At 44.0% G+C, this 140,530-nt stretch overlaps 14 protein-coding genes and 1 pseudogene across 17 annotated transcripts; 5 read left to right on the top strand and 10 right to left on the bottom strand.

Moving 5' to 3' along the window:
- Positions 1–3,387: 3,387 nt before the first annotated feature.
- Positions 3,388–9,714, bottom strand: LOC120051984. Its single transcript, XM_038998861.1, has 5 exons — positions 9,614–9,714; positions 7,487–8,923; positions 7,059–7,234; positions 4,455–4,956; positions 3,388–4,093 (listed from the first exon to the last, which is right to left on the bottom strand). Exons 2-5 carry the CDS (start codon positions 8,921–8,923, stop codon positions 3,989–3,991), a joined length of 2,220 nt encoding a protein of 739 aa, XP_038854789.1. The 5' UTR covers positions 9,614–9,714; the 3' UTR covers positions 3,388–3,988.
- Positions 9,715–16,467: 6,753 nt separating this feature from the next.
- Positions 16,468–17,843, top strand: LOC120051985 (transmembrane protein 187-like). Its single transcript, XM_038998862.1, has one exon. The coding sequence runs from the start codon at positions 16,588–16,590 to the stop codon at positions 17,350–17,352; it is 765 nt and encodes a 254-aa protein (XP_038854790.1). The 5' UTR covers positions 16,468–16,587; the 3' UTR covers positions 17,353–17,843.
- Positions 17,844–20,789: 2,946 nt separating this feature from the next.
- On the top strand, positions 20,790–28,085 carry LOC120052889 (NADH dehydrogenase [ubiquinone] iron-sulfur protein 8, mitochondrial-like). 2 transcript variants are annotated; one of them, XM_039000092.1, is made up of 7 exons: positions 20,790–20,862; positions 21,756–21,800; positions 22,183–22,248; positions 22,566–22,655; positions 22,994–23,166; positions 26,533–26,661; positions 26,900–28,085. In XM_039000092.1, exons 2-7 carry the CDS (start codon positions 21,758–21,760, stop codon positions 27,029–27,031), a joined length of 633 nt encoding a protein of 210 aa, XP_038856020.1. In that variant the 5' UTR covers positions 20,790–20,862; positions 21,756–21,757; the 3' UTR covers positions 27,032–28,085. The 2 variants fall into 2 exon arrangements, with proteins under 2 accessions (XP_038856020.1, XP_038856019.1); XM_039000091.1 differs by having other exon boundaries at positions 20,798–20,858.
- Positions 28,086–30,157: 2,072 nt separating this feature from the next.
- LOC120051986 (GTP-binding nuclear protein Ran-like) lies at positions 30,158–38,538 on the top strand. Its single transcript, XM_038998864.1, has 7 exons — positions 30,158–30,371; positions 32,198–32,256; positions 34,003–34,087; positions 34,691–34,816; positions 35,023–35,210; positions 37,843–38,013; positions 38,213–38,538. The coding sequence occupies exons 2-7, from the start codon at positions 32,230–32,232 to the stop codon at positions 38,255–38,257; spliced, it is 642 nt and encodes a 213-aa protein (XP_038854792.1). The 5' UTR covers positions 30,158–30,371; positions 32,198–32,229; the 3' UTR covers positions 38,258–38,538.
- A 6,890-nt stretch (positions 38,539–45,428) lies between these two features.
- On the top strand, positions 45,429–49,195 carry LOC120052215 (syntaxin-3-like). Its single transcript, XM_038999039.1, has 10 exons — positions 45,429–45,458; positions 46,108–46,182; positions 46,280–46,379; positions 46,557–46,631; positions 46,864–46,934; positions 47,106–47,214; positions 47,722–47,795; positions 48,176–48,310; positions 48,430–48,540; positions 49,118–49,195. The coding sequence occupies exons 1-10, from the start codon at positions 45,429–45,431 to the stop codon at positions 49,193–49,195; spliced, it is 858 nt and encodes a 285-aa protein (XP_038854967.1).
- Positions 49,196–51,146: 1,951 nt separating this feature from the next.
- LOC120052890 (lysine-specific demethylase 2A-like) lies at positions 51,147–69,714 on the top strand. 2 transcript variants are annotated; one of them, XM_039000094.1, is made up of 21 exons: positions 51,147–51,270; positions 56,754–56,892; positions 57,087–57,165; positions 57,306–57,352; positions 59,858–60,036; positions 60,141–60,247; positions 60,416–60,509; positions 60,661–60,814; positions 61,048–61,163; positions 61,316–61,442; positions 61,903–62,135; positions 62,321–62,398; positions 63,788–64,039; positions 64,346–64,480; positions 64,869–64,952; positions 65,884–65,916; positions 66,054–67,222; positions 67,926–68,089; positions 68,247–68,393; positions 68,664–68,873; positions 69,103–69,714. In XM_039000094.1, exons 1-21 carry the CDS (start codon positions 51,265–51,267, stop codon positions 69,282–69,284), a joined length of 3,735 nt encoding a protein of 1,244 aa, XP_038856022.1. In that variant the 5' UTR covers positions 51,147–51,264; the 3' UTR covers positions 69,285–69,714. The 2 variants fall into 2 exon arrangements, with proteins under 2 accessions (XP_038856022.1, XP_038856021.1); XM_039000093.1 differs by lacking the exon at positions 51,147–51,270 and adding an exon at positions 51,673–52,689.
- Positions 69,715–85,191: 15,477 nt separating this feature from the next.
- Positions 85,192–93,178, bottom strand: LOC120051987 (pre-mRNA-processing factor 19-like). The gene is made up of 16 exons (XM_038998865.1): positions 92,991–93,178; positions 92,521–92,670; positions 92,228–92,304; positions 91,998–92,139; positions 91,612–91,682; positions 91,314–91,382; positions 91,071–91,112; positions 90,752–90,826; positions 90,482–90,557; positions 90,143–90,252; positions 89,816–89,971; positions 89,587–89,656; positions 88,720–88,893; positions 86,393–86,475; positions 85,927–86,032; positions 85,192–85,620 (listed from the first exon to the last, which is right to left on the bottom strand). The coding sequence occupies exons 1-16, from the start codon at positions 93,007–93,009 to the stop codon at positions 85,523–85,525; spliced, it is 1,518 nt and encodes a 505-aa protein (XP_038854793.1). The 5' UTR covers positions 93,010–93,178; the 3' UTR covers positions 85,192–85,522.
- Positions 93,179–95,500: 2,322 nt separating this feature from the next.
- Positions 95,501–95,911, bottom strand: LOC120052216 (histone H3-like). Its single transcript, XM_038999040.1, has one exon. The coding sequence runs from the start codon at positions 95,909–95,911 to the stop codon at positions 95,501–95,503; it is 411 nt and encodes a 136-aa protein (XP_038854968.1).
- A 472-nt stretch (positions 95,912–96,383) lies between these two features.
- LOC120052892 (histone H2A-like) lies at positions 96,384–96,776 on the bottom strand. The gene has a single exon (XM_039000095.1). It carries the CDS (start codon positions 96,774–96,776, stop codon positions 96,384–96,386), a length of 393 nt encoding a protein of 130 aa, XP_038856023.1.
- A 662-nt stretch (positions 96,777–97,438) lies between these two features.
- LOC120052891 lies at positions 97,439–98,028 on the bottom strand (annotated as a pseudogene).
- A 1,287-nt stretch (positions 98,029–99,315) lies between these two features.
- LOC120052894 (histone H2B-like) lies at positions 99,316–99,690 on the bottom strand. Its single transcript, XM_039000096.1, has one exon. It carries the CDS (start codon positions 99,688–99,690, stop codon positions 99,316–99,318), a length of 375 nt encoding a protein of 124 aa, XP_038856024.1.
- A 604-nt stretch (positions 99,691–100,294) lies between these two features.
- Positions 100,295–100,618, bottom strand: LOC120052895 (histone H4-like). Its single transcript, XM_039000097.1, has one exon. It carries the CDS (start codon positions 100,598–100,600, stop codon positions 100,295–100,297), a length of 306 nt encoding a protein of 101 aa, XP_038856025.1. The 5' UTR covers positions 100,601–100,618.
- A 15,770-nt stretch (positions 100,619–116,388) lies between these two features.
- tmem109 (transmembrane protein 109) lies at positions 116,389–118,595 on the bottom strand. Its single transcript, XM_038998866.1, has 3 exons — positions 118,147–118,595; positions 117,818–117,920; positions 116,389–117,047 (listed from the first exon to the last, which is right to left on the bottom strand). Exons 1-3 carry the CDS (start codon positions 118,351–118,353, stop codon positions 116,686–116,688), a joined length of 672 nt encoding a protein of 223 aa, XP_038854794.1. The 5' UTR covers positions 118,354–118,595; the 3' UTR covers positions 116,389–116,685.
- Positions 118,596–120,161: 1,566 nt separating this feature from the next.
- On the bottom strand, positions 120,162–122,523 carry si:dkey-9i23.14 (L-asparaginase). The gene is made up of 6 exons (XM_038999041.1): positions 122,389–122,523; positions 122,164–122,259; positions 121,883–122,043; positions 121,657–121,740; positions 121,310–121,472; positions 120,162–120,405 (listed from the first exon to the last, which is right to left on the bottom strand). Exons 1-6 carry the CDS (start codon positions 122,521–122,523, stop codon positions 120,253–120,255), a joined length of 792 nt encoding a protein of 263 aa, XP_038854969.1. The 3' UTR covers positions 120,162–120,252.
- Positions 122,524–124,616: 2,093 nt separating this feature from the next.
- On the bottom strand, positions 124,617–134,176 carry LOC120052898 (membrane-spanning 4-domains subfamily A member 12-like). 2 transcript variants are annotated; one of them, XM_039000106.1, is made up of 7 exons: positions 134,051–134,176; positions 133,327–133,477; positions 132,667–132,777; positions 132,388–132,444; positions 128,519–128,689; positions 125,704–125,820; positions 124,617–124,754 (listed from the first exon to the last, which is right to left on the bottom strand). In XM_039000106.1, the coding sequence occupies exons 2-7, from the start codon at positions 133,450–133,452 to the stop codon at positions 124,695–124,697; spliced, it is 642 nt and encodes a 213-aa protein (XP_038856034.1). In that variant the 5' UTR covers positions 133,453–133,477; positions 134,051–134,176; the 3' UTR covers positions 124,617–124,694. The 2 variants fall into 2 exon arrangements, with proteins under 2 accessions (XP_038856034.1, XP_038856033.1); XM_039000105.1 differs by lacking the exon at positions 134,051–134,176 and adding an exon at positions 133,654–133,788.
- Positions 134,177–140,530: the final 6,354 nt, after the last annotated feature.

Consider the following 140,530-nt stretch of genomic DNA (forward strand, 5'->3'; position numbering starts at 1 on the left):
GTAAAATACAGTTGTGGCCAAAATTTTTGAGAATGACACGAATATTAATTTTCACAAAGACTGCTGCCTCAGTTTAAATGATGTCAATTTGCATATACTCTAGAAAGTTATGAAGAGTGATCAGATGAATTGCAATTAATTGCAAAGTCCCTCTTTGCCATGCAAATGAACTGAATCTCTAAAAAATATTGCCACTGCATTTCAGCCCTGCCACAAAAGGACCAGCTGACATCATGTCAGTGATTCTCTCGTTAACACAGATGTGAGTGTTGACGAGGACAAGGCTGGAGATCACTCTGTCATGCTGATTGAGTTCGAATAACAGACTGGAACCTTCAAAAGGAGGGTGGTGCTTAGAATCATTGTTCTTCCTCTGTCAGCCATGGTTACCTGCAAGGAAACACGTGCTGTCATCATTGCTTTGCACAAAAGGGCTTCACAGGCAAGGATATTGCTGCCAGTAAGATTGCACCTAAATCAACCATTTATCGGATCATCAAGAACTTCAAGGAGAGCGGTTCAATTGTTGTGAAGAAAGCTTCAGGGTGCCCAAGAAAGTCCAGCAAGCGCCAGGGCCGTCTCCTAAAGTTGATTCAGCTGCGGGATCAGGGCACCACCAGTACAGAGCTTGCTCAGGAATTGAATCAGGCAGGTGTGAGTGCATCTGCATGCACAGTGAGGCGAAGACTTCTGGAGGATGGCCTGGTGTCAAGAAGGGCAGCAAAGAAGCCACTTCTCTCCAGGAAAAACATCAGGGACAGACTGATATTCTGCAAAAGGTACAGGGATTGGACTGCTGAGGACTGGGGTAAAGTAATTTTCTCTGATGAATCCCCTTTCCAATTGTTTGGGGCATCCGGAAAAAAGCTTGTTCTGAGAAGACAAGGTGAGCGCTACCATCAGTCCTGTGTCATGCCAACAGTAAAGTATCCTGAGACCATTCATGTGTGGGGTTGCTTCTCAGCCAAGGGAGTGGGCTCACTCACAATTTTTCCTAAGAACACAGCCATGAAAAAAGAATGGTACCAACACATCCCCCGAGAGCAATTTCTCCAAACCATCCAGGAACAGTTTGGTGACGAACAATGCCTTTTCCAGCACAATGGAGCACCTTGCCATACGGCAAAAGTGATAACTAAGTGGCTCGGGGAACAAAACATCGATATTTTGGGTCCATGGCCAGGAAACTCCCCAGACCTTAATCCCATTGAGAACTTGTGGTCAATCCTCAAGAGGCAGGTGGACAAACAAAAACCTACAAATTCTGACAAACTCCAAGCATTGATTACGCAAGAATGGGCTGCCATCAGTCAGGATGTGGCCCAGAAGTTAATTGACAGCATGCCAGGGCGGATTGCAGAGGTCTTGAAAAAGAAGGGTCAACACTGCAAATATTGACTCTTTGCATCAACTTCATATAATTGTCAATAAAAGCCTTTGACACTTATGAAATGCTTGTAATTATACTTCAGTATTCCATAGTAACATCTGAAAAAAATATCTAAAGACACTGAAGCAGTGAACTTTGTGGAAATTAATATTTGTGTCATTCTCAAAATGTTTGGCCATGACTGTACAGATACCCCAAAAAACTACTTATGTAGTACTTTAAAGTATTTTTACACCACTGGGTGCAGGTAGGCCTAGAGGTAGGGTGCAGGTAGGGGCTAGAGGTAGGGTGCAGGTAGGGCCTAGAGGTAGGGTGCAGGTAGGCCTAGAGGTAGGGTGCAGGTAGGGGCTAGAGGTAGGGTGCAGGTAGGGCCTAGAGGTAGGGTGCAGGTAGGGGATAGAGGTAGGGTGCAGGTAGGGGATAGAGGTAGGGTGCAGGTAGGGGCTAGAGGTAGTGTGCAGGTAGGGCCTAGAGGTAGGGTGCAGGTAGGGCCTATAGGTAGGGTGCAGGTAGGACCTATAGGTAGTGTGCAGGTAGGGCCTAGAGGTAGGGTGCAGGTAGGACCTATAGGTAGGGTTCAGGTAGGACCTAGAGGTAGAGTGAAGGTAGGGCCAAGAGGTAGGGTGCAGGTAGGACCTATAGGTAGGGTGCAGGTAGGACCTAGAGGTAGGGTGAAGGTAGGGCCAAGAGGTAGGATGCAGGTAGGGCCTAAAGGTAGGGTACAGGTAGGACCTAGAGGTAAGGTGCAGGTAGGGCCTAGAGGTAGGGTGCAGGTAGGACCTAGAGGTAGGGTGCAGGTAGGACCTAGAGGTAGGGTGCAGATAGGGCCTAGAGGTAGGGTGCAGGTAGGACCTATAGGTAGGGTGCAGGTAGGGCCTAGAGGTAGGGTGCAGGTAGGACCTATAGGTAGGGTGCAGGTAGGGGCTAGTAGAAGGAGCTATGGGTTACTTCCTCTTGGTTTTGTCTCTCAGGGCTGTCAAGAACTTGGACAGAGGTGGCTTGGGACTTGAATCTGGCTTTCTGCTGCTTTCAGTGGTCTGAGAGAGAGAAAAGAGAGAGAGATCCATTTTGAAATCTTTGTAGGTTTGAAGTGGTCTCTGCCAATAGCTAGGTTTCCATCCAATTGGTGACAGATTTTCATCTGTTCAAAAATTCTAAAATCTGCATAAAAACAATTTGAGCATTTTCCCACCAGAGATGTTTCCTTTAAATGGACTTGTTGTGGATAAAAAGCTGTGCGTGATGACATAGTTCACATAAAAATAACTTGTGGTTAAATTCCCATGTACCGAAAGAAAATACTAGTTAAATGGGTTTCCATCGCATTTTCAACTCTACTGACGGGTTTGTCAAAACATTTCTTGCATTAGGCTATATAACGGATGTGCCCACTCTGGTTTTGGCACGTGCTCTCTAGCCAACTGTTAGATACAGATAGTGCTGGTTTAGCATTCATTATGAGATTATTATGGACAAAAAGAACGAGATTATTTTGATTTGTCAAACCAGGATCAAGGTCATCACTGTGCACTTTCCCCACCATGTAAAGTTCCTCATCATTTATTTAATCTGTAGCCTAATAAACCACATGTTTTCCCGAGTCATAGTGGGAGGACCACACAACATATCACCTGAATCCAAGTTTACTTCGATATGATGGTTATTATATCAATATCTGCACATAAAGGTGTATTTATTGTCACATGCACAAGTACAGTGAAATGCTTACTTGCTAGCACAATGAACTACAGTTAAATGAAAGCTGTCTCAGAGGCTGGCTACTGAAAAGTGTTAAAACTCCCCAACACCTCATAGTAGTCAGATCTCTCACTTCTTATGGCCCTCTATCATTTTACCATACAACACAATATACTAATGCTTAAATTAATCAATTTATTCAGATCTTACAGAATCTCATTCAGACAACACTGATGTTGATATGATGGTTATTATGTCAATATCTGAGCATAAAGGTGTTTCCACCGCCATTTCTCGCATTATTCATTTTACAGACACAAAAACATCCCACCTTACCTAGCGTATTTTGTTTTGTCGACATGTTTTGTCGACATCAGTTTCCATCAGGCATGTCCTGACATTTTTGTACTTTACTTGCATAACAAGGTTGGATGGAAACCTGGCTAGTGATGCTAATATACATTATTTCATTCAGTAATAAGCTACAGTCTGTATGAAATTACACCCTATTCCTATAGTACAACACACTTCAGAGACACATGTTAATGTACAGTGTTTGAAAATGTTGCCAAGGGTTACGGGGTCAAATGAACTCTGACCTCAACAGAGAGGTTGTCCTGTGTCGGTGTTGTCACAGGGTCCTGTTCTTCAGCAGACGGAGGGATGTTGTAGAAAACAGAGGACGGAAAGACATAGGAGGGAGAGGAGCAGGAAGAGGAGGAAGAAGGGGGTGATGTGGGAGAGAGGGTGGGAGGAGGAGAGGGTTTGAGGAATTTGAAGGTCTCTGTTTCAGGAAAGAAAGAGAGAACAGCAGACATGTTTTATATTTCAGCGTCTCAGCTTTTGTCCGACTCCTTTCCAGCCGTCTATTTCCACTGATTCTTTCATCTCGTTTTCCAGTCATTCAATCTTACTTCTCGTCTTTAGCCCCGGAAGTCTGTGCTTTCTCTTTTTGCTCAGACGAATTTTATGTTTCTGAGCAGAACTGTCCAGAACTCCAAGGGACTGAGAAAGAGAGAGAGAGAGAGAGAGAGTGAGAGAGAGAGAGAGAGAGAGAGAGAGAGACAGTGAGAATAAGAACAAGAGAGTGAGATTTTGCAGTGAGTGTTTTTATACCGGGGCTCTCCAACCCTGTTCCTGCAGAGCTACTGTCCTGTAGGTGTTCAACCCTAATCTAGGTTTTTGATTTTAATAATTAGCTGGCTGATAAGATGAATCAGGTTAGTTACAACTGGGGTTGGAGCAAAAAACCTACAGGGGGGGTTAGCTCTCCAGGAAAAGGGTTGGAGAGCCCTGTTCTATAGACAGAGGCCTACAACAGCACTTTAAATGACTACAATGCCCACAATCCCACCGGGTGGCTCACCTTAACACAGGAGAAGTCAAGATGGTCCTTCGATTGGTTCCTTATGGGGGACTTAGAGTCATGGATGTCCTTAGATATGGGTCTGGAGTGGTCCAACTCACTCTCCTCCGCTGCATCATTGTCCAATAGTATCTTCGGTTTGATGACAGAAATGGCATCAGTTCCAGTGTCATTGTTGTTGTCTACTTCCTGTTGTCTGTTGTCCGATTGGTTGTCCACAATCTCCTTCGGACTTGTTTGGCTGAAGTGAACATCCTCATATAAAGAATGGCCTATGTCCTCGTGGTTATGTTGAACGTCGTTGGGGAGGCGCGACTCTGGTTCAGTCTTTAATTGGTCGCCTTCATCACCACCGTGTTGGCAAGCAGCCTCTGATTGGTAAACGGACGGTGAGGGGGCGGGACTGTTCTTAATGGACAGGAATGGTGACCACTCCTCTCCTGTTAGAATCTCGTCCACCAAGCTGATGGGACTGAAGTTGAACTTGAAAGAGCTGAAGGAGCTGTAAAATAGAGGCGGAAAAACATTGACTCTATTCCCAATATAGCGCATTACATTTGAACAGGGCACTGATCAAACGTAGTGCACTATACACCATATTCCCTATAAAGTGCACTACATTTGACCTATTAGTGCACTATATAGGGAATAGGGTGCCATTTGGGAAACCACATATATATTATGTCATCTGTCGTGGGTTGATGAAACCAGTGGTCACATTTCTTTAAACAAATATATATAATAACACTTTTCACAAGTATGTGGTACATTTTCACAACTCTAGTTAGTAAAATAACTCAAAATATATCATCTAAAAGGCAGTTGTTTCAAAACTTTAACATTTTCAATTGACAAAGTACAACACACAAAATGACAGTCACTTTTTCACCCCACTTAATCAGTGTTTAATCTAGAAACACACGTTTCACATTGCAAGACATGTTCGTATAAAGTAATAGCCTTTCACAATGCAGTGTTCACATTACTTTTGATATGATTCTCTTCTCATTTGTTAAAATACATTGTTCTGTTACTTAATCCAACTGCTCTCTAATTGATAATCACTTCAACATTTGGTAAACCTATATTCTAATTTTGATAACTACAGAATAAAATTGTATGTTTGTAAAGTATAAACATATAAAGTATGATATACACTGAGTGTACAAAACATTAGGAGCACCTTAATAATATTGACTTGTACCTCCTTTTGCCCTCAGAACAGCCTCAATTTGTCGGGGCGTGGACTCTACAAGGTGTCGAAAGTGTTTCACACGGATGCTGGCCCATGTTGACTCCAATGCTTCCCACAGTTGTGTCAAGTTAGCTGGATGTCCTTTGGGTGGTGGACCATTCTTGATACACACGGAAAACTGTTGAGCATGAGAAACCCAGTAGCGTTGCAGTTCTTGACACACTCAAACTGGAGCACCTGGCACCTACTACCATAACCCGTTCCAAGGCACTTAAATATTTTGTCTTGCCCATTCACCCACTGAATGGCACACACACACAATCCATGTCTCATAGAAATCCTTCTTTAACCTGCCTCCCCTTCATCTACACTGATTGAAATGGATTTAACAAGCGACATCAATAAGGGATCATAGCTTTCACCTGCTCAGTCTATGTCATGAAAAGGGATGTATACTGTAATGTACAATTATGATGATGGCTATAATGATTTTACTCTACAGTAAGTTTTTTTTAAATCTGATATTGACAAGAATAAAGATGTACTGTATGTGTCCCGACTTCCGCCGAAGTCGGTCCCTCTCCTGGTTCGGGCGGTCGACGTCACCGGCCTTCTAGCCATCGCCGATCCACCTTTCATTTTCCATTTTGTTTTGTCTTGTCTTCCCACACACCTGGTTTCAATTCCATCATTACATGTTGTGTATTTAACCCTCTGTTCCCCCAATGTCCTTGTCCGGAATTGTTTATTGTAAGTGCTTGTGCACGTTATGCCTGGTGTGCGTCGGGTTTTGTACCCATTTATTGATTGTTCTGTTTTCCGGTGGTTTTTCTTATTAAACTGCGCTGTTGGAAAGACAGTTTTTTGCTCTCCTGCGTCTGACTTCTCTGCCGCCAGTACGCACCCCTTACAGTACGCAACAAATACATCACCTACACAGTAAGAATGGATCCACACTGGTCCTACAATGCTGCACATCTCATTGAGTTCCTCCTGTCAAGGTGAATGGGTCACCTATGTCGTTGTGTGGGACAATTCATCACATACTTGTGAAAATAGCACCAAGGCGATTGGAAATCAAAACGAGATTGCAAAAATGCCACTTAACTGGACTAACAGCTCGGAGCACAGAATGTGTTTGGTGACATCAAAGCACTCAGGAAGTCATGATAGCTATGGGGAAGTAGTGTCTGAGTTACTGTAACTTCATCTACATAACACACACACAGAGACCAAGGAATGGGTGTGCTCTGCTATGGCAAGCACAGTATCTAAAGTAGAGTCAAGGATAAAGAGAGGGTGTGGTGGATGCAAAATCACCAAGACTCCCCAAGACTCACTTTCCATCACCACTGAAAACGTGTCTCTCTCTCTCTCCTCCTCTTACTCCCTCTCATTCTGTCTCTCACCTCTGAAAACGTGCACGCTGTCCCACAGGCTTCCTCTCCGTCTCAGCTTGGCTGGGCGGCTCCATCATTGGTGGAGCAGCCTCACTACTCCTCTTCTCCTCTTCGTCCTCCTCTTCCTCTATGACGGACATTTTAGTATGCAACCTGACTGAATGTCGATCTTGACGGAGGTTCACCTGTCAAAAGGAGACCACAGCAAAAAATGACACCGTGGTCACCCTAAAAAAAGAGGGCGACTTCGTTCTTAATCAATGTTAGATAGTCCGACTGGATGTCGATCTTGATTGAGGTTCACCTGTTATAACATAACACGGTAAGAGGACAATTATGCAATATTTGATTCATCATTTAATGTCAGATAGTTCATTGTAGTAAAGGAAAGAATACAAATGTAATTTTGTCGCATTAAATGAGCAAGAAAGACTTACCAATGGCATTTCGCTCTCCACCTCTTTTTCTCCGTCGTCCTCCTGAATCTCTCCATTCCCTCTCTTCTCCTCTCGACTCTGCTTCCATCTGCTAATCATCTTCTTGGCAAATTTCTTCACCTTTCCTCCCTTCATTGTCTTAATATTCGGGTGTTTCGACCCAAGCACACCCCCACCACCCCATGTTGCAGCGTCCTGAACCACAACTTCATGTGTGCCTTCTAAATTCCTCCCCCCTTCCAACAAACCTCCCTCCTCCGTGTTACACCGAAACTCGGCAGGGGTTCTGGAGCTCTCGCTCCCATCTGCGATGTGTTCGCTAGGCTCTGGTGGTTCTCTGACTCCCTCTGTCTCTGGAGGTATAGACTGGAGGTCTGGGGGGATGTCTCTCGTTTCAGACCCAGAAGAGGCACTTCCATCTGTGCTGTCCTGGGCTCTCCTCTCAGGTCCCTGGGGCAGAGATCTGTTTCTGTGTGGAGGTTGGGGTATAAGCGGCTTGGGTGCGATCGATTCCAACGGTTTGGGTACCCCCATTACCCCCATCCCCACCGGCTCAGAGGCTTTAGGGGGGCGCCCTATATCCTTCCCCCTCAGCTGGGAAGGGTCCTGTGTTGCCACGGACACAGTCGTCTCTAACTGCTGCACCCCCCCACCCCTCTGTGCTGTAGAGTCCAGAGTAGGATCCAGAAGGGGCTGTGAGAATCGGTGTTCTGACTTAAGGATGACAGCTGAGTACATAGACAGCCTATCCCCTGAGGATGACAGCATATCCTCCTCCTGGCCTCCAGGCCCTCTCCCATGCCCTGTAGGCCTCAGCTCACAGCCTGGGCCCTCGCCTACCACTCTCCCCCACACAGGGGCACTCTGGCTAGGGTCGAGGGCTGGTGGAGGGGGCGGTGGCGGTGGCCCTGTAGGGTGTAGCGGTGGTTTAGCCCTCCTCTTGGGGGGAACGGGGGGAGGCGGGGGTCTGGCATCCAGGCCAGGGGGACAGGGTAGCAACTGCCTTCTCTCCCATCTGGGAATCACAGCAGGGGATTCGCTGGTTTCCTCTTCGACCAGTTTTTTCGATCCTGCATTCAAAAACAGAATGCCGGAATTCCCCTCTTCTCTCTCATCTGAATCCCTGTCTGATGATTCCAGACCGTTGTCCCTCTCAGTCAGAACTTCCAATTGTGGATCATTATCATCATCATCATCATCATCCTCAATCCCTGAAGCAAGCTTCCCTTTGACTATGACCTCTGCATTATTGTGGTCCTGATGGGTCACATAGAATCCCCTGTCTGTTTCCACTGAGGTTCTGGGGTGTTGGGGTGTGTTACGGTACGTGTTAGTGTGTATGTTAGGAAGTTGATCCGTGTCTTCTGCAGGGCTCAGTCTGAGCAGCATGGACTGGATCAGAGATATACTTCCAGATTGACTGTCCGCCTCAGACATCTAGAGAGAGAGAAATACAGAGAGATTTTTAATATGTGTCAATGTGTCCCAAATGGCACTTTATTCCCTTTGTAGTGCACTACTATTAACTGGGGCCCATTCCATATTGCCCATAGGGCTCTGGTCAAAAGTAGTGCACTACATAAGGAATACGGTGCCATTTTGGAGGCATAGTGTTGTTTCATAACCACATCCCTACAGTAATAATACACTCAGTGTCTGTCTGTCTGTCTGTCTCTCGACCTGTCTGTCAGCCTGTGTCTGACCAGTGTGTGTCAAAGTCAGCACAGGTAATTGAAGGCATAATTTTACAGAAATATTGACTTAGTTTTATCAACTGAAGCTATTCACAGTTTGGATTCACTCACAATGTCCTATATGCCACTACAGAAGCTGTACAACAACCTGTTGATGTCACCACATCCTCTCTCTCGGTGTAATGCTCATGCACTTCAATCACTGCTTCTTCACTGTTCTTTAGAGATGTATTAGACTTAGGGTTGCAAAATGTCGGTAAATTCCCCCAAATTCCCAGGTTCATTAGAAATTCCAGTTGGAATATTCCGGGAATCAGGAGAGAATAAGCAGGGAATCCGGAGACCTCCAACCAGGATTTCTGGAAAATGCCGGAACATTGGGAAGGTTAACAGAATTTTACACCCCTAATTAGACTGAGTATATTTCTCTTACCGCTGTTCTATTCTCTTCCTCCGTGTTTTCTTCTCTTCATCCTCTCCTCCTCGAGCCCTCTTTGCATTGAAAGCTTTCCTCAGCTGCTTTCATTCAGTCCCTCTCTCTCTCTCTCTTTCCCACATGTGTTCCTAACAGACACAACCAGAACATGTCTGGCCTCTCTCTTCCCTCCTGTCTTCTCCGTCTGCGTGCTCGTGTGTGTGTGTAATAATTTCCTCATTGAAACTGCCAAAACCAGTTCTCCCCCATTCCGCGCACAGTGTCAGTGACTCAAAGTTTAACATGGCATGGTATACTATATTTAACACAGTTTCCAAACACTAGATGATGCACCTTTTCCCTTGAAAATGTTGAGATGCTTTTGGCTTTTGTGACTAAACTGTGTATGGTAGATCTGGCATCAGATGTTAGGTATTTTGATGGATGCACCATGAATACAAGTGCATATTTTTGGATAATATTGAAGAGAAAGGACAACTCTTGTTTGCAAGTGTCTTTGCTGTATACAGTACGTAAGCTATATTTGGCAGAGTACCAAGTATGAGGTTAGCTGAAAGGTATGTGTGATACTCATGCTTCAGCTTCAAACTACAGACACACAGACAGGTGCACAGGTGTGCACGCACGCACACACACACCCTGACTACTTGCCTACTCCTCTGACAGAGTAGGCCAAACAGGGCCGGCTTTAGCCTATAAATTCCTACAGCCAGAAAGTGAGCGGAGTTTGCCGTTCAATATGTGACTACAGCTGTCCTCTCCATTCAGGGGACAGGTATAAGTCCTAGGTAAACCATCTAGACATTACTCCATTTGAAAGACAAAAGCAATAAGGAATTTCTCTCATCTCAAATGCGGCCTTCCACGTTCATGCTAAACACAGCCAGCCATAGGCTGCAAGCAGTTTTATTTTATAAATAACTTTTTTATGTATTTTATTGTACCGTTATTTAACCAGGTAGGCCAGTTGAGAACAAGTTCTCATTTACAACTACGACCTGGCCAAGATAAAGCAAAGCAGTGCTACAAAAACAACAACACAGAGTTACACATAAACAAACAACCTGTCTTGCAGGAAATCACGCACAGAACGAGCAGTATGGCTGGTGGCATTGTCATGCTGGAGGGTCATGTCATGATGAGCCTGCAGGAAGGGTACCACATGAGGGAGGAGGATGTCTTCCCTGTAACGCACAGTGATTGCCTGCAATGACAACAAGCTCAGTTCAATGATGTTATGACACACCGCCCCAGACCATGACGGACCCTCAACCTCCAAATCGATCCCGCTCCAGAGTACAGGCCTCGGTGTAACGCTCATTCCTTCGACGATAGACGCGAATCCGACCATCACCCCTGGAATCCGACCATCACCCCTGAGACAAAACCGCGTCTCGTCAGCGAAGAGCACTTTTTGCCAGTCCTGTCTGGTCCAGCGATGGTGGGTTTGTGCCCATAGACGATGTTGTTGCCGGTGATGTCTGGTGAGGACCTGCCTTTACAACAGGCCTACAAGCCCTCAGTCCAGCCTCTCTCAGCCTATTGCGGACAGTCTGAGCACTGAGCGACAGTCTGAGCACTTGTTATGCCATGCGGTGTAATGGATCTTGATGAATGGATATCAAAACTGTCAGGTAAATTGTAATTTAATGATGAGATGGATACATTAGTGTAAAATTGAGTGTAAAAGGTAACTTTGTATTTAATACACCCCTTTGAAAGTAAAAATACAATTTTTACTGCGGTTTCTGATAGTTTTTCATCATTGTTGCGATCATAAAGGTTATAAAATACAAATATTTTAAAGTATTTTGGGGTAACACGGGAAGCCATGACCCAAAACGTCAATACAGGTGAATGCATTTTCACCATTGACCTATTGGGGGTGATGAAATGGACCTATATCAGGTTTTGTTCAGCGTGAAAAACTATACAAGTGTGCCAATTTCCACGCTTCTATACTAAATCGAACAATATGGTCTTTTTTGGGAGCTTATCTACTGTACTATAACCTCATTGTCCTCTCATAGAATGTTAGTTCCTTTTGCATCCCTTTGATATGTTAAGTAAGAATTGTGCACCCATATTGAATTTTTAAAACCTGTTATATTCAATGCAGTGCCCTTTAATATAGACCACATGGAGAATTCAATAAATCAGATTTCTAATATGAATAAAGACTTACTAAACTGCCAAAATTCAGAATTTTGACATGTCCCTCTTTGCACCCTCTGTGACATCCAGGAAGATTTTAACCCACTTAACCCCAAAATGTCTCCAAGTTTATCATCAATGTAAGTCCTAGTTATGCTGTTGCTTTGACAGTCATTTCTGAAGATTATTATTGATTCATTTATGTGATTAGTGATTCATTTGAAGATAAAAAAATATAATAATAAACCTGTCCCTCATTTTAAGGTCAACCCTGTTAAGTGAACTAAAATCTCGTTTGAATATAATGAAACTATTCCTTTTAAAAATAAAATAAATGTTGAAAGAAAAACATTTAACATCTAACAGTCAAATCATAGTGTAAAAACAGGTGAGCTGGTTCTACTCTTTTTTTGGTAATTCTCTGGTGTTTTATGGTGAAAAACTAAGTGGATCAAGCATAACACGTCAACCCTGTTACCCATAGACAGACAGGCTAGAAATGTTTTAACAATTGTTTATTTTTTTTGTGGAGCTTGCATTCAATTGCCCTTCCTCTTGCATACAACAATCTTCCATTCCCTCTGTTACAAGGGGATTTATGGCTGATGGAAGATTAAATCATCAACCCTGTTACTTTATTTGGAACTTACAGTCATTTTTTAAATTATCCTCTTGAGATGGGAAAACATGCTTTTTTTATTAAATTGAACATGTGCTCTTTATGACAGAATGATAAAATGAGGTGAAATGTAAAGTATTTTTTCCACCAAGTTACATATCTCAAAAAGCACCGAATTCTTGGTAAAGTTGAGCAGAGCCTTTTAGTACTTGATACAGTAGGTGCCCAGCCTGTACGAGTCGTCAAACTTCTTCAGGTCACAGGCTCTGGGCATGCCACACGCTGCATTCTCCTCCTGGAGATTCACTGGGACAGCAGCGCCACCTAGGGGACAATGATGGAATAACTACACGGTTTCACCAGGTAAATTTACTGAGAATAAAGTATATTCTATGACATTACAAAAGAAAAAAAAATGAACATTTTCACAATGACATACTAAAGAAAATCTTACCAGAGTGGACCAGGTTGCTTCTCCCTCTCATCCTTTCTTCTCCTTTTTTGTCTTTACATTTTATGTATTATAAAGTGTCATCTCACCTCCTCCCTGTGCTTCTCACCCTTACAGATACCGTAACTGTCTTACGTCTGCATTACATTTGGAACACAGTTATACACGTCAATCCAGAGCATCCCAAACATGCTCAATGGTTGACATGTCTGGTGAGTATGCAGGCAAAGGTAGAACTGGGACATTTTCAGCTACCAGGAATTGTGTACAGATCCTTGCGACAAGGGCTGTGCATTATGCGGATAATCATGAAATGCTTTGAAAGGCTGGTCATGGCTCACATCAACACCATCATCCCAGACACCCTGGACGCACTCCAATTCACATATCGCCCCAACAGATCCACAGATGATGCAATCTCTATTGCACTCCACACTGCCCTTTTCCACCTGGACCAAAGGACACCTGCTTGAGAATGGGGCCCCTCAGGGGTGCGTGCTTAGTCCCCTCCTGTACTGCTTGTTCACCCACGACTGTGGCAATGCACGACTCCAACACCATCAATAAGTTTGCCGACAAGACAACAGTGGTAGGCCTGATCACAGACGACGATGACGCAGCCTATGAGAGAGGTCAGTGACCTGGCAGTGTGGTGCCAGCAGTGGCACCACCGATTTGTTGCATGTTTTCCATGTTATTTTGGCATTAGTACATGTCACATATCAGTCTGCAAACAATGTAAAAACACATTTATTAAGTGAATAAAGCCGTATACAAACATGGTCTCTTTCTTGCTTTCTTGAGCAAGGCAGCTCCAAAATGCAGGTGTTTCAGTCTAGCTCAGTGCTTTCTTTGGTGGAAACTAGGAAGCTGAAAATATTTGGCATGGGCCCTCAGATCCTAAAAATTCTACAGCTGCACCATCTAGAGCATCTTGACTGGCTGTATCAACACTTGGTATGGCAACTGCTTGGCATCCAATGCAAGGCGCGACAGAGTGTAGTGCGTACGGCCCAGTACATCACTGGGGCCGAGCTCCCTGCTATCCAGGACCTCTATACCATGTGGTGTCTAAGAGGAAGGCTCCATCATTTACGGTGATACAGCCTCTGCAGAAGTCAGGGCATTCATACTTCTTGCGCTTCACGTTGCAGTGCAGAGTTGTTGTGAAGGAAGTGAGTTTGTGTTTATACAGGACCTCCCGCCCCCACCTACCGTCAACCAATCATGTCAATGCGGAGCTATACGGAGCCCTCCGTTACAGAATTTGGGAGCTCAATTTGGCCTCTGTGTGCCTCCGGAGGCTCCGCAAATGTGTCACACTCTCCATACGGAGTCTACGACCACATTTCCAGATCAAGCAGAAGTTGGCTCCTACACTGACATCCCAAAACACACATGCATACTGACGCCACACACACACACTTTCACACTCATCCCCTACATTGCTGCTTCTGTCTATTATATATATCCTGTTGCCTAGTCACTTATAGCTATTTCAATCAACAACAAAAGTGATACTTTAAAACTTCTCTAGGATAGGGGGCAGCATTTTCACATTTGGATGAAAAACATACCCAAATTCAACTGCCAGCTACTCATCCCCAGAAGATAAGATATGCATATTATTAGTAGATTTGGATATAAAACACTCTGAAGTTATTAAAACTGTTTGAATCATGTCTGTGAGTATAACAGAACTTATTTAGCAGGCGAAACCCCGAGGACAAACCATTCAGATTTTTTTTTTTGAGGTCACTCTCTTTTCAATGGGTTTTCATTGGGAATCCAGATTTCTAAGGTACCTTCTTGCAGTTCCTACCGCTTCCACTGGATGCCAACAGTCTTTAGAAATTGGTTGAGGTTTATCCTTTGTGTAATGAAGAAGTACGACCATCTTGAACGAGGGTCACTTGAAGTGTACTGTTAGATAGAGGCGCGTGACCAGAAAGCTAGCTACAGTTTGTTTTAATCCTGTATTGAACACAGATCATCCCGTCTTCAATTTTATCGATTATTTACGTTAAAAAATACATAAAGTTGTATTACAAAAGTAGTTTGAAATGTTTTGGCAAAGTTTACAGGTAACTTTTGAGATATTTTGTAGTCACGTTGCACAAGTTGGAACCGGTATTTTTCTGGATCAAACGCGCCAAATAAATGGACATTTTGGATATATATCGACGGAATTAATCGAACAAAAGGACCATTTGTGATGTTTATGGGACATATTGGAGTGCAAACAACAGAAGCTCGTCAAAGGTAAGGCATGAATTATATTTTTATTTCTGTGTTTTGTGTCGCGCCTGCAGGGTTGAAATATGCTTCTCTCTCTTTGTTTACTATGGTGCTATCCTCAGATAATAGCATCGTTTGCTTTCGCCGAAAAGCCTATTTGAATTCTGACATGTTTGCTGGATTCACAACAAGTGTAGCTTTAATTTGGTGTCTTTCATGTGTGATTTAATGAAAGTGTGATTTTTATAGTAATTTATTTGAATTTGGCGCTCTGCATTTTCTCTGGCTTTTGGCCAAGTGGGACAGTAGCGTCCCGCCTATCCCAGAGGTTTTAAGGACATTTTTTTTATATATTTTCCAATGTTTTACTTTTATGTTTAGATCAAAATATATACAAGTATATGTAACCGATGTGAAATGGCTAGCTAGTTAGCGGTGGTGCGCGCTAATAGCCTTTCAAACGGTGACGTCATTCGCTTTGAGATCTTGAAGTAGTGGTTCCCCTTGTGATGGGTAACGATGCTTCGTGGGTGACTGTTGTTGATGTGTGCGGAGGGTCCCTGGTTCTCGCCCGGGTCGGGGCGTGGGGACGGTTTAAAGTTAAACTGTTACATTGATGCTGTTGACCCGGATCACTGGTTGCTGCGGAAAAGGAGGAGGTTGAAAGGGGGGTGAATGTAACCGATGTGAAATGGCTAGCTAGTTAGCGGTGGTGTGCGCTAATAGCCTTTCAAACGGTGACGTCACTCGCTTTGAGACCTTGAAGTAGTGGTTCCCCTTGCTCTGCAAGGGCCGCGGCCTTTGTGGAGCGATGGGTAACAATGCTTCGTGGGTGACTGTTGTTGATGTGTGCGGAGGGTCCCTGGTTCTCGCCCGGGTCGGGGCGTGGGGACGGTTTAAAGTTAAACTGTTACATTGATGCTGTTGACCCGGATCACTGGTTGCTGCGGAAAAGGAGGAGGTTGAAAGGGGGGTGAATGTAACCGATGTGAAATGGCTAGCTAGTTAGCGGTGGTGTGCGCTAATAGCCTTTCAAACGGTGACGTCACTCGCTTTGAGACCTTGAAGTAGTGGTTCCCCTTGCTCTGCAAGGGCCGCGGCCTTTGTGGAGCGATGGGTAACGATGCTTCGTGGGTGACTGTTGTTGATGTGTGCAGAGGGTCCCTGGTTCACGCGAGGGGACGGACTAAAGTTAAACTGTTACATATACATGAAGGTGTCTGTAATATAATAAACTTGGCAAAAGCAAATGTAGACATTAATAAACGCATATCAAAACTTCCTACATATTTTTCTTAAACGGTGGGGGAGTGCCAAGATGGAGGCACGGATCTTCAAAACAGTGCCCATCAGTCATCTAGTGTATAACTCATTGCGTCATCATGTGATTCCAATCCCGGAAAAACAACAGGAAAAGTTTGTGTCGCAACTTGCTCTGTCAAAACATTTAATTTTCCATTCTTTTTAAAACAATTATTGTACGAATGCGTTGGACTATATGATATAACAATGAAGTCTGCATTGTTACACGTTTTAGTGCCCTTTTGTGTTTGTGTCGTTTTGGCGAACACTGGTCTATTCAACAGCGTTTTAGTCGACATAAGCTATGATCACTACGCCGAGAAGACAGTTGACTACCTACCCTGTTACCTGGCAATGCCATTCAACTCCTTGGTCAATTTGGGATACATTTTCATGGGCATTTACTGGCTACTTCAACGGACGAACGGTAAAAGAGACACTAGGGCAGATTACGTCAAAGACATGTTCGCACTCATGGCCATTGCCTACGCACCTGTACAGTGGGTGCGCCTCGCGACTCTCCTTCGTGCGCCCGCTGTTTTGGACCAGTGGTTCACGCTTCCCATCTTCGCGTGGGTGCTGGTGTGGTGCGATTTTATCGAGCACGGTTGGCGGCCACGGTACGCGTTAACGGTCGAGTTGTGCTCCATTCTCAGCTATGGCCTTTCGCTGGTGCACGACCAAGGGTTCGAGGTGGCCCTCGGATGTCATGTGGCCTTCGCGGTCATCAAAGGTGTAGGGGTAAACCGTAACCATGGGGACTGCCATTCCCGGAGATACCTGGGTCTTGCGGTACTGTCCTGCAGTGGTTTCGTGTTGCTGAAACTGTTGGATCACACCCTGGCCCGATACCGACCGTTCCAACATCTCACTGGACACTTCTGGTCCAAAGTGTGTGACGTTCTGCAGTTCCACTACAGTTTCTGCTTTCTCACGCGCTTCACAAGCATAGCACCAAAACGGACTGAATAGGTCTGTCCATGGATGATCAATGGCAATAGGTCTGAGTCTGTCTGCAATTAATGTGTGTTAAGTCATTCAATTGTCTTCGTGGACTTAAGGGAGCAGAAATTGTGTAGAAGAAACGTAACCCACTTCAGGGACAAAATGACAAAACTGTGTCGGTCATTCACTGAAGTTATATTCTAGATAGTAGGCCAATCACACCTAATTCAGATTTGTAAAAAAGATGTAGGTACAGGTAGGCTGGTTTGATAAAATGCAGAGGGGAAAATGCAGCAAGAACTGAGTCAGCCAATGATTTAAGACTGATGAAGATATATTTGTTTTTTCTTTTTCTTTGTACATCTCGTTTGTTAACATCTAATCTCATAAGAAATCAACATCAGTGCAACATATATTTCCAACAAATGTGTAAATGTGTCAAAACAATCATTGTCATAATATCACAAATTGGAGGAATTAAAACTGTTTTATGAGAAATCTTTTAGCCACCAACTTTACATAATTTATTTTGTGGTCAATCTTTACAATTCCAACTTTGTCATGCTTGTCAGCACAGGCTCAGAGAATAATAACTTCCTACTGGTCCAGAACAGAGCAAGTCCCGCCTCCCGGAAGTCCTGGTTGGCACAGTAGATGATGGGGTTCAACCCACAGTCTAGGTAGGACATCACTGATGACAGAGTTCTCAGCCAATCAGGTGCAGGGGATAGGTCCAGTTTTCCAAGAAGAATCAGCTGTGGGGAAGTGAGGAGTAAAAAATAACCATTGGCTTCAGGGAGGAGAATGGCAAAATGAATCTGAAGAGAGTGTGTGTGTGTGTGTGTGTGTGTGTGTGTGTGTGTGTGTGTGTGTGTGTGTGTGTGTGTGTGTGTCACCTCAGACACAGCGAAGGGAGTGTAGCAGAACAGGTAGAAGGCCACAATCAGAGGAGTGACAGAGGAGAGGTCATCTGGGTCACTATGAAGGAGAGAGAGAAAGAGCCGTTACTAAGGAAGGTACTAATCTGGTTGCCTTCTTCATCTCCTTTCTATCATCTGCACTGATCTATAATTTTCGAGTATATGTGAATGGAACCTCCATTTCTAGCTTGAAAAGGATGCTTTGGTAAAGCAAGAATGGTATGCATCAGGAAATTGATGTGCAGTTATTTCACATCAATGCAGATGATGTAAACGAGACGAGGGGGAGGTGACCATTTCAGACTATTACGATGCACCCAAATGCTCACAAATCACAACACATACCTGTCGCAGTTCCTCCCGCAGCAAGCAGCGGTGAAGAGAGAGCAGAAGAGGATGAGGAGGAAGGGGAGGAATATGCAGATGGAGAAAGCACAGAGGATATAGACCAGCATGTCAGAGTAACTGCTCTCCCAGAACACTGCACACAGCATCTCTGCAGGGTCGTACCTGAGAGTTGGAGAGAGACAGAGAGTTCAGAGGCAGGGACGGACCGGACCAAATTCGGCTCGGACATTTCTAACAGACCTGCCTATTTTTTTCCTTGAGGGCCTGACACCAGTCCATTTTTTTCCTTGGGCCCCCATTATTGGCCAAATAATTATAATTCTGTGCAAAACCCCTATTTTAGATTGGCTAACTGGGCTAAAGATAGACCAGGGTACATTGATGGAAGAGAAGATAAATTAACAATGACCTAGTCTGCCTCACTGTATGTCTAGTATGACCCAAATAACTACAAGACCCTCACCACAACCTTCCCTCACCTGATCCAGTTGTAGACCACAGGGATGCTCCCAAACACCACCCCTGTCAACCAGGAAGCCAGGCAAGCCAGAGCCACAACGACAGAGGCGCCTCTTCCTGTGGAGGCCACGCCCTTGGCTCGCTGTACGCAGAGAATCGCTGTGGAGAGGGGAGGAATTCGTTTTTTTTTAAAGTAGTGCACTACATAGGCAATAGAGTGCCATTTGGGACACACAATAGATGTAAGTGGATTGAGGATTGTTGAATTGGATGTAAAATATGCATGTGTGAGGAGTGGGTGTTTAGAAGTGAATAATGAGAATGAAAAGTGTGTGTGTAGAGAAGTTGGTTAGCGCATTAAGTGGTCATCAAAGTCAGTCCCGTAACACTGTTGTTTCTCCAAGTGAAATGCGGATTCAAAACGCCTACAACCTAGGCCCAGGAGATTCTCACCTATGCTTCCAATAGAGGAAGTGATGAAGGCGAATTTGAGCAAGCTGACGACCTCGCACCATGGTGACCTCTGACCCTTAGTCAACATAGCCAATAGGGAGCCAGAGATGATGAGCAGGGAGGAGCCAAGGTCGGAGAGGGTCAGACTGACGAAGGGGACCCAGTATCTACAGGGAAACTGATCCCTACACTGAGAAAGAGACGGAGAGAGAGATTATTCTATTTCAAGCTTTTTTATATATATATATGGGCTCTGCTCATTGGCATTGCTCGGTGCCTCTTCATCAGCAGATAGAGCTTGTTTGTACTGTGACATTTTGTAAAAAAGTGGCACCATCAGGCAGGCATATGTAAACTATAACGCACTCACAGAAGTAAGCTACAGTCAGAACACTGGGTTACAAAGAGGATATACGAGTCCTTGGTTAGATCTCCTAACAGTAGGTCAGGGAGAGAAGTGTGTGACACTCAGAGTTAATAACAGTTACCTACCATGATTTTTACCAGTAGTACCAGACAGTTCCCAATGACCCCCAGCACCATCTCCACGCTCAGAACTGCCACCAGCACTGACCTCTCAACCCTTGTCCAGGACTGCTCCAACACTACCGATGTGCTGCTGTTGGCCCAATCGTTCACTGAGCGATGGAGAAGAGAAAGAACAGTGATTATAAGTTATAAAGATATAAATGAATGCAGTCAATTACTGTTGGTTAGTCAAATTATACAATCTTGAAAGCCTCACAATGTGTAGAAAATCATTGCTATTATAGAATAATTCATGTAATTGTAATACAGTACCGTACTTACTTTTAAGACGGCTGGTTAGAGTCCACAACCATGAGGAGATAGAGGGAATTATGGATGGGAGAGTGATGATTACACAAAGTGAGACCGTCATCAAAAACAATCTCCAATTAAAACTATCCTGCTTCATTAGCCACTGGCAAATCCCTTATCAAGCATTGTGTGTGTGTGTGTGTGTGTGTGTGTGTGTGTGTGTGTGTGTGTGTGTGTGTGTGTGTGTGTGTGTGTGTGTGTGTGTGTGTGTGTGTGTGTGTGTGTGTGTGTGTGTGTGTGTGTGTGTGTAAAATATCACTACTAAATACTGAATGAAGCACAATCAATTCAAAACAACAACAGTACATTTAAGAATTTCACGTAGCACTGTATTTTAGGATAGAAAATCATATTTTCAAACTTTTGACCTTACCACCTGCGCCACATCAAACATGGCAACTTTTTGACGTCCAACGCGAGATCTCTGTCATAACGTTCTTTGACTTCCTGCCCACGCAAATTGCACTTCTCAAATCGTCCGCTGTTCTGGTTTAGAAGGCCAAATAGCGACAGGTCGGTGAGTTTTAAGTTATTTTATCAACTACATACTTATTTGAATTGGTTTTAAAGATTTTTTACAACACATAATATCTTTGTTTAAATTTCTACTGCCTTTTGGTACTTGTATGACCGCTGCTTTTACAGCTAAAGCTACATAACGTCAGTCATTGGAAAAGTCCTTGAGGATTTTATGGCTAACCGGTTGTTGCTAGCCGGCTCGCTAATGCTTGTTAGTACCTATCTAACAACATGCATTTGTCATAGCGTAAAGCGTTTTGGTAGTATTACATTTTGCTACAATATATCATGTCACGCAGTAAAAAATAGCGTTGAACGGGGCCTGTGTCATCTGGGTAACGTTAGACGGTTGGCTTTTGTTTTCTGGGAAAACAGTTGTCTTGCTGGAACACTCATGTCCTCAACTAGCAAGCTAACGTACTAACTAACCTATGCTGTTAACAGATATTCATTTTAGTGTAGTAGCTTCTTCTCTCTTGTATCGCATGCTGTCGTCACAAGGACCAGCAGAGCTCTGACATAAGGGTCATAATGATCATCACACATGAACGATTTTAGTAACAAGCACACATACTAACCTCTTAGCTATGGAACTTAGTTAGCTATCTACCTATGGTTTGTTTGTTGACAAACAGACAAGTTATTGGATGATAACACAAGGCACATCTTTACATTATGTCATGACAAACAAAGTAAGACCGATACAGGTTTTCTGAATGAGTGCAATGTGTTATCTGGCAACAGATTTCAATAGGTCAGTGACCTTTAAAAAAAAACATTGGCCAATTTATTTGCACATACCCTGTATTGCACTTGAGTGTCACATGATTAATAATTACATGTCTCTGTTTTTCTTTCCCTACCTCTTCCTGTGTTGTTGGCGTGTTCCAGACATGTCTGCGGCGTTGCGTGTACTATATTCCGTGTCCCGGCCAGGTAAGACCTCACCTGAGGGAGGGAGGGATGGATGGATATTGATGGTGTGGTGCACTGCTTTAGTGATAGAGAAGTCACTCTGGTCATCAACAGTTCAAGAGGAAATTTAGGCTATACTCAGTTATTTGGGGTAAACAGTGAATACAGATACCCAAAACACATCTCAACTATCTATGAAGATACTGATTGTAGGTCGCTCTGGATAAGAGTGTCTGCTAAATGCTCTCAATGTAATAATTTAAGACGAGTCAATGCTGTTAGCTGTCAGTGAAGTCTACTTGCTAATTGTTGACCTCTTGTGGTGAAAACACTTCCCTTGTAGCTCCATTTCATCCTCTGCCTTTTAGGTCATAATTTGACTCCTTTCCCCTCCGCCCCACAGGCGCCTTTGCGGCTGGACACAATCTGGTGCGTCTAATCAGTCTGTCGGCCCAGAGAGAGGGATTCAGTAAGTACTGTATCTTACCCCGGCTCTCAAGGTGCGTTCGTTTTGCATCATCGGGTGCACCGGGTGTGCGGCATTTGCGCATTCCATTCGTTCTAAAGGGAAATCCCCACCCATCCGGGGCACCTGGGAATTCAAAACGAGCACACCCAGTGCCTCTCATATACACCTGACCACTGTGATCCCCACACAGCTGCCCTTTGTTTTCCTTTGATTAGTATGAATGTTCAGACACGCACTCAACATTCATCTCACTGTCTTTCTCTCTACCTCCCTCTCTTTCTCCCTCCCTCTTGCCTTCTCTCTTCCTCTCTCTGTAGAGTATGTGAATGCTCAGGATCTGCCCACAGACATGAAGTCCATAACAGACCGAGCCGCTCAGACTCTGCTGTGGACGGAGCTCTTCAGAGGTCAGTTTCACTCCTGACTCTTTGTGACACCAACCCCCATGTCTGAAACGGTGCTGTATTCCCTATATAGTCCACTACTTTTGACCAGGGCCCGTAGGGTGTCATTTCAGACACAGCCACTGAATAACCTGGTCCCAGGTTTTTTTGTTGCTATTTTGCAAACTCCTATGACAAATTTCATAGGAGTTGACAAGAGGGCACCAAAAGATCAGGGACCAGCCTTGCAATGACTGTGATAAAGGCTACATACTGACAAATTAGTCTGAAATCTGTATGGTGCCATTTTGGATGCAGCCAGTGCAGTGTATAACATCACTTCCTGCTTCTTGCTCCCCCAGGATTGGGCATGACCATGAGCTACCTGTTCAGAGAGCCGGCCACCATAAACTACCCTTTTGAGAAGGGGCCCCTGTCGCCCCGTTTCCGCGGTGAGCACGCCCTGCGCAGGTACCCCTCTGGAGAGGAGCGCTGCATCGCCTGCAAGCTGTGTGAAGCCATCTGCCCTGCCCAGGTACATAGAAACACACCTGTGGCCTGTTGCAACGGTTGGGCGTAAAAACGTGGTCTTAAATGCTAGGTCAGGCGTAGCTACGTCAGACTTTGTGATCAGAATTCACACATGTTTGCACCAATTCAAAATAAGACTTGTCGTAGCTTAGTCCAGTGTAAGCAATGTGCGTTCATGAGATTTAATGCTTCATAATGATGGCTGCTAGGCTGTGCCCGTTACTAGGCTGTTGCCATCGTGGCAGTTCTAAAATTTGCAAGGCATGTCACTTCCACAGAGAGAACAGTCCATCCCTTTGCATAGCCCACCACTATGCATGAACCTTTTCTTAACCACAACTAGATGGACCCATAAAGAGTTACTGTGGGAATTAATTGTCTTTTTTTACTTTTATTTAAATCGGGAGCCCATTGAGACAAGGGTCTCATTTTCAATAGTGCCCTGAGGACAACAAATTCAACACAAACATTCGCCCCAAAAGTGTGTGTATATACACACCTATGCATTCAAGGGTTTTTCTTTATTTGTGCTATTTTCTACATTGTAGAGTAATAGTGAAGACATCAAAACTATGAAATAACATGGATTATTTTATTTTTTACATTTAACCTTTATTTAATAGGCAAGTCAGTTAAGAACAAATTCTTATTTCAAATGCAGAACAACAGGTTTTTACCTTGTCAGCTCGGGGATTCGATCCAACAACCTTTCGGTTACTGGCCCAATGCTCCAACCACTAGGCTACCTGCCAGAGTCATGTAGTAACCAAAAAATGATGACTAAAAAATCTAAATATATTTTAGGTTCTTCAAAGTATCCTTGATGACAGCTTTGCACACTCTTGGCATTCTCTCAACCAGCTTCACCTGGAATGCTTTTCCAACAGTCTGGAAGGAGTTTCCACATATACTGAGTACTTGTTGGCTGCTTTTCCTTCACTCTATGGTCCAACTCTTCCCAAACCATTTTAATTGGGTTGAGGTTGGGTGATTGTGGAGGCCAGGTAATCTGATGGAGCACTATCACTCTCCTTCTTGGTCAAATAGACCTTACACACCCTGGAAGGGTTGGGTCATTCTCCTGTTGGAAAAACAAATGATAGTCCCACTAAACGCAAACCAGACGGGATGGCGTATCGCTGCAGAATGCTGTGGTAGCCATGCTGGTTAAGTGTGCATTGAATTCTAAATAAATTCCAGACAGTATCACCAGCAAAGCACCATCACACCACCTCCTTCATGCTTCACAGTGGGTACCACTTATGTGGTCATCATCCGTTCACCTATTCTGCATCTCACAAAGACATGGCGGTTGGAACCAAAAATCTCAAATTTGTATTCAGACCAAAGGACAGATTTCCACCAATCTAATGTCCATTGCTCTTGTTTCTTGGTCCAAGCAAGTCTCTTCTTATTATTGGTGTCCTTTAGTAGTGGTTTCTTTGCAGAAATTCGGCTATGAAGGCACGATTCATCCAGTCTCCTCTGAACAGTTGATGTTGATGTGTCTGTTACTTGAACTCTGTGAAGCATTTTATTTGGGCTGGTAACTCTAATGAACTTATCCTCTGCAGCAGAGATAACTGGGTCCTCATGAGAGCCAGTTTCATCATAGCGCTTGATGGTTTTTGTGATTGCACTTGAAGGAACTTTCAAAGTTATTCAACTTTTCTGTATTGACTGACTTTCAGGTCTTAAATGAATGATGGACTGTCATTTCTCTTTACTTAAGCTGTTCTTGCCATAATATGGACTTAGCCCTATTTGGTAAAAGACCATCTTCTCTATACCACTTCTATCTTATCACAACACAAGTGATTGGCTCAAACGCATTAAGAAGGAAATAAATTCCACTAATTAACTTTTAACAAGGCACACCTGTTAATTGAAATGCATTCCAGGTGACTACCTCGTGAAGCTGGTTGAGAGAATGCCAAGAGTGTGCAAAGGTTGGCTATTTTGGTTATTACATGAATTCATATGTGTTATTTCATAGTTTTGATGTCTTCACTATTGTACAATGTAGAAAATAGTAAAAATACAGAAACCCTTGAATGAGTAGGTGTGTCTAAGCTTTTGACTGGTAGCGTGTGTGTGGTTACAATAAAAATTCAACACCACCATTTTTTATTTTTTATTTCTATCCAAACAAATGCAATTCTCATTTAACAAATTCAACATTAGACTCCTAAACTGCCCTAGCGACACCAGGGAATCAAGATGCAGGGAGTTGTGCAGGTTATTCCAAAAAGTTGGGGGCATTATAACTGAAAGCAGATTTACCTATTTCGGTGGAGAGACCCGAGGAACCTCGAGTGAGCGGGTTTGGTATCTCATGTTTTGATACTTCAACAACAGAGTTAGGTAAGTCAGATGCTTGTGTAGTAGAACTTTGTAAAAAAAAAAAACGGAATCGTGAAGTGATCTACGGTACTTGAATGAGGACCAGCCAACCTTTTTGATACAGGGTGCATGCGTATTAAATCCAAATGCGCATATATTTATAGGTGGGAAACCTATCTTTAGTCCAGATGACTCGCCTGTTTTTTTTTTTTTACCACTGATCAGACCATTTTGATAGCATGTTTTGTAGCCTATAACAAGTTGATGATTTTTCTGTTTACTCACCTAGTAGCTTACTCCAGACCAAAAGCCTGTGACTTGTCCGATGTGATTTGGTTTCACCGAATCTCCTTCTGTATATTTGGTTAATTGGTCTCTGGCTGGGAAAATAAGTGGAGGTGCCAGCTCATTTATTCGTTTGCTCATCTATTGCTGATCAGAAACATTTTAGCATGCTATAATGTTGCCCAAATCTACAATATTATTTTGCTAATGACTCGTGCGTAGGCAACTCCAACAGTCAGTGGAGGCTGTGAAATACAAACGCGAGATTCACCTGATTTTAAAATGGATGACTGTTCTTTCTATCGGTATCAAGAAGACAGTCTGAATTGAACACCCTACGCCGCCTGCTCCCTGCTAGACCGCTCATAGAAGGCTTGCTCCCAGGTGGTGCAGCGGGTATCATTTTTTTTGGTCCGGCGTTGAGCGCATTTTACGTCGGACGTAGAGTTACGGCCCAACTGGTGCAACCGGCCCCTGTAGTGTTAACACTCCTGAACTATTCGCATCTGCATATCCCTAACCCTCCCAGGGTATCAAAACACCTGCCCTTTGCAACGGAAATACCTCCATGGCTGCGTCCAAAATTGGTACACGTACATAGACCCCTGCATAGTGCACCCTATAGGCCCTGGTCAAAAGAAGTGCACCGTTTACCGTTTCCTATGTCTGCTATACCACAACACCTTCAGGCTCACTGCCCTAAACATGATTTACCCCCCCCCCCCCCCCCCCATTTACATAGGCCATCACCATCGAGGCAGAGCCCCGATCGGACGGCAGCAGGAGGACGACGCGCTACGACATCGACATGACTAAGTGTATTTACTGTGGCTTCTGCCAGGAGGCCTGTCCTGTTGACGCTATCGTGGAGGTGAGCTGGACCTTCTACCTCTCTACTGTGGTCGGTGTCCCAAATGGCACCCTATTCCCTACTTAGTGCGTTACATTTGACCAAAAGGAAATTGCCATTTGGCACAAAACCCCTCTACTATAGCTTCCTCTGTAGATGTCTGGCCGTTATGATCCCTGTGACTGAGGTTGGCGTAAAGGGCCTGTAAAACTATTTGGTTTGGTGTCTCCCCTCTCTCTTTCACCTCTCTCTCCCTCAGGGCCCCAACTTTGAGTTTTCCACAGAGACTCATGAGGAGCTGCTCTACAACAAAGAGAAACTGCTCAACAACGGAGACAAGTGGGAGGCTGAGATCGCTGCCAACATACAAGCTGATTACCTCTATCGATAGACTGGCTGGTGCGCAAATACACACACACCCACACACCGACTGACTGACCGACCGTACTCTGTTGATAACCATGAAACGCACACAGGTGCGGTATGACAGACTGACACACACATTGTATAGATATCCGTCAGCCTCTTTGACACAGACACACGTCCATCCATACTGTACAGTTGATCCAGATCAATGGTTCACACCCAGATATGTTTCCAGAGATCCAGGCAGCACCGTTTATCTATATTGCATATCTATACTGCATAAATATTGAATGTGACTTGGATGAATGGGACAAATAAACAGCAGGAACACACAGCTCTCCAGAACGAGGTCTCTGTGGATCACTGTATTAATAAGCTCAGTTCACCCACAGAGAGAAGCACCCTCAGTCTCCTGTACCGGCAGCCCGCCCACAGATGCCTATCCTGGGGCACATTCAATAGGGATACGTTGTGGAAATTTGCAGAAAGAAATGACATGAATAGAGTTGACATGATTCTTTATTCTACTTGTCAGAGAGGCATGTTTGTTATATGTACCATATTTCTATCTGAATGTTGCACAATGCTGTGCCCTACTGAACGCACCCCTGATGTCTTTCCTCAACAGTACTGTTTATCTGATTCGAGGTAAGATATTGCCCCTACCCTAACCTGAACCATTAGGGGGAAGGAGAACAATCTCATCGTGTGCTAGTGGTTAGGGACAACTACCTACTTTGTGTTCCAAATGGCATCTTATCTCCTATATAGTGCACTACTTTTGACCAGGGCCCATAAGATTCTGGTCAAAAGTAATGCACTATTTAAGGAAGAGTGTGCCATTTGGGACGCATTCCTACTCTGTTTTAAGGGCAGAGTGTTATCATTTTGTCAAAGCGTTACACAACCAGTTTGTACATGATAGACTCAGGCTCGATTATAATATCCTCAAACTAGTAGATATATTAGCCTGCTGCCAACACAAAGTTAAATGGGGGTTTGTTGTCATGAGAATTGTACAAAGGTTAAATACTTGTGGACGTCAAATTATGTAAAATAAAATAAAAAATTCAAATGGCCTGCGGTGTCTTCTTTTAAAGGCCCAGTGCAGTAAAACAATTTATTATCCTGTATTTTATATATTTCCACACTATGAGGTTGGAATAGTAATGTGAAATTGTGGCTAATTCCCTTTAAGTATAAGAGCTGTTAGAAAAGACTGCCTGAAATTTCAGCCTGTTTTGGTGAGATGGAGTTTTGGCCTGCCAGGTAACATCACCAGGTGTTAAATTAGATATATATATAATATGCCAGTTAGCAGATGTTTTCATCCAAAGCAACTTACAGGCATGCATGCATACATTTTATGTATGAGAGACTCCAGAAATCGAACCCACTACCCTGATGGTGCAAGCACCAGGCTCTAACCACTGAGCCATACAGGACCAGTTACTGTAAGCTTCTTACATTACCACAAAAATACTTTTAAAGAGCTGAAGCAAGCCCCACAACTTCACTTGTCAAGTTACCATCTTGTTTTGTCTCGTTCTTGATACTGTTTTTTTGACTGATTTCATGTCAATGTTAATATGGCTAACATTAGCTAGCAGGCTAACCTCCAAACGAGCTTCAATGCCATACAACACTCCTTCCGTGGCCTCCAACTGCTCTTAAATGCTAGTAAAACTAAATGCATGCTCTTCAACCGATTGCTGCCAGCCCGCCTAGCATCACTACTCTGGATGGTTCTGACTTAGAATATGTGGACAACTACAAATACCTAGGTGTCTGGTTAGACTGTAAACTCTCCTTCCAGACTCACATTAAGCATCTCCAATCCAAAATTAAATCTAGAACTGGCTTCCTATTTCGATGTCATTTACAAAATAGCCTCCAACACTCTCCTCAGCAAATTGGATGTAGTCTATCACAGTGCCATCCGTTTTGTCACCAAAGCCTCATATACCACCCACCACTGCGACCTGTATGCTCTCGTTGGCTGGCCCTCACTACATATTCGTCGCCAAACCCACTGGTTCCAGGTCATCTATAAGTATTTTCTAGGTAAAGCCCCACCTTATCTCAGCTCACTGGTCACCATAGCAACACCCACCCGAAGCACGCACTCCAGCAGGTATATCTCACTGGTCATCCCCAAAGCCAACACCTCCTTTGGCCACCTTTTCTTCCAGTTCTCTGCTGCCAATGACTGGAATGAATTGTAAAGCTAGAGACATATCTCCCTCACTAACTTTAAGCATCAGCTGTCAGAGCAGCTTACCGATCCCTGTATCTGTAAATAGCACACCCAACTACCTCATCCCCATACTGTTATTTATTTTTTTGCGCTTTTTCACCCCAGTATCTCTACTTGACTGTACCTTTGTTTATCCCATGTGTAATGCTCTGTTGTTTTTGTCGCACGGCTTTGCTTTATCTTGGCCAGGTCGCAGTTGTAAATGAGAGCTTGTTCTCAACTGGCCTACCTGGTTAAATAAAGGTTAAATAAAAAATGTTTTCTTTATTTAAATAATTATATATTTGAGAGACAAGTGCTCATTGAATACAGTGTACAAAACATTAGGAACACCTTCCTTATGAGTTTGACCCCCCTTTGCCCTCAGAACAGCCTCAATTCATTGGGCATGGACTCTACAAGGTGTCAAAAGCTTTCCACAGAGATGTTGGCTGATGTTGACTCCAATAATTACCAAAATTGTGTCAAATTGGCTGGATGTCCTTCGGGTCGTGGACCATTCTACATACACACAGGAAACTGAGTGTGAAAACCCAGCAGCGTCGCAGTTCTTGATGCACTTAAACCAGTGTACCTGGCACCTACTACCATACCCTGTTCAAAGACACTTAAATATTTTCTATTGCACATTCACACTCTGAATAGCACACATACACAATCCATGTTACAAGGCTTAAAAAATCCTTCTTTAACCTGCCTCCTTCCTTTCATCTACACTGATTGAAGTGGATTTAATAAGGGATCATAGCTTTCACCTGGGTAGTCTGTAATCGGAAGAGGTGTTCCGGATGTTTTGTTTTGTACACTCGGTCTAGTTTACATGTTGTCATCAATCTAAGCCAACCCCGTCTTGTTTGCCCCATAGTTGTGCACCTGTCACTTTTGTTGCTAAACAACCAACCCGTCTATTGGAGAAGCAGTTCCTATATTCATATTGTACTGTCTTTGATTTTTAAAAACTCAACAACCTTCTCTCGCAACCATGTCAGAGACCACGTGTTACAGGCAACAAAAAAACGTCACATACATTAGCCAAATTCATCGAAGGTGCTTGAAGGCCCATAGCACCTTTAGCGCCTAGCTAGCTATTCCATCCGACACCGTGGGGGTAAGTGTGGACGTAAGAGTTTAGAAAATATGACCCATTTACTCTGCCATGTCAAAATACAGACATCAATTAAAATATCTGAATACAGGATTAGAGTTATTGTATTGTGTTGACACTCATGCCTCGTCCTAAACAAAGTTTAGCTGTCTAATGTTAGCTAGCTAACGTTTGATAGTTTGTTAGTATAGTCAGAAGACATTGGTTCCCAGTGGCGCGAGCTAGAGATAGCTAGCATATCAACTTGTTACTCTCGAGCTGCAATTTCAGTGTGTCATGCAGAGTTGTAAATGCAACGCTTTTGTTTTGGTACATTTTCGTAAAAATAAATGATTAGGTACTGGACCATGTGTAACGCGAAGCCTCATGAAAAAGTGCTGTAGCTCGCTAAATATGGGGGTTGACTGGACTTCCAATTGCATTACACATGTGCTGAAACTATAGCACGTTATAACTGCAGCAATACGGTGTGTACAGTTGGACCACTTCCATTAGGCAGATTTCCATTGGCCCAGGTTTATTCGACAAACGCAATGTTGCAAATAAAGTAATTGCAACATGTAATGAAAACGGTAGATATAATGGATATTTTCTAAATATCGACAACATTTGTATTCGTATAACGTGTGTATTTTTCTTTAATCTAAATTTCTGTATTGGGGGGGTCAAGGTGTTATAAACATTGACTGATTTACTTATGAACTGTAACTCAGTAAAATCGTTGACATTTTTGCATGTTGCGTTTATATTTTTGTAAAGTATATTTTCTATGCAAACTATAATTGTTGACAAAAAGACACGATGACGTCTTTCTGCACGTGAGTTTGGCTAGCCAACGTCGCCATGACATCGCCTAAAAGCGTCATCTGGGATTTCTATTGGAAAAGCAGTTTCTGACTGTCTTGGATACTAGGCTTCGTCATTGTTTTTCAACCTGGACTCTGGTGTAGACGTAACATAGTAAATGTACATTTGTCTCCTTCCCTTTGGTAGGATATGTTACATTTCGTAAGGGAAGGAAATTAATTTGTGGATGTCCGTCATCCATTTCGCATTATATGTTACGCATTACAACTCGTATTTGTAATTTGCAATACGTATATGTTACGAATTACAATGTATTGTGGCTAACTTTATCTAGGTGGCTAATGTTAGTTAGATGGCTAACATTAGTTAGGGGTTTATGGTTAGGGTTGAGTTAGGTTTAGGGGAAGGTTTATAGCTAACAGCCTAAGTAGTTGCAAAGTGTTTCCTAAAATGCTAAATTTGTCCGCGATGAGATTTGAACGCTCAACTTTTGGGTTGCTAGACGTTTGCGTTATGCACCTACCCATCCACACCGACCAACCAACCTCCTTTCGTGTTTGCCTCAAGTAACTTTGTCTTATTAACCATGCCAAACGTAACATATCACACTGATTTGACTGTCCAGGATTTATTTTTACTGTGTTACGCCTAGTCTGAGACCAGGCTGGTTTTTCAGCGTCTCTCCACCATGTCCAAAACAAAACGCATTCATATTGCTTTCCTAGTGCGAAGACAGTCATGTCAACCAAGCATCAATAACTGAATAATATGGGATTTACTCAAGTAGTTAACACTAATAGGACATGGTGTCTGTAGTCACTTTTGGCAGGTATTGTTGTGAAGCCACATCACACCAGCAGCACCCCTTGTGGCTTCTTCTATTGATGATTGATACTGTATTTTTGAGCAGAGCCCTATGGTCTCTAGTCAAAAGTAGTGCACTATAAAGTGAAACGGGTGCCATTTGGGACACAAACACTGCCCATTATTAACCCGTTCTTCTTCTCATCTTGTTATTTCAGCATATAATCACCAACACAGAGAACATACTGCTATGGCAGAACCAGATGTACAATTTAAGGTGAGTCTTTGACTGTGTCTAATGGCACCCTACTCCCTATATAGTGCACAACTTTTGACCATGGCCCATAGGGCTCTGGTCAAAGTAGTGTACTAGACCTACAGTTGCAAGAAAAAGTATGTGAACCCTTTGGAATTACCTGGATTTCTACATAAATTGGTAAACATTTTTATCTAATATTCCTCTGTCACAACAATAGACAAACACAGTGTGCTTAAACTAATAACACACAAGTTATTGTATTTTTCTTGTCTATATTGAATACATAATTTAAACATTCACAGTGTAGGTTGGGAAAAGTATGTGAACCCCTAGGTTAATGACTTCTCCAAAAGATAATTGGAGTCAGCTTAACTGGAGTCCAATCAATGAGACATTGCCTGATGTGAACTAGGCCTCGAACAAAAGAGATCTCAGAAGACCTAAGATTAAGAATTGATGACTTGGATAAAACTGGAAAGGGTTACAAAAGTATCTAAAAGCCTTGATGTTCATCAGTTCACGGTAGGACAAATTGTCTATAAATGGAGAAAGTTCAGCACTGTTGCTACTCTCCCTAGGAGTGGCCATCCTGCAAAGATGACTGCAAGAGAACAGCGCAGAATGCTCAATGAGGTTAAGAAGAATCCTAGAGTGTCAGCTAAAGACTTACAGAAATCTCTGGAACATGCTAACATCTGTGTTGATGAGTCTACGATACTTAAAACACTAAACAAGAATGGTTTTCATGGGAGGACACCACGGAAGAAGCCACTGCTGTCCAAAAAAAACATTGCTGCAAGTCTGAAGTTTGCGAAAGAGCACCTGGATGTTCGACAGCGCTACTGGCAAAATATTCTGTGGACAGATGAAACTAAAGTTGAGTTGTTTGGAAGGAAGGAGCACACAACACTATGTCTGGAGAAAAAAAGGCACTGCACACCAACATCAAAACCTCATCCCAACTGTAAAATATGGTGGAGGGAGCATCATGGTTTGGGGCTGCTTTGCTGCCTCAGGGCCTGGACAGCTTGCTATCATCGACGGAAAAAGGAATTCCCATGTTTATCAAGACATTTTGTAGGAGAATGTAAGGCTCTGTCTGCCAATTGAAGCGCAATAGAAATTGGGTGATGCAACAGGACAACGACCCAAAACACAGAAATAAATCAACAGAAGAAAATACGCCTTCTGGAGTGGCCCAGTCATAGTCCTGACCTCAACCCGATTGAGATGCTGTGGCATGACCTCGAGTGGTTCACACCAGACATCCCAAGAATATTGCTGTACTGAAAAAGTTTTGTAAAGAGGAATGGTCCAAAATTCCTCCTGACCTTTGTGCAGGTCTGATACGCAACTACAGAAAACGTTTGGTTGAGGTTATTGCTGCCAAAGGATGGTCAACCAGTTATTAAATCCAAGGGTTCACATACTTTTCCCACCCTGCACGATGAATGTTTACACGGTGTGTTCAATAAAGACATGAAAACGTATAATTGTTTGTGTTATTAGTTAAGCAGAAATGTGTTTGTCTATTCTTGTGACTTAGATGAAGATCAGATCAAATTGTATGACCAATTTATTCAGAAATCCAGGTAATTCCAAAGGGTTCACATACTTTTTCTTGCCACTGTATATAGGTGTCATTTGGGATACACATTTTGGGTTGGAATTGTTCCTTCGTCTAGCACTAACCAGTACTACATTGGTGTTTAGTTGCTATTCCTTTTTACCAATGTGTTCTTTTAATTACTGTCCGTGTTTCAGCTAGTGTTGTGCGGAGATGGAGGCACAGGAAAAACCACCTTCGTGAAGAGGCATTTAACGGGAGAGTTTGAAAAGAAATATGTTGGTGAGTTTCTTAGTCCAGACAGTCCTCTGTCCCCCTTCTCTCTCTCAGCTTTACATACCTCTTTTTTTTCATCTTCGTCTTCTGCTCCTTCTGCTTCCACCATACCTGCAATCAATAATCAGACTTAATTCTCTCCTGAGGGAAATTTAGTTAGCAGGCGAACTTTATAATTGTAGACAAAAAAAGACACAATGACTTGTTTCTGCGCATGAGTTTAGCTAGCCAACGTGGAAAAGCAGTTTTTGATTGTCTTGGATACGATTCTTCATCATTGTTTTTCTAACCTGGACTCTGGTGTAGACGTAACATAGTAAATGCACATTTGTCTCCTTCCCTTTGGTAGGCTATGTTACGTTTCATAAGGGAAGGAAATTTATTTGTGGATGTCCGTCATCCATTTCGTATGATATGTTACGAATTAAATTCGTATATGTAATTTGCAATACGTATATGTTACGAGTTACAATTTATTGTGGCTAACTTTAGCTAGGTGGGTAGCGTGATAAAAAAAAAAAAATGCAATCCATACAAGAGTTTAAACTGTTCTAGATCCCTGAACCATGGCTGACCTGCCCTTCGCTCCCCCTCCTCTTCCCCCTGTAGCGACTCTGGGAGTAGAGGTGCATCCCTTGGTCTTCCACACCACTCGAGGGACCATCAAGTACAACGTCTGGGACACAGCCGGACAGGAGAAGTTTGGGGGGCTCAGAGATGGCTACTACATACAGGGTACGTAACATTTGTGTGGGTCACATGTCTGTGTATTGTATTGTAGTACATACAGAGTAGGTCACATCCTGTCCTCAGATCTCTACACAATCTTACCCTCTAGTGCAAAATGACTCAGGTGGGTACGGGCACCAAACACTTAACAATTATCTGATACACTCGATCACTCTCCCCCTTCCACTCTTCTCTCCCCTATCTCTCTCCAGCCCAGTGTGCGATCATCATGTTCGACGTCACATCTCGCGTCACCTACAAGAACGTGCCCAACTGGCACCGCGACCTGGTGCGCGTCTGCGAGAACATACCCATAGTCCTGTGCGGAAACAAGGTGGACATCAAGGACAGGAAGGTCAAAGCCAAGAGCATCGTGTTCCACCGCAAGAAGAACCTTCAGGTAACTGCGGCAACGCCAGCCCGACGCACATGTTAAGATAGTGTTTTTTTTACCTGTCAACTAACACACCTGTCTCTACAAGTATATACAGTTGAAGTCGGAAGTTTACATACGCTTAGGTTGGAGTCATTAAAACTCGTTTTTCAACCACAAATTTCTTGTTCACAAACTATAGTTTTGGCAAGTCGGTTAGGACATCTACTTTGTGCATGACACAAGTAATTTTTTCCAACAATTGTTTACAGACAGATTATTTCACTGTATCAGAATTCCAGTGCATCAGAAGTTTACATACACTAAGTTGACTGTGCCTTTAAACAGTGTGGAAAATTCCAGAAAATGATGTCATGGCTTTAGAAGCTTCTGATAGGCTAATTGACATAATTTGAGTCAATTGGAGGTTTACCTGTGGATGTATTTCAAGGCCTACCTTCAAACTCAGTGCCTCTTTGCATGACGTCATGGGAAAATCTAAATAAATCAGCCAAGACCTCAGGAAAAAAATTGTAGACCTCCACAAATCTGGTTCATCCTTGGGAGCAATTTCCAAACGCCTGAAGGTAGCACGTTCATCTGTACAAACAATTGTACGCAAGTATAAACACCACGCAGCCATCATACTGCTCAGGAAGGAGACGCGTTCTGTCTCCTAGAGATTAACGTACTTTGGTACGAAAAGTGCAAATGAATCCCAAAACAACAGCAAAGGACCTTGTGAAGATGCTGGAGGAAACAGGTACAAAAGTATCTATATCCACAGTAAAAACGAGTCCTATATCGACATAACCTGAAAGGCTGCTCAGCAAGGAAGAAGCCACTGCTCCAAAACCGCCATTAAAAAAGCCAGACTACAGTTTGCAACTGCACATGGGAACAAAGACCGTACTTTTTGGAGAAATGTCCTCGGGTCTGATGAAACAAAAGCAGAACTGTTTGGCCATAATGACCATCGTTATGTTTGGAGGAAAAAGGGGGAGGTTTGCAAGCCGACGAACACCATCCCAACCGTGAAGCACAGGGGTGGCAGCATCATGTTGTGGGTGTGCTTTGCTGCAGAAGGGAGTGGTGCACTTAACAAAATAGATGGGATCATGAGGCAGGAAAATTGTGGATATATTAAAGCAACATCTCAAGACATCAGTCAGGAAGTTAAAGCTTGGTTGCAAATGGGTCTTCCAAATGGACAATGACCCCAAGCATACTTCCAAAGTTGTGGCAAAATGGCTTAAGGACAAAAGTCAAAGTATTGGAGTGGCCATCACAAAGCCCTGACGTCAATCCCATAGAAAATGTGTGGACAGAACTGAAGAAAAAAAAACGTGTGCAAGCAAGGAGGCCTACAAACCTGACTCAGTTACACCAGCTCTGTCAGGAGGAATGGGTCAGAATTCACCCAACTTATTGTGGAAGGCTACCCAAAATGTTTGACCCAAGTTAAACAATTTTAAAGACAATGCTACCAAATACTAATTGAGTGTATGTAAACTTCTGACCCACTGGGAATGTGATGTAAGAAATAAAAGCTGAAATATCATTCTCTATCCTATTATTCTGACATTTCACATTCTTAAAATAAAGTGGTAATCCTAACTGACCTAAGACAGGGCATTTTTACTAGGATTAAATGTCAGGAATTGTGAAACTGAGTTTAAATGTATTTGGCTAAGATGTATGTAAACTTCCGACTTCAACTGTATGCCTCAGCTGGAGTGCTGTGTCTGCAGTGTTTCTCCCTTCCTTGGTTCCTTTTTTTAGGTGGGAGAGCTAAAATAGATTTGATTAGATAGTTTGGACACCATCTCATTCAAGGGTTTTTCTTTATTTTTACTAGGATCTACATTGTAGAATAATAGGTCAGACATCACAACTATGAAATAACACATGGAATCATGTAGTAACCAAAAAAAATATTTTATTTGAGATTCTTCAAAATAGCCACTCTTTGTCTTGATGACAACTTTGCACACTCTTGGCATTCTCTCAACCAGCTTCATGAGGTAGCCACCTGGAATGCATTTCAATTAACAGGTGTGCCTTGTTAATTTGTGGAATTATTTTTCCTTAATGCGTTTGAGCCAATCACTTGTTGTGACAAGCTAGGTGTGGTATGTGGAAGATAGCCCTATTTGGTAAAATACCAATTCCATATTATGGAAAGAACAGCTCAAATAAGCAAAGCGAATCACAATCACCCGACCTCAACCCAATTGAGATGGTTTGGTATGAGTTGGACTGCAGAGTGAAGGAAAAGCAGCCCACAAGTACTCAGCATATGTGGGAACTCCTTCAAGACTGTTGGAAAAGCCTTCCAGGTGACTACCTCATGAAGCTGGTTGAGAGAATGCCAAGTGTGTGCAAAGCTGTCATCAAGGAAAAGGGTGGCTATGTTGAAGAACCTCAAATATTTTGGGGGGGTTACTACATGATTCCATATGTGTTATTTCATAGTTTTGATGTCTTCACTACTCTAAATTGTAGAACAATTAAATAAAAACCCATGAATGAGTAGGTGTTTATAAACCTTTGACTGGTTGGGTGTGTGTGTGTGTGTGTGTGTGTGTGAATGAGAGAGCGAGAGAGAGCCTGGATAGAGAAGACCATACCTAATTGACTGACTCCACCTCCCCATCAGTACTACGACATCTCAGCCAAGAGTAACTACAACTTTGAGAAGCCCTTCCTGTGGCTGGCCAGGAAGCTGGTAGGAGACCCCAACCTAGAGTTTGTGGAGATGCCAGCCCTCGCCCCCCCGGAGGTTGTCATGGACGCCTCCCTGGCCGCACAGTACGAGAACGACCTTAAAGTGCGTACACGCATGCAGAACACATGCAGAAGTCGCACACGCAATATACCGTACACACACACAGGCTTCAGTGTTTGAAGTGTTATTTATTTTAATAGTTTTTATTTACATCAGGAACTTGCATACAAGTATTTAGTTTTACAGGTGATTTACAGGTGATTTAAAATAATGAATACACAATTTTTCCTTACGCCTCCAGGTTGCTGCAGAAACTGGGCTTCCAGATGAAGACGACGACCTTTAACCTGGGACCTCGCTGGCCTCCAGTGTTCTGGGAGCGTGCCCTATTGCTGACCTTAACCCTTGACCTTTAATTGTAAAAGCCTTCCCCAATGTTTTGTTTTTGTGTTTCAAACTGAAAATGTATGTCTGGTAGCGTGAAGATTTCAGTAGAAGTTTAGACTGCTCAAAGTAGGCATTACTCACACACGCATACAAATGAAAGACTTTGTATGCTCGCTGTACTATACTGACTAAGGGTGATATGAAATCACACTAAATTAAAAAAAAATATTTAAATACAAACTAGCTGCTGTGTCAATTCATGTGAACAAAATCGGTGTGTGTCTGGATTTTAGCAAGAATCACATTTCACTTGCTTCTGGGTCTACCTGGTTGATGTTTGACAGCATTTTATTCTACGGATGTGGCTGTGGTGTGGTTGATGGGGATTGATAATGTACAAGTTCCACAACATAAAGTTGTATAGTTAATACATGTGTACAATAATCCATTTGTACAGTGCCTTCAGAAGGTTTTCGTACACTTTGACTAAGTCCACATGTGTTGCAGCCTGAATTGAAAATGGATTAAATTGACAACAAAAAATTGTCACCCATCTACACGCATCCCTGTATCACAACCGGCAATGTTTGGGAGTCCCATAGGGCGGCGCACAATTGGCCCAGCGTCAAGGGTTTGGCCGGTGTAGGCCGTCATTGTAAATAAGACTTGCCTAGTTAAATAAAGGTTCAATTAAAAAAAAAAAAAAAAAAAACGTAATAACAAAGTTTATTTAAAAAATATATATATATAAAAAATGTAACATTAGTATTCACACCCCTGAGTCAATACATGTTAGAATCACCTTTGGCAGTGATTACAGCTGTGAGTCTTTCTGGGTAAGTCTCTAAGAGCTTTGCACACCTGGATTATACAATATTTGCACATTTATTATTTAAATTCTTCAATCTCTGTCAAGTTGGTTGATCATTCCTAGACAGCCATTTTTAGGTCTTGAAATAGATTTAAGTCAACTGTAACTAGGCCGCTCAAGAACATTCAATGTCGTCTTGGTAAGCAACCAGTGTATATTTGGCCTTGTTTTTTAGGTTATTGCCCTGCTGAAAGGTGAATTTGTCTGTCGGAAAGCAGACAACCAGGGTTTCCTCTAGGATTTTGCCTGTGCTTAGGTCTATTCCATTTAGTTTTATCCTTAAAAACAACTTTAGTCCTTGCCGATGACAATGCTTGAAAATATGAAGTGGTACTAAGTGATGTTGTGTTGGATTTGCCTCAAACATAACGCTTTATTTAGGAAATAAAGTTAATTTCTTTACCACATTTTTCAATTTTAATTTAGTGCATTGCAAAAGGATGCATGTTTTGGAATATTTTTATTCTGTGCATTCTTCCTTTTCACTCTGTCATTTAGGTTAGTATTGTGGAGATCAACATTGTAGTTACTATCACAGACATTCAACTCTAACTGTTTTAAAAAGTCACCATCGGCCTCATGGTGAAATCCCTGAGTGGTTTCCTTCCTCTCCGGGAACTGTTAGGAAGGATACCTGTATCTTTGTAGTGACTGAGTGTATTGATACACCATCCAAAGTGGGGAGGACGGGCTTGTGATAATGGTTGGAGCGGAATCTGTGGAATGGTATCAAATGCATCAGGCACATGGTTTCCATGTGTTTGATGCCATTCCATTTGGCTCCATTCTAGACATTATGAGCCTTCCCTCGGCAGCCTCCAGTGAACTTCCCCATGCTCAAAGGGATATATTCAATGTCTGCTTTTTTTTTTTTTACCGATCTACCAAAAGGTGCCCTTTATGAGGCATTGGAAAACCTCAATGGTCTTTTCGGGTTGAATCTGTGTTTGAAATTCGTTGCTCTACTGAGGGACCTTACAGATAATTGTATGTGTGGGGTACAGAGATGAGGTAGTCATTCAAAAATCATGTTAAACACTATTATTGCACACAGAGTGAGTCCATGTAATGTAATATGTTAAGCACATTTTTACTCAACTTATTTAGGCTTGTCATAACAATGGCGTTGAAAACTTACGGACTCGAGACATTTCAGCTTTTCTTTTTTTAATTAATTTGTAAACATTTCTAAAATATAATTCCGAGTTGACATTATCGGGTGTTGTGTGTAGGCCAGTGACACAATCTAAATGTAATCCATTTTAAATTCAGGCTGTAACACAAAATGTGGAAAAAGTCTAGGGATGTGAATACTTTCTGAAGGCACTGTAGGTATTTTTCTCCACATGTTGTGTTCTATCATGAAAAGTTGTCTTGACAAGTTGTTCTCTTGAGAAACAACCAGCAGACAGGATGTACATTGAGTGGCCTAATATATTGGTACCCTTGCACTTTTCTTAAATAATTCATAATTGTCTAAAATAAATTTAAATTTAAAATAACTCCACACCTGGTTATTTGAATTTCCACATTGCAGAACCAAATACAATTTCAGAAAATATAATATTAGCACCCAGCACTAGTACTTGGTTGCACAGCATTTGGTCAGCATAACTGCCGCTTATTGCAGCCCTCAATGAGCTTGCTGTACCTTTCTACTGGCAACTTTGCCCACTCTTCAGCTGTAAATTGCTCCCAATTCTTCAATGTTTGATGGTCGCCTTTGACCAACTGCTGTTTTCAGATCTCGCCTTAGGTTTTCGACGGGACTCAGATCTGGACTCATTGCCAGTGTTTCTTCTTGAACCATTCCTGGGGCTTCTTTATGTGTTCTTGGGGTTGTTGTCCTGCTGGATACCCACGACCTTTGACAGAGACCTCGTTTTTGGAATCCGGGTTGAACACTGCACTCCAAAACTCCTTGATAATCTGCTGATTTCATGATGCCTTGCACATGTTCAAGGCCCCCAGTACCAGAGGCAGCAAAGCAGCCTCACAGTATTATCAAAAACACTCTCCCATGTTTGGTTGTAGGGAGGGTGTTATTTTCTTTGAATGCTTCATTTGGTCATACATTACTGTATATATTGTTTTTCAACTGTAGAAGTAAAAAAAAATAATACTGGAGTGAAGGGTGACAATATATTAGGCTGCAACTGTACCCAGGGGTTGCGCATACTGTCAAGACAAACCCGGAGGGTTTGCAACCTTTTATGTGTAAGAGGTTGAGACATCAGATAAGAGGAAATACATGGGAGATTAGGATGGAGGTATGGAATAGGTATATAAGGAGGCAGAGCGGAGTGAAAGAGAGCATCTGAGGCAAGTAGAGGAAAAAGGCGGTGACATTTACACACACCAGGGTAAAACCCAAATGTTTGATTCTGTAATGAGAAAATGCACCTCTTTTTCCAATGTTTTTCCACCTCTTTCTGTTTGCTTTCTCGTTTGCCTCCGTGTTCTATGTATTTCTCATTGTGTGCCGGTCGCGTGCCCCCACAGATCGTAACTCCCGGTCTCCTTTAAAAATATATATATATATAATAACTTTGCTCTTTTCCCAACAGCTGAAGAGAAGTGAAGATCCCATGATGCTACTCGGGCCATCTGCCATGGTGCTCAATGGCCTAAACTCTACAGGTACAGTAGCCTGCCCTCATCATTTTAACACCACAGTGACTGATGTAGATTCTCTCAACAGAATATATATTTTGAGGGCCAGATACTCTGACCCAGATTAAGCCTAGTCCTGGACTGAAAAGCATGCTCAAATGAGAATCTCCATGGGAAGTTCTGTCTGCCCCATCAAAAAATATATAGTATAGTATACATGTAAATACTATAGTATTGACTGTATCGTTTTTGCTGACTTTACTGTAGTATTTACTGTAGTAATGTATACTGTTTTATTTACTGTAGTATTTACAGTTAATTATAGTATAAATACTGTCGTAAAATATAACTGTAGTCAAATCTGTCAATGTGCCCTTGAGCAAGGCACTTAACCCAAGATGCTCCTGTAAGTCGTTTTGGATAAGAGCGTCTGCTAAATTACTAAAATGTAAATGTATATACTATAGCATTTAATGTAGTGTTTTTGCGGATTGTAGTATACTGTAGTATTTACTGTAGTGTTTTTGTGGATATTACTGTACTATTTGTTTTATTATCTTTTATATAGAATTCGAGGCTTTCTCCTTCAGGAAACCTACTGGAGAAATACTAAGATCTAATTTTCCATAACCTGTAGGTAGGACTGGGGTCTGAACAGACCCCGGCTCTTCTGGTCTTTTCTATAACCTGTAAGGAACTCAGTATATGGCCTATACTTTGCATGTAGGTTTCTCACTTATGGGTGGAACAGATTGCGATATGGGGAATGGGCAGGGTATATGCAAATAAGATACTGTAGTATTTACTATAGTTTTTTTTTTTATTGAGTTTTTTTCCAGACTGTAGCGTTTGTGGATAATACTGTAGTATTTACTATAGTATTCTACAGTTTACTACAACATTCTATAGTAAGTACTACATATGGTCGAGGGATACTACAGTGTGTAGTGTAGTATTTTTTCATGTTGGTGGGAAACCAGCCCTGAGAGTATATGGACGGAGCCTCTCTCTCATATGCCTCCTTCTAATCTCTCCCTTGTTCTCCCCTTGTTCTTTTAGAACCTAAGCGGGTCTCTGGGAAGGTCAAGGTCTTTCTCTCATGTTCTGGCCATTCTACCTGGTATAAACTTCTTCGAGGAAGAATTGGACTTTACATCTGCTGAGGTAAATTCAGACTTCTCTAAGGTTTTAGCCTACAGACCCATGTTCTCTCAGTTATTTAGGCAAGAGAGTCCCATTGAGACCAAGGTCTCTTTTCGTTAAAGGTAGACATACTGTAGTGTACCTCTGTATCTCTGCATGATATGCAGAATTACCCAAATTTCCAGTATAACCAACTCTCAAAGCAGCAGGCTGTACTCTAGTTCAGGATATCTACACTATTGTCTTAATTTAAGTTTTCAGTGTTGTGCATTAGTCTAACCCTAATTTTAAATCTATTATATTATTTAAATCTATTAAATCTATTATGATGACAACTCTCTCTCTTTCGCTTTCTCATGCATTCATTAATTCATTTATTTTCTCTCACACACACAGACATTCTGCCGTTCTCAAAAGGACACATCTCATTTGATATCAATCCACTCCAGCCTGGAGAATGAGGACGTGGATGGTTTTGCTCGGACGTTCAGCAGAAATTCCACCTCGCATCTGGCTCGGCGGTTTTGCAGTATCTGGCCCCATTCAGGTGACAATTTTAGATTGAATAGGGGCAGGTTCCCGTACACAGATTGAGTCTAGACCTGGACTAAAAATAATTATTGATGGAGATTCTATATTGAGTCTGCTTTTTAATCCAGGATTAGGCTTAATCTGTATCCAGGAAACTGTCCCATTATTTATTTTTTGAAGTATTATTATTTTAAACCTTCATTTAACTAGGCATGTCAGTTAAGAACAAATTCTTATTTTACAATGACGGCCTACCCCGACCAAACCCTCCCTTAACCTGGACGATGCTGGGACAATTGTGTGCCGCCCTATGGGACTCCCGATCACGGCCTGTTGTGATACAGCCCGGGATAAAACCAGGGTCTGTAGTGACGCCTCTAGCACTGAGATGCAGTGCATTAGACCGCTGTGCCACTCGGGAGCAACTGTTCACCATTCAGAACCAGGTGGACAACAGTGTTCATGCCCCCCAACTCCTTCTGCTCACACACACACACACACACACACACACACACACACACACACACACACACACACACACACACACACACACACACACACACACACACACACACACACACTTTTGATTTGATTAGAAGTATGACTGATCTCACAAGTTTTGTATTGTATAGCTCAGTGGCCATGTGGTTAGAGTGACTGTCCTGAGCTTGGAAGGTTGGGGGTTTGATCCCAGGTCGAGTCATACCAAAAGGGGCCAGATTCCTCTCTGCTTGTCACTTAGCATTAAAGAAAAGGATTGGGGGTAAGGTCCTGCGATAGACTAGTGTCCAGTGGGTGTACTTGTGTTGAACGCTTCATCAAAAGCCTCACACTACAGTAGATAGGCTCATGCCGTTCTGGCTTGGACAAGGCTACGTAGCTACTTATATAGCTCAATACTCTCTAAAAGGCATTAATAATGGATAAAAACTAACTTTTTTCATTTTATCTCTCCATCTCAGAGAAAGGGGAATGGAATGATAAGCAGTGCAACCAAACCAATGACTTTCTGTGTGCCTTCAAACCTGATGAAAGAGAGGAAATGAATGAAGGAGAAGAAGAAGAGGGGATGGTGGAAAAGGGGAGTGAGAGGTTTATCATTTAGAGTAGATGACAGATGAGCAATCAAGTGAGCCCAAAGTAAGATTTAACGAAACAACTGGTAGTGTTAGAAACTTCAAGACACATTGCATTTGAGGATCCTTTCTAGACCTATTGTCAGAAAACAGTGTGACCTAATGTATTTTCAGGAAGAATGGCGTCGATAAAAATGCTGCGTCACGTGTTTGTACTATGAAACATTATGCGTTTTTTGATTAGCAAATAAAAAAAGGAATACAAAAAATATTTTAATGAATCAATAATCATTGCATTACTTTATTTTGTTGACCTGGCCTTATTTAGCTATGTTTAGAGAGCAGATGGGGACAAAGGGGTCAAGAAATAAAAGCACAATTAAAGCCTCTTCTTATTTATAGATGGACAACCCACTGGGTTGACTTTACAGATTTAGAATTTAACCTATTACCTTTCCATTCGGTGCCCTGTTTGAGTAGTGTGCCCAAAACAGAGATCATGCGTGATATTGACTTTGCATGCGTTTTTACGCATGCTATTGATCAGAGAGAGAGAGAGAGGGATTAATCGCCCTCTGCACAACTGTTGCTCTAATCCTCCTTGAGAGGATAGGCTTAGTAAAACTACAGGTTGGAGACGCTGCTACAGCCATATTGAACAGACATTTTGTAAAAAAAAAGATTGTTCTTTTTTTATTTGATGACCATATTCTAATGGCCTACTAAATCTTTTTACAACTAACTTTGACATTTATTTTCGGCCAAGTCACTGGATGAATCAGTAGGCTATTAAATTGTAATGGTCTAATTTGGTAACCTTTTAATTACTGGTTGTAGATTGGAATATCGCTTTTTGATAGTTTAGAGATTGTGACAGTGACAACACAGTTTTGAAGATGAAGGACCGATTGGAACAGTTGAAGGCGGTAAGCTACGTCTTTTTATACACTTGTTCATGTTTTCATAGCCTTGCTTGCTATTAGCTTAACATATAACCGTTGCTAATCATATATAATTATATAATAGGGATGGGGGACGTATCAGATTTACTCGTTTGTTTTTGCGCACTAGATGCGGTTGGTCCGGATGAGCGGTTTGGCCATAACGTTAAAACAACTGTTTGATCCCATTTCCAGGCCTAGAAAAGCGGAAATAGCCTAGTTGAACATTGGGCTAATAAACATTAGAGCATTAATTTATTCTAGGAAGTAGGTAGGCCTAAATGGGGTGTGATGATATTCAGGCTGTACACTTGTTAATTGGTGGTGCGTTACAAATGGAGGGGGGTGGGTACAGAGAGGCGAACAGAAGGGTTGATTAAGGAAAGATGAAAGGATTGTTTTCTCCTAATTTCCTGCACCTCTTCCAAGGTCTCAATGTCATCGATGTAGGCTATTCATTGTAGCTCGTGTGCGCTGCAATCCTTATTGTGTCTGGTTAAAAAAAAGTAACTTTATAGTGGCTTCAAAACACGTTGTTTCACTGATGTAGGAACCGCTAAAAAGCCTGTGAGTAATTATGTCGCCACAAACACACCACCACAACAACTCTGTCTGTCTGTGTGTGTGTCAACAGAAAAGTGATGTGGCTGGGGACGATGTGGAGATTCCAGTGGAGAACCAAGCCTTTATGGATGACTTCTTCGCCCAGGTATTTCTGACCGTACTCCTGATGTTTGTGTTTGTGTGTGTGTATTTGTGTGCGTGTGTGTTCACCAGTGTGTCATCATTGCCTGTCTCGGTCTCAGATTGAGGAGATTCGCAGCAGCATCGATAAGATAGATGAGAGTGTGGCGCAAGCAAAGAAGCTGTACTCTACCATCCTCTCCGCCCCTACATCAGAGCAGAGTAAACATCATCATTCAATCCCACTCTCTCTCTGCCCCCTCTCTCTCTCCTTCACCCTCTCTCTCTCTCTTTGTTGTCTCACCCACTTTATTTCCATTCCATATTGTTCATCTTTGTGGCTTGTTGATACTTCTATGTTACACCCGCTCTTTTTTCCTCTTTCTCTGTGCTCACCAGAGACGCAAGATGATTTGGAGGCAGTCACCAACGACATCAAGAAAGCAGCCGGCACTGCTCGCAACAAACTAAAGAGTCAGTAATTCTTGACTCTTTAAATAGTCGACGCACCATATCTTACCCACAGTCTTTCTGACGACCAACCGTTTTCTGACGACCAGCACAACAGTCATCAAATTGTATAAATATAGTTTTCCTGTCAAGATAAATGGTTTTTGAATGCCATGGACTCCAATGCCATAGTCATTTTTTGCTGTTGTCGTTGGCCGTAGTCACGGTAACGGTTACATGATCCCATCCCTGGCAGGTATCGAGAAGCAACTTGAGACAAACACAGAGGAACGGTCGTCAGCAGACACGAGGATTCGGAAGTCCCAGGTAACCCTTAAAAAACTAACTAACTAACCTCAACCATACCCTTAACTCTATCGGTTTGCATGTCAATCATGTCCCTGTCATTTTTCCTGTTGGAGACCGGGGTTGGAGACTCGGGTTCCATCCCCACTGGTTACCATAACAACCTCTGTACCCACCTCCACCTTTTCCCAGCATGCCATCCTGGCCAAGAAGTTTGTGGAGGTGATGACCAAGTACAACGAGGCTCAGACGGATTTTAGAGACAAGAGCAAAGGCCGCATCGCCCGGCAGCTGGAGATCAGTGAGTCTGACGTCTATGAACCTTCATAACCATGTGATAACTATGTCATAACCAGTAGTAGAGACAAGATACCTGGTGTAACTAGGGCCAGGGTTTTTTGTTCCTGGACAAGTCAATTGTCAGGAAAAAAATCAAGGCCCAAGTTACATTAAGTCGTAGATGGGAGTGCATGTTTTAACCTACCACAGACGGATTCAAACCAATACAATGCTCTTTACCAGTTCAAATACTTGGAAAATCTCCTAGTGTGGATGTTTGCTTGAATCTGCCTGGACTTAGGCAGGGTTGTCACTTTTTTTTTCTGGTTTATTAAGCCAGGCAAGCTCAAACAGACACAGATAAAGTATTTGAAACCCAGATCTGCTGTTGATGGCGTGTATTAGTATAGTCTATGCCAGCATTAAGGGCCTGTTATATGTTATTAACTTGTTATTAAGCCTTTCAAACATGTTATTAACCCTTTCATACATGTTATTAACCCCTTTCTGTGAACTCTCCACTCCACAGCGGGAAAAACAACGACCGATGAGGAGCTGGAGGAGATGTTGGAAGGAGGGAACGCAGCCGTCTTCACCGCAGGGGTAATTCTGTGTGTGTTCGTGCGTATGTGTGCATGTGTACAAGCGAGAATGTTTGTGTGTGGTGTGTGTGTGTGTGTGTGTGTGTGTGTGTGTGTGTGTGTGTGTGTGTGTGTGTGTGTGTGTGTGTGTGTGTGTGTGTGTGTGTGTGTGTGTGTGTGTGTGTGTGTGTGTGTACAAGCGAGAATGTTTGTGAGTGAGTCTGTACAAGCAAGAATGCGTGTGAGTGTGTGTGTTAGACCGTTGTGTATATCCTCTCCTAGTGTGGATGTTAAACCATTGTGTGTATCCTCTCCTATGTGTGGGTGTTAAACCGTTGTGTATATCCTCTCCTAGTGTGGGTGTTAAACAGTTGTGTATATCCTCTCGTATGTGTTTTGTAGATCATGGAGTCGGGTATATCGAAGCAGGCGTTGAATGAGATCGAGGCGCGGCATAAAGATATTGTGAGGCTGGAGAGCAGCATCAAAGAGCTTCATGACATGTTCGTGGACATTGCTATGCTGGTGGAGAACCAGGTAACCCTTCACACCTTTTAGGGTGCATCCCAAATGGCACCCTATTCCCTACGTAGTGCACTGCTTTTGAACGCTGTTTGTGTGTGCCTCTCCCAACACTCCGCCCACTCCCTTCACAGGGCGGTATGATTGACAAGATTGAGAGCAACATGGACCAATCGGTGGGCTTCGTAGAGCGGGCTGTTGCCGACACCAAGAAAGCAGCCAAATTTCAGCAGGAGGCCCGTAGGGTGAGTGGGGCTGAAACCATAGAATTAGAATGAGTAGAATGGCCGTCCCCATTCAGGTCAATGATGCCATAATAGGTCATTCTATTTATACGGCTGCAACGTCCTGTTTATAGGTCCACTTCAGTTCGGTCCCTAGACCTATTATCTATCACCTTGGTCCATACAGGAGAAGGGATACATTGGCTTCGTCCAAAATGGCACCCTGTTACCTTCATAGTGCATTGCTCTTGAAAGTACTGCACTATACAGAGAAAAGGGTGCCATTTGGGACATACACTAAATCTACTGTCTTGTACAGGGGGTTCAGCATTCTCACTGATGCAAAGAATCTCTTAAAAACTTCAGAACTTGCAATGGCACATTGAGTCTCTAAATATTTATCGTGGGTTATGATTTCTCTCTGTGGTCAGGTCAATCTTCCCTTTTGTTTTTCTGAGTTTTTGTTTGTTCTCTTTCTTCTCTCCCTTCCCTTCATTGTTTCTTTATATTTATTCCTCCTTTTCCTCCTCTGTGTCCTCTTACTCTCTCGCATCCTCTGTCTTTCTTTGCCTCTTTCTTTCCATCTTCCGCCCTTTAGAAGCAGATGATGATCATGTGCTGCTGTGTCATTCTCTGTGTCATCGGAGGGTCCTTCCTCTACAGCTTTATCAAATAGGAAATACCGTCCGGGGAAAACTTGTTGTGAAACTGAGAGGTGTTCAAAACTCCAAACTTAAACTTTTAAATCATGTATTGATCCAGAAGGATGTTACCCTGGTCACAGATCTCTTTGTACTCTTGCAAACGCCATTCCTGTCCCTGTCAAGCCAAACGTGTGGATTTCCAAGTTTGATCAGGGCCTGGATTTATAAAGCCTTTCAGAGTATGAGTGCAGATCTGGGATCAGTTGAACCTTTTAGATCACAATGAATAAGATTAGATCAGCACTCCTACTCTGAGATGCTTTATCAATACGGGACCAGATTAGATAACGTTAGATCCAGGTTATTCTTAGTCTGTGTTCCACATGGCACCCTATTCCCCTTGTAGTGTATAGGAAATAGGGTGCCATTTTGGATGTAGACTTAGGCTGTATTATTGGGCTCTTAACGTGATAATCACTTATGACTGGCCTCAGGGGAAGTTGAAGAGGAGTGTCCCAGATTACCCCCAGTCTAACCTGGGTGGATGGATCAACAGTGGTCACTCTGTCTGTCAAGAGATGCATACAGCGCTACTCAGAGGAGATACACTTCAGTCCGGCTTAAGGCCTTCCACCCTTTCGTCTTCTCTCTCCCTCTTGTCTTTTTCGCTGTCTTTCTCTCTCTCACACACACACACTCTCTCTCTCCCTCTTTTCCCCTCTCTCTCTCGTTCCTCTTTTCAGGCATGCTTCTCCCCACAGCTCCTTTTCCCACTTCAAGGATTTGTGTCAATTAGCTTTGGTAGTGTGGCTCCTTAATAATCTAAGCCAAGACAGGTCAATGATAACACTGTGTAATCATGTCAAGTAACCTAAAGATATTGGTAAACAAATTAATATGATAAAACAAAGATTCACTGCCCTATTGTCAGCTAGTAATCATAATGATCCCAAAATGGCACGTTTTTATGTTAATATTGTATTATTGTGTGTTGAAGTTATTGCTTAATATTGTACTCATGTCATTTTTATCCTACATGTGTGTCGATGCATGTACCACCAGGGAGCATGCCTGTGTCATAAAACTGTTACATGCGCTCTCTCTACAAATGATGTGTATAAACCCTGGATGACTGTATGTGTATAACCCCTGTATTGAAGCCACCGTGCAGCCATCTTGGTAATCCTCCTCAATGGTTAAAAGATTTTGGAAGCTATAGAAATGCATTTGTTAATGTCTACATTCGTTTTGACACGTTTATTCTATTACATACGCTTTAATGCATACTTTTAAATTATATTATGTGGCCTAAACATTTTTTTTTAAATGGGGAGAGTACTAACGTTACTGTCCCCACTACAAAAAAAATACTTAAATACATGTAATTTTGTCTTTGAAATACTATGGAGGACTACTCCTTTTAGGGAGTGCCAATATGGCCGACCGGTGGCTTCAAAGCATCTCAATGGCCAATACATAGCATCAGCAGTCCAGGGTTTATTTATATAAGCCATTGCTCTCTACCCCCTCTAATAATAGATAGGATAGTATGTTTGTTGTGATGCAAGCAAGCAGCATCAAGTGAATAGCCAATATGTCTGTGTGTGTTTGTGTCTTCAGTCACATACATTTGTAGTGATTTTGTAGACATTTATATGGAAAATGTTATCTGAACAAAATGTAAGGTCAGATTTCAGTTTTTTGTAGCATTTCCCCTCTGTTGACAAATAATAAAAATTTAAAAAATCGCCATTTGCCAAGTGTTTTTATTTGTAAGTTTTCATTATTCAACTACTTTAAACTGCTTTGAAAAAATAGGAATAAAACAAAACGAATTGCCTTTGACATCTCTCGCCGTCTGTATATTGTTTAATTGGCAGGCCAAATCCTCCAATTGTTGCCATCCACCCAACTGTGGGACCAATAGACAGCAGCTTCCGGACAACTGCCATGAATGGGCGGCTTTGCTGTAGCAATCCATGACCAAAGTAGCTACCCAGAAAACGTGTCTCAGCAATGCAAACCTCCGGGAGTCAAGACACAGCAGAAGCCAGGCGGCAGACTGGCCCCGTCGACCGTCCTTGAACAGGTCTACTCAATCATGGTGGTGTGTAACGGAAATACATTTTAATTTTATGGGTTCATAAGTTATATGGCAGGTCTGGCAATTTTTGTAAGGAGGTTGAGTTGGGTAACACGATGTATGAATTGCGTGGTAGTTCATTGGCTGCTTTATTGGCCCTTTTTGTATGTTGACCAATTATTATTCTCCTTTTGACGATAGTAGCAAAATGGTTGCCAATTGGAGTTCGATTCATCAAATAACTCGCAATTTAATTGGTCATTCATGTGTCGGTATTACTTTGTTTTACGTGTGTTCAAGCCTCATCGACAAAATGTATTTCTGAGTGACATAATTACCGACCATTTAGCGTCTCGCCGGCTTTGCGGTCGTTGGACGATTTTATTGTTGTAGGCGGGTCTTGAGAAACTAGTGTTTTGTGAGGAGATGAAAATGGCGGCGGATGGCTGACCGCCGTCTTTATCGGATATTATACATAAAACTGCGATTTAAACCAGCGTTCTCTGTCGATTTTAACAGAACGTCATGTCATTTAATATGACCAGGTTTTAAGGATTTTCTAAACTCTTTGGTTGATTGAAGTTTTCCAAAAGACAAAGCGGAAAGTTCCTTTGGAAATAGATTGCTCGCTGTCTGCTGTTGCATTTTAAACTTAGACGTTCGTTTTAGTTTAGCGAACAGTTTGTTCAGCATAATAAGAGAATGTGTTTTAACTACATGCCGCAAATAACCCAGGACTGGTAACCCCCACCCCCTAAAACTAGCCAGACAAGTGTCTAAATTGTATGTATTGTATCATTAGTAAGCTACACTCTATAGCTAACGTTAGCTATAACACGCGAACCCTTACATAATGAACCACACTACAATCCCAAATGCAATATTGGCGCTATCAACAAACGAAAGCTTGCTAGCTAATCCCATTCTCGGTATTTTTTATATATATATATATATATTTTTTTTTTTTGGTGATCGACAACAATGCTTCCTTTTGGTGGGGGATAGCTAGCCAAATATGCTAGCCTCTTTACTTTAGTATTTCACTAGCTATGTCCTAGTGGTAATTATCTACCTTTAGCTGTAAATAACATAACGTTGCAATGTGTAAACGCTCGTGCTTTATTTATACGGTGGTTTTAATCAAATCAAAATGTATTAACATGGCTACGTTGCTGACTGTATTTTAGATTTAGTTTGTCAGATTTGAAAGGCTTTTTTTTACCCGCAAGTGACAGTGGACATAAATATTACACTACTATAAATAAATAGATAAGTTAAGCTACATTTCCAATCACGAGCTAGTTGTAGTGTTCAGCAGCTTGACAGCGCAGTCAGGTACCCACGTGTATCGGCGAACCGCCTACCAAATAAGCAGTCCACTGTCTCAAGTGACAGTCATAAAACATGGAAGATAAGCGTCGACCAAGATTCAGCAAGCGGCTGGTAAGTAACTAGTTGGCCCAGCGTTATTTCAACGTCTCCCTGTTTTGTCTGTATTTAAAATCCATAGCTAACGGTAATTTAAACGTTGATGGTGATTAACTATTTGAAATGGCATGGACTACCGCTAGTTACTAACTATATTGAAAGGTGCGTAGTATGTGCATTTAATATTTTAGTGTGTTCAACTGTCCATATGGATTGAGATGTTGGAATTATAAAGACAGAGGAAGTGAGTTATAATGTTTCTAGTCTGCGGTTCAATTCCATGAATTGCACCAAGACTTGTACCCCATAGTTTAGGTTATGGGAATAACTCGTGTTTTTTTCCCCTACGTAACAATTTATTTCCAATACCAAATAGCTGAGAAGCTTTATCTTGCTTGATGGCGTCATGTAGTCCAGATTGGCACTGTTGACTGTAACTTGAGAAAGTACGATAAGCAGGCTCTTTGGTCAAAAGTAGTGCCTTATAAAGGGAATATGGTGCATTTTTAAGACGAGCCAGGTTCATGTGTTCATCGCTTGGGGGTTAAACAATGCCAGGAGTGTGCATCATGTCAGTCGCTCCAAAACATTGTAAAAGCAAACAGAGCGGAAGACATTTGGTTAAAGAGGACCGGATCAACCATGTCTGGAGGAGTGAACACAGGGTTAGGTTGGGCTATGGCAGGGATTAGTGAGAGCTAGCTAAATCCTTGGAAAGGAATATTGTACATTTTTGTTACATGGTACCCCCCCCCCACCCAATTTCATGGTGTCCAATTGGTAGTAGTTACAGTCTTGTCTCATCGCTGCAACTCCCGTACGGACTCGTGAGAGCCGAAGGTCCTCAAACACAACCTAGCCGCACTGCTTCTTGACACAATGCCCATCCAACTCGGAAGCCAGCCGGACCAATGTGTCAGAGGAAAAACCGTACACCTAGCGACCTGGTCACCGTGCACTGCGCCCGGCCCGCCACAGGAGTCACTAGTGCACAATGGGACTAACCCGGACGATGCTGGACCTCCCAGTCGCGGCCGAACCCGGACTCAAACCCAGAATCTCTGGTGGCACAGCTAGCACTGCGATGCAGCGCCTTAGACCACTGCACCACCCTGGAGGCTACATGGTACATTTTTGATTGAGGGTCCAATATGTCAGATAAGATTATTGATTGATGTGTTTAAGGTGAGTTCTTTTTTTTCTGCATGTTGAGAGAATTTGAACCTGTATTGCAGGTAGGGTGACTAGGGTCTGCAGCCTACCTGACTGTAGAATCTGGATAGTTACAGGTGAGGTGAAACAAAAGGCTGTTACTAGGCAATGGACCATAGACCTGATGTTTATACTATACAATGGAAGTATGTGTGTGTGCACGAACAAGTGTGTGTGTTTGTTAAAGTTGAGTTTTAAATGATAGTCACGTTTGTAGGAGCAGAACATGTGTCTCTCAGAGCAGTAGCCATGCAGCATCATGCAGAGAATACGTCTTATCAATTATGAATAGGCTGAGATGTAGTGGTCAGGTCTAGATCTCTTAGTCTCTGGTCTGTGAGGGAGTTATTTTTCTTTGCCTGTACTTTGAGCCATGCATCTCCAGAAGGCATATTGCCTGCAATACAACAGTGCCAGTGATGAAACGAGAGAAGGGGGGATGGAGGGGGGATGTGTGTGAGTGGAGAGGACACTGTCTGCTCTGTGAAGCAAGAGGAGAAGTTACTGTAGAGGCTGGCTGTCTGACTGGCCATGTGAGCAGAAATGCGGAAAACACGGATGGAGATAGATGGAGGGGGGGACACTGCAGAGGCGGAAGAATGACAGAGCTCGATAGACTGCAGGCCTCTTATTCTCTGAAAAGCAAGGAGAGGGGGAGCGGAGGATGGCGAACGAAGGAGAGATGCTGCTGCACTACGCCAGAGATGAAGGGATGTGGGAAGAAAAGAGGAAGAAGAAAGATAAAGAGAGGAGGAGGGATGGAATGGTGACACTGAAGGTGCGAGGTGTGTAGAGTCTCCATCCCACAGGATTCCCCAAGGTGCACTGCAGGAGAGGGAAAGGGCAAGATAAATATGATGGAGAGGATACTGGATTGCTACAGTGAGGGAGGGAGAGAACATCTGTAACCCTGCTGGTACTGGCTCCGAGACCCACCGTCTCTTGGCGACGATCTTTGATAATAAACATGGACAATGCGGTTAGATACTGCATCTGCCGTGTGCCCTTACCCACTCTGGTTGCTCAGGCGTCGTGGCGCGATTGTGTAGCTCAGGGTCGTCTATTGTTTCTTGAGTAGTTGAGTGAGTGGGCGGCCGGGAGACCCAGGAGGTGATCTAGACCGAAGGCGCTGGCTGTCCGTTGTTCCACAGCCAAGGCGTCTCCCAGACGGATCCACTCCCTCCCGCTCCCGTGTCCCTGGCATGGTGCTCCAATCCAGACTGTTTCTCTCTAGAGTCTGTTGTCACACAAGCAGAATTCCCGCCTTGGGAATACTAGGTGGAGCTGGACACTGCAGTATGTGTGACCAGCAGCTGGTCTGTGTGATGTCTCAGTTAAAGGTCGTTGGTTCCGCCGGGTGCTGTAGCAACGTAGTGCGTCACTGAGAGACGGTATGCTGTGTCTCAAATGGCACCCTATTCCCTACAGTGCACGATCTAGGGAGCCATTTGGTACGCGCAGCCACTGTCCACTGTACTGGGCAGCGGCCCAGGGGAGCACAGACCGACTGGCGCACTGCGTTACACCACTCACTGCAATGCCGTTGTGTCCGTCTCCTATACCAAACCACCTGAATGGAACAAAGATCTCCCGTCAACCCTGGCTTACAGATGGATAATGGATTTTGGATTTACTGGGACAGGGTCGTCTTCTTGAAGGGCTGGGCCGCCCGGAGCCAAGGAGGATTGCAGTGGCTAGCTGGCGGATGAGCAGTGAGATGGAGGTAGGGCTGGTACTGGTGCCTCATTCTGCATCTCATGGCACTGATTTGGCTGCTACAGCGGTGGATACTAGTGCTGTTTAATGTCTCGCTGTAGAGTGGCATTGGCTTGTGGCTGACAGTACAGTGCGGTCGTTTCACATTGTGTGGTGTTTGCAAGGAGGCGTGTGTTTGTGTGTTCAGGGCCGGCTGAGGATGTTTTAGAGGTGTGTGAGACGGGCGGAGAGATTGCATTCTCAGACACCTCTTATTGTTGTCCCTGAGCTCTGGGCTGCTGGACCCCCACCCCCTCCCTGGGTCAGCTGGTGCATTGCTATGGCAACCCTGGTCCACTCCCTGGTCCACTTTGTGTAGCTGTTAGCGATAGTGCTAATGATAACCGTCAGCTGGTAGACGGAAAGGCTTTCCCAAAAAACCTTCAGTTAAATGTTGACTAAAAAGTAGCCTCTGCCTTTCTGGCAGAATGATATCATGATTTTTTGCATCAATCCAATGGCCACTTGTTTTGCAAACTCTGAAATCACATGAGCGCTACACCACCATCAATGAAGCATCAAGCCTCCAGTTGACAGATAGAGCTGGTGAATAAGTAGTGGGGATGGGGGACAATATTGAGCGGATGAGCAGGGGGAATGGAAGCACTGGGTAAAAAAAAAAAGGCTCCAGGTAAACCCCCCCCCCCCCCCTTTTCTTCCTCTTTATTTATCCCCCCCATCCCTGAGAGAAGGGAGAGTCAGTGTGAGGGGAATTTAATGATAGGTTACATTATAGAGAATATGGGTTTGTGTGGGTATGTTCTTTCCTCCTTGCCCCAGTGTGTGTTGTAATACAGATACTTTTTGTAGGAGGGAGGAGCAGGTCATGTACTGTGTGTGGGAGTGTTGTTTACACAGCGGTCTTTAAGTAGCATTACATGTTACAGAAATACCTTAAAGAACCTGGGAGAAGTATTAAGCCTAACTATTACAGAAATACCGTAAATACCCTAAAATAGTGCGATGGGATTTAAAGGGTATACAGCTGCTGAACACATTGAGGTAAATCTGTTCTTTATTCCTTTTCCCTCTTCCTCACATTCCTCTTCCCTATTCCCTTTTGCTCTCCACCTCTCCTTTCCCCTCTTCCTCTTCTTTCTTCCTCTCTCCAGCGGTCGGGCACGCGGCGGCGCTACCATGACGATGGTATCTCGGACGACGAGATCGAGGGGAAGAGGACCTTTGACCTGGAGGAGAAGCTGACGAGCGAGAGGTTCACCTCAGACAGGGTCAAACGCATGGAGGGGAAAGGTCAGTGTTGGTTGTCATCACCGTAGAATGACAGAGGGTTTGAGACATTGGCTGCGTCTGAAATTGCACCCTATTCCCTATATGAAATGCACTGTAGGGAAGGGAATATGGTCTCGTTTGCACGTCGCTTACAAACTTGAGTAGCTTTGAGGATTCCCGTTTAGTTTATGGCTTATTGTGGTTTGTTTTTCCAGACCTCACCTTTGAGTACATCCAAAGAGGTGGGTTGAGGGACCCGATCATCTTTGAGAAGCCAGACGGACTGGGCATCAAGTATGTCCTACTTTTCCCCCTCAACTCTGTTGGAAACACACTCACTTTATTCTCTCTGGGGCGATTAGAATGGCTGAGATTGCGTTGAGTTTGTAAGTCTCTGAGTAATATGTAACCCTGGTTTGTCGTGCTCCCTAAAGGATGCCAGATCCAGACTTCAGTGTGAACGATGTCAAGATATTTGTCGGTAAGATTCAGTGCTTCTATCCAAACACGCCTCTTCCCTTTTCCAGTTCCTCTCCTTCACCCACTTCTCTCTATTTCTCTCGCTCTCCATCATAACACTCCCTCATTTACATCTCCTTTATTTCTCTCCTTCCCTCGCTCCCATTTTTAACACCACAGTCAACCAAACAAGCCCTGCAGGCTCTAGTTTGATCGGATCTTGACCGTATTGCCCCAGTGATATGGTCAAGTGCTGCAAAGAAGGACCTAGAAAAGCTGCAGCTGGCCCAGAACAGAGCTGCAAGTGTTGCCCTTCAATGTACACATGTCAGTCTCTCTTGGCTCCAAGTACAGGAGAGATTTGACTGCATCAATTCTTGTTTTTGAGAAATATTGTTAATTTCCAAATGGTCTGTATAAACCATTTATATATAACTCTGATAGGCATGCTTACCCACCAGACATGCCACCAGGGGTCTCTTCACAGTCGAGACCATATCGAGAACAGATTCAAGGCAACGTACATTATTCTATAGAGACGTTATCATATGGCACACCCTTCCATCTCAAATGACTCAAGCAAACCGCTAAAAATGAGCTTCAAAACAACACCTCACAGAACAATGCCGCTCCCCATCTGACCTAATTAACTGATAGCCATTATGTACAGAGCATTTTGTACCCCTTCACCTTTTCCACATTTTGTCACGTTACAGCCTTATTCTAAAATGGATTAAACTGTATAGTTTTTTCATCTATCTAAACACAATACCCCATAATGACAAAACAAAAACCAGGTTTTTGGACATTTTTGCAAAAAAATAAATGTATATATTATTCAGACCCTTTACTCACTACTTTCTTGAAGCACCTTTGGCAGCGATTACAGCCTCGAGTCTTCTTGGGTATGATGCTACAAGCTTGGCACACCTGTATTTGGGGAGTTTCTCCCATTATTCTCTGCAGATCCTCTCAAGCTCGGTCAGGTTGGATGGGGCGCGTCGCTGCACAGCTATTTTCAAGTCTCTCCAGAGATGTTCGATTGGGTTCAAGTCCGGGCTCTGGCTGGGCCACTCAAGGACATTCAGAGACTTCTCCCGAAGCCACTCTTGTGTTGTCTTGGCTGTGTGCTTAGGGTCGTTGTCCTGTTGGAAGGTGAACCTTCGCCCCAGAATGAGGACCTGAGCACTCTGTAGCAGGTTTTCATCAAGGATCTCTGTACTTTGCTCCATTCATCTTTGCCTTGATCCTGACCAGTCTCCCAGTCCATGCCTGCTGCTGAAAAACATCCCCACAGCATGATGCTGTCACCACCATGCTTTACTGTAGGGATGGTGCCAGGTTTCCTCCAGACATGACGCTTGGCATTCAGGCCAAAGAGTTCAATCTTGGTTTCATCAGACCAGAGAATCTTGTTTCTCATGGTCTGAGAGTCCTTTAGGTGCCTTTTGGAAAACTCCAAGCTGCCTTTTACTGAGGAGTGGTTTCCATCTGGCCACTCTACCATAACGGCCTGATTGGTGGAGTGCTGCAGAGATGGTTGTCCTTCTGGAATGTTCTCTGGAGCTCTCTTTCAGAGTGACCATCAGGTTCTTGGTCACCTCCCTGACCAAGGCCCTTCTCACCCGGTTGCTCAGTTTGGCCGGGTGGCCAGCTCTAGGAAGAGTCTTGGTGGTTCCAAACTTCTTCTGTTTAAGAATGATGGAGGCCAATGTATTCTTGAGGACCTGAAATGCTGCAGACATGTTTTGGTACCCTTCCCCAGATCTGTGCCTCGACACAATCCTGTCTCGGAGCTCTACGGATAATTCCTTCAACCTCATGGCTTGATTTTTGCTCTAACATGCTCTGTCAATTGTGGGACCTTAAATAGACGTGTATGCCTTTCCAAATCATGTCCAATCAATGGAATTTACCACAGTTGGACTCCAATCAAGTTGTAGAAACATCTCAAAGATGATCAATGGAAACAGGATGCACCTGAGCTCGATTTCGAGTCTCCTAGCAAAGGGTCTGAAATCTTATGTAAATATGGTATTTCTGTTTTTTTATATTTAATAAATTAGCAAAATATATATAGATATATATTTATTTTTTTGCTTGCAATTTTGGGGTATTGTGTGTAGATTGATGAGATTTGTATTTATTTAATCAATTTTAGAAAAAGGCTGTAACGTAACAAAATGTGGAAAAGTCAGCGTGCCTGAACTTTTCGAATGCACCGTACATATAATGATGTGTGGGTAACTATCAGTAGGGCCTTTTTTTGTTCCCATTTTAATTGGTGTAGTTCAGTCCTTGAGCTGTTCTTGTCTATTGATGTTCTCATGTCATGTTTCATGCTCTGGAAGAGTAGCTTCTGCTTCAGTGACAGTTAATGGGGATCCCAATAGAATACCAAATACTCTCTTACTTTCCATTTTCCTCCTCTCACCTTTTCTGTCTCCCTCCTCTTTCTTTCCTTTGTTCCTCTCTCACCGTATCACCCCTCTGTCTGTAACCCTCTCCCCCTCCTTGTCTCCCCCAGGCAGCAGGCGTATGATGGATGTGATGGATGTCAGTACTCAGAAGGGTATAGAGATGTCTATGGCCCAGTGGAGACGTTACTACGAGACGCCCCCCTCCCAGAGGGACAAACTCTACAACGTCATCAGCCTGGAGTTTAGCCACACCAAGCTGGAGAACCTGGTCCAGAGGCCTGCGTCGGTCAGTCTGAGAGTCTGAGACACGCGCGGACACACACATATATATATATATATGGCGCACACACCCTCCTGTCTGTTCTTACCGCCTCCTGTGTATCCTATCAGGTGGACATCATAGACTGGGTGGACAACATGTGGCCTCGGCACCTGAAGGAGAGACAGAGAGACTCCACCAACTCCATCACAGACATGCAGTACCCCAAAGTGCAGAAGTAAGGCTCATCTGTGTCCCAAATGGCACCCTATATAGTGCACAACTTGACCATGGTCCGTAGGCCCTGTCAACTCCATCACAGATATGCAGTACCCCGAAGTGCGACCCTCTCCCTCATCAACTGCATTCTCCTTCCCTCTTTCTCTCCTCTCCTCCTCTGTTCCAGGTACTGTCTAATGAGTGTGCAGGGCTGCTACACGGACTTCCACATAGACTTCGGAGGTTCCTCGGTCTGGTACCACATACTGCGTGGAGGCAAGGTAACAACGGACTACTTGATCTTACAATGTACGACTTGGACTCGAGTCTCGACCCGTTCTATTTGGGACCTGACTTAAGACTTGGGATTCGAATAAGAGTGACTCTAGTTTCCTCTCACTTCTTACCTCTTGAGCTCTTACTTCCTGTCAGGTGTTCTGGCTGATCCCGCCCACGCCTCAGAACCTGGAGCTGTATGAGGACTGGGTGTTGTCAGGGAAACAGGGAGACATCTTCCTGGGAGACAAGGCCCAGGACTGTCAGAGGATAGAGCTGAAGCAGGGCTATACCTTCATGATCCCCTCAGGTACCCACTTAATATGTTGTGAAATCTGGTGTGAATGGATTGTAATGTTGTTGTTTTTTAAATGTAGAACTGCCTTAATTTTGCTGGACTCCAGGAAGAGTAGCTGCTGCCTTGGCAGCACACACACACACGTTTAATCATACTCATACTTTGGCACACATACAGATATTTAACCGTTTAAACTTTAACCTAGTGTTCCTGTTTCTAATGTTTCTTTGTTTGTGTCCTATCAGGTTGGATCCATGCGGTCTACACTCCAGTGGACACCCTGGTGTTTGGGGGAAACTTCCTCCACAGCTTCAACATCCCCATGCAACTCAACATCTACAGCATCGAGGACAGGACACGGGTGGGACACACACACACACTCTCTCTTTCATCTCTCTCTCTCCTAAATGCACTGACTCTTTTTTTTATTCCTGAGCACTCGTAGAAGAGACGTTCCAATGTATGTAGTGGAAGTTACTAATAAATTGAAAGTTTAACTTGGTGTCTCTGCAGGTACCAGCTAAGTTCCGTTACCCGTTCTACTATGAGATGTGTTGGTACGTGTTGGAGAGATACCTCTTCAGTCTGACCAACACCTCCTACCTCACGCCTGACTTCCAGAAACACTCCCTGGGCATCGGTCAGTGCCAACACTACCCCCTCTCACTACCCCCTCTCTGTCTCTCTCTGTTCTCTCACCCCTCCCCTCTGTTTCTCTGTTCTCTCACCCCTCACCTCTGTTTCTCTGTTCTCACCCCTCCCCCCTCTGCTCTCTCACCCTCTCTCTCCCTCTCTGCTCTCTCACCCCTCACCTCTGTTTCTCTGTTCTCACCCCCCCCCCCCCTCTGCTCTCCCTCTCTGTTCTCTCACCCCCTCCATCTCTCTCTACACCACCTCTACTATTCCAGCTTTACAGCAGGCAGCTCAGCACTTCTCTAACCACCATTACTCTATATTAGGTGGTTACGTTTGAATGACAGCACGAGATCTATAACTCGAGACGTGCGTTCTCTGTATTTCGTTAGACTACAAACCGTGCCTTTTCTCTTTCCAACTCCACCTCTTAATCTCTCCGTCCATCCCTCCCTCCCTCCCGCCAGGTCTTACCAGAGACCCCTCCACCTGTGAGTCGGTCAACGGGCACACCCAGGAGGAGGATGAAGAGGGTGCTCCCCCGACCCAGGGCTCTAAGCCCGGGGTGAAGGTTCACCTCACGCCCTTTGAGCTGGAGGGGCTGTGGAACCTGCTGGGGATGCTAGAGTCTCTGCCCTCACAGAAGAACTGTGTCCCGGCAGGCATACACGATGCTCCCGCTCTGCTGCACGACATCAGGGTGAGGGATGGATGGATGTGGGTGTCTGACAGAATGAAATATCCTCATATCAAAGTGGATGCATACGCATGACTGACTGACTGACTAAGTCACTTTGGATAAAAACCGTCTGCTAAATGGCGTATATATTATAAAGGTTTTGTGTGTGTGTTTTCATGTACTGACCTTCTCTTGTCCTCTGTAAGGCCCTGCTGAAGGAGCATGCTAATGACATCCCCAAACTGTCCTACACTGGCAAGCCCATCGTCAAGTGGCCCAAGAGGGTGAGAAGCAGACACCGCATTCAGTCACATGCTCATATTGGCCCTTTACACTCCTACCCATATATAGGATCAGATTGGCAGGTTTGGAGGGCAATACGCGCCTTCATTTGGACGCAGTGGCTGTACAGTAACTTGATATACCTGACGCCAGAGCTCAGTCTGTCTGTTTCACAGCGCTGGATGGGTTTGGACTGACAGCCGTGTTTTGAACTTGAGCACCACACGCGACAAGAAGATGCCCTCGTCCCTCCCGCTAATTGGGCAACCTATTGCACTTTTTTTTGTTGTCTGACTGAGAGAAACACTGTAAATTTAAGAGGACTCGGATGTATTTAGAACGGTGGAAAGGTCGAGGATGACAATAAATACCGCTTTGATGTCGTTACAAGCAAGCCAAACACCTGGGAGTCCAAATGTGCACTTCACATTTCCGTATCATAAAAGTCATGTCTATACAGTGACAACGTTACAAGATAACATGGCGGCGTACCCTGTTCCGAACAGAATGAGCCTATGTTTGTTTGTTTGTGGGGGGAAAATTAGCCGCGGAACAAGCACTCCTGACTGACTTTCTATGCTCACCAAAATTCCAATCTGTTTCTCTGAATTGTCTTGTGAAAGCCTAACGCTGTAAGATCGTATTTTAGAACTTAGCGAGTCATGTTGGCAATAGAATACGCTTTCAAATGATGCCCACCTGACCCAGACTGCAGTTTTCTAGTGAGATGTTTTTGGACAGCGTGAACCACAACAGTAATTGTGCGACGTCGCCGATGCAGGGCTGTGTTCCAAACAAATCAACTTCAAGTCTGCTGCTCTAGTTCCTCAACGGCACAACTAGGAGAGCTCAAAAAATGACTTTTTTTTTTTTTATAGTTGAAGACTGTTCACATAAGTGCATTGAAATTCATATTTTTTATAATGTTACTGAAAGTATCCAGATTACAGTAAATGTAAAATGCAAATCAAGTTTAAATGTTTGGATTCCATCTTGTGTCAGGTGAACTGTTGTCCTCAACTTTGGTTTAATCATTTTCCCATAATGTCCAAACTGTTGCTACCGTGCGTATGCTTTTTAATAGTTGCTCTGTGAGAAACATAAACCTGTAGCCCTGTCCATATAGGCCTATCCCCACAAGTGTTAACACACACACATACGTACATTGTCATAAGACTGTGGCATGACTTGCACTCTTTCTTAGACTTTCTTAGAATGTACTTTTCTGACTCCTAAATCCAAGGGTGATTTAATCCACAGAGGGATGCTTTCCCAGACAGATTTAAGCCTAGTGCTGGACTGTTGCCTTCGTCTCCCCTATTGTTTAGATTTTTTTTTTTTTTACTTTGAATTCACCTTTATCTCAATCATTCTCGTCCCCCTCCTTCCAGCCGTCGTGGTACCAGCCCCCTCCCCCTCCTCCCCCGGTGGCTCGTCCCAAGCTGTCTGCCACGGTGGTGCCCCCGCGACCCCAGAAGCCCGCTTCCTCCATGTCCGTGCTGCGGCGGCGGCGTGTGCGGTGTAAGCGCTGCGAGGCGTGCGTCAGGACGGAGTGCGGGGACTGTAACTTCTGCAGGGACATGAAGAAGTTCGGAGGGCCGGGGAAACTCAAACAGACCTGCGTGCTCCGACAGTGTCTGGCGGTGAGAGCGAGCCGGGGGGGTGTGTGTGTGAGCGAGTGGGATGGTGTGTGTGTGTGTGTGAGAGAGAGCGAGCGGGGGGGAGGGCATGTTTGGATGTGTGTGTGAGATGTTTCATCCATACAGTAGAAGCATTGTCACTGTCTCCCTCTCTTTGCTAGCTGTGTGTATCGCTTACTGCTTTCCTTTGATGCCTGGGTCCTTACTCTGTATCTCTTCTTCCCAGCTAGTATATGGTGTGTGTGAGAGTCATTCTGACAGAATATACTAGTCTGTCAGTATATTAACTCCTCCCTTTCTCTCCCCCAGCCGGGTCTGCCCCTGTCAGTGGTGTGTGAGATCTGTGCAGATGGGAACCAGGAGGGAGGAGAGGGGCCAGTCTTCGCCCTCACCCTCATGGAGTGTTCCAACTGTGCCCAGATAGCCCACCCCGCCTGCCTGAAGGTAACACCGACACTCTCCTCAAACTATACCCTACCTTCAAGTTTCAGCTTGATTTGCCATATGTAATAAATGCATGTTGAAATCTTACTCACCAGAGCTCTCACAATCAAATCAGCATTAAAACACACGACATCACTTTTTGTTGTTGTCTGTCATCAGTACAGATGGAGGTTAAACTCTCCCTCTACTTCTCTCTGTTGGTTCTCAAACAAAATGCTTTACACTTCTCTGACCATCTCTCTCTGTCTCTCTCCCTCCACCACTGTCTCGCTGTCTCTCTCCCTCCACCTCTGTCTCTCTGCCTCCACCTCTGTCTCTCTGCCTCCACCACTGTCTCTCTGCCTCCACCACTGTCTCTCTCTGTCTCTCCGTCTCTGTGTGTCTCTAGGTAACAGGGGATGGTGTGGTGAATACAGATCTGCCCAGCTGCTGGGAGTGTCCCAAATGTGTTCTGGGAATCACCGACACTGAGGTAGACCCTCCTCTATCCACCCACACACACACACACACACACACACACACACACACACACACACACACACACACACACACACACACACACACACACTGTGTCCCGGCTAGCTAACGGCCGTGACTCTCTCCCTGTGCTGTGTGTCAGTCTTCGGGCACCGATGATGATGACAGTGGGGCGTCCGTTGGCCTCGGCGCTGGCGTGAGCTCCCTCTCCGCCACCCAGGGGCCTCTAGGGGTCTCCATGGAGCCAGGCTCTGCTCCTGGGTTGGGGGACGAGGGCTGGGGCAGGGCGATACTGCTATACCCAGGGCTGGTTCCCAACCCCCCCTCCTCCTGGTTCTCCGAGGCGCCCCTTCCCTCCCCTGGGCAGCTACTACTAGAGCAGCACGGCCTCAAGCGGGCGGGGAGATGGGCAAGCGGGCGCAGGAAGAGGGTGAGAGGCCTACCGCTGCCACCGTCCTTCCCCCCGCCCGTTACATCATCATCACGCGCCTATCACTGCTCTGACTGACGAGGGGAGCAGCTGGGGGAGACGTGAGGCTTTGGGCTCCACAAATACTGGGCGAATGTAGAACCCTTTGCTTTAGGGTCGATGTCAGATACTTTATCTGTGCCTGTTTTCAGCTTGCCTGGCTTAATGGACCAATCGAAAAGTCTGGCACTCCAGGCAGACTCAAGAAAAATATTTAAAGGGGTTTTCAACTATTTGAACACAGGTCTAGTCCATGTATTTGTGGAGCAGAAAGTGTTTGTAGCCTGAACGAAAGCCCAGTGCATGTGGAGGTTGAGCGAGAGAAACAGCAGCTTGTGATGTGAATGTGCTTGTCTGTTTTCAGTGCAGCAGGCATTATGTCAACAGAGATGTTACAGTATTCAATGAACAGTGAATTTCTGTTGCATTGATGTTTCTTTCTTTTTTTTGATTTCAGGTGAAGGGGGACAAGAATAAAATGTTACACGCGGTAAGTATGGCAGCCAATAAAAATGTATTCAATTAAACCGAAGACAGTTTTTCACCCTTTCCCTAAAGGATACTTTGCTCCCTCCTCTCTCCTTTCCTCTGCCTTCTTTCATTTTCTCCTTTCCTCCTTCCTTCCAGAAACGCAAGTCTTCTTCGTATCTCGACGGTCGCATCGCCAAGATCTACCGTCGCCGTGGTCACAGCCGAGACGACGACGACTCGGGCAGTGATGATGATGATGATGATGATGAAGGCGGAGGAGGCGGCACGGGACAGAAGATGTCCGGGCCACGCTCTCGCGGCAGTGGCTCCGCCTCTCGGAGAGGTTACGGGACTGGGAGGCGGGGCATTTGGAGAGGCTCCTCCCACAGAGGGGCAGGCCGCGGAAGCGCGCTGTCCCCTCACTCCTCCCTGAAGATGAGGCGCGGCAGAGGAGGGCTGGGGGCGGGCCGAGGGGATAGAGACGGGGGGCGTAGGGAGAGGGGAGGGAGAGTGCGCCTCCGGGGAGGCACCAGGATGCAGAGACGCAGGGACGAGTCAGAGGAGGATGACGACGATGATGACGACGACGAGGAAGATGACGACAGTGAGGAAGATCGGCAGCATCAACGCCGCAGGCGGAGGAGAACGGACGACGATGAGGAAGACGACGATGAGGAAGACGATGATGAGGAAGACAGCTCGGCCCGGGACCTGGAGGGGGAGGATGAGGACGTGGCCGATGAGGATGAGGAAGACGACGAGAACCGGTCAGACTCTGAACCAGAGCCTCCCGTCCTCCTGGTGTCTGACCTTAACGACGACCTCCTAAACGGCTCGTACCTGACAGTGACCCTACAGCGCCCCCCCAGGGCCAAACGCCACCCCGGCTCCATCGTGCCCAAGCTGGAGGCCGCCATGTCTCCCAGAACCCACGGCGGCGGTCCAGGTTACGTCCAGCATAAAACCCTCGGGAAGACGCTGCACAAAAACGGCACGGTCGCCGCCGGCAACGGCCTGGCCCAGCCCGCCAAGAATCCAGTCGGCCGGCCGCCTCGTCACCGTATCAACAATCCCCACGGCGACACAGCAGACAGGGAAAGAGAGAGGGACACTGCCTCTCATTCCTCCTCTGACTCCTCGGCCTCCCCCCCCACCCCTCCTCCCCACTCCTCCCACTCTCCTTCCTCGCTCCTGTCGCTTCCCTCCTTCAAGGATGTAGGAAACGAGAAAGGAGGGGAGAAGGAGGTGTGGGTGGCGGTGTTCTGTTACCTGAGCAGAGCCGAGCTGGCTAGCTGTATGACTGTCTGTAAGGCCTGGTACAAATGGTGAGTGTGTTATTAGATTCCAATTCACAGCCATAAGCATGGCTTGTAAGTGATTGGGGGGGGAAATCTATACAGTTGCATATTGGCATATTATTTTTGGCGATATATGGTATTAACAATATCGCAATATTTTCTGCTAGTTGGTTGTTCTCCATCTTTTTAAATATGGAGCCAATTTGTTTTCAGCACTTATTTCCATGACTGATCCAAACTGGTTTCTCATGGCTCTGTTGTCTCTCTCCAACAGACATCTATATGGTGAGCAATATGTTTGGAACATCGAATCGCAATAAAATGACAGTATCCAATCGCGTTACTTATAGAATCGCAATCCATATCGTATCGGCACCTAAGTATGGCGATAATATATCGTGAGGTCCCTGGCAATTACCAGCCCTACTTATTGTTTCTATAGACAAAGGAGTTTATTTCCTGTTTCTGGTTCAACGCAGCTTCAGGATATTTTCTTCCATTTTTAAAATGGCATGACACTCTCCTTTAATCTGTGGACCAAAGGGCACTTTCTGTGGGGCTTCTCCATGAAGCGTGGTTTTTACACCAGAGGACGAGGAGACAGTCATGTCATTTTTAATGGATGAAAAATACTAAAGCTGCGTTGAAACGGAACCAGGAAACCTCCTTTATCTAACAGTACTATCCTCGTTTCTGTACCCCCCTCTCCTCTCATCCCTCCTCTCTGTAGGAGTTGTGACAAGCGTCTGTGGAGTGGTGTGGATGTATCGCGGTGTCCCTCCCTCTCCTCCCAGGCCGTGCAGGGCATCATCAAACGCCAGCCCACCTCCCTGGACCTTTCCTGGACCCCCGTGTCCAAGAGACAGATCACCCTGCTCATACACCGCCTGCCAGGTAGGACACACATATATAGCTACTCTACACACACACGCACACACACACACACACACAACAACATCCACCACAAGTCTACACACACACCTTACCATTGCAAGATTAATTAAAACCTTCTCCATCCTCTCTCTCTATTCCACCCCGTCTCTTCTATCAGGTCTGAAGGAGTTGATGATAGCAGGTTGCTCCTGGTCGTCCATGTCAGCCCTGTCCACCCCCAGCCTGCCGTGCCTCCGTACCCTGGACCTGCGCTGGGCAGAGGGGGTCAAAGACACCCAGATCAGGGACCTGGTCACACCACCAGGTCACTAGTCGATACTAACTGACTAACAGGGGTGTTAGGAGTTAAATCTCTCTCCTTTTCCTCCTGGCCGTTATGACTGCAGCAGGCCACTGGTGCCGTGTGTGTTTGACTATAGTAGTTTGTCTTTGAGGAATTATGTAGCTGCCTCACCTCCCCTATGATGAATGAATCTCGAGTTTTAGGTGGTTGGGTTTGGCGAGTAAGTATTTTATATTGAATGGGGTGGGTATGTGACGGTACTGTACGTATCTAACCCCTCTCTCCCTGCAGGTTGTGACAGTCGGTCTCGGCTGCGTGGCTGTGTGGCGCTGCGTCTAGCCGGCCTGGACATCAGTGACTCCACCCTGAGGCTGATTCTCCGTCACATGCCCCTGCTAGAGAGGCTGGACCTGGCCCACTGCAGGGACCTCACGGATCAGTCCGTCTGCCTGCTCACCGCCGCCGGCACACGCAACACGCTCACAGAGATCAACCTCGCAGGTAGGTGCGCACACACACACACACTCTCCCTCCCATGGAATGCATAGAGATAAACCTTGAAGGTACACACAACCCACATGTGAATTTGCAATTGCTGACATCAGCCTCGCAAGTACACACACACACACACACACACACACACACACACACACACACACACACTCATTTCCTTCATACAGGTTGTACACCTCTACCTCTGTTTAAGCCCTCCCTCCCCTTCCTCCCCCAGGCTGTAGCAAGCTGACGGACGGCTGTCTGGTGTACCTGAAGAGGGCGTCTGGCCTGGCGCTGCTAGACCTGCGGGGCTGCAAAGGTGTGACGCTGCGGGGCTGTGAGGGCTTCATCTCGGACCTCTCTCACTGCGTCCTGTTCTGTATGACGGAGGAGAAACTCATCCAGAGGATATCCTAAAACTGACCCCGTTCTTACCCCTACGCAAGGGGCACGTAGAGACCCCATACCAGCCAGGCAGGGGGGAGAGATGGGGAGCAGCCAACACCCCTCCCCCGAAAAGGAGAGCAAGCGCTCCAGAAAAAGGAGGGCGAGCAAAAAAAAAAGTGAAAAGACGTTCCCACTCCTCACTTGGGATGATAGAAGACATGGAGAGGATGGAGGGATGGTGTCAGGAGAGGAGAATGTGCTGTTGCAGCATCATGTGTTTATTAGGAGGGTTAGGAATCATATGAATAGCACAGACACTTGTTAATGTTGTTCACGCTACAGGGCTGAAAATGGGAACCCTGGGCCTCCCGAGTGGTCTAAGGCACTGAGGCGGCGCGAAATTGGCCCAGCGTCGTCCAGGTTAGGGGAGGGTTTGGCCTTGTCAAATGATGTCCTTGTCCCATCACGCACTAGCGACTTCTGTGGCGGGCCGGGCACAATGCACGCTGACACGGTCGTCAGGTGTACGGTGTTTCCTCCGACACATTGGTGCGGCTGGCTTCCGGGTTAAGCGGGCATTGTGTCAAGAAGCAGTGCGGCTTGGATGGGTTGTGTTTCTGAGGACGTACGGCTCTCGACCTTCACCTCTCCCGAGTCCGTACGGGAGAGCGATGAGACAAGACTGTAACTACCAATTGGATACCACAAAATTGGGGAGAAAAAACGTTAAAAAAGAAAATGGTAACCCTGTGGATTTTTGTGCTACATGGTCTACATGAACTAGAGTGAATTAGGGTTTAGGTTTCAGGGGAGGTTGAGAGGGAAGGGGACTGAGGAAGACTCAGACATGACTGGCGTGTCCCACTAGGTTCAGATTCTATGCCACACTGCCCAACACTTCCACGGACTCCTTGGGGAAACCGAGGAGACTCGGAAGCACCGAGGGGATGATGATGATGAAATGCAAACGAGTGCCAACCCATTCCTAGAAATCCCCCCATTTCAGCTCTCTTCTTTTCGTGCCATCCTCACCGCTGTTCCTTACGCTTACAGCCATGAGTTTTGTTGGATAAAAACCGTACTGTATTACTGTATCTCTCATTAGTTACATCCAAAATGGTACCCTGTTCCTCATAGTATACTACTAGAGCCCTGGTCAAAGGTTGTACTCTATATAGGGAATAGGGTGCTATTTGGGACGAATACATTGTTTCTCTTCAGTTTTACTTGACTCCCTTTCTCACTACCAGCCACTACAGGTCTTAACTTTGCTTCTTTGAATTCCCTCATTTGACAGAATATTTTCCTCCTGTCATTTTAATGTCTTTCTTTTCTGTCAGTCTTTTACAGGTGTAATGTTTTGTTCATCCCCCTGTCTCTGTCCCCCAGAATGCTATTGTTAATAATGTTGAACCGGAGGGCTCTTGGGTTGGGCGCGTCCCAAATGTCAGTTGTGTCCCAATATAGCGCATTACTTTTGAAAAGTATTGCACTATATAGGGAATAGGATACCATTTGGGATGTAGTCTTGGTGAATTGTTTTGGTTACCCTACTGCAGTTACTCAATGGGACTGTAATGTGCCTGTAGCATTGCAATCAATTATGTAATTATTTTCTGAAATGTTTTGCAGAAATTCTGTTAATTTGTGGTTTTTACAAGGGGAAAAAAGAAATTAAAACAAGAAAAATCTGAAATGAATATTGTGTGCGCAAATCATGATTGAAATTAAGTTGAGGTCAGTTGCCAAATACAGTGCCAGTCAAAAGTTTGAACACCTACTCATTCAAGGGTTTTTCTTTATTTTTACTATTTTCTACAATGTAGAATAATAGTGAAGACGTGACACATGGAATCATGTAATAACCAAAAAAGTGTTAAAAAAATCTAAATAAATAATAAAACCCTTACACAGTCTGGAGGTGTGTTGGGTCATTGTCCTGTTGAAAAACAAATTATAGTCCCTCTAAGCCCAAACCAGATTGGATGATGCATCGCTGCACAATGCTGTGGTAGCCATGCTGGTTAAGTGTGTCTTGAATTATAAATAAATCACTGACCATGTCACCAGCAAAGCACCATCACACCACCACCTCCATGCTTCACAGTGGGAACTACACATACTGAGATCATCCGTTCACCTACTCTGCGTCTCACAAACACAGCGGTTGGAACCAAAAATCTCAAATTTGGACTCATCAGACCAAAGGACAGATTTCCACCAGTCTAATGTCCATTGCTCGTGTTTCTTGGTCCAAGCAAGTCTCTTCTTATTATTGGTGTGGTTTCTTTGCAGCAATTTGACCATGAAGGCCGGATTCAGCCAGTCTCCTCTGTACAGTTGATGTGGAAATGTGTGAAGCATTTATGTGAGCTGCAATTTCTGAGGCTGGTAACTAATGAACTTATCCTCTGCAGCAGAGGTATCTCTGGGTCTTCCTTTCCTGTGGCGGTCCTCATGAGAGCCTGTTTCATCATAGCGCTTGATGGTTTTTGTGACTGCACTTGAAACTTTCAAAGTTCTTGAAATTTTCCACATTAACTGACCTCCATGCCTTAAAGTAATGATGGACTGTTGTTTCTCTTTGCTTATTTGAGCTGTTCTTGCCATAATATGGACTGTCTTTTACCAAATACAATTACAACACAACTGATTGGCTCAAAAGTATTAAGAAGGAAAGAGATTCCACAAATTAACAAGGCACACCTGTTAATTGAAATGCATTCCAGGTGACTACCTCAAGAAGATTACCAAGAGTGTGCAAAGCTGTCAAGGCAAAGGGTGGCGACTTTGAAGAATCTCATAAAATATATTTTGATTTAACACTTTTTGCTACATGATTCCATAGTTTTGATGTCTTCAATATTATTCTACAATGTAGAAAATAGTTTTAAAAAATTAATGGAATGAGTAGGTGTTTCAACTTTTGACTGGTACTGTAAGCTATCATGTATGTTGGCTGCAGTGTTCATACTGAACATTGTCTCTACATTACTTAAAATCCACTACAATCCATAAGCTTTTAGGGATTATAAAACAATTATTTAATGGTATTCATTTATAAGTGGTTAAAACATAGAAGGCTCCCATGCACAAAAAGGTGTCGCAGTGGTCCCTGGGAAACGTAGTGCACTCCTACAGTCACCATCTCTGTTGTAGGCTCATCCTTAAAGAGAAATTGCAACTCAAAAACTAAACACTAACTATATACACAAGTTCATCTCCTTTTTAAATAGGATACCATATGCAAGATAAAACATGTAGCAAACAATAGCTTATTAGGCTATGGATGCATCTGAAATGGAACCCTATTCCCTATATAGTGCACTACCTTTGACCAGGGTTCAAATGGCTCTTGTCAAAAGTAGTGCACTATATAAGGAATAGGTTGCCATTCCAGACACCCTATATCTGTCAGTATTTCATATGTAACAATGTTGTGTGTTTGAAAGCGGTATATAAAACAACTTTATACATGCTTCTATTGGGCAATATCTATGTAGGTAGAGTAATTCCTCTGTAACAATGTCCTGTGTTGAAAGCCTATAGAGGGTTCAGGATGGAGGAGAAGGAGAAAGCGTTGAGCTTGTATCCTGTTCCACTGTAGAACTTATTCTGGAACTCCACCCTGGGAAGAAAGAAAATGGGAATATTAGGGATGGAGAATGGTGTGAAGGACGTCACGCTGCTTATTCAGCGACTACCACTTCCTCCTGACATGACTCGCGCTGAGGCTCGAACCTAGGACCTCTGCTTTGCTAGCACACATGACTGCACTCCCGAAGCGTCTTACCAGTACGCGCCACCGACACGTTCACAATTCTGCGACACTTCAGGCTGAGAAGTTTCATACATCCCCATGTGTGTTGTGTTGTGCGTGGGATACAAATCAACTGGTTGTGTGTGCATTATTTCATGTGTTTGTACGCCTGTGTGAGGGTGAGAGATGGAAGACATCGATGGGCAACAGTATGTGTTTGGTATGTGAATGACCTAAGAGAGATGGAACAAATTGTGACCCACCAGTGCAATCTGAGCGCGTGCAGGAAGGTGGACAGCCCCTCCATGACGAGCAGGATGGAGATGGTGAGTGTGGCAAAGAAGGAAAATATGATGGCTAGAACTACAGATCCCATGTAGCCCTGCCACGACAGGCTGATATGCATCACCATCACCCATTGCACCTCCGACAGCTCTGCAACACACACACACACACACACACACACACACACAACTGGTATTATGCCGTGTTCAAAACAACTGGGAACTCTGAAATCTCTGACTTCAGTGCGTTCGAGACAACTGGTAACTCTGAGAAAAACTAGCTTAGACTGAAAAATCGTTTTCAATGGTCATCCAAGTCGGAATTCCAAGACGGAAACGCTGTCATTTTTCTAGAGCTCTCCGTTGTCTCGAAAGAACCAGTAGTAGTCTGTCACTTTTCCATTAAGCAAAAAGCATACAAATACATGTGGGTTCTTTTTTTTTGTATACAGTACCAGTCAAAAGTTTGGACACACCTGCTCATTCAAAGGTTTTTATTTTTACTATTTTCTACAGTGAAGACATAAATTATGAAATAAACACATATGGAATCATGTAGTAACCCAAAAAAGTGTTAAATCAAAATATATTTTAGATTCTTCAAAGTAGCCACCCTTTGCCTTGATGACAGCTCTGCACACTTGGCATACAGTTGATGTTGAAATGTGTGAAGCATATATTTGGGCTGCAATCTGAGGCTGGTAACTCTAATGAATTTATCCTCTGCAGCAGAGGTAACGCTGGGTCTTCCTTTCCTGTGTCTTCCTTTTTGATGGTTTTTGCGACTGCACTTGAAGAAACTTTCAAAGTTCTTCAAATTTTCCGGATTGACCGACCTTCATGCTTTAAAGTTATGATGGACTGTCGTTTCTCTTTGCTTATTTAAGCTGTTCTTGCCATAATATGGACTTGGTCTTTTACCAAATAGGACTATCTTCTGTATACCACCCCTACCTTGTCACAACACAACTGATTGGCTCAAACGCATTAAGGAAAGAAATTCCACGAATTAACTTTTAAAAAGGCACACGTTAATTGAAATGCATTCCAGGTGACTACCTCATGAAACTGGTTGAGAGAATGCCAAGAGTGTGCAAAGCTGTCATCAAGGCAAAGGGTATCTATTTTGAAGAACCTCTAATATAAAATATATTTTGATTTGTTTAACACTTTTTTGGTTACTACATGATTCCATATGTGTAATGTCATCGTTCTGACGTCGTCACTATTATTCCACAATGTAGAAAATAGTACAAATAAAGAAAAACCCTGGAATGAGTTGGTGTGTCCAAACTTTTGACTGGTACTGTAGGTGTGTGTATCCATTTACCTCCAGTTGTAGTGTTGGAACATAGGTTGCAGGTGCCATCCCGAGGGGAAGGGGCTGGGGCCTCTACTGAAACACTTGTTGTACACAGCTCCGGTGTAGATAGAGAAAAGACCCATCAGCAGCATCAGATACCGACCACCAAACATCATCTGGCAGATCTGAGGGGGGGGGGGGGGGGGGGGGGAGAGAAAGAGATGCTCTTCAATTGGATGAGGTCAAGAGGGGTCTAGCATCAGCTCTAGTCCTCTGGTCTTTCTCCTGTAGTACCATCCACGAGGAGAGTGGTAAGGTGTGTGTACCTCGTTGTCGTTGGTCCTGAGTTTGAGGTCTCTCTCCTGCAGCGCCATCCAGAGAGCGGCCATGGTCATGAGGAGGCCGTGGCCCACGTCCCCAAACATCTCCCCAAACATCACCGCAAACAGGAAGGGGAAGGTGATAATGGTGTACACCGCTACGGACGGAGACACAGGAGGGACAAACACAAAAAACGTACAGAGAAAGAGTTAGGGTTGACAGAGTTGGGGGATGCCTGTTTAGTTTGCTGGTGTGTGTGTGTATACCTGGGTTGACCTCTCTGTATCTGGCAACACCGTAGGCGTCTACCACTACCGTTCTTCCTCTGGGGGAGAGAGAGAGATATATTCCTGTTATTCCTGTTATTGACATGACTTAATATGATATCTGAGTGAGAGTGACTAACAAAATATATGTGGGCCCCCTTGAAGTCAGGGCCCCTGGGCACGTGCCCTGCGTGCCCAGTCGGTATTCAGCCAAAATGATGAGCTGACATGGATAATTGAGTGACTGTCAGTGACTGAAATAACAAGAGAAAAACTGCTGATGCATAACCAAATTTAGAAATTGCACCTTGTATATTCTACTATTCTAACTCGCAACAGTAAGTTGAGACCCAGACTGAGTTCTTAAAAAAGAAAAAAAAGAAATGTTTTTGGAAATTGATCCGAGGGCCTACAAAAGAAAGAAAAAGAGAAAGAGATAGAGTAGGGAGGGGCCTTCCCATACCATATGGGAATAGGCTGCTTCTCTATCTCCTCCCCTCCCTCCTCCTCTCTCACCGTTCCCTCTATCAGGGCGCTCTGCAGCAGTAGCAGTTTCCTGACGGGACACCAGGCCTCAGCGATCAGACACTTGTCAGTGACGGAGGGGCTGCAGAGGTTGAGCACGGCCTGGACGGCCTTACACTTCTGGACCCGCACCTTCCACTGGGGCAGCAGGGCCACCGAGCGACACAACAGCTGCTGCAGGTAATGTTCCGTCTGGGAGAGGACCTGAGGGAAACCATGGAGGGAAGGAAGGGGTTTAATAAACACAGAATACATAGAATTCATAGAAATAGAACGAGAGCCATTCTAGTGATATGGACAGAACACCTTCCACTGGGGCAGAACCTCCTGTCTGGGAGACCTGAAATAAATCATGCCATAGAAGTAGAACAGATAGAACAGGTGTAGCCTGATATCCACCTAACATTGTTGACGACTGACGGAGACACGGAAAACTGAGAGATAATGACTGTTCCAGCTCAAAATGATCTGTTGGTCTCTGTCCATCTCTCTCTCTCAATCTCTCCATCTCTCTCTTTTCTTACCGTTTTGATGTCTACTATCCTTCCCTGCAGCCCGTGCAGAATCTTCTCTCTCTCCGTCGTGCCCTCTGGGTAGTCAAAGGTGTGGGTGTGGAAACTGAGAGAGGGACAGAAGAAGAAAGAGAGAGGAAAGAAAGAGAGAGAGATAGAGAAGGGGTAAGAAAAAAATGGAGACCAAGAATCATTAGATTAGACAATAAATTCAACATTCCAACAACATGGAACTGAAAATTGTTATAAGCTTTGGACCTGCTCTCACTAACCAATCACATATCTTCTTGACTTTCTGTCCAATCTGCTCGCCCAAGAAAGAGATGAGGAAGACTGTCCACTGGACCATCTCGCCCTGTGATTGATCGTAAAGAATGAAGTAAGGAAGTGGGATTTAGAAGGGGGAAAAAACATATTTTTACTTATTTGTCAGGCAAGGGATATACATCCAATCTTCATAATGGAACACTCATAATAATATGATCCTCCAACATTATTTCCTTTACTCGTCCATCTTTATTCCTTATTTCCTTCCCTCCTTGCATTCATCCCTCTTATCTCCCCCCTTTCATTTCTTACTGTTTCAGGACGCTCCAGCCTCTCGTCCATCTCCCTGAAGTCGACGATGATGTAACCGCGGCACGCTCGCCATAGCAGCCGCTCAAACGACGGAACCTTCCACGGGTGGACCACGCCAGACACAAAACTGGGAAGGAGGCAGAAGAAGACAAGTGAGGGAAAATATCAGGTAACACTTTATTTGGATAGTCCATCTGTCTACTGACTATCAGTAACATTTCAACCAGCTATCTTCTAACCCTAACCCTTATTCTAAACCCTTACCTTAGCAAGCAGTTGCTCATCAACTGATAGTATGACCATCTACAGATTGAAAATCCAGACTATCCAAATATCTTTCATTTTTTCTCCTCTTGACTGGTAGTATCCCAAATGGCACCCTATTCACTATATGTAACATTTTATTTAACTAGGCAAGTCAGTTAAGAACTAATTCTTATTTAGTTAACCCACTATTCCCCGGCATACCGGGGAATAGTGGGTTAACTGCCTTGTTCAGAGGCAGAACGACAGATTTTTACCTTGTCAGCTCAGGGATTCGATCTAGCAACCTTTTGGTTACTAGTCCAACACTCTAACCACTAGGCTACCTGACACCCCAGTATATAGTGTACTTGTTTTGACCAGGGCCCTTAGGGAATAGGATGCCACTTGGGACGCAACCACTATTGCTTATCACATATTCTCTTTTATATATTGCAATGCAAACTATATGACAGCTGCTTGTCATGCCAGTAGGGAAAGTCCATTGATATTGTGTTCTTCCTAAATGGCGCCCTATGGCCCCCAATTGCCTTTATAGGGCATTACTTGTGACCAGAGCCAGACCACTGTATAGGAAACAGGGTGCTATTTGAGACGCAGCCATTGACAATGAAGCCATTGGCTGGTGGGAGGAGCTATATGAGGACAGGCTCATTGTAATGGCCTCGAATGGAATTAAAGGAACAGAGTCAAACGTGGTTTCCATATGTTTGATGTGTTTGATACCGTTAAATTAATTGCATTCCAGTCTTTACAATGAGCCCGTCCTCCTATAGCTCATCCAGCCAGCCTCCTCTGATTTATATATCACCTGTCACCTCAGCCTGATGTCTTGTCTGTTGTCCAGTACGGCAGCAGTCTCCAGAGAAGAGGGAGGCGGAGCCTGACGAGAGCGGGAGATAGGAGAAGAGTAGAAGGCGCTCAACCAATGAGAGACTAAGTACAACCAAAAATCATAAAAATGTTTGGAAGGAATAGGTGCAACTCTCGCTTAAAATTCAAATCTTTATCCTTTATTTATCTAATTCGAGGTAAAATTCGAGAGGACCCGCCAGCGGGGGGAACAGGGACCGGCCGATCTCCTGCTCCAGGTACACTGGGGAGAGGGGGATGAAGAGAAGGAAAGGTGAGGTGGAGAGATGAACGAAGGGATGATGAACCGAAGGGTGGATGGAGGGATGGCGAAGGAAAAGAAGATGTGCAGAAAAGGAGCGTGGAAGAGGAATGAGGGAGCAAGTGGATATCAGATGCAGATTATCAAAGAGGATGTGTTGAGGAGGAGGCTTGATGAATATCCCATATGAGAATGCTCTCTGATCGTATGGTGTGAAGGTCAGAGGTCAGAGACTCACTGAAGGACTTCTCCATCTCCTCACAGCGCCGCACCTCGTTCACAAACTTCCTCTGGAACGAGTTGACATTGGGGTTCAACTGGAGTGGAGAGGAAGAGAGGAAGGAGGAGAAGGAGGAAGAGGAGAAGAATTAGGAATTAGAATACTAGAATGAATGTGAACCTTCTTATGACGGACTAAAAGGTCAGCCATGTTGGTAAGGGCGTTGGTCAACCATAGTTTGCCAGTGATGTAATACGATAATTGTGTAAAACAATGAATGTGAAGACTATCTGCACTGTATGTTTGGTAGCTAGCTAACCATACAGTCTAAGAGGAATGATTCCATTCAAACAATGCAATCAATAAACAGCAATACACTGGCTGAAATCAGTTGATGATAGGACTTAGACAATTTATGTTATTCTGCATGCCTTAAGTAGAAGCAGGAAATGCATCACCTATGCATTTACTACCATTCATTCCAATTAGACTGGCTTGGATTTCTCCCTGACCACAATGGCTTCCATTTTCATTCCATTCTGGAACTTTGAGGATTGATGGCATAGGCCCTCTAGTAATTTAATAGGATATCTATGGTATGGTCTTTAATTATACATTTATAAGCCAAGTAAGCTTATTGTCTAATTAGTCTATTATCAGCATTACAATAGATGTTCAATACTAAAATGTCAAAGTGAAGAACTCACGTCTCTGAATTCGACCAGTCCCTGCTCTCCAAGCTCGCTGACGCAGTTGTAGGCTGACCCTGATTGGAGAAAGAGCTGCACAAGACACACCTCCTCGCTCCGAAAGAACGCGCTTATGGCGACCTGTAGAAATGAGTGTCAAATAAACAATCAACTTTATAAGGTATTATAAATTACCTGTTAAAAATGTCATATAGATTCATTAATGTAAAAAGAGAATAACATGAGTGTCATGTTTTGCTTGACACTGACAGCAATGGAGCTCGCAAGAGCACAAACAGATCTGGGACCAGGCTAAAAAGAAAAGGTGTTTCTTCTCAATTATACCTAGCTGGTTGGTTAAATAACGGTAGCAAAAATGTAAAGAGAGAGTCCGGAGAGCATTGTAAGCATCAAGAGAAAGATGGAGAGAAAGGAGGGATAGGTGTAGCGAGCTACTGAACACAGAAAAGTTCATTTCTCGATATGTGACTCCGGGAGAAGGCCTGACAGTAAATGAGTTTAGGACGAGGGGAAGAGAACAAGATACTACCCCATGTGATTGAGAGATGGTAATGAGAGAGAGACTGATTAAATACTACAGTCACTCAAACCTAAATCAAAGTCAGTATGTACTGCAAATAAGAAAAGGAAATCAGAGAGCTGCAGTACACTTTAGTATATATGGAAGTACTATCACTTGTCGTGGCAGAATCAGATTTATGCTTGTGACATAGATAGATAAGATGTTATTTTCATCATATGCTTGTGAGATACTTGTCATTAGAATGGTGCCCTTTGGACTATAGGGTTGGCAGTGCATTTTCCCTTCTGAGCTAGGGATTAGTAACTTGGGGCCCAGAGAGGGGAGAGGTCAGGCTTGTCTTCATGTCAACGTATCTGTTAAATCTGTTAGCTAGTTAGCATCTACTTACATTGTTATAATGAAGTATTCAGACCTACACAGAGGAAGACATAGCAAAGGTACATAGGCTGTATTAAATAGTGATGGACGCTCACGAGGACTGTGTGCTATCGTTCTCTGTGTACGACGTGAGTAAGTCGTTTAGCGTGTAAACCCTTGCAAGGCTGCCGGCCCAGACGGCATCCCAAGCCACGTCTTCAGAGCATGTGCAGACCATCTGGCTGGAGTGTTTACGGACATATTCCATCTCTCCATATCCCAGTCTGTTGTCCCTACTTGGGTCAAGATGTCCACCATTGTTCTCGTACCCAAGAAAGTGAAGGTAACTGAACTAAATGACTATCGACCCGTAGCACTCACCTCTGTCATCATGAAGTGCTTTGAGAGTCTAGTCAAGGATCATATCACCTCCACCTTACCTGCCACCCTAGACCCACTACAATTTGCATATCAGATCCACAAGCGATGCAATCGCCATTGCTCTGCACACTGCCCTATCCCACCTGGGCATGAGAAATACCTATGTAAGAATGCTGTTCATCGACTACAGCTCTGCTTTCAACGCAGTGCCCTCCAAGCTCATCACTAAGCTCAGGGCCCTGGGTCTGAACTAGAGGTCGACCGATTAATCGGAATGGCCGATTAATTAGGGCCGATTTCAAGTTTTCATAACAATCAGAAATCTGTATTTTTAGACACCGATTTGGCCGAATATATATATATACAGTGGGGCAAAAAAGTATTTAGTCAGCCACCAATTGTGCAAGTTCTCCCACTTAAAAAGATGAGAGAGGCCTGTAATTTTCATCATAGGTACACTTCAACTATGACAGACAAAATGAGAAAAAAAATCCAGAAAATCACATTGTAGGATTTTTTATGAATTTATTTGCAAATTATGGTGGAAAAAAAGTATTTGGTCAATAACAAAAGTTTATCTCAATACTTTGTTATATACCCTTTGTTGGCAATGACAGAGGTCAAACGTTTTCTGTAAGTCTTCACATTTCAAGGTCCTGGAGTGGTCTAGCCAGTCTCCAGATCTCAACCCCATAGAAAATATTTGGAGGGAGTTGAAAGTCCGTGTTGCCCAGCAACAGCCCCAAAACATCACTGCTCTAGAGGAGATCTGCATGGAGGAATGGGCCAAAATACCAGCAACAGTGTGTGAAAACCTTGTGAAGACTTACAGAAAACGTTTGACCTCTGTCATTGCCAACAAAGGGTATATAACAAAGTATTGAGATAAACTTTTGTTATTGACCAAATACTTATTTTCCACCATAATTTGCAAATAAATTCATTAAAAATCCTACAATGTGATTTTCTGGATTTTTTTCCTCATTTTGTCTGTCATAGTTGAAGTGTACCTATGATGAAAATTACAGGCCTCTCATCTTTTTAAGTGGGAGAACTTGCACAATTGGTGGCTGACTAAATACTTTTTTGCCCCACTGTATATATATATTTTTTTTACACCTTTATTTAACTAGGCAAGTCAGTTAAGAACCCCTCCCTGTGCAATTGGGTCCTGGACTTCCTGACTGTCGGAAACTACACCTCCGTCATGCTGATCCTCAACACGGGGGCCCCACAGGGGTGCGTGCTCAGTTCTCTCCTGTACTCCGTTCACCCATGACTGCATGGCGCATATCTCCAACTCAATCATCAAGTTTGCTGACGACACAACAGTGGTAGGTCTGATTACCAACAGTGACGAGGCAGCCTTCAGGGAGGAGGTGAGAGGCCTGGTCGGAGTGGTGCCAGGCAAATACCCTCTCCCTCAACAAAACAAAGGAGTTGATCGTGGACTACAGGAGACAGCAGAAATAGCACGCCTCCATCCACATTGACGGGCCGCAGTGGAGAGAGTCAAAAGTTTCATGTTCCTCTGTGTTCACGTCACTGACAACCTGAAATGGCATGGGCCCTCAGATCCTCAACAAGCTCTACAGCTTTACCACTGAGAGCATCTTGACTGGCTGCATCACGGCTTGGTATGGCAACTGCTTGGCATCAGACCGCAAGGCGCTACAGAGGGTAGTGCGGATGGCCCAGTACATCACAGGGGCTAAGCTCCCTGCCATACAGAGGAATGCTTATGAAATTGTCAAACACACCATCCACCCAAGCTATAGACTGTTCTCTCTGCTACTGCACAGCAAGTCTGGGACCAAAAGGCTTCTGAAAAGCTTCTACCCCCTTCTAGCAATAAGACTTCTGAACAGTTAATCAAATGACTACCTGGAAATTTATTTACCCTTTTTTTCCACTATCATTGACTCTATGCACACTCACTGGACTCTACCCACACACTCAAATATACGTATATTGACACTCCAACACACACGCACACTACATATGCTCACACACACAAAACACATGCACACACTTTCATTCTTCACATACGCTGCTACTACACTTTATTATCTATCCTGCCTAGTCACGTTTACCCCTACCTACATGTACATATTACCTTAAATACCTCATACCCCTGCACATTGACTTGTACCGGTACTCCTTGTATATAGCCAGGTTTATTGTTATTTATTGTTTTACTACTTTTTTTGTGATTATTTTCTTTCTTTTTAACTCTACATTGTTGGGAAAGTGTTCGTAATTAAGCATTCGGCGTATGTTACAAATACAATTTGATTTGATATAGTCCCTTCACACAGACAGCGTGGTGAAGAAGGCGCACAGTGCCTCTTCAACCTCAGGAGGCTGAAGGAATTAGGCTTGGCCCCTAAGACCCTCACAAACTTCTACAGATGCACCAGTGAGTGCATCCTGTAGGGCTATATCACCGCCTGGTACAGCAATCGCACCGCTCATAACAGCAGGGCTCTCCAGAAGCTGGGGCGCACTGCCTGCCCTCCAGGACATCTACAGCACCCGGTGTCACAGGAAGGCCAAGAAGATCATCAAGGACCTCCAGTACAGATGCCCGTTAGATAACGAAGTTAGATGGCTGAAACTATTTGAGGTCGTTTTTTCCCTTTGTCTTTCTTCTGTGTCACACTGTTCCACTCTCAAACTCACGTGATGTCTCCAACCGTTCTGGTACTGTCCTATTTGGGACAGTGGTGTTCTCACACACGGGTAATTGTGTTGTATAACAAGAGGGCATGTGTAATAAGCATGTAACAGACAACACAATGAGAGCGGATTGGATTATTTTGATGTTTATTGATTGATGATCCAAAAAACATACAAAGTCTTCACCTGGCAAAAGATGTGTAAAAGAAAAATGCATAAAACAGGCATTTCATGAAGAAAGAGAGAAAGGAGGGACAATAGGATAATAAAATAAAGATAAGGGGAAAAAACTGTGAAATGGAACAGAGGTTTTTAAAAAAAAAAATACAAATATTAGAATTTCATCAAATCAATGGCATCACTTACCAACTAATCAAAATCATTCACATTGTACAAGAAACATAATGGATCGTTTTTTTTTTTAAACGCAGAAATGGAGAATAGAAGGCATGAAATCCACAAGCTGTAAAGACTATGACCACATTCTGATACTGTTACGATATTAATCCAAATAAGAGGGTACTGAGCTTCAAATATATATATATCTACTACAACAATGTACACTCTGAAGTCACCTCTGTGTTTGTGCTCCCTTGTGTGTGTGGTATTGAGGGTCTTACAAGGTACTATATACACATTGATGAAAGGACATGATCTACAATATGCTTGTATGGCTCTTGGTGTGATTCAGTCAATGCCCAAGTCCCAAATGGCACCCTATTCCCTTTATCGTGTACAACCTTTGACCAGGGCCCCTTTCAAAAGTAGTGCAGCACTATATAGGGAATAGGGTGTCATTTGGGACACATACCATGGCTCTCGGCCTAGTGGTTAGAGTGTTTGGCCAATAACCGAAAGGTTGCTAGATCGAATCCCCAGAGCTGACAAGGTAAAAATTTGTCGTTCTGCCCCTGAACAAGGCAGTTAACCCACTGTTCCTAGGCCGTCATTGAAAATAAGAATTTGTTCTTAACTGACTTGCCTAGTCACTTTAACTATACGTTCATGTACATACTACCTCAATTGGCCCGACCAACCAGTGCTCCCGCACATTGGCTAACCGGGCTATCTGCATTGTGTCCCGCCAACCCCTCTTTTTACACTACTGCTACTCTCTGTTCATCATATATGCATAGTCACTTTAACCATACCTACATGTACGTACTACCTCAATAAGCCTGACTAACCGGTGTATGTATATAGCCTTGCTACTCTTATTTTCAAATGTCGTTTTACCGTTGTTTGATTTCTTTACTTACCTACACACACACACACCTTTTTTCCACACTATTGGTTAGAGCCTGTAAGTAAGCATTTCACTGTAAGGTTGTATTCGGCGCACGTGACAAATAAACTTTGATTTGATTTAGTTAAATAAAGGTAAAATACAACAATAACATAGTATGAGCCATATACAATAGCATTGCTGTATGACATATTTTGGGTGCATTCTAGTAGCCTGGAATCCAAACTGATATGCTCCGTTTCCCCATTGTTAAAACCTCTATGGGATTGGTGTCCCCCCCACGGGACGAGCGCGCTAATGCGATTAGCATGAGTTTGTAAGTAACAAGAACATTTCCCAGGACAAAGACATATCTGATATGGGCAGAAAGCTTGAATTCTTGTTTGAGTTTTTGTTTGAGTTTATTTATTTTTACAGGGACAGTGCACATTAATCAACGTTTCAGTTAAAGTGCCGGTTTTAACCAGCCGGCTAATTTTCAACTGCAGTCCCTGGGCAGGTTGTTAATCTAACTGCACTGTCCAATTTACAGTAGCTAAGAATACCATGCTATTGTTTTAGGAGAGTGCACAGTTATGTACTGAAAATGTATCAATAAACCAATTAGGCACATTTGGGCAGACTTTATACAACATTTTGAACAGTAATGCAATGGTTCATTGGATCAGTCTAAAACTTTGCACATACACGCCAAAATCTAAATTGCACCTAAACTGCAATAATACATTGTGGCCTTTCTCTTGCATTTCAAAGCTGATGTTTTTTTTGTTCCATGTTTTTTTCTTTGTATTATCTTTTACAGAGCTAATGTGTTATATTCTCCTACATTAATTTCACATTTCCAGAAACTTCAAAAGTGTTTCCTTTCAAATGGTATCAAGAATATGCATATCCTTGCATCAGTTCCTGAACTACAGGCAGTTAGATTTTGGGATGTAATTTTAGGCGAAAATTGAAAAAAAAAGGTTCCGATCCTTATTATTAAGAGCATATCAGTTAAAAATCCATTCTAACATTCTAGCCTCAGTTTATTATCCAATCAAGCTGCATTCCCCTTCTGATCAACTGCTGCAGGGTCTGTGTCCCCCCCAGATGGAATCCTTTTCCCTAGGGTGCCATTTGGGACATAGCCAAAGTCTCATCCCATGCATACATCATCAGTGTGGCCTCAGAGAGGCCAGCCAATCAGAGACATCCATCACTCTGCTCATATGATCCATGTTGTTACAGGCTGTAGAACTTGAGGCTCCTGTCCATTCCAGTGGAGGTGAGGAACTGGGCGTGCTCCCCAAAGGCCACGCCTGTCACCACCCCAGTGTGTTCTGGGTAAAGAAAAACAAAACTATAACAGGCAACAAAAAAAATTGACTTGAAATCAACTCAAAAGCATGAGTTGACGCACACCCAATAAAGTTGGGGAGGTGCTGATAAACGAAATAGTAAACCTGAAAGATATTTTTTGTTGTTGAATATTTCATAAGGTACTGTATATACACACTTGCTATTATCGTCATCCAGCCAGGCACTTTGAAGACCCACCTCTAGACCACTGTTTCTGTCCCAAGCTAACTCATCACCACTCGCCATTGCATCTCTAGCAGTATGACACACACAGTGCATTCTCTTACCTGTGAAGTTGAGGACCTCGGACCACTGCTTACAGATGTAGACCCTGATGTCAGTGCCACCCACAGCCAGGTATGTCCCACTCTGGTCAAACACCAGGGACTTCACCTGAGGGAAAGACTCACATATAATTTCTCTAAATTTACAGGGTAGTTCAGTACAAGGAGATTACAGTATTCATACAGAGCAGACCGTTGCTAGCCTGGGTGCCAGTCGGTTTCTGTTCTCTTGCAAACTCCTTATGGAATTTTCATGCCAGTGACGGAAATGGAGATGGCAAGAGCACAAACAGATGTGGGACCAGGCTAGATTGTAGCACTACTAGCTTCTGAATGTCCAGTGTACAGTCTACAACGACTGTCTCTCAAATAGCAGCCGATTTCTTAGATAGTGCACTAGGCTCTGGTCAAAAGTAGTGTAGGGAATAGAGGTCATTACAGACGTGCACTAATTTTCTGCTCTTCTTACCTCATAGTTGTTGTCCAGGGTGATGGTTTTGAAATTTTTCAGCTTCCTCAGATCCCAGAGCTTCACTGAGCTGTCCTGTGCACCTGGAGACATGAGAGGTGGTGGTGAGGTGAGCAGGGCCAAACATTTACTTTTTGATCCACCAGCCACTGTGTCAAGTAGATAAAAAATAAAATAATCTACCAGCCACTCTTTCTTTTTAACCAGACAAAATATTTTGGTTCGCAATAATTACACCAACAAAACATGAAAAAACAGATGAGCATGCTTTGTAATGTTTCTAAAACAAATGTAGAACTAGTAAGAAGTAGTGGCATATTGTTTCATTTCATTTCATTTTTTTTGTGACCCGTCTTTTAACCAAAATATCACAGATGATACATAAATGTTCCCCTGCCCCTTTAAGGTGGAGGTTACCATGGTAACGCGACTCAAGTCATGTTTGTGCCATTGAGAGTCTGACTAGTAGATGCATTGCCCTCTTACCTAGCAGTTGAAACTCGAACATGAAAAAACAACCTAGCTTGTGAATTTAAACAATGTAAATAACCAAGAAACAAGAACAAAGTCTCACTTCAGTAGACTTTAATTTCAAGTAAATTAGACCAACTTTTATGCCCATGTGCAGCGCTTCTAAAAATGTATCTTTCAACTCAGCTCTTCACGTGCAGTTTTGCAACACAAGGTGGGATAGGCTATAGGATTTGTAGTTCTTTGACTTTGTGAATTTAAATTTACCAGCTCTGAAACAAAACGGCAGAAATACCTAGAAAACGGCTACTGAATCATTTATTTTTGCTATAAATGTGATCATACATATTTTTATTCACAATTGGCTCAGTGTTCTGTCACTCATGGGGACACTACGTCACCACAAAATCTACAGGGAGAGCTTGAAAATACAAGCCCCTTGGGTACTGCCATATATTGACATTATAAGTGCCCATCCAAACAGGCTCAAGGTCATTGCCCACTGATAAAATTACTTAAATTAAGTTATATCTACCGTAGCTTTGATATGACTGATCATGTCAACATCATACTTTCAAAATCTTAGCTAACAAGATAGACAAGCAGTCGTCATTATGAATCAAGTCGACAATCTACTGGCAAATCCTTTTCAATGTTTGTCATATGAAGAGAAATCATAGATAAAACATATCGATGCTCATGGGCCATTGGACATAAACATTACACAACAAGTTGGAAATAGCAAATTCAACAATGAGTGGTTTGGAAGGAATCACTATCCTGCTATTCAGTGGAGTGGGTGTGTGGTCCAAGTCTGGGTTTAAAGTCTCTTTTCCAAGCTTGAAAGGACAAACATTCACATGGTCATGAGCCAGAAAAGGTTGAATAGATTGGCTATGCTGTCAATACAGCATGACTTCTGCCAAACTTCAGTGAGATCAAGACAACTGGGAATTCTGGGGGGAAAAAATGTAAAAGAGCTCCGACTGGGAAAATATGTTTTTGAAAGGTCATCCAACTCGGAATTCCAAGTCTGGAACTCTTTATAGAGCTCCGACCTGAAGACCACGGACGTCATGATTTGACTTTTTTTCCAGAGTTCCCAGGTGTCTTGAAAGCACCATAAATCCAGAGAAGACTTTGATGAGAAAGTTTTCCCACAAAAAGGACCACCGCGCCACCTTCCTGTTCAAGTGTGCACAGCTCAACAAGTTGAGGCCAAAAATGTATTGTATGCTGCTACATAAATTATGTAATATTCCAGGGAGATATGTATACCGTAGACAAAAAAGTAATACTAAGTGTATGTTGTGTAGTAAGCTAGTAGTAGCCCATGTGCCTCACCCTAATAATCTGATCCCCAACTTAGCCTACTGTTCTGACTTGTTGGTGCACATATAGCCTGTTTTAGAGAAATGTAATTGAATATTGTAAGAAATGGCATTGTCTGCTTATATGCCCCCTTTATTTATCCTACGGTTCTGACTTGGTGTACAGGGAGAACCCTAAGAACGGCCCATGTTCTGAATTCTGTCATGTGTACATTTCAGAAGTGCTGAACAAATAGTTATATTGACTACGTCTGTCCTAGCTCGCTCATTAATGTCTTAATCAAAATTACGGATTGCCTCTTGCCTCTTACATGCTAAAATCACCACTGGAGTTGAGCAATAATGTCTAACAGTGTTTACACAAAGGAATAAAAGACAACTTCACACACAGTCACTCAGAGTGTAAAAGAGACACACACACAAAGCTAATCTTCTCTCTCACGCGTGCGCTCACACATACACACTTCTCCCACACACACACACACACACAGAGAGTCCTCTCTCACAAACACACAGCAATCTCACCTGTAGCCAGGTAGTATCCGTTCTCAGAGAAGGCGATTGAAGTGACAGGGCCGATGTGGCCGGGGAAGTTGGCCACGTTGGTGCGCTCCTTCAGGTCCCAGATCTTGATCTGAGAGTCGGCCGTCCCCGTCCCGAAGATCAGACCGTCAGGGTGGAACTGGGCACAGGTCAGAGCTGGAGGGGTACAGGACAGGATGTGGAAAGAACATGTATTTGCAATGTATCAGTGTGCTTTCAGAGAGTACAGGGGACGGGGTGGTTGGAAATATTGTATTTGATTTCAGTTACTCCAGTTAGGTACTAGGTCAGTCAATTCACAGGGGGGAGGATTGATTAAATGTTATTGTTTTTTGTCTATCTATTTACATAGGAAAGACAACCTGGCATTTATGGGGCTTGATATGTGGGACATTATTTGGTGGGCTGACACCACAGTTAGGAAATGCTACTTTTGGATACTGACAGACAATTAGAGGAAGCTGGTCCCTAGCAACATGTGGTCAATAAAACGTCTTGTCCCTAGCAACATGTGGTCAATAAAACGTCTTGTCCCTAGCAACATGTGGTCAATAAAATGTCTGGGAAGACAAAGAGAGAGAGAGGTCCAACGGTGTGGTCCAGCGATTAGAGCTGCCACAATCGCCATGGTTCGAATCCAGCCCACTGCCCTTTCACTCATCCTCCCCCTACCACCCTGTGGTAGACTAGTGTCCTGTCTAGGGGGTGTACCTATACATCAAGCTGCCTCACACTACAGAAACAGGATATATGCTCCTGCCCTACGGGCCGTTCTGGCTTGGAAATGGCTACTTACTTACTCAATAAAAATAATAAAAATAATAAAGAGCGGGAGAGAGAAGCACTCACCACATCCTGCAGCCTCATCAGTGACCTTGGTGAGAACACGACCTGTTTGGATGTCAGAGAAGGCCCAGTACTGATGGAGAGAGAAAAGGGAAGCGATAGAAAGTAGAGAAAGAGGGGGAGACAGTAGATAAAAATAAAGTCTTTACATAACGTTCTTGACTTCCAAATCCACGTGTTTGTTTTTTGTTTTTGTGTGTGTACATATGTTTTGTGTGTGTGTGTGTGTTACCTGATCCTCAGAGGAGCTGAGCAGGTAGTCTCCGGTGGCGTGGAGGGAGAGCCCGGTGACGCTCGCCTCGTGAGCCCGCACCACCTGGACACAGTTGCCCCCGGTAACGGACCACACGCGGATAGTGCTGTCTGGAGAGGCTGAGAACACTACCGACTGGAGAGAGGGAGAGGAGGAGAGTGCGCAGAGAGGGAAAGGGGGGAGCGAGAGAGAGAGAGAGAAATTGTTGAGGTAAGGGATATTAGAGTTACAGAGTAATTCCAGTGCAAGACATTGCTGGGGACTATGTCAATGGAGAGTAAAGGAAAGGAAGTGTGTGTGTCTCACCTGAGAGGGGTGATAGATGACAGAGGTGACCTTCTTGGTATGTCCTTTCAGGGTTGCGATGATCTGCTCCTCCTTCTTATCAAACACCACCACGTTCTTATCAGCCCCGCCTGTAGAGGGAGACAGAGAGGTTAGGGGTTGTATCTGGGTCTGAGTCCCAAACGTCACCCTTCTGGTCAAGAGCAGTGCACTATATAGGGATTGTAGGGTGTGCCATAGTATTTTTTGTTTCCTCAAGGTAGGGAGGAAGCATTTTGATGGAATTCACACAGAAACAATGTGTGTGTATATCTACAATGGGCAGTGGACTGTGTGTGTGTGTGTGCGTGTGTGTCTCACCAGTGAGCACTTTGTTGGTGTCGGAGGGACACAGGTCCAGAGACAGGATCCCAGGCACACTGGCACTGTGGAGACCCTGACAGACAGACGCACAGAGAGACCGAGAGAGAGAGACAGAGAAACATAATTTAGAGCTGTGTTCAGTAAGAATGAAATGGAAGAAAAATGATCTGAAACAGGGAGGAACCTTTCTGAACTTGCCCAAGGTTTGAAGAATAAAGTGTTCCAACACCAGCCATAGCTAGAGGTTACACACACACACGTACTCACAGCATGGGTAGCCACTTGTCTGTACTTGCTGAGGTCCTCCGTTCGGACCAGCTCTTCTGGAACTGTCTTTCCTCTCTGTTTGAAGAGAGATGGTAGAGGTGAGGTTTGGACAAAAATGTATCCTAGCATGGCTACGTCCCAAATGTCACCCTATGGCCCCGGTTCAAAAGTAGTGCCCTATGTAGGAAGTAGGGTGCCATTGGAGAGACAGCCATAGCCTATACTAAGCTGACAACTGGTTGGACATTAGGTTGGTTATTCTATGAATAACAACAGGGAAGTTACTTGAAAATGACTTTTTGGCGTTTGGAATAGTTACCTTCTTTCTCTCCGTGGTCAGGACCGTGGCCTTGTCTTGCAGCTGTGGAGAGAGGCGGACATCTTAGTATAGAACACTGTGCCTGGTAGTGTGACAGCATGGTTGATTGGTTATTTCAAGGTTTGATACACCACAGCCTTATATGGTAATATTTGCAATGAACGCACATGATAGTCTAGTATAACAGTGTGGTATCATTCCTCTTGTACTGTGGATGTGAATGTATGTGAGGACATCTCTTACCTTCTGTATGATCTCTGGTATCATTCCCACCTGCTCACTGACCTCCATGGGCTCTCCTGCACCTCCAGCCTGCGAGATGAAACACAGAATCAATAACAAACGAGAATGGTACATTCCTTATTAGAAAATGTGTATTTGCGTAAGCTGTTAAAAATCATATTTATATGAACATATAGATACTACAACTTTACAGGTCTCACTTAGACCGAAGACTTCAATCAAGAGACAAACATTGAGCTCATGCGAACCAGTTAACTATCAATTTAAATTGACTGAGGGCTTTTAGCCAATCACTGACCGTGACATGGGGCTGGGAAGCGACTGCCTGAGCCACCACCAATCCCGCCTGTGGCTTCAGAGTGGCCAGAGCTACGGGGAGAGAGAAAGGTAAAACATAGCAGAGGAGAAATGAGAAGTGACGCCCCATGGCCACTAACATCCAAAGCTGTTTCCAGATGAACATAAGAGTGTGTGCAAGTATGCTTGCCTGTGTGTCTGTCTATAATACTGTGTGTGTGTGTGTGTATGTGTGTAAGTGAAAGAGTGTGTCGGTGTGTTAGAATGTATAATCATGTGTTAATTGTACAAGCATGTGTGTGTATATAAGTGCATCATGTGTGTGTGTATACACAAGCACGTGTGTGTGTACGTATGTATATATATATATATATATATATATCTCACCCTCTCTGGCGGCAGTGACCTCCTTGGTGAGACGGGCGATGACCCTGCAGGCGGCGTCGTGCTGGTAGAGGGCGTGGCTTAGTTCTTGACGCGTCGTCTGCAGCTGCTGCCTCAAGGTGAAACTGTGGAGCATCACCGCATCCTAAGAGAGAGATCGTTTTAGAAGAGTGTGTGTGTGCCTCAGTTCAGGCACAGCGAAGGGGAGTGTAGCCGAGTATACATGGACTCACCCACTCGTCCTGCAGAGCTTTGAGGATGGCTGGAATGCTAGTGGACGAGGGAGCTTTGGGTCTGATGGGGTGAGAGACTGAGGCAGGGGGAGACAAAGATAGCTTAATGTAGTGAGATATCCCCTGACTAGTGGGGTTACCATTGTTGTTGAAGTGGCAGAATGCACTCTAGCCTAGAGATTACCGGGCACCATGCAGGAATAGTTGGAAGTCAAATAATATGGATTACCCTTATTGTGTTGACTTCAGCTCAGCATCAGATCTGAACACACTCTCCTCCATGTCTCCCTCACCTTTAATGTCTATCAGCTGTTCCTCTGACAGAGGCTGGCCATTCATAGGGTCTGCTCCATTCTCAGCTATGTACTTCTCAATCAGCCGCCGCTCGAACACCTGGTTGGACACCGGCGACACGCACGGGTGTTCCGGGACCTCATTTGATACTGGATGGACGGTAGAGCGAGAGGGGTAAATTTGCATGCCCGCAATTACAATATAAATACGGCAAACGCAACTCTAGTCAGAAGATGGAAGGACACATTACCGTTTAACTGTACTTTGCAGATATAACACCTATGTCAAGCTGATCCACAATGTTTGAAAAGGGTTGCTTGCTAATTAAAATGTATAACATGCATATGGTGACAATAATAAGGGAAGGTTCTAGAGACATTATTATACACCAACAAACGTGATATTTGCGGTCTCTGTACCGCTAATGTTCCGGAAGGGCAACTCGACTCATTCATTCATTTGAACTTACTTGCACAAACCAGGGACATTTTCAGTAGCTAGCTAAACCCTCGGTCGCTCGTTCCCTCCAAGATCACCGTATCAGTACAGATAAATGAATGTTCTTCAGATCCAACTGTAGCTTATTTTTGTGTTGATTGTAATACAATAATAATCCGGCTAAATTAAATATTGATTTATAAATGTTTCTTTCCGTATTCACGCACGTTAGACCGCGGCTGCGCGTTTCGGGTGCAGCTCCGACTATTGCATGCTGGGATAGCATGAGTCTTCCAACCCCTCCCCTAGTCTGAGGTCCTCAACAAACTATAGTGCTATTCAAAATCCTTGGGACACTCGTACCCTAAACCTTAACCATTTTAAATGTCAACTTCAATGGGGGTAAGGACACCCCAAAGATCCCGGATAGCAAGGACCAACAAGAGATAGCCTAAATACTATATGGTCATCAAAATGTGTCAAAGGCAGTGCTGAAATGTGTGTGAATCTGCTTTCACCATTCATGGCAACTCAGAAGAAGTAGACTTATAGTCTAGACAAGAAGGCTAGGACTATAAATAAAACCAGGCTGGGCACACCCCCTTCCTCATCAACAGGTCTGCCATGGAGACGGTCAAAAACATAAAGTTCCTCAGCAGTCCGAGGAGCTGAAATGGTCAAACAGCATGGACACCGTGGTGAAGAAGTCACGACAGCGACTCTTCAACCTCAGGAGACTGAAGAAATTTGGCCTGTCCTCGAGGGCCCTCAGTGTTCTACAGGAGCACCATCGAGAGCATATTGTCGAGCTGCATCACAACCTGGTACATGTGTCTTCTTGTCAATAACAGCTGGTGCGCAATGCCTAATATTATAGAAGTCTTGAGGTATTGCTCGCCTGAGGTAGAGTACCTTATGATAAGCTGTAGACCACACTATCTACCGAGATAGTTCTCATCTATATTATTTGTAGCCGTCTATTTATCACCACAGACCGATGCTGGCACGATGCTGACACTCAACCAACTCCATAAGGCCATAAGCAAACAAGAAAATGCTCACTCAGAAGCGGCGCTCCTAGTGGCCGGGGACTTTAATGCAGGCAAACTTAAATCAGTTTTACCAGCATGTCACATGTGCAACCAGAGGGGAAAAAACTCTATAGACCACCTTTACTCCACACACAGAGATGCATACAAAGCTCTCCCCCGCCCTCCATTTGGCAAATCCGACCATAATTATATCCTCCTTATTCCTGTTTACAAGCAAAAACTAAAGCAGGAAATACCAGTGACTCGCTCAATGCGGAAGTGGTCAGATGGCACGGATGCTACGCTACAGGACTGTTTTGCTAGCACAGACTGGAATATGTTCCGGGATTCATCCAATGACATTGAGGAGTATACCACCTCGGTCATCGGCTTAATCAATAAGTGCATCGACGACGTCGTCCCCACAGTGACCGTACCTACATATCCCAACCAGAAGCCATGGATTACAGGCAACATCGAGCTTAAGGCTAGAGCTGCCGCTTTCAAGGAGCGGGACACTAATCCGGACGCCCATAAGAAATCCCGCTATGCCCTCATACGAACCATCAAACAAGCAAAGCGTCAATACAGGATTAAGATTGAATCCTACTACACCGGCTCTGATGCTCGTCGGATGTGGCAGGGCTTGAAAACTATTACGGACTACAAAGGGAAACCCAGACTCAAGCTGCCCAGTGACGTGAGCCTACCAGATGAGCTAAATGCCTTTTATGCTCGCTTCGAGGCAAGCAACACTGAAGCATGCACGAGAGCACCAGCTGTTCCGGATGACTGTGTGAAAACGCTCTCGGTAGCCGATGTGAGCAAGACCTTTAAACAGGTCAACATACACAAATCCGCGGGGCCAGATGGATTACCAGGACGTGTACTCAAAGAATGCGCGGACCAACTGGCAAGTGTCTTCACTGACATTTTCAACCTCTCCCTGACTGAGTCTGTAATACCTACATGTTTCAAGCAGACCACCATAGTCCCTGTGCCCAAGGAAGCGAAGGTAACCTGCCTAAATGATTACCGCCCCGTAGCACTCACGTCGGTAGCCATGAAGAGCTTTGAAAGGCTGGTCATGGCTCACATCAACAGCATCCTCCCAGATACCCTAGACCCACTCCAATTCACATACCGCACCAACAGATCCACAGATGACGCAATCTCAATCCACACTCCTTTGTAAAATCTTTGACTGTTCTACTCTAGGCATACATGTGTTCACATCACTCTCTCTTTAGCAGATCATATCGAAGCTACAATTCCGCCAAGTAAAACGTGCAATACGTCGCTTTTCTTTCGATGTCACCTTTATTTAACTAGTCACGTCAGTTAAGAACCAACTCTTATTTGCAATCACGGCCGGTTGTGATACATCCGCTTTCAAGGAGCTGACGTGTTCGTCGACAACATACATGGTGGGAAATTGTGCCTTTTTGATGGAAATATGGAGGTGGCTCTTAAAAGAGCCTTTGGGGGATTTTGGAGATCAGGTCATCGTTTAAGCGCGCTCTCTGCGAATACGACGGGCCAGCTGGATGTCCTTGGGCATGATGGTCACCCTCTTGGCGTGGATGGCGCACAGGTTTGTGTCCTCGAACAGGCCGACCAGGTAAGCCTCGCTAGCCTCCTGCAGGGCCATCACGGCGGAACTCTGGAAGCGCAGGTCGGTCTTGAAGTCCTGGGCAATTTCTCTCACCAGGCGCTGGAAGGGCAGTTTTCGGATCAGCAGCTCAGTGGACTTCTGGTAACGATGGATCTCTCGCAGAGCCATGGTGCCGGGCTTGTAATGGTGAGGCTTCTTCACGCCACCGGTGGCCGGGGCGCTCTTGCGTGCAGCCTTGGTGGCGAGCTGCTTCCTGGGTGCTTTGCCACCGGTGGATTTGCGAGCGGTTTGCTTGGTTCTGGCCATGGCGCTAGCTAGCTTCCTTCTTTCACAGTTGGAGTATAGCCTCCAAATGCCTATGTGAAGTTTATAAAGCCGGCAGCGGCGTCTGCTGATTGGACACCATCTCCGCACCACCTTGATTGGCCCGTTGCGGAGGGCTCCTCCGCCACCCATTGGACGGGAGGCTCGGCCTCTCCGTGCCGCCCCAAATGCAAACCCCACCCTCGCTCGCCGAGGCGCGCTTGGCTCTTTTGTTAGGGCCGACACTTTACGCGCATTAATAGTCACCGGCCGAACTCCAGAGTGCAATCTTATAGCCTCCTGCTATAGCTAACGAGGCCTAGTAGGTGTTATTGTTCATTCAACGCCTCATGTGGGCACTTGATACGGTGCAGTGTATGTGGCATACAAAGGACACTTTGCGCTTTTGCTGAGCTAGGTGGTTGGCTCTTTAAAGAGCCTTTGGGGGTTGAGTAGTTAAGTTGCAGTAGCGATTTTACTTGGCTTTGACGGCCTTTTCAGTATTCTTGGGGAGCAGCACTTCCTGGATGTTGGGCAGCACACCACCCTGAGCGATGGTCACGCCACCAAGCAGTTTGTTCAGCTCCTCGTCGTTACGGACGGCCAGCTGCAGGTGACGGGGGATGATACGAGTCTTCTTGTTGTCACGAGCAGCGTTTCCGGCCAATTCCAGGATCTCAGCAGTCAGGTACTCGAGCACTGCGGCCAGGTACACTGGTGTGCCAGCGCCCACACGCTTGGCGTAGTTGCCTTTACGCAGCAGCCTGTGCACACGGCCCACGGGGAACTGGAGTCCGGCACGGGATGAACGTGTCTTTGTCTTTGCCTTCGCCCTGGCCTTGCCTCCGGTTTTGCCTCTTCCGCTCATATTGGTAGCTTCAGTATGTCACAGAAAGTCTGAATAAGCCGCTGGCCACCTCGAGAGCCTTACTTATACCTCGCCACAAGAGGCACCGATTGGCCACCGGGCCGGTTTGGCCTTATCCAATTGGAGTGAGGGACAGACAGTCAGCCCTAAGCCCGCCCTCACCCACCCGCAGGCAGCTGAGTGAGAAGTGCTAGGCTACTCTGTTTCCCTCCGAATTTGTGACAAATCAATTCACTGAAATCATCCAAATGGGAAACACATACGCTATAGTATTAACATGGTTCGGATGATGATTAACACATCACAGCAGCCTGCCTCCTCTCCAGTTTGAATTATTATTAGGAGGATCAATATGACATGCGAATTCTAACACTTCACAACAATGGCTGGTGCTGCACTCTTGAGTGAGAATTGTACGCCATTTTGCCACTCGATTATTATTATTATTATTATATGCCTCTCCCTATCTCTCTCTCCGGGCCGCACACACCCAGAGTGGGAAAATGTGGTGCGTAAAAGTAGCCTAGTGTGCGTCATTTCATTTCTTTTGCCCGACAGGTAGAACATGGAATGACGTGCTTTTATGGAAAGAGGTGGGTGACTCTTAAAAGAGCCTTTTGTGGTAACAACATGTGTCGAGTCGAACACCGTTTGGAATAGGTTTACTTCTTCTTGGGGGCTGCCTTCTTGGCCTTGGCTGCCTTGGGCTTGGCGGCTTTGGGCTTCGCTGCCTTGGTAGCCTTCTTGGGGCTCTTGGCCTCTGCTTCTTCACCTTCTTTGGGCTCTTGGCAACCTTTTTGGGTGTAGCGGGCTTCTTGGCCTTCTTGGGGGACCTCTTTGCTGCGACGGCCTTCTTGGCTGCTACCTTCTTGGGCTTCTTCGCCGCGACGGGCTTCTTGGCGGCCACCTTCTTTGCTTTGGGGGCTGCGGCTTTCTTGGCGGGCTTCTTTGCCTCGACGGCTTTCTTGTTGAGCTTGAAGGAGCCGGAGGCACCAGTGCCCTTGGTCTGGACCAGGGTGCCCTTGGTGACGAGGCTCTTGACGGCGATCTTGACACGGGAGTTGCTCTTCTCCACGTCGTAGCCGCCTGCCGCCAGACTCTTCTTGAGCGCGGCCAGGGAAACGTCGCTCCTCTCCTTGGAGGCGGACACCACCTTGACGATGAGCTCGCCTACGCTGGGTCCCGCTTTCTTGGGCTTGGCCGCTGCCTTCTTCTTTGGTGCCTTGGCTGGTGCTGATGCGACTTCTGCCATGTCTCTCGCTTGGTCCGGTAAACACACACACTTACTGAACACTACGGTAGTCTGTGAGAAGGAGTAGTTTGCTGTAGACGCTGCTCTGCGCTATTGAAGCTCCACACCGTGCAGGGGGCTGGCCTTAAACGCGACATGAGAACCATGTAGACTCAAGCCACACAGCTCGGCTTCTCCGGGCAAAATGCTCTTTCACTTGTGTTTTCTGGTCGCCAATATTGGTCCAAAAGTCACAGACGGAGCCGTGTTTTTGGCCCAAAAGCGAACGGCCCAGCGAGCAGACTTGTCTCCGTTCAGAATAATGTCATGTGGGCTGCAGAAGCCTCGTGCATTTTGTTGCGACTCGCTCAAAACCTCACCGTTCGACTGTCGGGTGGAGCTGTGCGCACTGCTTTTCCTGTGCTATTTGTCTCCTAAATGGCCTAAAAGTGCATCCGATTGCGAGCACCATTGATTGTGTAGTGAGCCGAGATGTCTGGCAAGGGAATCAGATGGTTTGGCGTCCCCTGATGTGGTCCTGGGTGTTTTAAAGGAGAGCTCTTTTGGGGACCTTAAAACACATGCACTTGTGAGGCCTGGCTGAGACTAGTGTTGGACTCCAACTTTCAACTTGTATTCGTCATGTGTCCAGGACGCACACGATATACACTGTCCGACGACATGCAATTAATTGTAATTGCCCTGTGTGTGATGTTGTATTAGGAGCCTCCTATTTGGACACAGTGTGTGTGTGTGTGTTTCCTGTGTCTTTTTTGCGGGTAGGTAGTCTCTCTGTCTACTAATCAATGTATCGCTTGACTCCGCAGCGTGACTCGTGCAGGTCTTGGTGTCTGTGGGTCTTGGTGTCTGCCTGGCTGTTCGGCCGGTGCTATGGAGGCTGGCGCCCCATGTGCTTGGTGGCCCTGATATTGGCCTAGAGAGTGTGTCTCGGTGCGTGCATGCATGCGAGTGGAACAAGGGCTGTATAGATATCTATTTGTAGGCACTTGTTGTATAGGCTGTCCCCCCACTCCCTGTGTTCTACTGGCATGCGCACAATCATATTCTTTTCATTCTAGGCCCATTTATTCAAACTCTTTTATTCCATAGACTTATTCCACAATTACAACTTTCCCCTGGAATTTAACTCAACCCTGTTAGGCATGTCCAAAGCCACTCTACCTTGATACAGTGGAACACAGCCTACCTAGACATTCATTAGCTCCTGATGGATTTGCTTTTTTCACTGACGGGGTGGGTGGCTCTTAAAAGAGCCTTTGGGTTAGTACAGCACTCTAAATGGGCTGTTTACTTGGAGCTGGTGTACTTGGTCACGGCCTTGGTGCCCTCGGACACTGCGTGCTTGGCCAGCTCGCCGGGGAGTAGCAGGCGCACTGCGGTCTGGATCTCCCTGGAGGTGATGGTGGAACGCTTGTTGTAGTGGGCCAGGCGAGAGGACTCTCCGGCGATACGCTCGAAGATGTCGTTCACGAACGAGTTCATGATTCCCACGGCCTTGGAGGAGATGCCGGTATCAGGGTGGACCTGCTTCAGGACTTTGTACACGTAAATGGTGTAGCTCTCCTTCCTCGACTTTCGGCGCTTCTTGCCGCCTTTCCCTGCGGTCTTGGTGACGGCTTTCTTGGAGCCCTTCTTGGGCGCGGACTTTGCTGGCTCGGGCATGATGCTGATGCGTCGTTGCTTCTCAAAAACGAATGAGGGGCTGGAGTGCGCTTTCCCGTCTTATGAAGAGGAAGCTAAGCAAATTCAGCGGCCGTGGACACACCCCTGCTTTCTCATTGGCGCCCCTGCTTTCATTTGCCCAGTGGAGCCGAGCGCGCATAAGAGCCTTCCACTCAGAGGCTGCCTTCCCTAACAAAGACCTGTGCGCCCTACCTCCCCTTATTCCAGAGCCTATGCTCTGTCACTGGTGGGGAATTGTGTTTAAAAAAAAAGGGGGGGGGTAATGCCTGTCCTACAATGGCCCACCGTCACACTCCCTTTTTGGACTTAGTGGGTTTCCCAGCCACGTCCACCGAATCAGGGTGGCTTTATGTGGGGTGCCTCGAAATACGACTGTTTCTACACTGTCTAAATTGCGCCAAGCCTGCACTGAACATAGAGTCCTGTCATCAACGCTCCCTGTCCACTCAAGAGTGGCTCATGGTTTCCTAACTCTACAATCTTCCTACGACAATGGAATTGGCCCTTTTGAAGCGGATGTGGGTGGCTCTTAAAAGAGCCTTTGGGTTCAAATCTGGATGTAGACGTTCCGAAAAGAGTGCGTTTAACCGCCGAATCCGTACAGGGATGGCGGTTTCAGAGCGTAGACCACGTCCATGGCGGTAACGGTCTTCCTCTTGGCATGCTCGGTGTAGGTGACGGCGTCACGGATCACGTTCTCCAGGAACACTTTCAGGACACCACGGGTCTCCTCGTAGATCAGCCCGGAGATACGCTTCACGCCGCCACAGCGAGCCAGACGGCGGATAGTGGGCTTGGTGATTCCCTGGATGTTATCGCGGAGAACCTTGCGGTGACACTTGGCGCCTCCTTTTCCGAGTCCCTTGCCGCCTTTGCCTCTTCCAGACATCGTGGGTTCGCTAGTGGAGTTCAAGTGAATAAATGACGTACCCCACGGTGCGTGGTGCTCTTATTATCTGCAGTTGGTGGACCTGATTGAAGCCAGTGGCACAGAAAGCGCACGCTTTTGCCTGGCCTCTGTTGCAAAGGGAATGGCGCTCGTTCTAGGGAACGAGGGAGGAACGATAGGGGTTCTGCCAAGAAGAAATGAAAGCAACTCAAATACTCAATATATATATATATACACTGCTCAAAAAAATAAAGGGAACACTTAAACAACACAATGTAACTCCAAGTCAATCACACTTCTGTGAAGTCAAACTGTCCACTTAGGAAGCAACACTGATTGACAATAAATTTCACATGCTGTTGTGCAAATGGAATAGACAAAAGGTGGAAATTATAGGCAATTAGCAAGACACCCCCAATAAAGGAGTGATTCTGCAGGTGGTGACCACAGACCACTTCTCAGTTCCTATGCTTCCTGGCTGATGTTTTGGTCACTTTTGAATGCTGGCGGTGCTTTCACTCTAGTGGTAGCATGAGACGGAGTCTACAACCCACACAAGTGGCTCAGGTAGTGCAGCTCATCCAGGATGGCACATCAATGTGAGCTGTGGCAAGAAGGTTTGCTGTGTCTGTCAGCGTAGTGTCCAGAGCATGGAGGCGCTACCAGGAGACAGGCCAGTACATCAGGAGACGTGGAGGAGGCCGTAGGAGGGCAACAACCCAGCAGCAGGACCGCTACCTCCGCCTTTGTGCAAGGAGGAGCACTGCCAGAGCCCTGCAAAATGACCTCCAGCAGGCCACAAATGTGCATGTGTCTGCTCAAACGGTCAGAAACAGACTCCATGAGGGTGGTATGAGGGCACGACGTCCACAGGTGGGGGTTGCAGGACCGTGCAGGACGTTTGGCATTTGCCAGAGAACACCAAGATTGGCAAATTCGCCACTGGCGCCCTGTGCTCTTCACAGATGAAAGCAGGTTCACACTGAGCACATGAGCACATGTGACAGACGTGACAGAGTCTGGAGACGCCGTGGAGAACGATCTGCTGCCTGCAACATCCTCCAGCATGACCGGTTTGGCGGTGGGTCAGTCATGGTGTGGGGTGGCATTTCTTTGTGGGGCCGCACAGCCCTCCATGTGCTCGCCAGAGGTAGCCTGACTGCCATTAGGTACCGAGATGAGATCCTCAGAGCCCTTGTGAGACCATATGCTGACACATGCACATTTGTGGCCTGCTGGAGGTCGTTTTGTTAGAAAGGACAAACAAAGGTGACTCTTCCACACACATAATAACAAATATTAACACACCAAACCTTCATGCCATAATTGAGACACCGTCAAATCCAAACGGGGAAGATATAGGCCAGGGGGAAACAAATACACATGGAATGCCATGAAGCCAAAAGTGTCCATAATGTCACCTCGTCAGTCATATTGCTATTGAAGCCCATGTAATATAACATCAATCTTCTTTTTTCTTCCCTACACAGGATCCGGCCTGACGGTCAGGGAGCCAAGAGGACCCGAGGTGCCGATGTGAAGGGTGGTGATACCTCTGTAAGGTGAAACAGCAGTAAAACATTCCTCAGACACACACACACACACCCAATGAAGGGATACTTTTCCTATTCATACAGAGGTGATAGGGATGTGCAAATATTGTATTGTACTTGTGTTCACAAACCAATAACAAAGCGTCTTATTATGGAATGAGTGGATCATTTATAGGCCAGATAGCACTATGGCCGCCAGATGGCCTCGGATGTTGCGTCAAATGACCGCCACAGAAGGAGGGCTCATCTCAACAGGTCATTTCAAAAGGGACACATACTGGCAATTGATCAATCGGTGTAGTTTATTCACATCTCAAATGTGACTAGCTTTCATCTTACTACTTATTGTTGCCATAATTGTCTCTTACATGTACTTACTGGCTGCCGGGCCTCGGTTGAGTACATCAAGGAACAGAGGTTGCCTTTTAGGAGAAGGACTGACAAGCTTTCAACTAGGTGGGATACAGCTAGTGTCACAACGTCACTTTGTCATAGCAGGTTAGGAGAAATAGGTTAAGGTTAGAAAAAGGGTTAGGCTTACCCTAAATGTCACTTCCCCTCGTAGTTGTACTCCATGTACGCACAACCGACTTACAAGTCATCACACAGAGAGCACACTTGAACCACAACTGCACTGTCTGGAAGACAGCGCCTGACTGAATTGGAATCCCTCAAACAGCACACTAACTACCTTCCCCTTTATGATGTCACAGTCAGGCCCTTGGAACACCGGTCCTCAACATTCTCAAACACCTTGGATACCGAAGGCAAACATTCTCCATTCACTCACATTCACAAATCAACCAGGGAGAAGGCTGCCAGGAATTGGATGCTGAAAAGCTAACCTCCTTCACAGAGCAACATCATAGGACTGGGAGCGAACGATACTCTGTCCGCGGACGTGCTCGGGCCCTTGTGTTCAACAGCAGGTTAGACTGTGTCACTTGTTCCCTTCAACTGCTTGCATTCCCCTATTATCAACAGCTGTGTTCCTCTCTAAGCTACAGTGCATATACTTCACATGTAGAGTACAATAACAAATAACACAGGGCCTGTTACCACACCCTATGGGCTAGGAGTTTAACTTGGACCACAGTGACATCGGTAGTAAATAGCCTGCAGCATAACTGACAGCTCCCCAACGGGGACATAAAGGGGAAATGGAAGGGGGGACACACTGAGGAAAACTCCTACCAACATACAATCTATTGTAATTACCCATCCAATCCAAATCTATTTGCCACATACACCTGTTTAGCAGATGTTATTGCGGGTGTAGGGAAATGCTTGTGTGACTAGCTCCAACAGCACAGTCATGTCTAACAAGTAAGATCTAACCATGTCCCAAAACTCCACACAATACACCCAAATCTAACAAAAGGGATGGAATGAGAATACATCAATATATGGACGAGCAATGTCAGACCGGCATAGACTAACATACCTAAGAATAGAATACTGTATATCCATATGACATGAGTCATGCAAACGAGCTCCGCATGATGAAAGTGACTGGTGTTCCATTAATCAAGTGCCCAGTGATTTCTAACACAAACACACACCTCAGTGGAACCCACGTTGCAAGACAGGAATGAAGACATGCAGAAGGACTAATGAAGAGGAGAGGAAGAAGACCGGAATCATCTCCAATTAAGGGAAGAAAACAGGGTTCAGGCGAGATGCAATGTTGACACCCTATGCTTCATTTAGGAGCTCAAAGGAATAAGTCAACTCATATAGATAGGGAGGCATTTCACCGCCACCAGCTGGACCAGAAGTCATGTTGCCAACACTGCCCTTCAATTCATTCATGCCTAGAAGGAATACATACATCTGCTCGTCATTCAAGCCACATAGGGAGGGATCTTGGCACCACCTGCTGGATCAGAAGTGCTACTCACAATGGCACACAGAGCATTTATCCCTCAACCTGATGCAATTTGCACAAGTATGTGGTCCAAAAAAACACTAACTACAACAGATCATCAAATAGGCAGAGATTCCAAAACTCCAAACACATGTTCATGTAGAGTACCTCCAAATATAGATTGGAAGAAATGAAATATAACATGTTCTCCTAGGTCAAGTGAGCATTGCATTGTGGAAAACAATGTGAAGCATGTATTTGTAGATGAATCACAGAATAGGTTTGATGAAAAAGTAACTGTACATCACTATTACTTCATTTGACTGCTCTTAAATCATATTCACTTGCACATGTTCTGCTGCTTTGTCTCCTGCAGATTTGGAACACAACGTCACGTGGATGTATGTTTCTCAACTGTCAAATGAGGGTAAGTTACATAGTACCGCTTTATTAAAAACGGATTGCTACTTTTCTCTCTAGCCTAGTGCACTCTTTATCTGTAAGCAGCTGCAAAAAAGGTCCACATGCCATTATATCATATAGCTTATAGGACAACTTTTTCTCCAGGACTACATCTTACACCAATGCACCCCGAGAAAGGTTTTGTTGCAGTGACCAGGGAAAAAACGTGGCCGGAATCAACTGGATGATTCTGTCACCAATTACAGGAGGGGGTCTGTTGGATGAGGGGTGTACTGAACTGTGCCTATAGCATGTCACAAATCATTCCAACGGGAAATAGGCCTTGGCAAATGGCCTTTTCAGCACCACGGAGCTCCGCAATTACCTGTCTCATACGTGAAGATGCAGCAGAGGCGCGCTGTCCATTCAAACGTGCTGAATACAGCAACGCATGCGCCGAGATTTCCTGTCTGCTTCCTGATTTGGCCAAATGTTTGCCTCCACTTTTTGCCTGTGCCATGCGTCTGACTATAGTAGATTATCCCTTTGGATTGATGCCTTTGCATTCAACGGGTTATGTCGTTTTCCCAGCTCTTTTGACCTGCGTTCTTTGTATTCGCCGGGTGCTTTATAGGCCCATCACTTTAGCTGTGTGATTTCTGCATTTAACTGGCAGCCTGTATTTAGGGCCTTTGCTGTGTCTTATCATTTGGTGAAGCTGTCAAGGGGCTTCTATTCCTGAGCAAATCTTCTTAAGCGTAGGTGATTTAGCTACACTGTAAAAAAAAAGAAAAAAGGATTTGGCAGCCAAGTAGATAGTGTCAGCCCAACAACCACAAAAACCACCTAACAAATAGACTCATTAAAGTATGGTCTACATCGGTGCACTCAAGAGTGACATACATTCGAAACAAAGAACACATGAAGACTAAATCTCACTTCAGAAGTCGACTTCTAATCTATGCATATGATCCAAATCACGCCAAAGCGAGACGACTGTACTCAATGCGAGTCAGTAGGATCGCATATTCTGCACTGTGAAGTTGTCACGTGCTGAGGCATTTAGTTCCTTATGAAGTCTATGCAGCAATCAGGACGTACCTGCACTGGTGATTGCAATTCTGTAATTGGTCAACTAATAATAGGACTAATCATTGCAGCTGCTTGTGTCCTGTTTCATAACAGCTGTTTTGCAAGCCCTTGATGATTACATCTATTGACCTCCTAAAAGACCTCCTAAAAGACTTTTACTCAAGTAGTATTTTACTTTGTGACTTTTACTTTTACTTGAGTCATTTTCTATGAAAAATTTATTCGGGATAAGTGTCCCTTCCACGGGACGGTTGAGCTAACGTAGGCTAATGCGATTAGCATGAGGTTGTAAGTAACAAGAACATTTCCCAGGACATAGACATATCTGATATTGTCAGAAAGCTTAAATTCTTGTTAATCTAACTGCACTGTCCAATTTACAGTAGCTTTACAGTGAAATAATACCATGCTATTGTTTGAGGAGAGTGCACAGTTTTGGACATGAAAAGTTATTAATAAACAAATTAGGCACATTTGGGCAGTCTTGATACAAAAGTTTGAACAGAAATGCAATGGTTCATTGGATCCTTCTAAAACTTTGCACATACACTGCTGCCATCTAGTGGCCAAGATCTAAATTGCAGCTGGGCTGGAATAATACATTATGGCCTTTCTATTGCATTTCAAAGATGATGGTACAAAAAAAATACAAAAGAACGGTTGTTGTTTTCTTTGTATTATCTTTTACCATATCTATTGTGTTATATTCTCATACATTCCTTTCACATTTCCACAAACTTCAAAGTGTTTCCTTTCAAATGGTACCAAGAATATGCATATCCTTGCTTCAGGGCCTGAGTTACAGGTAATTAGATTTAGGTATGTCATTTTAGGCGAAAATCGATCCTTAGGCAGTCGCTTTTTGTGTTCCATGAAGTTTACTGATTACTATATTTTTTTTGCGGGGGAGGGGGATTGTTTCGAGGGGGGCCGCGGGCCTCCAGTTGCCCATCCCTGTTGCTTTTCACTGCCTTTCACATCTTCTCCTGACCTACTAGAGACCGCATTTAGTCTGGACAGGCTGCGGCCAAAATGGCACCCTATTCTCTATCAAATGGACTACTTTTGACCAGAGCCAAGGTCAAAAGTAGTGCACTATATAGGGAATAGGTGCCATTTGGGATGCACCCTCAGTCTCAAGTCTCCTCGATCCAGTACCAAAAGGGTTAAGCCAAGACCATACAGTGGGAAACACTGTCCTAACATGCACTACCCCTGCTTGATTGACTGTAACACCGGTTTTGTTGTGATTTATTTAGATTGCATAGAAGACATTTTTGGTGTAGTTGTACTGTATACATTATCAGTGTCACTGTAAATTGGGGTGTTCTTTTATTTATTCATCATTTAGTTTATTTGTTGATAATTATTTGTTGTTTGTCTGTCTTACAAGCTGTTCATAATATAATTGATCATATTTCTTGTATGGGCCTATGTTTATGCCAATATTGTCTATGCCAATACAGATGATGTGGCGTCTTTGGATCCTGCTGGGCTCTCAGTGTGGGTGAGTTGGTGCTTACTTTGTATTCCCTATTTTCTAAAAGAAAGAAAAGACAGTTTAGAAATTACAAAGGGGGTGGAGAGGGGAGAAAGCTGTAAAGAATGACAACGATTTGAACCCGGTCTCCAGCCAGGAGTTGAATGTGTGTTGCAAGCCAGGGGTGTCACCACTACACCACTACACCACATTGAAAGGTCACGAAGAAACAAAAACGTGTGAAAACGCATTGATGAACAAATTGAATCCTGGAGGAGGATTTGGTTGACATTTCAAGATGAATGGACGGCAATGTTTATAATGGAACTATCTTGTAAGTAGGGCCTGCTGCTGCTAGTACTACGCCAGCATTATTGTACCTGTTATAGCTCCAGCACCACACCTTCCTACACCACCAACTGCATTAGTCAACAGCAGAAACCTAGGGTCCATCACTAATGGCACCCTATTCCCTATCTAGGGCACTACTTTTGACCAGGACCCATAGTGCACTTTATAGTGAAGATAAGATGCAATTTGGGACAAAGACCCAAGTCAGCAGATGTCAAGGATTTGTAGATAAAAGTTGTTTAAAAGGGTTTCAATCTACATTATCTGTATTTACCTCTTCAGATAATGTTAATCTCCACTCCCTCTTTCTCTCTCTCTCTCTCTCTCTCTCATCCCCCTCCCCTCTTTCACTCTCATCCCTATTCTTCCTCTTTCTCTCTCCCTCCCTCCCTTCCCTCTCTCTCCAACCCCATCTCTTTCTCTCTCTATTCTCTCTCCATCCCCCTCCCCTCTTTCGCTCTCATCCCTATTCTTCCTCTTTTTCTCTTTCTCTCTCTTTCTCTCTCTTTCTCTCTCTTTCTCTCTCTCTTTCTCTCTCTCTCTGATGGCTACGTGGTGCCCGACCTGCACAAGCGTCTGTCCCACGGGCGTCAGCTGAAGATCTACCTCCCGAAGAGTGCTGAGAAGCTGGAGTTCACACCTGCTGCACAGACCCTGAAGAAAATCCTGTACTGGAACCATGGCGCCGGGACCGCCAGGGGAAAGGTGTCTGGGACAGGAACCGACAGGAGCTGGTATCTGGACCAAGTGAGTGACTGTCTCTTTAATTGTCCAAGTCAAATTTCCCCTCAGGGACAATAAAGTATATCAAATCAGATTATACCACCAGAGGTCATCAAGGGGGGATTTGAAGGGATGGTATCCTCCTTATAACAAAAAACACCACTTGGTTTTGACCGGTACTATTAATATTACTTAACACCCGTCCCGTCCCACAAATGAACCTACTATCCTCTACCTCTTTCATTTAATTTTTTTTTTTTTTTGTAATTTTGAAGAGATTTTAAATGCACTTTAAATAAAGCTTGATTTGATCGTCCCTGTAAAGTGTTTGATCTTTGCCCCCTGAAGGTGACTTACAATGACCAGGGGACCTATGTCCAGAGTGACTACTGGAACAAGGAGATCTCCTCGCTCAAAGTGTCCGTAACCAGTGAGTGCTTTGCAAGTTATTTAAAGGGATATTTCGGGATTTTGGCAATGAGGCCCTTTATCTACTTCCAGTCAGATGAACTCGTGGATACCCATTTTAATGTATCTGCTTACGTTTGAAGGAAGTTTCTAACTAGTGCTAGAGAAATTGCTAACTAGCGTGTGCCAATGACTGGAAGTCTATGGGAACAGCTAGCATGCTCTAAAGCTAGTTAGCATTGGCTCGTGAAACTACCTCTAGACTTCCTTCATACTGGACACAGAGACATAAAAATGGTATCCACGAGTTCATCGGACTCTGGGACTACGGCTATCTCTTTAATTATTACCCTTTGTTGTTGTCGGTTAGTGTACAGAACCTTTTTTGCCTTGGCCTTTTTATCTCTCTTTTTCTCTCACTCTCACTCTTGCTCGCTCCTCCCTTCTCTCTCTTTCCACCTCCACTCTCTCACCCGCCCCTTCATGTACCCCCCTCCTCCCTTCTCTCTCTTTCCACCTCCTCTCACCCACCCCTTCATGTACCCCCCTCCTCCCTTCTCTCTCTTTCCACCTCCTCTCACCCACCCCTTCATGTACCCCCCTCCTCCCTTCTCTCTCTTTCCACCTCCTCTCACCCACCCCTTCATGTACCCCGTCCCTCCTCCCTTCTCTCTCTTTCCACCTCCTCTCACCCACCCCTTCATGTACCCCGTCCCTCCTTTCTCTCCCTCCTTTTCTCTAATTCAACATTAATTCTTGTTTTCTATCTACTAACTATATACTATTATAAAACGGGTGGGTCTAATCCTGAATGCTGATTAGTTAAAATCGCATTCCAACCAGTGTCTATTTCACAAGTTACCACCGGCTAAATCTATGACGTTTAAATGCCTATTGACTCTGTTCCATCTGACTGCACAATCCACTGTCTCATCAGCCCAGGCAGGGAAGTTATAAACTTGATCTCCACTACAAAAAGAATCTAGACATTATCTCATTTCTTTTAGACTAACATTTTGTTTTCAACAGCGGAGATTTGTATAAACCTTGCTGTCTGTCTGCAACATTGTTTCAATATTCAAATTCGATCTCCTGCTGTCCCATAGTAATGAACGTGTCGGGACCAGACAGAAAGGCAGGCAGTGTTTCTCAGCCGGTCGAAATCATGAATCAGCTGGCATCATTTTTATGGATATGTATAAAGAAATGTTAATTGAAAAAAGGTCAAATGAAATGAAGCGCAGCTAGTTCAGTCTTTCCAGCTTCAGTTTGAAGTTATTGTGTTAGCTGTGTTGTTGGCTAGCTATATACTAATATCTCACCATTTCCTTTAGCGCCATCTTTTACTCTTTCTATCTCTCTCCTTCTCTCTCCTCTCTCCTTCTCTCTCCTTTTATAAGTAAAATAAAATGTAAAACAACCGAAGGAATAAATACACAATGAGTTACGATAACTTGGCTATATACACAGGGTACCAGTACCCAGTCGATGTGCCCTGCACATAGTTATCGTATGAGGTATTTGAGGTAGATATGTACAGTGCATTCGGAAAGTATTCAGACCCCTTGACTTTTTCCACATTTTGTTACGTTACTGTTAGGCGGGGCGGAGCAGGTGAACCCAAGTGCAGACTCAGACGAGGAGACAGGGATAAAGTAGCTAAGGTATTTATTGAACAGCGGGGGGGAAGATGGGGTGCAGGCCAGGGGAGGCTCGTGCGGGTAGCAGGGAACCAGGGTCTGAGGCTGAGGGCAAGGGGAGGCTCAGGCAGGTAGCAGGGAACCAGGGTCTGAGGCTGGGGAGAGAGGGCAGGGGAAGCAGGTCCGGAAGCCGTAGAGCGGGGATCCAGGTCAGGGAAGCAGGACTGACGAGACGAGGGACTGGGGACAGGGACCAGAGGCAGAGCGGACGGAACTGTAGCGGAGAGAAAAGCAGCGCCAGGCTAGGGAAAACAGGATAACAAGCTCTAAGCAGGAACAAACGGCTAGAAACGTAGACTGACTGAGCAGAGATTACTATCTGGCAGCGTGGCAGTGGCAGGGCTGAGTATTTGTAGAGGTCTTGATTATGAAACAGGTTGCAGCTGGTGGGGATCTGCTCCGCCTCCAGCACACGTGTCTCCACTCACACAATCGCATGCACACAGAGAGAGAGAGGGGGCGAGAGAACTGGGGGAGTGGTAGCAGGTTAGGGGGAGACAGGATGAGAAGTAGAGGGCGAGGCAAGGGCAGATGTAACAGTTACAGCCTTAGTCTAAAATTGATTAAATAAATACAAATTCTAATTAATTTACACACAAAACCCCATAATGTCAATGCGAAAACAGGTTTTTGTTCATTTTTGTAAATGTATTAAAAATAAAAAACAGAAATACCTTATTTACATAGGTATTCAGACCCTTTGCTATGAGACTTGAAATTGAGCTCAGGTGCATCCTGTTTCCATTGACCATCCTTGAGATGTTTCTACAACTTGATTGGAGTCCACCTGTAGTAAATTCAATTGATTGTACATGATTTGGAAAGGCACACACCTGTCTATTTAAGGTCTCACAGTTGAAAGTGCATGTCAGAGCAAAAACCAAGCCATGAGGTCGAATGAATTGTCCGTAGAGCTCCGAGACAATATTATGTCGAGGCACAGATCTGGGCAAGGGTACCAAAAAATGTCTTCAACATTAAAGGTCCCCAAGAACACAGTGGCCGCTGTTCTTAAATGGAAGAAGTTTGGAACCACCAAGACTCTTCCTAGAGCTAAATGGCCAAACTGAGCAATCGGGGGAGAAGGTCCTTGGTCACGAAGGTGACCAAGAACTCGATGGTCACTCTGACAAAGCTCCAGAGTTTCTCTGTGGAGATGGGAGAACCTTCCCGAAGGACAACCATCTCAGCAGCACTCCACCAATCAGGCCTTTATGGTAGAGTGGCAAGACAGAAGCCACTTTTCAGTAAAAGGCACATGACATTGGGCTTGGAGTTTGCCAAAAGGCACCTAAAGGACTCTGACTATGAGAAACAAGATTCTCTGGTCTGATGAAACCAAGATTGAACTCTTTGGCCTGAATGCCAAGTCACATCTGGAGGAAACCTGGCACCATCCCTACAGTGAAGCATGGTGGTGGCAGCATCATGCTGTGGGGATGTTTTTCAGCGGCAGCGACTGGGAGGCTAGTCAGGATCGAAGGAAAGATAAACGGAGCAAAGTACGAAGAATTCCTTAATGAAAACCTGCAACAGAGTGCTCCGGACCTCACTGGGGCGAAGGTTCACCTCCAACAATGACAATGACCCTAAGCACACAGAAAAGACAACGCAGTAGCTCGAGACAAGTCTCTGAATGTCCTTGAGTGGCCCAGCCAGAGCCCGGACTTGAACCCGATCGAACATCTCTGGAGAGACCTGAAAATAGCTGTGCAGCGATGCTCCCCATCCAACCTGACAGAGCTTGAGAGGATCTGCAGAGAAGAATGGGAGAAACTCCCCAAATACAGGTGTGCCAAGCATGTAGCATCATACCCAAGAAGACTCAAGGCTGTAATTGCTGCCAAAGGTGTTTCAACAAAGTACTGAGTAAAGGGTCTGAATACCTATGTAAATCTGATATTTAAGTTATTTGTAAAAAAAATAAAAAAATAAATGGCACAAATTTCAAGAAACCTGTTTTGCTTTGTCATTTATAGGGAATTGTGTGTAGATTGATGGGGGGGACAATTGAATCATTTTTAGACTAAGACTGTAATGTAACAAAATGTGGAAAAAGTTAAATGGTCTGAATATTTTCTGAACGCACTGTACGTAGGGGTAAAGTGACTAGGCAACAGGATAGATAATTAACAGTAGCCACAGCGTATCTAATAAACACCCTATTTAGTACACTGGGCTCTGGTCAAAACAGACCATAAATATCCAAGTATGCTTAGTACATAGTAGTAACACATTGTAAGTAGTCAGAGATACAAACTGGTGCTGCATAGAGAAGTGGTGTTGGCTGTATAGAATTCAATTACATCTGTTAGGTCATGTTGCAGTGTGAGTACGTCATGGAAATAGACACAGCATCAGGATCCCTTCCCAGTGGTTTTGTTTACACTTCCTTTGTTCCAAATGGCACCCTATTCCCTATATATTGCACTACTTTTGACCCGGGCCCATAGGGGAATAGGGTGCCATTTGGGACACACCGTGTTTGGCTCGCGGCTCATATGTCTCTGTCTGTCACTAATTAGTTGGATATTTGTAGGACTACAGGGCTGCTCAGTAAGCTGTGGGAAGGAGGGGGGTGGGGTGAGAGGGGTGTGAGGGGGGATAGAACACAACATGCTAAGAGTGAAACACGTGTCATCTGTCAATCACCCCCTCCTGTTCCCCTTATTGCTCTGCAATGTCTCCCAAATGAACTCCCTCGCCTCCCTCTTTCTCCTCTCCACCTCCCTCCGTCGCCTCCCCATCCCCCTATCCCCCTCCAGACAAACATGAGAATGAAGCAGGCAAACCCCTCCTGGCCCTCCTCCTCCTGCTCGGTATCCCCACCAGTATCTGCTTCTGTTGCCGGAAGGAGCTCTTCAAGAACAAATCCCCAACACCACCGCCATCTAACTGGACAACCCCGAGACTCTGCACCCCCCTCCTGGCTACAACATGCCCGGAGGAGGGGTGTCCCCTGGACCTGGTGTCCCGGTGAGGGATAGTTAGATGGTGGCTTGGCTACCAAATGGCACCCGATTCTCGCTTTTCTGTAGGTCTCTGGTCAAAACGAGTTCACTTGGGAATATGGTGCCATTTGGGACAAATCCCTTGTAGAAGTTGCCTTTAGGTTCCCCCCTCTAATCTGTTTCCCCTTGTCTCCCATGCTGTACTACTATAGTAATGACATTGTTGCGGTGATGCATGTTTTGTAGTTGAACGGTAATAACGTGACGTGTGTTTTTCTGTGGTTATTGCAGACGTTCTATCATGGTATGTGAACAATTTATTATTACTCATTTAACTACATACTGTGGTGTGTTGGTTTTTGCATGCCTTGTGTTTTGTATGTAATTGGAGTCGATATATATATATATATTAGTATTCAAAATACTTTGTTTATCCCACAAGGGGTAAGTATGTAGGCCGGAGTGCAGATACATAAAAACAACATTCAAGAACATAATCACAACTACACAGCACCAATAGTTGTATTTGAGTATATAAAAGTATATTTGAGTCCCTCTGTCTGAGGGAACTGTGGTGCCCTCAGGTTGTGGAATCCTAAGGTTCACCCTCCCCCCAACCCTGGGATGCAGACCAGCCTCAATGGACCGGACTCCCACCTCAACTAGTGAGTCCATCCATCCATCTATCCTTTAATACTTCTCTCCCCCCCCCCCCAAACCAGTGAGTTCATCTTTCTCTCTCTAATTTACTCTTTCTCTCTCCATCTGTTCATTATATCAGTGTCTGGTATGGTTCTTGTTAGGAAACCCTCGTAGTCCCCCTGTCAGGTGTGAAAATCCTCAGGAGAAGAAACAAGGAAGAGAAAGAGTGTGACAGTGTTTTGTTTCAGTGCTTCAGCCCCCACAGTGGAATGGCCCCCCGCCCAACCAGCCACAGTACAATCCTGGTGCTCCTCCAATGGTAGGGCTTTATACTCTTCTCTACTCTACACTCTTAGAAAAATGGTTTCCAAAAGGCTTCTTCGGCGGTCCCTATACGAGAGCCCTTTTTGGTTTCAGGTAGAACCCTTTTGCGTTCCATGTACAACCCTCTGCAGAAAGGGTGTGTGTGTGTGTGTGTGTGTGTGTGTGTGTGTGAAGGGTATGCTCCGGTGATGTACAGCGCCCCCTCAGGGAAGGAGGAGATACAGATGGAGAACATGTCTCCAGCTGATCTCCACCTTGCCAGTCCACCACCCTAGGTCAGTCCTCACTCACCCTCTCATACACACACACACACCCTCTCACACACATATACGCACACCCTCTGACATTGTTCCTCCCTCCTCCCCTCGTCGCCCATCGCGCCCGTCTCCCCGCCCGCCTCTGACGCTCTGCACTCCACAGACGGAGCCTTCCTGTTCAACATGGACACAGGAAAAAACGCCCCCACCAACTTCCTGTAGAATCGGTCCAATCGGGTAATGTAGCCACGGCTCCGTGCCAATACGGCTCAGTGACTGTTATATGGATTGGAGAGGAAGCAGTATGTTGTAGATGTAACTGTGAACTAGACGACATTGCCCCTCAGATCACCTATCCAGTGTTATTTTTCTGACATAAGACATTGTATTATACCTTTTACAAGGCCATATTTAGATGACCCTCGTTAAACCATGCAGCCTGTTTGCAATTCAGCCAATCGTGAAGAATAGAACTGACTACTTCAAAATGGAATTGCCTCAATGGCGCAGCCCATGCTGTCGCAAAGGCTAGAATGTCACATACAAAGATGAGTCCTCTATCTCTATGGTGTGGCCTTACATTTTTGTAAAGTGTCTTTTTTCAAACTCAATGGTAAAGATGGTATCTATCAAACACTCTGGTCGTGTTCCCTGTTGTGTATATTTAAACAGTGTATACAGTATATATGCAAATACGATCAGAAATGCCTTTCCATGCCAAAGTATAGCTGTTTGTCATTATATGGATGGTGCACCATTTTAGTACTACATATGAAACTGTCATTTCAACAGGGTTAGTAGAGTTAAATAACTGTTTAGGCAGCTTATTAATACATTGGGAGGGTTCTATTTTATTAAGATGTTATATATCGTCTGCATAAAATCCTATTTATCATATTTAATGTCTTTTATATAATGATGCACTCCTGAAGGTTTTACAGACAGTGGACGCGTTCGAGCGGATCACTTTTGTCAAGTCGGTGACCGTCGTTGGTCACCTGTCAAAGTGTGTTGAATTATGGGGATACAAATGATCCCACTTGTGCCTACATGTCGACTGCATGAACTTTACAAAAATCAAAGGTCACCTACTTCATCCTGCAGCCATCCCCTGCATTGCGGGAGGCTCTATTGTCCACCAATCATTAGGCTGTTTTTGTTAAACCCACACGAACATGACCAAAGACATGACTGAAACAGGAACCAACTTTGCCTCGATTTATGTATACATTGGATATATACAAAATGAATGTGATATGAGAGTCTCTCATTGTTTGTACAAAGTACACACATGATTACAAATTATGATTGTGTGATATGGGAGTTGGAGACATGATTATTTTAACACTATAAAGAAATACTTTTATAACAATGGCACACTGCTATGTTCATCTGAGATTTGTTGTAAAACCACGTGTCCAACTTTTGGCTGTCGCAGTTGCTCCTCCCCCAATTTCACTCCTCGAATTTCATCTAGTCATTTGCTTAAGCCTCACCACGCAAACGCACCCAGTGCCTTCATCTCCTCTACCAAAGGGAGATTGTCCTGGGGTGTATTCATAAGTGCACAATGGAAACATTTATTTTGGGGACAAATTCAGTTAGTCCCTACCTGTTTCAACCTGGTTGCTTCCTTTAGGTTCCTAATGAATGTACCCCAGGTCAGGGGGTGAGGAAAATGAATTCTACATTATTATATTCAGGAACATGGCATTTCCAGACCATGTAACCAGAACTGGAAAAACTCCTGGCCCTAGTTGGTCAAGGGGAGAAGGTCAGATGCCGCTTGATCAAGCTCAAGCTTTTGGAGTCACTTTTAAAATGTTCTTCCAGAACTGCTTTTCTCACTGTCTCATCCCACTGCATGCACACTTTAAAGGAATGGACAGATCTCAAATGTACCAGTAGGTAATAGGAAGTATGTATCCATTTGTTTTATTTGAGAACTTGTTTGTGTTGTATGCCGCCATAACTGGAGAGGAGTGAGAATGAAAGATGATCGCTGTAGACATGAAAATATGATTTCCAACGCCATATCGTTAGACCTTATGGAATGTTTAGTTTATTTGTAGAATAAAAACATTTATAGCAGAATAGTTAGTAGGAAATGCACATATCCACCTTAATAAACAGAAAATACCATACTCTGTCTGTCTCCTTGATAACAAGCTAATCAGCTGTCAATTCTGTTTCACACACAAAATAACTAGGATCTTTATGAAAAAGGCAAATGCTTTATTATGCAAAACAATACCAAAACGTTATGTACAATGTCGTGATTACGATCCTAGATTATGTTCAAAACAAGGCCTTTCAATTCCCATCCATCCATCCCTCACTCACTCCTCCTCCTCCTCTCCATTTCTCTCACTTGTCTCTCTAGCACCCTCACTTGATCCTCCAGGTCGGTTTTGTCGCCTCCGGTGCCAGAATGCCCTATACCCAATAGGACGCAGACGCTCACCAGGCCGGCCAATCGCAGCGCCGTAGTCTCTGTTCCAGCGCTGTGATCGCTTAGGATCAAGCCAAACAGTCCTAAAACCACACCCAGCTTCAGTAGCCACAGGACCCGCCTCAGAGTGGATGCCACCAAGCGGAAGGCCAGGGACAGCAGCCAGTAGCCAATGAGAGCCAGCAGAAGCCACTGACCGATATAGACCACAGCATCTGGGGTGATACTGTTAACAGGCATTTCAACTGGAGGAGAGAGAGAGATACATGATATTAGTGCATTTTCTGGCCTAGTATTCTTAAAAATGCTTCCTTGTCTCCATTACAAGATGTGGCAAAAACGTAGTCTTAGCAGTGTGTTGCTATGTAATTATTGTACCAGTAGGTTATAGTCACAAAGCCTAGTAGGTTATTTTTGGCAATGTGGAAAAAAAGGTTTGCCCGTCTGGCACACACGCCTAATCCAGGGCATGTCTGTCAGTGGGTAAAGGGCTCCCTTGGCAGGTCAGACTTTCATCCAGTTGTGTTGTGTGTGTGTGTCTACAGAGAACAATTACAGTAAATTACAATGTGAGAGTGTATCTAGTACTGTACATGGGTTGTGTGTTGAGATGTTGCACAATATGGGATCAATCAATATATGACATAAAAATGATTTACTTAATTATTATTGTTGTATTGACAACTGTCTGTTCCATTATTGAATAGTGCACTGGTTATCAGCCCTGGTCCTGGGGAGCTACAGGTTGTGCAGTTGTTTTGCTCCAGCCCAGCTCTAACACAACAGATCCAACTAGTCAACTGCTCATCAAGACATTGATTAGGTGTGTTAGTGCTGGGCTGAAACAAAAGTCTGCACATGACATGCTTTAGCTCTCTGGGAACAGTATTGGTGACTGACTGGAGTATTGCATTAGCTTTCTGGGCCTGTATTCATAAAGTGGGAATTGGAGTGCTGATTTAGCATCAGTGTTGCCTTTAATATTATAATGAATGATCCTAGAGCAGCTGTTTACCATCAACTCCTGCTGCCCTCAGGAACTGGGTCAGGTACTTCATAACCACATTTGCGCCACTGGCCGCTACCGCAGCCAGATACTTGACCAACTGAAAGAAACACTGATAGGAGGGGAGAGAGAGAGTTGATATAGGGTTCTGTTTGAGGCAAACACATGGGTCACTAAATACGGAAATAAAACAAGCATGCACAAGGGTTCCCGTATAGGCCGACTTGTTGCTACTTGCACCTACCTAATTCGACAAAAACTGACATCATTAGACTAAGAATTTATGATACATACTACTCTTAAATTGAATTTAGAGCAGGCTATTCTTTGTTCCTCACCTTCTGTGCAGTTTCAACAGACCGCGCCCCGATAAGGTGGACAAGGTAACCGTGCGCCTCCTGGGACAAATCCGTGAGCGTCTCCCGGAGGACTTGCATCATTCCCGGGGAATAGTTAAATGACTTGTCGAAGCGACTATATTCTCCCGAACAAGTAACGTTAACTACCACGGTGCTCAGCACACACAAGACGAAACACACTTTCATTTTTTCAGACGCCTTATTTTTTCAGACGTCAAACAATTAAAAAAACATCCAACGTCTTTAGATTTAGTTGAATATGGTTTCACTGCATAAACATATGCTGCAACAATCTAAACTGGCCACTCTACGGACAGAAACATATTGGCTACAATGTAGCCTATGTCTTACATATGGAAAGGAAAAAAAACATAGTCTAACTACAGTTTCCAGGATATAGAAAGTGGGCAGGTCAACACAAAATGTACTACAGTAGTTGCGTTGCCCTTCTTCATCTTTAAGTTTTATTGGCAAATCGCAATCAACTGACAAGTGCATACACCGCCACCTACTGTACTGGAGTGTGACGACCTAGCTATACCACTACAGTATATTCTCTTGACTAACCCTGGATTTCTAATAAAATAAAATAACTCCGTGCAAACCTCACCACTCCCATCACCCCCACCCAAAATACCATCCACTCCCGTCCAACCTCTGACCCTGTCAAACACACTCTCCCTTTCTACACACATTTCACAAAATAGTAATACATGTTCAACCGTTTCCTCTACCATACAGCCATTACACATTCCAGTACCATATTTCCTATCAATTAAAAAAATGAATTCAATCCCGTATGCCCTAATCTCATCCTACACAACATAACCTCCTCCCTTTTGTTCTCATCACATGACACTATCTCCATAAAGATTTCCTTGTACTATAAAAATGTCTGGCCTTACTACTTTCATCCCATTGTCTCTGCCAGCAATCTAACCCATTTTTTTTTCTCGAATGAATGTTTTAATCTCTCCTCTACCCAACTGCACCTGTATATCCACAATAGTACTTTTCACTGCTCTTTTTGCTGTTATATCTACTACATTATTTCCATAAACTCCTGCATGAGCCGGAATCCAACCGAACTAAATGTCAATACCATTTCTTTGTAGCACCAACAACGGCATCATTACTTCTAACCATAAATCATCACGTTCTGACTTTCCAGATCTTAAACTACACAAAACCGATGCAGAGTTCGAACATATTACTACTCTTCTTGGTTGCACCTCCTCTATTCATTGCAATCCAACAATTATCGCAAACATTTCCGTTGAATATACAGACAAATCATTTGTTAGACTTGCATAGACTAACATCGAACTCAAGAATAAATACACTTGCTCCCGTCTTCCCATTCATCGTATCCTTTGAACCATCTGTATACACTGCAATACAATAATACAACTGATTACTAATATATTGATCGACTATTATTCCCTCATTATCTTCTTCACACCACTGTTTATTTTTTCGATCAGGCTAAAATCAAGTTAACTTGCCCTAGCCTTCTATTTGCAATTTAAATGAGGGGTTGCGTAGACTGGATGGAATTCCTGAAACGTTGACGCCGTAAAACCTGCCCACCGGGTAGAAAAAGGGAAATAGGGCACGCTCGCCACCTACTGTCAAGAAGTCGACATTAAATAGCTTATCCTGCAGGTCGCAACGTTTTACAACGTTCCGATTGAAATAGGCCATGTAGAACAAACATGCTCTTCTGACATGCAGAATAAGGATTCACATTAGCTCTGTTCATGTCATTTCTATCTGCAACGTTCGACAACGTTTGGCAGTTGACGGCCACAAATGTATTTTATACCAACCTTTATTTTCATACCCTCATCTCCTGTTGTTGTCTATTTGTTCGACCACTTAAAAATATGTAGTAGTAGTAGGTGTTTATATCACACACAAAATAGCTAAAATAAATGTCTGAACAAAATAAGTGAAATTAAAGTTGATTTATTCAACTGTTATCATGTGCCCGGTGTTTACTTTATTACCTATGGTCCTGGTCAAAAGTAGTACACTATATAGGGAATAGGGTGCCATTTGGGACACATCCAGGGTCTTCTTCCATTACTTGTTCCTCTGGGCTTGGGCCTTGCAGGTCAGGTAGGCCAGCTTGGTGGTGAGCTGCTCAGTGAAGAGGGGGTGGAACACCAGCATGATCCTCAACATGTTGCCTTTACGGGCCTCGTCCACCGGAGTCTGGCCCCAGATATCTATCTCCTGGGTGGGAGGGGAGGAGGAGAAAGTGAGGAGAAGAGGAAGGGCAGGAGAGAGAAGGACATGAGAAGAGAGGTGAGGTAAGGTTGAGGAGTGGATCGGACTCTAAGGTGAATTTGGAAAAAGGACATTCATTTCAATTGTCAAATGTAGTGGTGGTATGTTGAGGATGCTGCTGAAACTCTAACTGTAGAGTAAAAACACTTAGGTGGCATAATGGTCCAGTTGCTACAATACTTTGGTGAAGATTAAATTACTACCTCTTTTACCTCTCCTACCCCACCCTGAGATGAGCAGGGTCGCACTGTAGCAAAACCTTTCAAAACGTTGTGCTACCTCTTTTACCTCTCCTACCCCACCCTGAGATGAGCAGGGTCGCACTGTAGCAAAACCTTTCAAAACGTTGTGCTACCTCTTTTACCTCTCCTACCCCACCCTGAGATGAGCAGGGTCGCACTGTAGCAAAACCTTTCAAAACGTTGTGCTACCTCTTTTACCTCTCCTACCCCACCCTGAGATGAGCAGGGTCGCACTGTAGCAAAACCTTTCAAAACGTTGTGCAACTGAAAATGTGTTTCTTATTGGACAAGTTCAGATAGTACCTCCCTGTTTCAGCCTGTTTGCTTCCGTTTAGTGCCTAGTGAGTGAACATGACCCTGGTTCTTACCAGAGGGTGGCCCCATACTGACCCACGGCTTCTTATACCTCACACCTCCCTTTCCGTCTAACCCATTTGGTAGATCAGGGGCTGTATTCACTAGGCACGAAATGGAAGAAAACGGGTCGAAACTTTGAGGAACTGGGAGGGACTACCTGCACTTGTCCAATAAGAAATACTTGTTTTTGTTTTTCAGTTGCTCAGAGTTTTGCAACATTTTTCACTAATGAATATGACCCTGGTTCTTACCAGCGGGGTTGCCCCATACTCCAGCAGCCTGCGGACCATGACTGTGTCCCTCATCTTGACAGCCAGGTGCATGGCCGTGCGTCCATTGTAGTCCTTAGAGTCCATGTCCACTCCAGACAGTGCCCAGGCATGAAGCAGCTGGTAGTCTTTCTTGGCCACCGCCCTGAGAGGGAGGGAGCGGTGGGAGAGGGAGGGAGCGGTGGGAGAGGGAGGGAGATCGCGGGAAATGGGAGGAGGGGGAGAGAGAGACGTGGGTCAATATTTCTATAACAAGAGTGGCATCTTATTTTTGAATAATGAAAGCACGGCTCAAAATGATTCATGTTAATGAATAAGGAGTTACTCACTGCAGCAGCTCCACGCCGATCCTCACTGCGGGCATAGCCAGTGACGCCTCTCTCATCCTCAGGAACTTGATGACGTCATAATGCCTGACATGCAAATGTGAGCCACCATTATCTGGCTTTAGTGTGTGTGCTTTCAATGTTGCTTTATTAGTCCACTTCTAGACTTATTCCAGGTAGGCTACTTACAATGACGCTTTGACAAAGCAGAGCAGGGTTAGTGGGCTACCTGTTGATAATGGCCAGGCGTAGGGGTGTGTTTCCGAAGCGGTCTTTCAAATGCTGGGAGGCTCCTTTGGCCAGCAGGTACTTGACCATGTCCAGGTTACCAATCTCACAGGCCTTCAGCAGGGGTTTGGTGCCGTCATAGTCCCCACAGTTCACATCCATCTGGGGGGGGGGGGGGGGGGGGGGGGGGGGGTATGCAAGACAAGTGTGTGTGAGAGAGAAGAAAATGTACCCAAATAAAGAAAACACAGACACACACACACACACACAACTACTGCACACATTTTCTAGGATCTCCTGGAGGGAGAGGAAGTCGTTGTTCTCTACAGCTCCGTTAGCGAAGGAGGGAAGCAACTCTCCCAACAGTCCCTTGCGCTCCTGAAGGAAACACAAAGAGTTGAACCAGGTATTTATCATCATGGAGTAGATGTGAAAGTCATGTGTAACATCACTGATACATGGGCAAATGGGTCTATCCAAATTATAGATGAACTCATATGGCCTTGCCTCTATGTCCTTGTTCCGAAGCCAGCTGAGCTCTAGGACCTTGCCCAGCCATTGCAGAAACTTCTTGTCCCTGATCACAGGGCCTGCGATCACGATCGGTTTTAGGCTGAGATCCCTCGCTGGGGTTTTCTCCATAGCTGTGACAAAGAGCAGGTGGTATGTATTATGATAGATAAACACGCAGAATGAGTAAAATATCAAAGCTACCGAGCTATCTAGCTACTCTGCTAACGTTACTAGTAGCTAGCTAGCGCAACCAAATTTAGGTAGCTAGCTAATTGCAGCACTTAGCTATCTTCTCTCTGCTGCATATTGAAGTGGTGAACTAACTAGAGTAGCTTACTACCTTTCTATAGTATCACGTTACTTTACAAACATTGAACAGTTAGTTCATGTAAACAAACTAGTTTGCTCATCAAGGTATTAGAGCTTGTCAACAAACCAACACAACCGTTGGAGGGCGCGCGAGATGAATGGCCAGATTATTTTGTTGCTTTTGTTTTACAACTGGTCATGTCCACTAGGTGGTAGCAAAGCCATATATTGATCTAAATACAAGTCTCTTTTGGTGGCGCAAAATGACAATTGTGCATACACTTGTTCTTCGACCAGATACAGTAGATTTAATTCACTATTTGTAAAGACCTTGGGTTGTTTAGGCAAAAAAGTTCACCCTGTTGCTGTCAATTGTCAGTGAAAGCAATGGGATGTTGACGACCATGATGATGGTATATTTGTGGCCGTTGGACCGAAGTCTTCCGTGTACTGAAAATTCCTTGGCAGAAAGAACAGAGATATGTAGCTAGGCTACTCAAATTACAAATAAAGACGTCATCCCTTCTGACACCAGGGAAATGTTCAGAGAGAGGGAAAAAGAGGGAGGGAGAGAAAATAATCATGTATATTTATTTATAAAGAGCTTTTAATATTTGTCCCTCATAAATAAAAACAAATGTAATAATGTAGTGAATAAGTAAATGTAAAGAGCGAGAAATAAGGATATGGGAAAAAAGGAGGTTAGGAAGGTTGGATGGAAAAAGAGAGGGGTGGATTGTGTGTGGGTGGGAGGGAGAGTGTGAGATAGAATGGAAGAGGGGGCCAGAGAGGAACAAAACAATGAGTTTTTTGAATAATCTGGAGTCAGACTCCATCAAAGCAGTGAACGGCTCAGCCACTCAACTACCCTGTAACCCTGCCTCCCTCCCAAATGGCACCCTATACCCTATATAGTGCACTACTTTTGACCAGTAGTGCACTATATAGGGAATATGGTGCCATTTGGGCCACATTCCATGTCTCTGAAAGGAGAGACTGTGAGGGAACAGAACAGGGAGAGATGAGGGAGGTCAGGAGGTCGGCAGCTGGATGGCCCAGTCACTGTGTGTGTGTGTGTGTGTGTGTGTGTGTGTGTGTGTGTGTGTGTGTGTGTGTGTGTGTGTGTGTGTGTGTGTGTGTGTGTGAGTGTGTGTGTGTGTGTGTGTGTGTGTGTGTGTGTGTGTGTGTGTGTGTGTGTGTGTGTGTGTTTCGAATGGATAGAGACGAGAGTGGAATCTCTCTGGCCTAGTGCCTAGAATGGGAGAAAAGGCTTTGATTTGAACGATACCAGGAAGTGTACTGTACATGGGAGCCAACCAAAATGCAGTCAACTGTTCCAAATGGTTCCATTCAGTTCCATCCATTCACTGGAGGTTTCATCTGGCTCCCAGAGCACATACATAACCTGGTTACAGAAACACTTCCTGGTGAATCTTAAGATGACATTTGATGCCTAAACCTCCTTCATGTTGTTCTATCATTCTAGGCATTCTAGCGTCCTGTTCATGAGGTGTACTTGTACATCAAGCTGCCTCACGCTGCAGAAACAGGCGATATACAGCCCCTATGGGCCGTTCTGGCTCGGACAAGGCAAACTTGTGTTCTAGAGAGAGAGAACACTTTGTCCTGACTATCCGGAGAGAAGATGAGCGGGACCTACTATCAGAACAAATGGAGATAATTTTACAAATGCATTTTGAAGAACAGTATTTTTGATATAAATGATTTTATTTAGGTGATAATATACAAAACAAATGAGGAATTTAGGGAAAATTAAACCATTATTTAACACTGCATTGTAGTAAAATACTGCATACTATGGAATAACATCCAAATCAATTCCACAGCTTCATGTTACACATTCAAAGACATAACATAAAGCCACAATGGTAGAAACTTAAACAAACCATCAGTATCATAAGAGGGGAATTGGTGGAAATCTGTCTGTAGATGTGATTGGTCAGTTAAAGTCCTTCTGCGGCTGTTATTGGTCAGTTGAAGTCGGGGGCAGTGACCAGTATGGGAGTCGAGGGAACATCTTGATTGAGAGACTGGAAGTGAGAGAGAAAGAAAGTAAAAGGGAGAGTAGAGAAATAGATTAACTAATGTGAAGGAACATTTTACATTGACTTCAGGTGTCCCTGACAGTAATTTCCACGGCACTACTCTATTGCCTGCCCTGTGGCATCCTCTGTGTATTTACACAATCTTGTAAAAAAAAATATTTGTACGGAAACAATCTCTCTGAAAAAATGGCCGTTGTTTTTACCGCCCTTTCATTTTGTTTGGATTCTGTCTTGAAATATTATTCCTCATTGCCAGCACTCTTGTTTTAAATATGGCAAGCATATGTTGTGATTATAAACAATAAACATATAATAATAACATTTAGACTGAACATATCTGCAAAAAAATCCAAGTAAAGAAATTAAAATATCTATTCCCACCACATCCTATGATGAATATGATCATGGTAATTAAGCAATAATACCCCAGATAATAACGAATTTTACAGGGATAAACAAAATATTAAAGGGGAAGTATTTTACAAATTTTTTATTTAATTTTATTCAACCTTTATTTAACTAGACAAGTCAGTTACTAACAAATTCTTATTTACAATGACGGCCTAGATGGTTCGATGGTTCCTAACCCGGAAAGTAGTCTATGGGCCAGGAGACACTGTAATCTGTAATCTGCATGTACTCTACACACAAACATACACATTGTAATGTTGTGGTATTGTGGACTTTATATTGTACATTTGTAATAATAGAGTAATAATGTATTTTATGATGTATTGTTTTATTTATGATGTAGGCTGTTGTGTTTTACTGTGATGCAATTGTTTTAACACTGTTTGGACCCCAGGAAGAGTAGCTGCAGAATGGGGATCTTAATAAATACTAAATATAATGTAAATGGAGTCTTGTAATCTACAACTGTAAATTGAATAAAATACTAAAGTTCCCCTTTAATGTATTTTCCTGTCTGTCTTACTGAGTATGGTCCGAAACTCCTCCTCTTTTTGTACAGGATGTAAGAGAGCGTTGAGGAGATGGTGATCTGGATGATGGTGAAGAGAAGGAGGGACGACTTTACTCCATAACTGAACACCTGAGGTAAAGAGAGAGAGAGAGAGAGAGAGAGAGAGAGAGAGAGAGAGAGAGAGAGAGAGAGAGAGAGAGAGAGAGAGAGAGAGAGAGAGCGGGGAGCGAGGGAGAGTCAGAGAGAGCTAAAGTTAAACTGAGAGCAAGTAATTTGTAAGAACATTTGTCACACATCGTTTGTAATATTGCATTGTGATGAAACAGATCATTTGAATATGAGAGATTTATCATTTCAGATTAAATATAATTTCTCAATGAGTCATAAACATGATGCATCACAAACACGTTGGGTAACAACATACAGTACCAGTTCAAAGTTTGGACACACCTACTCATTCAAGGGTTTTTCTTTATTTTTACTATTTTCTACATTGTAGAATAATAGGGAAGACATCAAAACTATGCAATAACACATATGGAATAATCTAGTAACCAAAAAAGGGTTAAACAAATCAAAATATATTTTATATTCTAGATTCTTCAAAGTAGCCACCCTTTGCCTTGATAACAGCTTTGCACACTCTTGGCATTCTCTCAACCAGCTTCATGAGGAATGCTTTTCCAACAGTCTTGAAGGAGTTCCCACATATGCTGAGCACTTGTTGGCTGCTTTTCCTTCACTCTGCAGTCCAACCATCTCAATTGGGTTGAGGTCAGGTGATTGTGGAGGCCATCATCTGATGCAGCATTCCATCACTCTCCTTCTTGGTCAAATAGCCATTACACAGCCTGGAAGTGTGTTTTGGGTCATTGTCCTGTTGAAAAACAAATGATTGTCCCACTAAGCGCAAACCAGATGGGATGGCATATCGCTGCAGAATGCTGTGGTAGCCATGCTGGGTAAGTGTGCCTTGAATTCTAAATAAATCACAGACAGCGTCACCCTCAAAACACCCCCGCACCATCACACCTCCTCCTCCATGCTTCACGGTGGGAACCACACATGCGGAGATCATCCGTTCACCTACTCTGCGTCTCACAAAGACAAGGCGGTTGGAACCAAAAATCTCAAATTTGGACTCATCAGACCAAAGGACAGATTTCAACCGGTCTAATGTCCATTGCTCGTGTTTCTTGGCCCAAGCAAGTCTCTTCTTCTTATTGATGTCCTTTAGTAGTGGTTTCTTTGCAGAAATTCAACCATCACATCAAAGCAAATATTATTGGTCACATACATGTGTTTAGCAGATGTTATTGCGGGTGTAGCGAAATGCTTGTGTTTCTAGCTCCAACGGTGCAGTAATATCTAACAAGTAATATCTAACAATTTCACAACATATATCCAATACACACAAGTAAAGGAATGGAATTACGAATATATATAAATATATGGATGAGCAATGTCAGAGCGGCATAGACTAAGATACAGTAGAATAGAATAGAATACAGTATATACAGTTGAAGTCGGAAGTTTACATACACCTTAGACAAATACATTTAAATTCAGTTTTTCACAATTCCTGACATTTAATCCTAGTAAAAATTCCCTGTCTTAGGTCAGTTAGGATCACCACTTTATGAAATGTCAGAATAATAGTAGAGAGAATTATTTATTTCAGCTTTTATTTATTTCATCAGATTCCCAGTGGGTCAGAAGTTTACATACACTCAACTAGTATTTGGTAGCATTGCCTTTAAATTGTTTAACTTGGGTCAAACGTTTTGGGTAGCCTTCTACAAGCTTCCCACAATAAATTGGGTGAATTTTAGCCCATTCTTCCTCACAGAGCTGGTGTAACTGAGTCAGGTTTGTAGGCCTCCTTGCTCGCACACGCTTTTTCAGTTCTGCCCACAAATGTTCTATAGGATTGAGGTCAGGGCTTTGTGATGGCCACTCCAATACCTTGACTTTGTTGTCCAGAAGCCATTTTGCCACAACTTTGGAAGTATGCTTGGGGTCATTGTCCATTTGCAAGACCCATTTGCGACCAAGCTTTAACTTCCTGACTGAAACAAGTCTCTTCTTTTTATTACCTCTGCAGCAGAGGTAACTCTGGGTCTTCCTTTCCTGTGGCGGTCCTCATGAGAGCCAATTTCTTCATAGCGCTTGATGGTTTTTGCAACTACACTTGAAGAAATATTCCGTATTGACTGACCTTCATGTCTTAAAGTAATGATGGAATGTTGTTTCTCTTTGCTTATTTGAGCTGTTCTTGCCATAATATGGAATTGGTCTTTTACCAAATAGGGCTATCTTCTGTATACCAATCCTACCTTGTCACAACACAACTGATTGTCTCAAACGCATTAAGAAGGAAAGAAATTCTGCAAATTACCTTTTAACAAGGCTCACCTGTTAATTGAAATGCATTCCAGGTGACTACCTCATGAAGTTGGTTGAGAGAATGCCAAGAGTGTGCAAAGCTGTCATCAAGGCAAAGGGTGGCTACTTTGAAGAATCTCAAATATATGTTGATTTGTTTAACACTTTTTTGGTTACTACATGAATCCATATGTGTGATTTCATAGTTTTGATGTCTTCACTATTATTCTACAATGTAGAAAATAGTAAAAATATAGAAAAACCCTTGAACGAGTAGGTGTGTCCAAACTTTTGACTGATACTGGATACTGGCGACACACACACACACACACACACACACACACACACACACACACACACACACACACACACACACACACACACACACACACACACACACACACACACACACACACAGACCAATGATGAAAGAGGTACTAACAGTGGCATAGTGCTGGTGGTCACATTCATACTCCTGCCTGTAGTGTGTTGCGGGGGCCAGGGGGTGGTTACACGGTGTCTCTGGGTTGTTGTGGAGATCAATGAAGTAGAAGATGAGGGCCAGGAGAGAAACCAAAATGGCAACCAGTGTCACCACCATACACACACCCAGCTAGAGGGACAGGGGGAGAGAGAAAGAGAGAGAGAGAGAGAGAGAGAGAGGGAGATGTTTATGGGTTTTGTATGTTTATGGGGTTGTTACTGGTCTAGGTGTTTTGTATGTCTATGGTTGCCTAGATTGGTTCTCAATTAGAGGCAGCTGTTTATCGTTGTCTCTAATTGGGAACCATATTTAGGCAGCCATATTCCTTGAGTATTTCGTGGGTGATTGTCTATGGTTAGTTGCCTGTGTCAGCACTATTATTATATAGCGTCACGTTCGTTTTGTTGTTTTTGTATAGTTCGTTCAGTGTTCTTTCTTCATTATAGAAGATGTACTCAAATCACGCTGCGCTTTGGTCTCATCACTATAACGAACGTGACAATAGGAGTCAGGGGCCAGACCTCATTGATTATAGTGTACATTTTTAAAATGTAGGGTGTGTGTGTGTGACTATCTGTGATAAAGTGAAAATCTGAGGCTCGCACCTGACCCACAAATAAATAAATAAATGCGCTGTAGGCTAGAGTCAGAGATGACAGAATATGTTTTGACAGGCGGTGCAGGATTTTTTGTGTGCCTATTTTAGATATGTTTCTGCTTATAATTTTGCTAGGCTATTTGTGAGTCAACTTGTGTATTATTGGATACATGCAGCTTCTCTTCTGTCATTATATGTTTCCCTAGAAAATGAAATAAACCCTTGCTCACCAGAATCAGTTTGACCAGTTGTAAGGACATTGAAAGCTGTGAAAATGATCCAACATGTTTCTGATAAGATTTGAGTTTGGCTTGGATGCATATTTATGTGGTTGAAATACTATCAGCTTTTATGACGCTGATAGATCGCAGCTCTACAGCCGGTCCCTGTGCATTCACATTCTCTCAAGATTCTGAAATAAATAAATCATATTTCTCTACTCCTGTTCCCGAGTCTAAATGTACATTTGGTGTATCATTTTACCCTAGAAATGCTTAATTCTGCAGGAGTTAATATTAAGACTATGTGAGAGGTTAGTGTCCAGATGTAAGTTTCAATTAAACCCATCTGAACAGTAGGCTACAGTTCCCTTGACGTGTCACAGGCCTATTTGAAGTCCCCATCTTGTGACTGTCGTATAGCGCCTCACAATCTTCACACATAATATATGCACTGTTATTATCCTCTTTTACCACTTTACCAAATCTTTCCCAAACATTACTTTTATGGCCCGCCCGTCTCTGTATTTTCAACTCTCTATTTCGCAGCTTTTCTCTTATTGAATTAAACTCCGGTATTGTCCTTTTGCCTCAGTGGTTCGATGTGTGTTCCCAAAACCTTTTGGCGTGTAGGCTATTTGGCGCGCGTAAAGTTAGGCCCCAAAGTTTAGGCTTTCACACTAATGCCAAAAACACGAAAGAAAACCCTAAATGTAGTCTATAGGCCTAGATATAAATTGCACAACAATAATACATGTATAGATTTTTTTATGTATTATTTTCTCTTTCTTCAACCCAACTGCCATCTACCCGCCCTTCATTTGCATAATATTTCATAACCCTAAACCAATGATGTATACATAAACACTAGATGATAGGGGACACTGTTTTGAACCCACCGTGCCTCCATCTTGGCACTCCAACAACGTTGTAAAAAACAAATTGGTAGCTATTGCCACGTTTATTCTATTACAGACACCTTAATGCATACTTTTAAATGATACGATATGAGCTAAACATACAAGTAAAGCAATATCTAAAAACATTTTCCTTAAAGTATAATTTTTTGAAAGTATTAATGTTACTGTCCCCACTAAAACAACAAAAATACTTAAATACATGCAATTTTGTCCTTGAAACTTTAATTGAAATAATGTTGAATTCCATTCAATCCTATAGAACTCGCCAACTTGTAGTCCTAAAACCCGGGAATTAGTTACCTCTGGTTCATTCAGCCATCCCTATGCGAAAAATGAACACTGACAATAAGGTCAGAGGTTAACACAGGCTTAGGAGATCTTATACGTTTTGTTCTATGAGATGATAGGAGTCAGTTAACATGACCTTTATGAATTATGAAGCCTTTATTATGAAGTGCTTAATGTGCTTTTTTTAATTACATAAATTCTTCAAAATTCACAAAAGGTGATGTTAGCTGATGAAGATTATCTCATAGAACTAAACGTATAAGATCTCCTAAGCCTGTGTTTACTACAAACCTTATTTTGGGCGTTTAACGGATCGGTGTCCCTAAATCGGGACAGTTGTTGCTCAATATGCGATAATGTGACTAGAATGACGTTGTAAACAACAGCCAACTTTCCAGGACATAGACATGTCTTATTGTTAATCTAACTGCAGTGTCCAATTTACAGTAGCTATTACAGTGAAAAAATACCATGCTATTGTTTGAGGATAGTGCACAACAACAAAACACTTTTATCATGGCAACTGGTTTGATACATTCACCTCTGAAGGTAAATAATGTACTTACATTCAGTAAACTTTATCTGATTTGTCATCTAAGGGTCCCATAAAATGTAGCGTCATTTTGTTTGATAAAATCAATTTTTATATTCAAATGTAGGAACTGGGTTCTACAGTTTGCCACATCCCACACCTGCTGTCTTTTCTGTAGGGAAGCTAATGATCCATCATGTATGACATTCCTGGCAGTGTGTAAACTTAAATGTTTTATTGCCATAGGATTTCTGTATGTTCTCTATAGTTATGTAAGGTAATGTTAGGCTCCCGAGTGGTGCAGTGGTCTAAGGCACTGCATCTCAGTGCTAGAGGTGTCATTACAGACCCTGGTTCAATTCCAGGATGTATCACACCCGGCCGTGATCGGGAGTCCCATTGGGCGGCGCACAATTGGCCCAGCGTCATCCGGGTTAGGGGAGAGTTTGGCCGGGGTACGCCGTCATTGTAAAATAAGAATTTGTTCTTAACTGACTTGCCTAGTTAAATAAAGGTTGAATGTACTTGAACATTTATAAATTGACCAATTCGGCACATTTGGGCAAACTCCTGGCAGAATTGATACAAAATATTGTATAGTGATGTAATTATTCACTGGACCAGTCTGAAACTTTGCACACAAACTGTGGACAACGTCTAAATGACACCTAGAATCTTACTTCACTGTCTTGGCCTTTCTCTTGCATTTAAAAGATGATGCAACAATTATTTTTGGGAAACCGCATGTTTTTTATTTCTATTATCTTTTACCAGATCTAATGTGTTATATGCTCTTACATTCATTTCACATTTACACAAACTTCAAAGTGTTTCCTTTCAAAAAGTATCAAGAATATGCATATCCTTGCTTCAGGTCCTGAGCTACAGGCAATTAGATTTCATTTTAGGCAGAAATTGAAAAAAAGGCTGCAAACCTTTAAGAGGTTTTAAACAAAAAACCCTACAAAAACGCCATTCATTTTCCCCATAGGCTTTGTCCAATGAACCATGGCGGAGTTAGTGCCTACAAAAAGACGCCATTACTATTTCTCTCTATGGAGGACTGCTTTACTGGGGAGTGCTAATATGGCCGACCAGTGGCTTCAAAGCCTCTCATTGGCCAATACATAGAATCAGCAATCCAGAGTTTATATACATCAATGCCCTAAACCTGGACGCCCCGATGATATAACCGTGGGGATTGCGGGTTATGAGATCACTAGTGTGAGTGTGTGTACGCGAGCATACCGTGTGGTGGTATTCATACTCACCGATTTCATACTGCTGTGTTTCTCCATCACTATGGCAATGACTCCTGCTGCTATGAACTAGACACAGCAGATATAAACAACTCCCAATTGTCAATAAAATGTCATAACCAATGATTAAAAGAATGAGTGCATTAGCTGATAAAATAATAATGAAATTGAATGGCAACACTTTTTTTTTTAAACTGGTAATCACAATAACAAATTTGATAGAATAACTTATGTAACCATTCAGTACAGAGAGTGAGTATGAGTGAAGGTTGGGTTAGGTTACTAGGTTACCGATAGGCCACTCCACCATGGTACCCCAAAGGTCACGACCTCTGTGAACTCAGTGGAGAGGAGGGGGATGGAGTAGGACATCACCATCAACCCAATCATTACCTGGGACACCTGATAGATAGATAGATAGATAGATAGATAGATAGATAGATAGATAGATAGATAGACTGTAGATTCAGACAGACAGACAGACAGACAGACAGACAGACAGACAGACAGACAGACAGACAGACAGACAGACAGACAGACAGACAGACAGAACGAACACACACAATCACACACACAGACAGATGCAAGCACACACACACAGACAGATGCAAGCACACACACACAGGCCGGTTTACAGTAAATGCACTTTGTGGGAACTGCTGATGTAAAAAGTGTTTTATAATATGATTGACTTATTGACACAAACACATTAGGTTCCAGGCGTTCACCACAAATCAATGTCTGACATCTTTATAGAGACAGTAAATATAATGAGTCATGTACAAATACATATTTGATTCTTAAATGCATCAGTCAAACGTAATGGGGGGAAAAATAAAAACAGAACACTAAATGCACAGGGCTGAACACAACATGCAATAATAACCACCCCCTATTGTAGCATCTCCATCTATAAAAAAGTAAAAATAGTCTTTGACATCTGACGCTCACCCCCAAAGCCTTTGGCTCGCCTTTCTGGATGCTCTCGCGCAGAGCCTGCTGTGTGTGGGTCAGTTTATCCGAGTTGATGTCCGTCGTCACGCTCACTGACAGGTCCCTTGAGACCGACACAGCCATCCTTTGGCTCTGGAGTCCTTTGGCACTGGGGGTCAAGGAAAAGGACAATGCGCAATGTGTGTTCAATTGTTAGGCTATTAAAGAGATTGACCTTACCAACACTTTTATTTAAAATATTATTAGTTATACAACAATAGTGAAACCTCCAGGGTGGACCGTTATACAATCAAAAAGCCTATTAGGATAATCGACGCATCTTACCTTTTCCTTTCAGATACAAAATCACTTTAGTATGCCTAATCCACAAACTCAACTTCTTGTTGCCTAATCCACGAATTAGAAAAATAGATTTTGCAACATAGCCAGTCCGAGTCCGTTCCCTTAACTTTTTGTGTCTCCGCCCGTTCTTGGCACGAACGAAACATGAGTAGGATTAGCTTACTTTCACTGGTGCGAAGCCTCCACCCCCTAGCCCACTGTCACCCCCCTCGTCTTGGGAGACAGTGTTACAAGAGTCAATATAAACATTCATAGCGACCGTTTTTGTGACAGCCTGGACCTACACGGTCATTTTGCAACAACAAAAAAGGACCGTGTGCATACAACAGGGGCTGTTTTCATCAAGGTAAGTCAGTTTTTAAATAGCTGAGGAACTTACGTAAATGGTGGACGAAGTTGCGCTGATCTTCAGGGGGAATCGAGAGAGTATGGCAGTTTAGCCCTGATGTGTAGGCAACAGAACAAGATTATTGAGAAATAAGAATGGTAAATAGCCGTTATACATTTGTTTTTAACTGACTTGTATCTTTAAATAAAGGTTTAATAACATGTAGGCTAATTAAATAAATAAAAGAAGACTATCTTTCTATTATGGCGGATATTTGTGCATGGTGCCCTGCCCAAGCCCCCCTCACATTCACTTGTCCTTGAACTTCATGTTGCGTCAATACAGTTCAGACCAGTCGGCTGGACCTTGTTAATGTACCGTCGTTCATTGCTCTTTCCCCTGTTTTGTTTTCTTCCCTCTCTCCCCTCCTTTTATTTCGTTTGCTTGGCCTAAACAAGCAAACCATTCCCCACTTCGAATACAGTAGAGTGCATAGTGCATGCAGTGAGGTCTGTGTTTGAACGCTCTAGAATAATGTTTGGTGAAGCTGGTCTGGAAATGAAATGTTCCCATGCCCCTATATCTTGATTCAATTGTAATATACCCCCCCCCCCCCCCCGCCCCCGTCTCTCCCCAAGCCCACTGTGCACATCTGTTTTTCATCCAGCAGCAACATTCCACTATATCCAATGGGGACTAGGCCAACTCAGACATGTGGTTTTCATTCTCTCTCTCAGACCCCCCCCCCCTTTCCCTGCCTCTCTCCCCTCTCCTTTTTTCTCTTATTCTCTCTCTCTGACTCTCTCTCCCCCTCCCCCCGTGCTTCTTTCCCTCTCCACCTTCTCTCCACCGCTCCCTCCGTCTTCTTTTCTCGCACCTTCTCTCTCTCCTCCTGTCTCAATCTCTCTCTCGCTCTCTGGCTCTCTCTATCTCTCTCCCTCTCTCTCTCTCATCCAGTCATTCACACCACTCATCACCACAATCCAATCCTTGCTAGGTCAAATGCACCTCGCCCCTCTTGCAGTTACAGCTCAACACAAACATGCACATGCTTAAAGGGATACTTCGGGATTTTGGCAATGACTCTGGGGAAGTAGATAATCTTAGCTTGGACATTGGAGGAAGGTTACATCAGATAAGACCATGGTTGCAGACAGTCTGAATAGCTATTTTACAACTATAGCTAATACATTAGTTAGCAAGTTACCTTGTCAGTCAGGTTGCTATGGGGAGAGTCAGGTCCAGCTGTTTTACTCACAGCAGGGGATTCATGTAGATGATTTTTCATTTGAAAAGGTGTCTGAGTCAACTGTGCTAGAGAGGCTGAAAGAACTTGACCAGTCCAAAGCAACGGGCCTTGACAACATTCCTAACAGATCTCTAAAGGACGCTGCGGTAATTATCACCCCCTGTGTAACTCACATTGTGAATCTGTCTATTGAACTAGGCTGTTTTCCCAGTGAACAAAAATTTGCAAGGGTCATTCCTGTATATAAAAAAGGGAATAAGTTAGATCATGGAAACTATCGGCCTGTCTCAATCCTGTGGGCTTTATTTGGAGGTCATGGAAAAGATTAGGTTCAAGCAGATTGACAGTTATATTTCTTTACATAACCTATTCTATGAGCTCCAATCTGGCTTTATGAAATCCCATTCCACTGACACCTGCCTACTATATCTGACGGACCACATAAGGAAGGAAGTAGATGGAGGGACATTTTGTGCTATGGTTATGTTAGATCTCCAAAAGGCGTTCGATACAGTGAATCATGAGATTCTGTTAATCAAGCTAAGAGCCATGGGCTTTAACAACTTAGCAGTAAAATGGGTCAGCTCTTACCTGTAAGAAAGAAAACAGATGGTGGATGTGGATGGGACCCTGTCTAAACCCAAAATCTTGAACTGCGGGGTACCCCAAGGGAGTATGCTGGGTCCACTTTTATTTCTATTGCATATAAATGATCTGAAATCTACCTGTACATGTGACCTTTTCCTATATGCAGATGATTCTGCACTGTTGGTTTCCCACAAAGACAAGAATGTGGTTGAGAAAGCCCTCAGTAAATGGCTATATGACAATAAGCTGTCACTTCACCTTGGAAAAACAGAGTCCATGTTGTTCGGGTACAAAGTGAAACTGAGGAAATCCCCAGATTTTAAGGTGGTAGTAGGTGACATAGTAGTCGCAGCAAAAGACTATGTTAAGTATCTTGGATGTGTTCAAGATAACCATCTGAAAGGGGAGAGCATGGCACAAAATGTTATCGCCGAAGTGAACCATAAAATTCTAGGTTCCTGGCTAGAACCTCCAAATATCTGGATAAGAATGCAATGGGGACATTGGCAGGGGCTCTTGTTCAGTGTCACTTTGACTACGCATGCTCTTCCTGTGACAATAGTGCCCCCAAGATATTACAAAATACATTGCAGACATCTCAGAACAAATTAGTCAGGGTTATTCTTAAACTTCCAGCATCTCGACTATTCCCACTTTGAAAGCCTTAGATGGCTTAAAGTGGAGGAGAGAGTCGCTCAGATAAAATTGTGTCTTGTACATCAGATTGTCCACAGTATGGTCCCCAGATACTTATGCAACTACTTTAACTTAGTTCGGGATAACCATAACTATTCAACTAGAAGGAGTTAAACTGACTCTGTTCCTTTTAGATGTAAAAGTAGTATGGGGAAAGAAACATTTTTATAATTGGCTGCCATTCTTTGGAATAATCTTCCAAAGAATTTGAAACTTATAACCTCCATAGGTAGTTTCAAGTTCTCACTGAAAAAACGGCTAAATTAGTAGCATGTCTCAAAAGTGTTGTTTATTATATTGTGATTGTACACACAACACAATCACAATATAATAAACAACACTTATATATATATATAGGGATTGATTGTTTATATATTAAGGGTATGTGAGACAAGGAAGATGTACCTGTCCATAGTTGTTTATTAGGAACGGAAATGTTATTAATTATCGGATGTTGTGAAAAAAAAAAAATTGTGTCTGTCATTGTCTGTTGTCATTACAATCGCTGCCTAACCTTGTTGTATTCCCACTTCCCCTTTACCTCTTCAAAAGGACCACAATGGAAATAAGCTGTTAAGCTTTATTGTGTTATCCTTGATGATTTTCTTAAATTGTATGTGGAGGCGTCACCAGCTGGAGCGCCCTTATGTATTGATTTGACAAATTGTCAAATAAATTAAATCAATCAATAAAGGTACTCATTGCCAAAATCCTGAAGTATCCCTTTATTAAGCAGAGTTCAAATATCATGCTGGAAAGCATAGAACTCTGTGTGAATCATCAATCAAACCTTTGAACCCAAAATTGCAAACATGCATTCTACTGTTTATCTGCGTTCCAGTGCCTGTGATTACATTTTGTGTTTGTCAAATCAAATCAAATGTTATTAGTCACATGAGCCAAATACAACAGGTGTAGACCTTACAGTGAAATGCTTACTTTACGAGCCCCTAACCAACAATGCAGTTAAAGAAAATACAGATAGGAAAAAGAAATAAAAGTAACAAGTAATTAAAGAGCAACAGTAAAATAACAATAGCGAGACTATATACAGGGGGGTACCGGTACATTGATTGAATTTTTAGGGCCTTGCATTGGTTACATTTTGTGATTGATTCTGATAAGCATGTCTCCTCTCCTCTTCCTTTTTTTCCCTCTCTCTTTTCTCTTTCCTCTCCTCTGTCCTGGACCAAACCCTTTCATTCAGGATGATGTCATCCACTGAGTCAGGAACAGGTGGTCCTAAACTACATCGCCTCTTCATCAAGTTTGACCCAGAGGTTGTAGCGGTAAGAGAATTGAATGATTACAGACTGCTCTGTCCCTCCTTATTGTGCCATTCAATTGTCTGTTAAGAGTGGAATTCATATATCTATCTTGTCACCATGCATCAGACACTTGCTCCACGGAGTACGCACTTGCTCACTTCCCCTCACTTAAAAGCATTGGACTGGTGAAAGCAAGGGCTAGAAGTACCGATTGTCCTCATCCTACTTTTTGCACTAGTCATTTCTCATGGGCAAGAATGAATGGAACTGGGAGAAGGCTAGAATCGGACCACAGAGCTTAGTTTTGTAATCATCGAAACAGTTCCTTTAGATGCAGTTCTCTCTTTTTGCCACCAGGTGGTGTCGATACTGCTGGGTCTATTCCAGGTGCTGTTGGCTGTGCCTCTGTACTACATGGACGTTGGCTTACCCAAACTACAACTTATGCTCCCTTTATTTATTGGCTTCCTGGTAAGATCCTAATTTAATAAAGCCATAAATAACTTTGTGTCTGTCACAGGAGGCTGCTGAGGGAAAGACGGCTCATAATAATGGCTGGAACAGAGTGAATGGAATGGCATCAAAGACATGGAAACCATGTTGTTTTATTTTTCTCTATACTTTTTCCCCCTTGCCATACCATCCCTACTCTAATTGGAGTAAACTAATGGACAACAATAGTTCTACTGCTACTTTAAGCTATTTCACTCACATCTACGGTACCTGTAGTTGAAAAATTAGACACATATTCCACATTTCTTCAAGTGTTGGATTTTCACCCACATTGGCCAATCCACCATTCATTCTGATCTTAACTCCAACCCTCCGATATCCACAGATGAACCCATCTTTCCCAGTATAACGCCATTTTGCTATTTCCTTTTGCAATACATCCCTCCATTTGACTATGATGTCTTACGAGGGTCCTGAACCTATCTATTTGTAACATTTCTACCGATATTGCCCTAAAAATAAATACTTTATTCAAGAGTATAATGATATTTCCCATTGACTAATCGTGTTTTTTCCGATCACCTAACAATACAGTTTGCAGGTCCATCTGAACCCTGATATTATGACATAACAACCATTCCTGGACCTGATTTAAAAAGTGAGCCACGATGGACAGTACCAGAAAATATATTCTATTGATTCTGTTTCCTCGTGGCAGAGTCTGCACAAGGCTGACTGTTCAATGCCCCATATACTGTATTGGGCATTCTTTTTGTAGCAAGTATTTATATAATAGCTTAAATTGAAGCGAAGGGATTGATGTGTCAATTGTGGTTTTAGTTTTTACATTTTTTTATTTAACCTTTATTTAACTAGGCAATACAGTGAGCTCCAAAAGTATTGGGACGGTGACACATTTTTGTTGTTGTTTGGGCTCTGTACTCCAGCACTTTGGATTAGAAGTGACACAATGACGATGAGGTTAAATTGCCGAACGTCAGCTTTAATTTGAGGGTGTTTTCATATATATCGGGTGAACCGTTTAGAGATTACAGCACTTTTTGTACATAGGGGACCAAAAGTATTGGGACAAATTCACTTACAGTACCAGTTAAAAATTTGGACACACCTACTCATTCCAGGGTTTTTCTTTACTTTTTATAATTTTCTACATTGTATAATAATAAATCAAACTATAAAATAACACATATGGAATCATGTAGTAACCAAAAAAGTGTCAAACAAATCAAAATATATTTTATATTTGAGATTCTTCAAAGTAGCCACCCTTTGCCTTGATGACAGCTTTGAATGGCGCCGGAGGGGATGGCTGCCGTTTTACAGGCTCCTAACCAACTGTGCTATTTTGTTCGTTTTTTCGCATTGTTTGTAACTTATATTTTAACTTATTTTGTACATAATGTTGCTGCTACCGTCTGTTATGACCGAAAATAACTTCTGGACATCAGAACAGCAATTACTCACCTCAAACTGGGCAAAGATTTTTTCTTTAACGTGTCCAAAGCAAAGGATATACTGCTTCCTCGGGAATGGGCCCAAATCCCTGTCATTTGCTAGAAGAAAAGACAGAGAAAAAGGTGGCGGAGGTCGGGCTGCCTTCTGAGAATTCGTAGGCGAGTGAGTAAACCCCCACTACCATCTGTTCTATTTGCCACCGTGCAATCATTGAAAAACAAAATGGATGATATACGATCAAGACTATCCTACTAACGGGACATTAAAAACTGTAGTATCTTATGTTTCACCGAGTCGTGGTTGAACGACAACACGGATAATATAGAGCTGGTGGTATTTTCCATGCATCGGCATTTACAGAGAAGCTAGGGGGTGGGTGTTTATTTGTCAATAACAGCTGGTGCGCGATGTCTAATATTAAAGAAGTCTCAAGGTATTGCTCGCCTGAGGTAGAGTAATGAATGATACGCTGTAGACCACACTATCTACCAAGAGAGTTATAATCTATATTATTCGTAGCCGTCTATTTACCACCACAAACCGATACTGGCACTAAGACCGCACTCAACCAGCTGAATAAGGCCATACGCAAACAAGAACATGCTCATCGAGAAGCGGTGCTCCTAGTGGCCAGGGACTTTAATTCAGGCAAACTTTCTGTTTTACCTCATTTCTACCAGCATGTCACATGTGCAACCAGAGGACCACAGAGACGCACACACAGAGATGCATACACAGCTCTCGCATACATAGCTCTCCCTTCATTTGGCAAATCTGATCATAATTATATCTTCCTGATTC

Source organism: Salvelinus namaycush, chromosome 8, assembly GCF_016432855.1.
Source record: "Salvelinus namaycush isolate Seneca chromosome 8, SaNama_1.0, whole genome shotgun sequence".
In the NCBI taxonomy this organism is placed as follows: Eukaryota; Metazoa; Chordata; class Actinopteri; order Salmoniformes; family Salmonidae; genus Salvelinus; species Salvelinus namaycush.

What these genes read in the sequence shown, in the direction of transcription:
- LOC120051984 (XM_038998861.1), bottom strand. Translation starts at nt 8,923, where the DNA reads ATGTCTGAGGCGGACAGTCAATCTGGAAGTATATCTCTGATCCAGTCC. An exon ending in CAGCGTGCACGTTTTCAGAG is followed by an intron (nt 4,957 to 7,058) that starts GTGAGAGACAGA and finishes TCTATTTTACAG; the next exon opens with CTCCTTCAGCTCTTTCAAGT. An exon ending in TTGACTTCTCCTGTGTTAAG is followed by an intron (nt 4,094 to 4,454) that starts GTGAGCCACCCG and finishes TCTCTTTCTCAG; the next exon opens with TCCCTTGGAGTTCTGGACAG.
- LOC120051985 (XM_038998862.1), top strand. Translation starts at nt 16,588, where the DNA reads ATGAAGTCTGCATTGTTACACGTTTTAGTGCCCTTTTGTGTTTGTGTC.
- LOC120052889 (XM_039000092.1), top strand. Translation starts at nt 21,758, where the DNA reads ATGTCTGCGGCGTTGCGTGTACTATATTCCGTGTCCCGGCCAG. An exon ending in AAGCCATCTGCCCTGCCCAG is followed by an intron (nt 23,167 to 26,532) that starts GTACATAGAAAC and finishes CCATTTACATAG; the next exon opens with GCCATCACCATCGAGGCAGA. An exon ending in CTGTTGACGCTATCGTGGAG is followed by an intron (nt 26,662 to 26,899) that starts GTGAGCTGGACC and finishes TCTCTCCCTCAG; the next exon opens with GGCCCCAACTTTGAGTTTTC.
- LOC120051986 (XM_038998864.1), top strand. Translation starts at nt 32,230, where the DNA reads ATGGCAGAACCAGATGTACAATTTAAG. An exon ending in AACCAGATGTACAATTTAAG is followed by an intron (nt 32,257 to 34,002) that starts GTGAGTCTTTGA and finishes TCCGTGTTTCAG; the next exon opens with CTAGTGTTGTGCGGAGATGG. An exon ending in AGATGGCTACTACATACAGG is followed by an intron (nt 34,817 to 35,022) that starts GTACGTAACATT and finishes ATCTCTCTCCAG; the next exon opens with CCCAGTGTGCGATCATCATG.
- LOC120052215 (XM_038999039.1), top strand. Translation starts at nt 45,429, where the DNA reads ATGAAGGACCGATTGGAACAGTTGAAGGCG. An exon ending in CGCCCCTACATCAGAGCAGA is followed by an intron (nt 46,380 to 46,556) that starts GTAAACATCATC and finishes TGTGCTCACCAG; the next exon opens with AGACGCAAGATGATTTGGAG. An exon ending in TTCAGCAGGAGGCCCGTAGG is followed by an intron (nt 48,541 to 49,117) that starts GTGAGTGGGGCT and finishes TCCGCCCTTTAG; the next exon opens with AAGCAGATGATGATCATGTG.
- LOC120052890 (XM_039000093.1), top strand. Translation starts at nt 52,651, where the DNA reads ATGGAAGATAAGCGTCGACCAAGATTCAGCAAGCGGCTG. An exon ending in CAAGATTCAGCAAGCGGCTG is followed by an intron (nt 52,690 to 56,753) that starts GTAAGTAACTAG and finishes TCCTCTCTCCAG; the next exon opens with CGGTCGGGCACGCGGCGGCG. An exon ending in GCTCATACACCGCCTGCCAG is followed by an intron (nt 68,090 to 68,246) that starts GTAGGACACACA and finishes CTCTTCTATCAG; the next exon opens with GTCTGAAGGAGTTGATGATA.
- LOC120051987 (XM_038998865.1), bottom strand. An exon ending in AAGCTCTGCAGGACGAGTGG is followed by an intron (nt 92,140 to 92,227) that starts GTGAGTCCATGT and finishes TCTCTCTCTTAG; the next exon opens with GATGCGGTGATGCTCCACAG. An exon ending in GACAAGTGGCTACCCATGCT is followed by an intron (nt 90,558 to 90,751) that starts GTGAGTACGTGT and finishes TCTGTCTGTCAG; the next exon opens with GGTCTCCACAGTGCCAGTGT.
- LOC120052216 (XM_038999040.1), bottom strand. Translation starts at nt 95,911, where the DNA reads ATGGCCAGAACCAAGCAAACCGCTCGCAAATCCACCGGTGGCAAAGCA.
- LOC120052892 (XM_039000095.1), bottom strand. Translation starts at nt 96,776, where the DNA reads ATGAGCGGAAGAGGCAAAACCGGAGGCAAGGCCAGGGCGAAGGCAAAG.
- LOC120052894 (XM_039000096.1), bottom strand. Translation starts at nt 99,690, where the DNA reads ATGCCCGAGCCAGCAAAGTCCGCGCCCAAGAAGGGCTCCAAGAAAGCC.
- LOC120052895 (XM_039000097.1), bottom strand. Translation starts at nt 100,600, where the DNA reads ATGTCTGGAAGAGGCAAAGGCGGCAAGGGACTCGGAAAAGGAGGCGCC.
- tmem109 (XM_038998866.1), bottom strand. Translation starts at nt 118,353, where the DNA reads ATGAAAGTGTGTTTCGTCTTGTGTGTGCTGAGCACCGTGGTAGTTAAC. An exon ending in CTGTTGAAACTGCACAGAAG is followed by an intron (nt 117,921 to 118,146) that starts GTGAGGAACAAA and finishes CCCTCCTATCAG; the next exon opens with TGTTTCTTTCAGTTGGTCAA. An exon ending in GAGGGCAGCAGGAGTTGATG is followed by an intron (nt 117,048 to 117,817) that starts GTAAACAGCTGC and finishes TCTCTCCTCCAG; the next exon opens with TTGAAATGCCTGTTAACAGT.
- si:dkey-9i23.14 (XM_038999041.1), bottom strand. Translation starts at nt 122,523, where the DNA reads ATGGAGAAAACCCCAGCGAGGGATCTCAGCCTAAAACCGATCGTGATC. An exon ending in TTCGGAACAAGGACATAGAG is followed by an intron (nt 122,260 to 122,388) that starts GCAAGGCCATAT and finishes TGTTTCCTTCAG; the next exon opens with GAGCGCAAGGGACTGTTGGG. An exon ending in CGCCTGGCCATTATCAACAG is followed by an intron (nt 121,741 to 121,882) that starts GTAGCCCACTAA and finishes TTTGCATGTCAG; the next exon opens with GCATTATGACGTCATCAAGT.
- LOC120052898 (XM_039000106.1), bottom strand. Translation starts at nt 133,452, where the DNA reads ATGGCTGTGTCGGTCTCAAGGGACCTGTCAGTGAGCGTGACGACGGAC. An exon ending in CATGGTGGAGTGGCCTATCG is followed by an intron (nt 132,445 to 132,666) that starts GTAACCTAGTAA and finishes TGCTGTGTCTAG; the next exon opens with TTCATAGCAGCAGGAGTCAT. An exon ending in AACACAGCAGTATGAAATCG is followed by an intron (nt 128,690 to 132,387) that starts GTGAGTATGAAT and finishes CTGTCCCTCTAG; the next exon opens with CTGGGTGTGTGTATGGTGGT.